The 144,179-nt window shown below is 32.8% G+C and overlaps 2 long non-coding RNA genes across 2 annotated transcripts; both read left to right on the forward strand.

Moving 5' to 3' along the window:
• The first annotated feature begins 65,749 nt into the window (after nucleotides 1-65,749).
• LOC127710623 (uncharacterized) lies at nucleotides 65,750-106,150 on the forward strand. Its single transcript, XR_007986245.1, has 2 exons — nucleotides 65,750-65,941; nucleotides 105,816-106,150. It is a non-coding gene; the product is annotated as an uncharacterized LOC127710623 (long non-coding RNA).
• On the forward strand, nucleotides 102,402-103,911 carry LOC127710629 (uncharacterized). Its single transcript, XR_007986251.1, has 2 exons — nucleotides 102,402-102,921; nucleotides 103,792-103,911. It is a non-coding gene; the product is annotated as an uncharacterized LOC127710629 (long non-coding RNA).
• Nucleotides 106,151-144,179: the final 38,029 nt, after the last annotated feature.

Here is a 144,179-nt window from a genome sequence, read left to right on the forward strand (position 1 = left end):
CTATAACATCTGGACCCGACCAGCGTCTCTGCCATCTCTTTACCTCAGAGTTGAAGGTTTCTTGATTGTCCGTCAAGTCGTGTCTAAATGTTTCGTATAGTTTGCCTATACACTCTGCTGTCAAAGATTCCAAACGTGCATGCAGATATAAGGTTCTGGCCTTGAAAACGATCAGAGTTATCCAGTAAACGTCCTGTGAGTTCTTCAATGAAATAGTCAAGAAAGGAGAAATACAAGGCTCGGACTTGGGGTGCCCAGCTGGATAGTTAGCCCGGTTGACCTGTCTTCCTACTCATTCGAATTTTAATTTCAGAATCATTATTTTTGTGAAAAAAATGTGCAAGCAAATGATTTTTTGCGTAAAGGCAGCTACGCGCCTGATGTCCGATCTGCCTATTTTTGGACATCAAAAGACAATACGATCGTTTTAAGGTCAATTTCATCTACCTCACACAATCTTGTTAGGCACTATAATGAAATGGACCTGAAATTTTATTTCACATGTTTCCTGAAAATTGATAAATATCAAAGCAACATAGAGCTGTTTGTTCTAGTTCGTATAATGACAATTTAATGTCATGTTTGTTTGTGATGACCCCCCTTTTCGGGATTGCATCAGAATTATAGTTATCTCGTATCGCATGAGGATGACACATGTCAACTGAGCAATTATGTTTGGGACTTAGTTTTAAGAAATGATGTCAAAGTAACATTATGAAAATATTTTTAGTAAGCTGAAATATATATTTATTTTTTACATGTTTATGTCTTGTAAGATATTTTATTTCTGTCCCGTTTTTCAACATAAGCGTCTGGAAAGTTGAAATGTTTTAACTGAATGGTTAATTTAAATTAATTATGAAAATGGTTAAAATTAAATAAATAAAGGAAATTATTGCCCAATTACAAACACTACCAGGGGATAATCCATAATGATTTTTTTTTCAGTTATATGTTTCAGCACATGTATAATTAACCCCAACTTTAGCCTGGTAAACTTGTTGTCTCCTTGTAAAATATAAAACATATTTAAAATGATTTCCTGCTAAAGTCTTATATTGATATAAAGTTAAAACCGTCTTGCTTCTCACTAGTCAACACTCCTGTCCTGTCAGGTTTAATTCTTATATATATGGATGAAAAATAAAAGTCCACAAAACATTAACATGGCAGCAATTGCTTTTACAGCCTTTAAGACTTTGATTTTTTTTTACAGAAGAGTGTCCACCATGCACTTGCATTACACTATAATAATAGTAGAATAGTATGATATACAAATAGATGAAAATTATATATACATGCAACCGTAATATTAATATAATATATAACAACAAACCAGTGTATTCTCTGGAACTATTATTATATTTAATTTAGTATAATAGTCTAAGGTATACTGATTTGTATCACTACAATATAATAGTTATTACGGTAGGTTGAATTTCCTGTCATTTATTCATCATCCAAGCACGAACTTGTATAAGAAAAAACATCTCTGTAAATTAACCTCAGTTTCAGGTATTGAGATGTGATCTGTTTCTGTGACATGTGCTTTTGACCATCCACAAGAACCTGCGGTCATCCGATGTTCAGTACTTCAGTACTTTGATTTATTCTACTTTGAATATTGCCTGCCTATTTCAGCAACTATTCTTACAAAACAATCCTCTATTAATCCTAGGTGTTGCACTCAGTATTGTTGATTATATTTATATGTATATGTAGTAAAGTGAATGCAACCCCCTTTTTGAAGGTAAGTAACAGTTAACAAACTTTATCACTTATCAGTAGTTTAGAATGGTTTAAAAAAAAGATCTAATAGATGTTACATGCATTATGACTTCCTCTCAAAAAGTTTGCATGTGTTTTAAAGTGGTTATTTAGCAATGTAATTTTTTCCCTCAGTATTAACATTAATTTGGAAGTAAGTTAAAGGATTTCAGTTAACCAAAATTATTTCACTCATAATTTATATAAACAAATCCCACTTCGATATATAACATGTACAACAATCAAACATCAACCCACGCCAAACTGGATGTAATTGAAAGACATCTAGAGGTCAATATACAGTCTCGAACAAAAGACAAAATAAGGAAAAATATAGCGAATTTTTGAGAATTATTATTATTGCATGTATATTTGCAATATTTAAAATGCATAGTTTAAAATCTTTCGAGTTTTAGGTTCCACCTACCATTTTAGAAAACTGGGATTTCATTGCAGCTAGTCTATTAGATAACATTTTATAGTTTTGAATGTTTCTTCATCAGTTAACTAAAATTAGATGGAGGAATGTTCTTATTTCTGACAGAGTGGTACTCAACCTATATCAATTTGTGCATGAAGCGATTGATAGTTGCTAGATACTGAATGATTTTACCACAAATTTGTTAAAGTTTTAACCGGTGTATATACTTAAAATATGTTAATAAAGTTCGTCTTTTTCAGGACTTCTGATCCAACCATGTAGTATGGCATGTTTGTGAGATATGGTTTTGGCCAGTAGGATGTTCATGAAGGACCTGTAGTACAAAGTATATCACTGGATTGAGCTCATTGTCTAAGTGTATTATTAAAGTGCTTTGCTTTGAGCTCAGTTCATTGTTATGCAATTCATTCTTTGTGAAGTAAAGATTTGACAGACAACTCTCATGTACAAGGAATTGTCAAAGTAGTATCCATCCTATGTACAATGTTAGTACATGTAATAGGGAGATAAAAGCATTTTATTTAGATTTGAACCAAACATTTTTTGTCCATTAGCCAAACTTAAAAAAAAAAGCACAAATTCACCAAACAATGCTACTGGCGCTACTAGCAATATGATGCTAGGTTCTTTTGTTACTTTATTTTTTTACATCTGTACTGCCTACTGGTGATTCAGTCCTGAGTGTAAATGGTCATTCAGTATGTTAAGAAAAAGACCAAAATTTATAAGGCCTATCTGGCCTTATTGATTTCTAAAATATATTTCATTGTACATGATTGTTCAACATTTATCATTCATTTGTTTATTTCTTAATTTGTGTGAATTAACAGTAAATGTAAATTACTACACTTTCATACCACAACAAAACTGCCTTACTGTATTGGTATCACTTATATTTGTATCCATATAACAAAAAAAACTGAAAAGAGAATACTTTTGCAATAGCTTTTTCATATTGAATACTAAAACTTTTTAGATATTTAGACATATTAAGTAGATGTTCATTATATCCACTTGACATTTTATCATATGACTTTTGTAGTTAGTTATGAGTCTTTGAAGCATGCTCACAGAGGTTCTTTTGTTGATATCATTTTCATACTGGTCAAACATTTTTTTTGCTTTGACCAGCTTTGGAGGAGATATTTTCAAAGAATTATTAAAAAATAACACAGAAATTCACTTTCTAGCTCATCTAGCCCCAATCATCATGTCAGGTATTGTCATTACTAAAAAACACTAAATGTCTTCTAAACTGAGAAACAATTTCCTCATTTAACCGAAATCTTTTACTTATGATACTGACAATCCCCCACAAAGTAATATAAATAGAACCATACAAATAGTAAGCAAATACGTGTTCTCAGATACCATCTCCCATATAAAAAAATCACATTAAGAAAAAAATGAACCTATTATGTGTTCCTCTCCTAGCTACAAAATGCATCCAAAATCAAAGATGTGGAACATATATATTCTATCATAATCATTTGGTAATTAATGCAATTAGTATCTCTTCCATGCCCGTGTTGAACATAAAAAACTAAATATTACATAAACAACACCCCTAATGCTCATGTTGGCTGTCATTGTGCAACACAGTTAATACATAGAAAACATAAAACATAGAACTCCTTTTGTCATATAAAACACTGTCAAACATCCAATCATACTATCCACACTGATCTGTGTCCACACTTGTAAACTAACAATATAAAATCTACATTAAGGGGTTCAACACTTTGACTGAAATAGATTTGGCTCGTTCTTTTTTTATAAAATTTTGACAAAATATAAATTTTGACCTGTTGACAAGAAATTTGAATCAATTTACTTACAGGAACAATGTCATTTGATATATAGCATTTTGATAAACACTAATTTTGATCATTGAGAAGCTTGAATTCTATTTACTTATAGTATGGGGTTAAAACGTTCAGCTGAATTTAAATAGTTAACTCCCTTAGGTGTTTTGTAACCCTCTAAAGATGGTTTTTAAAATGTCCATGTAACCAGAAGGTCACAAACATGTATAATAAAAATTCATGATCGAATTTAATTGTTATAGTTTATTATATTAATAGTGCTTATAAATAAAAAGATGTGGTATGAGTGCCAATGAGACAACTATCTATCTAAGTCATAATATGTAAAAAGTAAACAATTATAGGTCAAAGAACGGCCTTCAACATGGAGCCTTGGCTCACACCGAACAGCAAGCTACAATGTATAAAGGGCCCCAAAAAGACTAGTGTAAAACAATTCAAACAGGAAAACCAACGGTCTAATCTATGTAAAAAACGAGAAACGAGAAACACTTATGAACCACACCCAAAAACGACAACCACTGAACAACAGGCTTGTTTGTTATGCTTGATGTTTTGCTTTACAAAATGTATACGTCCTGTAAGTATAAGATGTAGGCCTCTTAAGGGCGTTAAATGTATTGCCGCGAAGATAGGAGACGACTTAATCTGATTAAAATAGAAGTAACTACACTGTAATGATTATTAAATATTTTCTCTTGTTCTTAAAAGAGCAATCATTTTAATCAAATGTTCCAGATGCAGTTACACTTTCAGAAGATGTTTCATAGTTGCAGATTTGGAATGAAATCTTATTGCTTCTATTTCTTGTCATCAAATTGATACCTTATCACTGCTTTGTGTTAGATATGGCAATATGAATTTCTGTACTATCTTGTCGACTTGTGTTTTTCTGGTTTAATTGCCAAAATCTGAACTTTTTGCTGATAAATGATAACACTTCAAGGTAAGTGAAGAAGTTAATTAAAGTGCATCTTTTTGTTTCTTTCTGTTTGTTATTAGTCTCTTATATTAATAGATGTTGCGATTGGGAAATTGTTGTATGAAATATCGCCACAGAAATCGCCAACTTTTAATCCACGAAAATAAACCACAATTCAACATAATCACTTATATATAGCGGTTAAATATAAGAACAAGTGTAATCTTCAAGGGAAAAAGTTACATATCTTTTACAAAAAAATTCATAGATATGATAAATTTAATAAATGTCGATGTTGAAATCACTTTATGTGAATTTAAATTATAAACAAAAAAGTAGTAACGTCCCTCTTCATACATGTATGTACAATGAATAATGTAATACAATACTTTTGTAGAAAAAAGTAAAATCACAAAAATACTGAACTCCTAGGAAAATTCAAAAGGAAAGTCCCTAATCAAATGGCAAAATCAAATGATAAAACACATCAAACGAATGGACAACAACTGTCATATTCCTGAGAAATTGTTTTGTTTGGCCAAGTTATCAAACTATTCGGTATCATGGTACGCGTTTATACATGGGATTTCTTTGTTGTTTTTTTTTCATTTTTGCGAAATACAATTTAAAAAATTTGAGTGTCATCCTTTTACTTGTTTGCTTTATATGCACGATTGAATAGATTGCTTTCAGGTTTCCTTTCACCGACAAAATATTTATAAATATATATCCGGATTAACAAATATGAATTTTAAATAATCATGGCTTACCGTACTCCGTGTTATAATTTGAATACTGCATCTTGAAATAATACCTGACACACGTTTATATACAGGTGTTGTGATCAACCCAATTACTGCTCTCTTTTTGGTATTGATTTCCGAGATCAATGGATAAAGGTCAAGGTAAAATCTAGAAGCAGAAAATAGAGCCACCGTTAAACGACTATAGAGGGCTATTAAACAATATCTATGTGTAGGAGGGGCTTGGAAACATGAATCTTTAAAATAGCCTTTTTAAGGTTTCATATTCTAGGTAAAACATGTTATGAACATGGACGTATTGCAATTTGTGCAAATTTAAAGAACATCAAAATGTTCATTTGTACAATAGAATAGTCCAGAGTGGATTAGTGTTGAAGGCCGTACTTTGACCTATATAATTGTTTACTTTTTACACATTGTGACTTGGATGGATGGATAGTTGTCTCATTGACACTCATACGACATCTTCTTATTTATAGTAATTAAAATTGAGAATGGAAATGGTGAATGTGTCAAAGAGACAACAACCCGACCAAAAAGGACAAAACAGCTGAAGTAAACATGTCAATGTACATATGACGTCAATGTTGTGTTTTCTGTTAAATGGTACTCAAAAAGTATTGGTGCTATATATATATATTACGTAAACTTATACAGTCTTTGTATTTAAGGAAAACTACAAGTCAACTTTCCGACTTCAACAGCCACGCGGTGAGCATTGAAAAAAATATATCGGCAATTTGATTTTTTTCCTTGGCTCCTTTGCAGCAGGTATTGATAATGTTTTGCTCTCTCTTATTGCCTATCCCTGAGCGTCTTTATTTTAAGCTCGGAAGCCTCGAATTTACGTTCATTGTTTTATATTAATATAATGAACAGAAGAGTAGGAATAGATATTTATTTATGACACGATTATTGGTTGATGATTGATGGCTGCTTTACGTCCAGCAGAAAATATTTCAACAAATACAGGATACTAGCTTGTTATAACTAAAGCACCCTGCTTTGTATTAGACAGACAGGCGGAGTTGGAATTTTAACGTGTTAGACAGTAAGGTTGCCTTAGGACTCCAAAAATAATACCTTTATTCCGCTGGCATGCTGAAAAAATAGGATCGTTAGTTAGGCAAAAAAATTGATTTTTTGAAGATATTTTTGACTGATTTAAACAGGAGAAACACTTTTATAAATCAGACTTTTAAAATGTTTGTTACAAAAAGACCAACAAAATCTTTAGATTATATACAATGTATATAGACACTATAAATGAGGATAAGTAGGGCTAACGCGGAAACACTTGTGTTTTTAGGCATGGGGTATATGTCACAGTGGTTCATATTGATCACACTTGATAGTTTTATAACCAAACAAAAGATGATTATTGATTGTTGTCTGTACGTATAAATATTTCAAGCATATATATTCTGGATGATAACAAATTAACATGTCATACAATAAGTACATCGCTGTACATGTAGGTAATGTGTTACAAAAGAAACAGCATAAACAATCCACAGCATTAATTGGCATTAAATTTTACACTTGGGTTGAAAACTTACAAAATATTGTGTTTACGTTGAGAGAAAGAACCACTTATACATGTTATATATCATATTGTGACTCTGATTTTCATTTTTTTTTAATGTTTAAGGAAATATAACATCACAAACTTTCCATCATCCTTTTTTGGCTCACCTAGCGCGAGGGACCAAGTGAGTTTTTCTCATCACTTGGCGTCCGTCGTCGTTAACTTTTACAAAAATCTTCTCCTCTGAAACTACTGGGCCAAATTTAACCAAACTTGGCCACAACCATCATTGGGGTATCTAGTTTACAAAATATGTCCGATGACCCCGCTTGCCAACCAAGAAGGCGGACATCTAAAAATAGAACATAGGGGTAAAATGCCAGTTGTGACTATTATTTTGAAAACCGTTATAAATAGACAAAATCTGTCCGGAGGGCAAAAATGTTCAGAATGGTGAGCTCTACCAATTGTTCATTTAAGTTAAAACTGTCATACAACTTCTTATTTGAGTCATTAACCTTAAATGACAAATTTTACCATTTTTTTCATTTTTGCCTATTATCTTAAAAACTATGATAGATAGATAGAAATTTAAATAAGCAAAAATGATCAGCAAGACGAGTTCTACAAATAAGTATGCATTGTCGAATCGTCAGTCGACTCCTTTAGAGTTACTGCCCTTTGATGAAGATTTTTACCAGTTTTTTTCGTTTGTGCCTTATATCTTAAAAATTATAATAGATAGATAGAAACTTAAATAAGCAAAAATGATCAGCAAGACAAGATCTACTATTAAGATATTTGGAGGAAATCGTCCAATGACTTTTTATTGGAGTTATTGCCCTTTAATGATGATTTTTTACCATGTTTTGCCTTATATGATAAAATTATGATAGATAAATAGACACTTTAAATCACAAAGATGATCAGCAAGGCAAGATCTACTAACAAGTCAAATTTTGCAGATATAGTTAGTAGACTGTCACTCTTTAAAGGAGTGATTGCCCTTCAATGAGGATTTTTTTTACCCTCTTTTGTGTTTTGAGTAAAAAACCAAAGAAGATAGAGAGAAACTAAACAGACTTAACTATCAGTTATACAAGATCATTAAAATAGAGATTTTGGCATGCATTCTATTCTCATCTACAATGTTGGAGAGTTTCCTTTGTTAAATATGCACATAGACCAAGGTGAGCGACACAGGCTCTTTAGAGCCTCTAGTTAATATTCAATATCCATGATAAGTTATACAAATGTTAAAATAAACAAAATGTTAATTAATTTCATTGTTCCTCTCCTGGAGTGGTAATATCAGAAACTGGACACATATTGTGTATTGTTATCTCTACTGTCATTAGAAACTCAGTTTCGTATTTTAAACATCTGTTTATTAAGTAATATTATCCGTCCATTTATAAGCATCAGATGACAGATTTACAGTTTGTATAGATATGAAATTTTCACTCTGAAGGGCTTAGATGTAAGACTGATTGGTCATAAATTAATGTATTATTGGGGAAATGTGATAATTTAAATTGCATTTCTATATTTCTTAATTTAAGTCCACGTTTCTCTAATCTTTATACCAAAGCCTTTTGAAAGGCTACACAATACGAAATATGCCATATATAAAGTGTTGATAAAATATATCTACATGACATCAAGCATCGGGCATCAAGTATCAAAATAAATACGTATGTCAGGGGCGTAGCTGGCCTAGAATAAAGTGCAAGCATAAGTCTTGAATCGCAGAGCGGAGCGAGGCGAAACATTTTTTGGGACCTTTTTATGCAGAAAATTATTATTTTTCGGTCATTTTCCAGGTATGCCATGCTTATGAAATCCACATTACTCCTTATTAACATGGTTGTTTTCCAATATGAAATGAATTTTATAAAACGGGACGATCAGTCGACAAGTCAACCGAAGCGTTTATCAATAGAAGGGCAATCAATGGACACATGACCAACCCGGGAACAGATAAGGCACAAAATAACAAACAAAAACATTCAATATTGAAAATTAAATACAGATAAAAAACACGAACCCCGAAAAAAAATGTGGCGACCTCCAGTGCTCCGGAAGGGTAAGCAGGTCCTGCTTCTTGCAAGACACCCGACCGTAGCGTTTCTCACTAAGGACTCAATCAAAGGAGAGGTTTCTACGACAACGGTAGAAGGTCACTTGGGACACAGATACCCAAGGTGAATTAATAGTCTTTTGGACGAACGGACAATGGGAATACGAAATCAAACGGCGACTTTTAATATAAAAAAGAAGATGTGGTATGATTGCCAATGAGACAACTCTCCACGAGAGACCGAATGACACAGAAATTAACAACTATAGGTCACCGTACGGCCTTCAACAATGAGCAAAGCCCATACCGCACAGTCAATGGCCCCGAAATGACAATGTAAAACAATTCAAACGAGAAAACTAACGTCCTGATTTATGTACAAAAAATGAACGAAAAACAAATATGTAACACATTAACAAACGACAACCACTGAATTACAGGCTCCTGACTTGGGACAGGCACATACATACAGAATGTGGCGGGATTAAACATGTTAGCGGGATCCCAACCCTCCCCCTAACCTGGGACAGTGGTGTAACAGAACAACATAAGAACGAACTATAAAAATCAGTTGAAAGAGGCTTAACTCATCAGATGGATAAAAATACAAATACTACAAATACAAGTGGACGTGGCCGGGTACTTGTACATCCAAACAACAAAAAGACACTAAGTACAGATCTGAGCAAAATATAACCAAAGTGCAAAATACACCCAAAGGCCATAAATGAGTTTTCAACACAGCGAGAAAATCCCGCACCCGGAGTACAGATCTGAGAGTACTCTTGACTTATAAGTGAGGGATATAAATCTAAGATGTTTTCAAGGTTATTGTATTGAACCTGTATTATTAAATGTTTATACTGCATGTAAGACTTAAAGTATAGTTAATATCCAAAGTCCATCTATTTTTTGCCAAGGCAAATGATCGCAGAACTCTCTCGGTGTCGATATTCATTTCTCTGTGAACACGTATGAGCGCCAAAGAAGATAGTCTGTCCTATACCATGGTTGAACGGAGATAAGTTTTCAGTCGCTGTAATGCACTAAATGACCGTTCAGTAGTTGATGTAGTTACTGGCATTGTAACTAGGATTGACACGGTTGCAAACTATTGAAGGATATAGTTCCTTTTTAGTCACTGCTAGAGACGACATCAGAGATTTGGGCTACTCTATAACATCTGGACCCGACCAGCGTCTCTGCCATCTCTTTACCTCAGAGTTGAAGGTTTCTTGATTGTCCGTCAAGTCGTGTCTAAATGTTTCGTATAGTTTGCCTATACACTCTGCTGTCAAAGATTCCAAACGTGCATGCAGATATAAGGTTCTGGCCTTGAAAACGATCAGAGTTATCCAGTAAACGTCCTGTGAGTTCTTCAATGAAATAGTCAAGAAAGGAGAAATACAAGGCTCGGACTTGGGGTGCCCAGCTGGATAGTTAGCCCGGTTGACCTGTCTTCCTACTCATTCGAATTTTAATTTCAGAATCATTATTTTTGTGAAAAAAATGTGCAAGCAAATGATTTTTTGCGTAAAGGCAGCTACGCGCCTGTATGTACAAGTGGTACATGTACATGTACAAACAATTGACCCATATACATTTTGGACATGTATCTGTTTAAAACACTTCACAGGTAGAGTCTATTTAGTCTGAATCGTTTTATAAATGGCATCAGGGTATATCCCCGAGTAATTTTTTTTTTTAATATATTGTTTACAATTGCAAATTATCTTTCATCGATAAATTTTTTATACAATTTTTGCTTCAGATATAAATGTATTCATTGCTTACCTGTAAACAACGAGCTGAATGATAAAGTTTATTAACAACCTATATATTTACACTATTGTTGTATTGATCCATTATCATTGAAATTAATCGTGTAAATTTGTGTGTGGTATTTAAAAAAGAATTGTCGGGGTAAAGTCTAGTATCATGAGGCCAACCACGGGAGTTTTAAGTCGACATTTTGAAAAATAACATACTAAATTAAAAGCTGCTCGCCATAAGGGATTACGATTAAAAACAAAATACTTATTAACCAAATCAAGGCCGTAGAAGGGAATTTGCAGCGCACAAAATATGATTAAAAACACCAAGGTTTTATAAGTATTAAAAGTATTAAAAATATGTATTGTTCAAAACTGCATCAATTGTATAAATTGATAAGGAATATGATCCCCGAAGAGGGGTATGCGACCGATGTGTTTGAAGTCTTTTGAAATTACCAACGCCAGAGGTCAAACATGTCTATTGACCCTTTTACAAGACTAGCAGTAAAGGAAATAACATACGGTAATATGTTTGTCTCATGATTCCTTTGACTGAATGCAAGGTTGGTATTCATTTTTCTGACAAAACAAAACAAAACCAGTCATGTGTCCTTTCATGTATACCATCCTAATGCGGCGTTCACACAGTGCCGATTATGCATGGGTCCCGTTTGAGAACAGACAGCGCTAAGACACGAAACGTGAAAAAGTCGGATTACTATCCTCAATGATCTGGAATGTCCTATTATTGTCTGAACGCAGTCGTATACGTTCGTAACAGATTCCTACGGATCGGGAATGGTCCGGAGAGGTCGGCCAAGCACCCCGACAGTTACGTGCGTTCCGTAACATTCGGGGAAACTCAGCCGATTTTGTCTAGTCGGATAACAATCGTGACTATGTCGTGACAGATTCTGATGTATCGGATTAAAATCGTAACAATGTTCTTTGTTTTCTGGACGTTGTCCTCTGGAACGTGCATGATCTGGAGAAATTTGTCATTATTGTTTTTTTGCCGATTGAGTCCAGATTGCATCCAGATCTTGCCGAATGCGAACCGTCTTTGCCGAAACCGTTCCGAAATAGTCCCGTTATTAATACGAAATTCGGCAATGATACACACGTCAGAGTCCCGACAATTACATAACACAATACGACTGAGTCCAGACAAAGCCGTGTGCAATTGCGGTACAGCAGACTGTGATAAGATTGCGTTCTGACAGTACCTGATCACCCCGAATATGGCGACAGTTTTCTAACGGGTATCTTCCGTCAGCGTCGGTTCACTCTCTGGTCACTGTCTGATCTCTGTCGGATCATATTTGGTTGAATCGGGACGCTGTCGTGACAAATTCGGTCGTTTTGTACCATGCGAAAGATACAAATCGAATTAGAATCGGATTGAGAACGGGATAATCGGGACAAATTCGGTTAGAAACGGCTGAATTTGGACGCTTCCTGAACAATATCTGATTTTTTGTCGTGATTCAACAAATGTTTATACAAATTTTAATTAAAATTTTAAATTCCAGCCACGATTCACAGGATCTTGATCAGACTTGTCCAAACAATGTCCATTTTGACAAATTTCAATCGGGAATGGTCCTGTCAAGGACGGCAGTAAAAATCGCGAATGTGTGACCCCATCTTAAAGCTAGGTTCACACTGCCGATCAGATCAACTCGATGATCTCGATTGTCCAAATTTCCACGACCAAGGTTAACCAAATTCTTGATCGGGCCTGTTTACGACTTCTACCCGAACGCTATCCGACTGTACACGACTTTAACTCGACCATTAACGACTCCTTAATGACTCAATCACGACTCCAACCCGACCACTAATTGAATACATATTCGATAATTCCGACCAATTCACGATCTTTACTCGACTAGCTAGCCCAAATCAACTATACTCGATCTCAGCCTAATCTCGACCAGACCAGATCGACCTAGCTGATCGTATAGGGGTCGTAGGGATAGTCGGGAATTGATCTGGTATGTACAATTTCAGTATAAAAACGTCTGATTTTTGTATGCCCCACCGCAGCGAAGGGGGCATATAGTGCTACCCTTGTCCGTCTGTAGGTACGTACGTACGTCCAAACAATAAGTTTCCGTTCTCTAATTTTATTTTGCTGCAACCAAATTTTATGATAAACAAAACACTGATCAAGTGCGAATTTGGTTGGCGTCACTTTTACCGTTCTTGGGTAATGACCCTTTATAACGTTATATGCAAGCTGGGGCATTATCTGTGTCCCATGGACATATTCTTCATTTATTTGGTTAGATTCAGTAGTTCATAGAAGGTCTAAGTAAACTCATGCATTTAAAATATCTACATGGAAATACAGCAGTTGGATTTGTGGGCAGTGTGTTTAGAGCTCAGAGAGACAGAATAATAGCTTTGATGGAGTTTGAAGAGAGCGTAGAAGACGAACAAGAATACGTAGACAGCAACTGGCGCCGAGAAATCTAGATGAGGCAGTGACTGACACGGCGACCACTGTGTGTGTAGTATGAGAGACTTGCAGGAGCTCAACAAAGAGGACCCCAATGGTTATAAAATCTTCCTCAGAGTGGATACTGATATGTTATGGGAGTTTTATTGCTCTTTTCTTGAAAATGACACCACAAAATGAGATTTGTCACTGGATTAGTACTAACGTTAGATAGCAATATACACCACTAAGATTTTACCATCCCTTTTTCCTTGCTTTCTTGCAAATTAAGCGTACTGTTTGTGTCATATATGTGCATATGCATGTAATCAGTATTTTCCATAGATTTGATATCCAGAAGTTGAATGGTCAAAGATATTTCTTTTTGGTGTATCCATGGCAACAACCTGCATGTATTTGCTAAAAAATATTACAAAAAGGGAGTAGAGATGTCACATTTCCCCCAAAATTTGGTCAAAAGTAGAATTTCAATCCCCTGGAGTGATACCTTTTCTGAAACTGTATACAATTATCTATCAAGAGATCAAATAAAAATCATTTGTCTTTCGTCTCATCTTTGTGTAAAATGGCGTCGAAAAGTTCGTGTGAAAAAAAAGTGTTTGTAAACATTTGACCGAACGGTGACCTATAGTTGTTAATTTCTGTGTCATTTGTTGTCCTGTGGAGAGTTGTCTCATTGGCAATTATACCACATCTTCTTATTTTTATTATACAAACATTTCTGGACATACGGAAAATACGGAGTCAAACAGAAATAGCGCATAAAACAGGTCAAAAATAATCTTGATGTTCTTACAAACCCACTTTGAAGGCTAAATTAGTCATCAGCTGTCTAATAATTGAATTTTATTGCACAATTACTTTCATATTTGAAAATCCATCGTGGCCAAAATGCAGCATCTACTTCCCTTCCGGAACAACTGAGATCATCCCAGGTTTTGTTTGGTTTCGTGTCGCAAAGTTTTAAGTTTTCTATGATGTGTTATGTGGACTGCTGTTCGTCCTCTCGTCAGTTTTTGTTCTTCGCCATGTCTGTGTCGGTTTGTTTTCGACCTTTGAGTTTGATTGTTCCTTTGGTATCTTTTGCCTCTCTTTCAAAACTTTACCCCTCCTTGCAAAACTACGGACAAGTACTGGACATAAATGAATTGTTGTACCGCTAAAAAGAAATAGTGACAATATATTTTTGCGGAAGTTAAGTTATGAGAGTTAATCAGATCTGCATACACTTTTAGAGAATCGTGTAGTAGTAATGTGTACTCGTGTATGGCCTATTAGAGATCGAAGAGTGGTCGAATGTGGTCGCGTGAAGATCGGGTATTGGTCAAGTTGGTCTGGGATAGAAAAAAAAATAAAAAAAGTCGCAGTGATCTGGAAGCGATCGGGCATTGGTCGAGTTAATCTGGATCACAGATCAAACAGGTTGGCGTTGATCGGGAAATGATCGGATATTAGTCGAGCAAAAGCCGAGATGATCGAGTACTGATCGGTAAAATATTTTAATTCCGACCAAACTCGATCTCTACAGATCCTTTTCCGATCAATTCGACCACTACTCGACGAATTCTCGATCTCTTTTCGAGTGGCTGGCCTCTCTATCCTTACTCGAATTTTTTTGACATGTCAAAAACTCTCGGGTAGAAAGTCAGATCGATGACGACCAAGGTAGACAACCCCGAACATTCTTGTCGATTGAGTCAGACCAGTCTCCCGATCACTTAATCTGTCTTGATCGGGTTTGATCGAGTTGATCAGATCGGCAGTGTGATAGGAAGTTCAACGCTAAAAAGAATGACGGCCAGGAAAATGACAACTGATAAGATCAAAACAAAAAGTAAAGACCATCCGTGGAGGAAGAATAAGAGATATTGAGGATTGCCTTATAGAATATATATATCGGAAGGCAAACTCGACTCCGTTGATGTTATAGCTGTGCATGTTGGAACCAACAATGTGTCTGATAGAGATTCAGTTCATACTATAATAAATGATTACAGAAATCTTATTTACACGACGAAACAGAGCTTACCTGAAACACAACTAATTATTTCATCCATACTACCTAGGCCTACAGATTACAAGTCAAACCAAATTATTTTTCTGAGGTCAACCAGCAATTACTAACAGTTGAAGATAATCAAGTAAAAATACTGGATAACACGTTATACTTTTTGTACGGCAATCGACCTAATCAATCGCTATTTCAGGACCATGTACATACCAACGTAGACGGTGCTAAAGTACTAAGCCATAACATAATTTCTTGTGTTAACATGATGCTAAGATTGTATGACTCAAACTCGCAATTTGAATCAAATTTTTATTCGGAGAGGATAACAGGGAGGAGATATGTGCCATTAAAGACAACCAATCAACATCAACATTCATTTCGTCCAAACGTCTGGAATTAGAGGAAACTTTTGAATTCTGCTGAAGTCAAAGACACGATTGTATTTTATTTCATTCTGTGGTAATTCTCATATTATATGTGTGTATTGCTATTTTTCTTCTTGAGCACAAATCAGAATGCTCCAAGTATACCCAGATAAATCCTTTTATATTTCCACATAAATCCCTTAACATATGTCACTTAAATATAAACCATATTTTACCAAAATTTGCTGAAATACAATACTTAATTTCAGAATCCAAATCAAACACGCATATTTTATGTTTTAGTGAAACATTTTTGTCAAATAGTGTCAAAAATAAAAAAATCAATATTCTAGGGTACAATTTACATAGAAAAGACAGAATTGATAAATCTGGGGTGGTCTTTTAATTTATACTTCTAAACAAATAAATACATTTAGACGGAATGATTTGAAAAAGCAAAAAATTGAGTCAATTTGGATAGAACTTATTAATGTTTATCAAAATAGATATAAGAAGATGTGGTATGAGTGCCAATGAGACAACTTTCCATCCAAGTCAAAATTTATAAAAGTAAACCATTATAGGTCAAAGTACGGTCTTCAACACGGAGCCTTGGCTCACACCGAACATCAAGCTATAAAGGGCTCCAAAATTTACTAGTGTAAAACCTTCAAACGGGAAAACCAACGGTCTAATCTATATAAAAAAAACGAGAAACGAGAAACACTTATGAACCACATCAACAACCGACAACTACTGAACATCAGATTCCTGACTTAGCACAGGTGCAAACAATTGCAGCGGGTTTAAACATGTTATTGGTACCAAACCTTCACCCTTTTCTGAAACTATAGTGTAACATCACAAAATAGAAAGACACAGCCTATTTTACTAGGTTATGTATATAGACCACCTAATAGTCATGCTGACTGGGTTACTAAGTTTGAAACCATGTTGCTAAAAGTTGACACTGAAGATAAGGAAACTATTATTATGGGAGATTTTAATATTGATTTAATGTCAAGTAAAAAACATCCTAAGTGGTCACACCTCAAAAATATTTTCAACATGAGTCAGATGGTTTCAGAACATACAGAGTAACAAAACTTCAACCACTTTAATTGACCATGTTTATTGTAATGTGCCAGAAAATATTAATTATATTGCAGTTCCAAAATATTCAATCAGTGATCAGTATGTATTTCTCATAAAAGAAGGTTAAAAAAGAAAAAGCAAATTCATGATTATATAACTTATGGTTCTGCAAAATATTTCAACGAGACTGATTTTATTCACCAATTATCTCGGTGTCTCCTTGACAGATTGCTAGAAATTGATGATCCTGATGAAGCGCTACTAAGTTTTATAAATATTTTTACTGAAGTGTTGAATCATCATGCTCCACTCATTAAAAAGGTAGTTAAACATGTTCATGATGATTATCAAAATGAGTGGATAAATGATGAAATTAAGGAGGGTATGAAACAACGTGATTATTATCATAAGAAAAAAGATAAGTATAATTATAAATTATGGATAAACAAGGTAAAATACCTCATAGAAAATTCAAAGCAAAAATTGTATACTGATGTAAAAGAACATGAAAAAGGAAACAGTAGTAAATTATGGAAACACTTGCATAATGTAAATTGTAGTGAAAATTATCATGACCATACAATTTTAAACGACTGTAACAATAAACCAATTACAGACCCTAAGAGCATTGCTGATACTTTCAATAATTATTTTACAAATATTACTGAAAATATAAATCTTAATTCAAACTCAAGCACCAGTTGTTCTGGAAAACTTGATAATTATATTTCATGTCGTATACCAGAAAATGTATTTTTTACCATACCACAAATAACCAATGAATGTGTTCTCCATCAGTTAATCACACTTGATGAGAAAAAAGCAACAGGTCTTGATAATATCAGGGCAAAGTTTTTAAAAATGTCATCACACCTTATTTCAGTTCCATTATGTCAGGTTTTTAATTTAAGCGTAAGAAAATCAGTGTATCCATCGTTATTCAAACTGGCTAAAGTTATACCAGTTTTTAAAAATAAAGGTTCAAAAAATGATGCATTTAACTACAGACCTATTGCAATTTTACCATTACTATCTAAGATCCTTGAGCGCCACGTAAAAACTCATTTGATGAATTTTCTAACCATATATAATCTATTGTATGTCATGCAATCAGGTTTTCGTGCAAACCATTCCTGTCAAACTGCTATGACGTCTTTGTTAGATAAATGGTTAAAAGCCATTGATGAAGGAAATTAAGTAGGGGCAGTATTTTTGGATCTGTGTAAAGCTTTTGATCTTCTAAATCATAAACTGCTCCTTCAAAAATTACAAAATATAAATGTTCTTATAATTCAATTCATTGATTTACTTCGTATTTGGCTGATAGACATCAGGTCGTATCCATTTCAAATACTTTTTCAGATGTATCTACATTAAAAGCAGTTGTACCTAAAGGGTCAGTTTTAGGTCCTATATTATTCTTAATATTTATTAATGATTTGCCTTTATGTAATCCTAATCACAATACTGATCTATTTGCTGATGATAGCACTATTTCTGTAATTGGAAAAGACAAAAGGTATATAAGTCAGGCACTCAATGTTGTATTAGAAAATATTTGTCATTGGGTTGATGAAAACAAAATGTTAGTTAATGTGTCAAAAACTAAGACAATGTCTAAGGCTCAAAACAAAAACTGTCTGTCATGTGCAATGACACATTAAATATATCCATTAATGGCCAACTTATTAATGAAAGTCACTGTGAAAAAGTCCTTGGTATTTTTGTTGACGGTGCTCTTTCTTGGTATGATCAAATTACAAATTTGGATTACTGTTGTTCAGTATGGGGAAACTGTAACAAGTTTTTAGTTGACAGTTTACTAAAATTGCAAAAAAAGGGCAGCTAGAATTATTTTATAAACGAACACGATATTCGTAAACCATCTATTGAACTATTTAAGAATTTTGGAATTATTCCCGTTACCAAGAGAATACTTTACCACAAGTCATTATTAATGTATAAATCAAAACATGAACTGGCACCAAAATATTTATCAAATCTTATTGTGCCTACAAATAGTAAAAAATCGTACAACACTCGACTTTCATCATCAGATAATTTTATTGTTCCTAAATCAAAAACAGAATTATACAAATCAAGTTTTTCTTTTAGTGGTCCAAAAGTGTGGAATTCACTATCCATCGAAATTAAAAAATCAAAAAATATATCTGCATTCAAATACTCTTCCAAGTCATTATATTTTTAAAAGTGTGAAATTTATAAGTTAAGCCACAGTGTATACTATAGGTATTTTCTTGTTGTTATTGTTATATTTGTGTATATATACATCTATTGTTTATATGTGTGTAATAGTAGATTAATTTTTATTCATGTAGTTGATATTGTATGTAGAGAGCCTTATTGAAAATTGGTTTAATCCAAATGAGTTACTCTCTTTAAATAAAGATATTATTATTATTATTATTATTATTATTATTATTATTATTATTAACCTTAAAGGACTGAGGGTTTCTTATCGTCGAGTTGCAAGTTGCGAGCTGATAAGGCGGAGTTGCGAGTTACAGAAGTCGAGTTGCGAGTTTCGAAAGTCGAGTTGCGAGTTGCGAAAGTCGAGTTGCGAGTTACGAAAGTCGAGTTGCGAGTTACGAAAGTCGAGTTGCAAGTTACAAAGGTCGAGTTGCGAGATACGAATGTCGAGTTGCGAGTTACGAAAGTCGAGTCGTGAGTTACGAAGGTCGACTTGCGAGCTACGAAGGTCGAGTTGCGAGTTACAAAAATATTGTTTTTCTAATTTCTTAAGAATTATATATATATAAACGGTCGTGTCGTCTTATTTTTGAAACAGAATTTTCAGGTTTACTTCGCATTTAATAAACAAAGCGTACATGTACCCGAACTTAGTTATACACTGCACGAGGAAGGGTCCCGGTATTTTGATTGCAGGATTTGAAAGAGTTATGTGATACTTATTTATAAGAGTCTATATGTTGCAAAGTCACGCACGCTTAAATTTCTTTCATGAGAGCGACCTTGTTCATTTTTCTAAAATAAAACAGGATATACTGTAGATATAAGACAAAATGTAAACAGTACTGAACAAATCAATCATAAGAAAATAAATCATGTAGACAAATGAAATATACTTGGAAATTATCGACATCTCACAGAATATGGCACTGTGTTGGGCCTAAAGTAAATACTTATAATATTTTCTACGCCAGACGCGCGTTTCGTCCATACAAGACTCATCAGTGACGCTTGAATAAAGGATATTCATTAGCATACCATGTGCTAACTCTTCGTCTTTCGCAAAGGTTTAGGGTGATATAGGCACAATTACACATTTTACTAAGGAAAATATCTCATGAATTAGTCAGAAATGTGATATGCTATGTGCTTTATGTGATTAAATAATTTTGAACTTTGTTAACTTTGTGACTCAACCCTAAGCGGAGAGTGCATATATATACCAAATAGTTAATAATCGAGTTGTTCAATGTATGTATGTATATCTGAATACTACAACGCAAAAATAAGCATGTTATGGATGTCTTTCTTTGGCATTATGGTAACTTCCTGGCATAGGAGATCACAATATGGATTTTTTTTTTAATTTGGAAAGACGTTATTCTACAATAAGCTATACCGCTGTAACAAAAAATAAAGGAACAGTTTTAAGGAATGTTATGGCGTGTGTTTTTACGGTATGAGCACGGAAGCCTTGTTTGTCACAAGTTTACATTTTTTACCTGCATGTAGCCTTGATACAAATGTTGTAGTTTCAGATATCAGCTGGGTATTGTACATTTTTGTATGATTAACCCGTTTTTTAGAAAGAAATTCCATATTCCAAAACTGCGTCTTTTGTCTCTTTCACAAAAGTATCTTCGACAGCTACATGTATAGAATAAAGAATGGAAACGGGGAATGTGTCAAAGAGACAACAACCCAACCAAAATATACAAGTCAACCCAAGGCCACCAATGGGTCTTCAACACAGCGAGGAATCCAATACCCAGAGGCAGCCCCGAGCAGGCCCCGAAACACAATGTACACTAGATAAATAAAATAGACGCCAGCCAATGCTCCGAAACATATAGATGAACCAAAATCAAAAAAATCTACAAGACCAACAAATGCTAGAGGTTCCTGACTTAGAACAGACGCAAACATGCGGCGGGGTTAAACAGGTTTTATGAGCGCTCAACCTTCCCCCTTCACCTCTAGCCAATGTAGACATATATAACTTAAACGTCCACAATTTTGAGTGTCACTGCCAAAGAATAAATATTGGGGTCGGGTCCCTAACAAATATTGCCTCTTCAGCTGCCCCAAAGAGCACACTCTTAAGGAAATCTGTAGAAGGGGTATTTTACATATATATGTTCTATGGTTTCGTTGCTATCCCCCTTTACGTTTAATATAACGGTGCTACAGTAACTATGAAATTTAATAATAATTAAACTACAAGTCATCCACTGTATTTCAAAAGGCTATCGGTTTCTTCGGAAAATAATCATATTTAGCGTAGTGATTATGAAAGCAATCCATTCATTTTTTTTTACACGAGACTCAGATGAACTCCAAACAACAACAAAATGCAACAATATTGTATACAATTCTATAAGCTATTGTAATATTTTAATGTTTTGTAAATATTGACCTCTGGTTAAATTGGCTTTATAACTGTTTATTTGTGTACAGAGAAAATTAATGACGCAAGGCTAATTTGACAAATGACTAGTTTTATTATCTGCAGTTAAAGTTGAACTGTCAGATGTAATTAAGACAAGTAGCAATGTCTTGGGGTGTAGGGTAATAAAATTAGTTATGCCTATTTGTTTGTCTAGAGTGAAAGTAATTAAACTCTATGTTAAAGGTTAGTTGGTCAGAGACTGGCAGATTGTGTATCAGCTGTGATACTGAAAGGATGTGTATTCCTTAAGTCTTGAATCAGTAAAGATTGTGAAGGACTTGTTTTTAAAGTTTATATGTTTAAACTTTGTAGCTAACTTTGTCAATAAGTCGGAAGTAATGTACATTTGTTAATAAACTTATATATATATATACCGTATTATTTAGTTACTGGGAATTTACCACAGGATATATTGTCGTGCCATAGATGGCTATGTCCGTCCGTCTGTGTCAGTGTTGACATCCCCTCGGTCACGTTACAATTTTTGGTGGCAGCGGTGTGGATATTATTAACATGGATTAGTTTATTTCTATTATAAGGATTGATGTGCTATTTGGAATTTAACAATGTATTTTCGCAAATTATATTCTGTGGATTTATAGTAATATTCAGATAATTTTGTGTGAGAGGATTATAGCAAATGGAATAAAATATTTCTTGTGCGTAAATAAAGTAACTGTAATTAAATTGTTAAATGGATAAACGTGATTCTTCTGATAGAGAAATTTATTTCGGAGGTGCAAGACCTGAAGTATCAATGGATACGGGAATAGGATTAAGTTCAACTGTGTTATCAGCTTCAACGCCTAGAATGATTGAAACCCAAAGAGAAATTCAGCGTTTAACTAAAGAGTATGAAACTCTTCAGGAAGAAATTTCAAGTGCTCCGACGCCGAGAAAATCACCGATTCCATCCGTGTTCCAACCTTTTGGTAATCAAGGATCGCATTCACCTAAGCGTATGAAAATTGAAAAGCCAGTTGTCCGACCCTCTAAATATGATGGTTCTGTTTCTTGGGAAGATTATAAAATTCAGTTTGAAATGATATCCGAATTAAATTGTTGGGCGGATAATCAGAAAGCAATGTTTCTTGTAACAAGTCTAAGTGGGAATGCGCAAAGTGTTTTAGCCGATATTGATCCGATAAAGCGTAAAGATTATCAATCGATATGTGCAGCATTAACAAGTAGATTTGGAACCGAAAACAGAACAGAGCTTTTCCGTGTGCAGCTAAAGAATACCCGTAAAAGAAGAGATAAAGAATTGCCTGAATTGGCGCAACATATCAAGAGACTAAGCCGTAAAGCATATCCCAAAGCTCAACTGGAACTACAAGAGATGTTGAGCCGAGATCATTTCATTGATGCAATAGATGACGCGGATACACGGTTGCGTATACATCAAGCTCACCCAAAGACACTAAATGATGCAGTTAAGTTGGCTGTTGAGCTTGAGGCTTTTTATATTGCGGATAAACAGAGGGACAAACCTTCAAGTGTTCGATATTCAATGTTAGTTGAAAATCATAAAAAAATTTAATATTTGATAACATTAAAAGCATGATTTTCATAGTTGAAAGGAGTGAAAAGATATGTAGGAAATCGTTTTATGATCACTTCCAGGGGCGTAGCTGGCCTAGAATAAAGTGCAAGCATAAGTCTTGAATCGCAGAGCGGAGCGAGGCGAAACATTTTTTGGGACCTTTTTATGCAGAAAATTATTATTTTTCGGTCATTTTCCAGGTATGCCATGCTTATGAAATCCACATTACTCCTTATTAACATGGTTGTTTTCCAATATGAAATGAATTTTATAAAACGGGACGATCAGTCGACAAGTCAACCGAAGCGTTTATCAATAGAAGGGCAATCAATGGACACATGACCAACCCGGGAACAGATAAGACACAAAATAACAAACAAAAACATTCAATATTGAAAATTAAATACAGATAAAAAACACGAACCCCGAAAAAAAATGTGGCGACCTCCAGTGCTCCGGAAGGGTAAGCAGGTCCTGCTTCTTGCAAGACACCCGACCGTAGCGTTTCTCACTAAGGACTCAATCAAAGGAGAGGTTTCTACGACAACGGTAGAAGGTCACTTGGGACACAGATACCCAAGGTGAATTAATAGTCTTTTGGACGAACGGACAATGGGAATACGAAATCAAACGGCGACTTTTAATATAAAAAAGAAGATGTGGTATGATTGCCAATGAGACAACTCTCCACGAGAGACCGAATGACACAGAAATTAACAACTATAGGTCACCGTACGGCCTTCAACAATGAGCAAAGCCCATACCGCACAGTCAGCTATAAAAGGCCCCGAAATGACAATGTAAAACAATTCAAACGAGAAAACTAACGTCCTGATTTATGTACAAAAAATGAACGAAAAACAAATATGTAACACATTAACAAACGACAACCACTGAATTACAGGCTCCTGACTTGGGACAGGCACATACATACAGAATGTGGCGGGATTAAACATGTTAGCGGGATCCCAACCCTCCCCCTAACCTGGGACAGTGGTGTAACAGAACAACATAAGAACGAACTATAAAAATCAGTTGAAAGAGGCTTAACTCATCAGATGGATAAAAATACAAATACTACAAATACAAGTGGACGTGGCCGGGTACTTGTACATCCAAACAACAAAAAGACACTAAGTACAGATCTGAGAGTACTCTTGACTTATAAGTGAGGGATATAAATCTAAGATGTTTTCAAGGTTATTGTATTGAACCTGTATTATTAAATGTTTATACTGCATGTAAGACTTAAAGTATAGTTAATATCCAAAGTCCATCTATTTTTTGCCAAGGCAAATGATCGCAGAACTCTCTCGGTGTCGATATTCATTTCTCTGTGAACACGTATGAGCGCCAAAGAAGATAGTCTGTCCTATACCATGGTTGAACGTAGATAAGTTTTCAGTCGCTGTAATGCACTAAATGACCGTTCAGTAGTTGATGTAGTTACTGGCATTGTAACTAGGATTGACACGGTTGCAAACTATTGAAGGATATAGTTCCTTTTTAGTCACTGCTAGAGACGACATCAGAGATTTGGGCTACTCTATAACATCTGGACCCGACCAGCGTCTCTGCCATCTCTTTACCTCAGAGTTGAACGTTTCTTGATTGTCCGTCAAGTCGTGTCTAAATGTTTCGTATAGTTTGCCTATACACTCTGCTGTCAAAGATTCCAAACGTGCATGCAGATATAAGGTTCTGGCCTTGAAAACGATCAGAGTTATCCAGTAAACGTCCTGTGAGTTCTTCAATGAAATAGTCAAGAAAGGAGAAATACAAGGCTCGGACTTGGGGTGCCCAGCTGGATAGTTAGCCCGGTTGACCTGTCTTCCTACTCATTCGAATTTTAATTTCAGAATCATTATTTTTGTGAAAAAAATGTGCAAGCAAATGATTTTTTGCGTAAAGGCAGCTACGCGCCTGGCCTTCAAGTTGTCTTGAACTCTTGGTGTCCTCGAATATAAACCCTTATCAATGCTTATGTAAGTTGCATATTTGTCTTAATGTAATATAAAAAATAATAATAAAAATACATCAAAACTGTAATTTCATATCTAAAATTTCTTAACAAAAACAAAAACCGATCACACTAGAGACATTTAGAAATATAAATAGAAATATATATGGAAAGCCCAAAAAAGAAATATATAGCGAAAACCTACCTGAGACCGCTTAAATGACTGTGAAACCACCCTAGTCTTTCACTGTCCATAAAAATTCGACGAATTGATAGACTCTGTATATATAAAGATTGTATCAAAAGGATTTTCCAGAATAAAGTCATCTTCGATATCTACGGAGGACTTAGATTGTCATTTTTCAGCTAAAAATTGTCAACATTTCAGGACAAAGGGCACAGGGCAATTGTGAGAGCCCCCTGATCTCTCAATCTGCCTAATATTAAGATGACAGTTAGTTAATAGGTAGAAACAAACGCGACTAAAAGGAATTTGGGTACATTTACTGTCTTCTATGTTTACAGAGGGCCCAAAGTGCCAGTTTGATATTCAAAATATATAGAGAAAACCTACATGAGACCGCTTAAATGACGGTGAGCCCCCCCTGTTCTTTCAATGTCCAAATAAATTCGACGAATTGATAGACTGTATATATAAAGATTGTATCAAAAGGATTTCCCAGAATAAAGTCATCTTCGATATCTACGGAGGGCTTAGATTGTCATTTTTCAGCTAAAAATTGTCAAAATTTCAGGACAAAGGGCACAGGGCAATGGTGAAAGCCCCCTGATCTCTCAATCTGCCTTATATTAGGCAGACAGTTAGTTAATAGGTAGAAACAAACGCAACTAAAAGGAATTTGGGAACACTTACTGTCTTCTATGTTTACGGAGGGCCCAAAGTGCCAGTTTGATATTCAAAATATATAGCGAAAACCTACCTGAGACCGCTTAAATGACGGCGAGACCCCCTGTTTTTTCAATTTCCATACAAATTCGACGAATTGATAGTCTCTGTATATATAAAGATTGTATCAAAAGGATTTCCCAGAATAATGTCATCTTCGATATCTACGGAGGGCTTAGTTTGTCATTTTTCAGCTAAAAATTGTCAAAATTTCAGGACAAAGGGCACAAGGCTATGGTGAGAGCCCCTGATATCTCAATCCGCCTAAAATTAAGCAGACAGTTAGTTAATAGGTAGATACAAACGCGGATAAATATTTTGAATATCTAACTGGCACTTTGGGCCCTCTATAAACATAGAAGACAGGAAGTGTACCCAAATTCCTTTTAGTCACGTTTGTATCTACATATTAACTAAATGTCTGCATAATATTAGGAAGATTGAGTGATCAGGGAGGTTTCACCATAGCCCTGTGCCCTTTGTCTTGAAATTTTGACAATTTTTAGCTGAAAAGTGACAATCTAAGCCCTCTATAGATATCGAAGATGACAATATTCTAGAAAATCCTTTTGATACAATCTTTATATATACAAAGTCTATGATTTCGTCGAATTTTATGGACATTGAAAGACCAGGGGGGTCTGACGATCATTTAAGCGGTCTCCTGTATGTTTTCATTATATATTTTAAATATCCAACTGGCACTTTTGGCCCTCCGTAAACATAGAAGACAGGAAGTGTACCCAAATTTCTTAAGTTTTTAAGTAAACATTATGACATCACACGTTTTATGATGTCATTTAATAACGACTGATTAAAATAATGCTAAGCACAGTTTGCAGTGCTACATAACGAACAGTTGCCTCATGGTTTAACTCAAAATGTCGAGTCGAAAAGATCAGTAACTAAGCATTTATATTTAATATCAAGACCATAGCAACAGTTTTCATATCAGAATATTTTCAACATCCTGACTGTAATTTGAATTGCATAAATACTATAAATAAACAATTTAAAGCTTGCCTAATAAAACAAAATGCTTACCAGTGATTCATAACTTTATAAAACCTCTAATTTGCCATCTCAGGTTAAAACTGGAATGATATGTCTGAAACCGAAATAAGACAAAAAATTGACTTAGGTTGTTTTTTTTTTTTTTTTTCATTTCATTTAAATACAAACTGTACTATAGCATGTATATTTAGAGGCAAAATCAAATTCTTCAAAGTTTTATCACAATAAAAGAGAGATGCTCCTCCCTGATGACTTCACAACCTTCAGTTTAACTTTTTATTATAATCGGTAATAGCCTAATAGCTAAATAGGTGAAGCACCTTGTTTTTAAAAGGTTTGACCCTTCCCCTTTTTCACCGAGAAAAGACAATATCTTGTGATTTGCTACTGTGCATTTAATATAGCAATTATACTTTTCTTAAAATATGTGTGTCTGTTTATTTGCATATTTTAATGACCAGCTGCTACATGTAATTAATGGTCAAACATTGGTGCAAAACATAGTAAGTTGTATCAAATTATACTCGTACGAAGAGTGTTATTTCCCTTGATTATAAGCTATTCCTGTAGACTGGAATGATAATAACATAACAATGTCTTTAGTGTGTAATGTTGACTTACTATTTAACAATATTAAATGTTTCCATAAGAAATTAGTCCCTTTTTCAAGTCAATGACATGTGCCTTCCTTCAGCGTCTCGATCATGCATGTAATTGTAAACAAAGATTTGCCTAAAAGAAGTGCTCCAGCCCCGTGTCAGTCATACATTTTAAATGCGAAAATTGTTGCCGATCTTTATAAATAATGTTAATCAAGAACCAAATCTAATAACTAGGTATTTATAAAAGACAATTAACCTTCATTTTCACAATTTTCTCTGATGTACAAGATGCAATCATGATTAATTCAGTCTGACAAAATCTCAAATTCATCTTGTAAATTGGGGCAATATGCGTAATTGATTTTACATAGTAGGCGGTAATGGTAACGTTTTCCTCTGTAGCACAGTCCATATCGTAAACTTGGATATGCATGATGGCTCATTTCGAAGCTGAGACATTTTCACATTATGTGGTTAAATTTTCGGGGTACGAAGTGTGATTCATTTTTCAGTAAATTAGCACACCCCGAAAATCCTTTCGTGATGCGGCTCCTGGTGGTAAAAAATCCCTTTTTTCACATAATAAGTTCTTTGAAAATTTAATACTTTGCATACATTTAATAACTGCATAGTTTTTACACATTTATTCTATGGTCCTCTGCTTTTCAAATCAACACAAATGGTTAAGCTCAGTCAATTGTTAAACATAGAAACATGTTCAATATCACTACACAGAGATTTTTTGTTTACTTTTGTGTTCCTCAATTTGAGGCGTATTAGGGATATTGACCCATATCGAAGATGACAGTATTCTGGGAAATCCTTTTGATACAATCTTTATATATACAAAGTCTATGATTTCGTCGAATTTTATGGACATTGAAAGACCAGGGGGGTCTCACCGTCATTAAAGCGGTCTCCGGTAGGTTTTCACTATATATTTTGAATATCTAACATGCACTTTGAGCCCTCCGTAAACAAGGAAGACAGGAAGTTTACCCAAATTCCTTTAAGACACGTTTGTATTTACATATAAACTTAGTCTAACTGTCTGCATAATATTAGGAAGATTGAGAGATCAGGGAGGTCTCACCAATGCCCTGTGCCCTTTGTCTCGAAATTTTGACAATTTTTAGCTGAAAAGTGACAATCTAACCCCTCCGTAGATATCGAAGATGACAATATTCTAAAAAATCCTTTTGATACAATATTTATATATACAAAGTCTATGATTTCCTCGAATTTTATGGACATTGAAAGACTAGGGGGGTCTGACCGTCATTTAAGCGGTCTCCGGTAGGTTTTCATTATATATTTTGAATATCCAACTGGCACTTTGGGCCCTCGGTAAACATAGAAGACAGGAAGTGTACCCAAATTCCTTTTAATCACGTTTGTATCTACATATCAACCTACTGTCTGCATAATATGAGGAAGGTTGAGAGATCAGGGAAATCTCACCATTGCCCTGTGCCCTTTGTCCAGAAATTTTGACAATTTGTATCTGAAAAGACACAAATCTTAGCGCTCCGAAGATATCAAAGATGACATTAATCTGGGAAATCCTTTTGATACAATCTTTATATATACAAAGTCTCTGATTTCGTTGAATTTTATGGACATTGAAAGACCAGGGGGTCTCACCGTCATTTAAGCGGTCTCCGGTAGGTTTTCACTATACATTTCTTTTTTATTTGGGCTTTCCATAAATATTTCTATTTCTATTTCTTTATGTTTCTAGAGTGATCGGTTTTTGTTTTTGTTTTAAGAAATATTATATATAAAATAACATCTTTGATGTTGTTTTATTGTTAAAAATCTATATTACATCAGACAAATATGCAACTTACATAAGGGTTTATATTCGAACAACGAGAATTTACGACAGCTTGAAGGGGTAATAAAACGATTTCCTACGTATCTTTTCACTCCTCTCAACTGTGACAATCATGCTTTTAATGTTATCAAATATTTGAGTTTTTTATGATTTTCAACTAAATTTGAATATCGAACCGACTGCTAGCAGCCGGTTGGATATTGAATATCGAATATCGAATAACGAACCGGCCGCTAACTTCACATACATAGTTTTAGTTACTTGGTTTACCGTATTCAAAATTCAGAACCTGCAAAATCAAGAGTTGTTCATTACAACAGACTAAAACCGTATTATGGAGATTTTGACAATTGGCTAATTAAAACTGTAATTCAAAAAGACACGGAGTCTAACGCTACCGCAATCGAAGAAAATAACATTGAGTCTGACATTGAATTGAGTGAAAATGAACAGTGCGATATGTCTAATTTTCCAACTAACAATATTGAATACGGTCGCGGACATCGTGTGAAACGTCCACCCAACAGATTCGTGCCTGATTAGAACTTTGTTGGAGAGATAAACTATGAACATTTAAAATTGAAATGAACATGGCATGTTTTCATGATTATGATTGAATTATTTGATTTATTTTATTGTTGAAATGTTGAAATTATTTTATGATACATTTTGATTTTCCGTGTATATTTTATTGCGTATTTTTTGTTTTATTTTTGAAAGTGGTCTTCCCCCAAACAGAAAAAAAAAATGAACAAATTGCTTTCAAATCGTATTCAAATCTCTTTCAAATTGTGATTCTGCGATTTGTTAGTATCATTTGCTTGCGATTCATTAAACAAATCATAAACAAATCAGAATTTTCCAAATTCCCAAAAACTGATTTCTTTGTGATTTCTTTCTATTGTATGATTTGTAAGCAATTTGTTTCTGTTTTTGTGTGATTTCTTCATGATTTGTTTACTTAGAATATCGTATGAAATGATTTGAAAGAGATTTGTTAACTTTGTTAGCTAGAATGGTGTGATTTCGTTATGATTTGTTAACTTTAAATATCATAAGAAATGATTTGAAAATGATTTGTTAACTTTGTTAGCTATCTTGGTGTGATTCATTGATGATTTGCTACAATGAATAAAATGTTAATGCATTCAAATTTTCTTTGTTTATCTATCTCTCTGACTTCCGGTTGAGGTCAAATTCAAATTTCAAGTCAAATGCTGTTCAATATTAACTGAACAAAGAAGGTTGCAAGATGAGGAGTTTTTATTCAGTCTATGAAAGATGACGGTGGTAAGGAATCTCAGTTATTTATGTATAATTTCACATATTCAACTAATACTATTCAAACGTTAACTTTTAAAATCAGAAACTGTGCATTTCAGTATCTCGTTATAATCATAATAATTTTGTGCTGTAAGGATTAATTTTCAAAATAAAAATGTGTAAAAGATGTGTAAACAGATCAAAACATTCATTTCAAGACTAGCTTCCAGAGCCAGCAGACAAAATTCACTGGCAAGTTTAATGTTTTAATTGTTGTTTACTAACCAGGTCCCGGGCAAAATGGACAAAGCTATATTACAATGTAGCAGATTTGGACCAAGACTAAGACTCATCACCTATTTGACATCAATTGCTAAGTACACGTGGTTGCCTATGTTTTTTTTTGAAATTTCGTTATAGTCAAATTCGGAAGAAAAGTAAGAGAAACCTACACAGAGGGAACAATTCGTCCCTCATTGCAATCAAATAAAGTATTCCTTTTTACAATTAGAGGAGTAGCTATTAAAGGTAAAATGAAGACAACTGCGCTTCAAAGTTTGGGGGTTTCAGGGCCAGAACATATTTTTGATTTGGATGTAAATGATTTAATCTGTGAATTGCATGATGAGTGATGCCAATTTATGTACGAACGATTTGCTTGTGATTTGCTTGGGGTAGGAATATATGATGTACTTCTCATTTGTTAAAGATTTAAAAACAATTTGTTTATAATTTCTTCATAATTTGAAAACAATTTGTTAATGATTTGCTTGAGGTAGAAATATGATTTACTTCTGATTTGTTTAAGATTTGATAACAATTTCTTTACAATTTCTTTACGATTTGAAAACAATTTGTTTGTGATTTGCTTGAAGTAGGAAAGCAATTACTTCTGATTTGTTAATGATTCAAAACAATTTCTTGACAATTTGTTTATGATTTGCTTATGAATTATAAGCAATTTGTTCGTGATTTGGTATTGTGATTTGTTAGCTCATTTGCATGTGAAATTTTATCACTTTCAAATCACAAAGAAATCATACGATTTGTTTATCATTTGTTACCATGATTTGTTCCTCAATTTTTTTTGTTTGGGGGCCATACTTTAATAAGTTAAAGTTGGTTTTTTTTGTTTACATGTGGGACACATGTTTTTCAAAGAGGGAGGCAATGTAATATTTTAATGTTTTGTAAATATTGACCTCTGGTTAAATTGGCTTTATAACTGTTTATTTGTGTACAGAGAAAATTAATGACGCAAGGCTAATTTGACAAATGACTAGTTTTATTATCTGCAGTTAAAGTTGAACTGTCAGATGTAATTAAGACAAGTAGCAATGTCTTGGGGTATAGGGTAATAAAATTAGTTATGCCTATTTGTTTGTCTAAAGATGCAGTAATTAAACTCTATGATAAAGGTCAGTTGGTCAGAGACTGGCAGATTGTGTATCAGCTGTGATACTGAAAGGATGTGTATTCCTTAAGTCTTGAATCAGTAAAGATTCTGGAGGACTTGTTTTTAAAGTTTATATGTTTAAACTTTGTAGCTAACTTTGTCAATAAGTCGGAAGTAATGTACATTTGTTAATAAACTTATATATATATACCGTATTATTTAGTTACTGGGAATTTACCACAGGATATATTGTCGTGCCATAGATGGCTATGTCCGTCCGTCTGTGTCAGTGTTGACATCCCCTCGGTCACGTTACACTATCATCATTCAAAAATGTTAAAGAGGTACACCAAAAAATTTAAATAGTCTTCCCCATTTTCATGCAAACCTAATTTCCTAACTCACAACAATTATAAGATAAACTTTGAAAGGATACACAATACAAAACATGCCATATATAAAGTAGAAGCGGATTTAAAGGGTTTTTCATGCCCCCCCCCCCCCCTCCCCATTTTGTGGGAAAAATTTGGTTGATTATATAGGGAATCCCTTATCATAATTTCTGGATCCGCCACTGTAAAGTGTTGATATAATATATCTACATGACATCAAGCATCGGTCATCAAGTATCAAAACAAATACGTATGTACAGGTGGTACATGTACAAACAATTGACCCATATACATTTCGGACATGTATATCAGTTTAAAACACTTCACAGGTAGAGTCTATTAAGTCCGAATCGTTTTATAAATGGCATCAGGGTGTATCTGCGAGTAAGTTTTTTTTTAATATATTGTTTACAATTGCAAATTATCTTTCATCGATAAATTTTTTATACAATTTTTTTTGCTTCAGATATATAATTTTATGTATTCATTGCTTACCTGTAAACAACGAGCTGCATGATAAAGTATCTCAATGACCTATATATTTACACTACTGTTGTATTGATCCATTATAATTTAAATTAATCGTGTACATTTGTATGTGGTATTTAAAAAAGAAACAGTTGTAAGACATTGTCTGGGTAAAATCTAGTATCATGAGGCCAACCACGGGAGTTTTAAGTCGACATTTTGAAAAATAACATACTAAATTAAAAGCTGCTCGCCATAAGGGATTACCAATACAAACAAAATACTTATTGACCAAATCAAGGCCGTAGAAGGGAATTTGCAGCTCACGAAATATGATTAAAACACCAAGGTTTTATAAGTATTAAAAATATTAAAAATATGTATTGTTCAAAACTGCATAAATTGTATAAATTGATAAGGAATTTGATTTCCGAAGAAAGGTATGCGACCGATGTGTTTTTTTCCCCATTTTCACGCAAACCTAATTTCCTAACTCGCAACTCGACCTTCGTAACTCGCAACTCGACCTCCGTAACTCGCAACTCGACTGTCGTAACTCGCAACTCGATACTCAACAACAAGTGAATCTCTAAAGGACCACCCCGTATCAAAACACACATTTGAGTAAACCTAGATATAATTAAAAACATTAAAAAAAATCTCCATAATTTCCAAATTGGCTACTTGTTTATATGCGGTGTGTTGCAATGTTTGACTGCAGGGGCGGATCAAGCCATGTTTAAAAGGGGGTTCCAACCCAGGAGAAAGGGAGGTTCCAAATATATGTCCCCATTCAAATGCATTGATCGTAAAAAAATGGGGGTTCCAAGGTTGGCAACCCCGGAACCCCCATTTTTTAAATTCATACTCAGAGTTATAATAGTATAACGTTGTAAAGAACAGCATGATCATTTAAATGTCATCCACACCACTTTCAAATTTGTGTACATTGTAGTTAAATCCAATGACTTAATAAGGAAGATATTTAATCAGTTCATATAATATGTATTGAACATGTTCAAAATAAAACAGCATGTTTTACTGAAACACACAACATGCTAACAACGACTCCGTTTCCTGACTTCCTGTATAAAAGGAACATTGCTAACCTCAACATTCAACAGTTGTCTCGTCGTTTTCGATGAATTTTTTCCAACATCAGATAACATCAAACGAATACGTAGTCTGTATACGAAAAACGGACTTTGGCTTTCACTCAATCTTGTTTCAGGTTATCTATTATAACCCCGCACCCCGTGATCAGAACTCAATTAAGTCTATTTCAAATAATCATGTCCTTACCCTCGGACAAAATGATCTCAAAATGGAGGCCAAAGGCATGAACTGGGGTATAGAAATATGATCACCCGGAACTTATCCCGATCCGACAGTAAAAACCCCTGCTTAAGTGAGGCGTCCGTCTGGCTGTGCGGGATGTATAAATACTGTCACGTCCGGTCGGAATTTGGACGTTAAATCTAACGGCTTCGTAGGGCGAGTAAATCTAACGGCTTCGTAGGGCGAGTGCCACGTGTTCGTATATATAGATGGCCTGTTACAAGACTAAATGTTTACTTTAACATACCCCAGCAGCAGAACAAATTTCTCTCCCTTCAATCTGATTATCCTAAATTGCAAAACCTATATACTGTATTAATTGTTCTAAATGGTTCCTAGTCCTGATTGTGAACGAACTAATTGCCACTGCACGTTAAGGAAACAACAATCAAAAGGAAAGGGATCATTCACTCACATATAAATCTCTTGCATGGTTCTAGAGTCATCATCCAGTAATTTCCTTCCGGCCGCAAAATGCCGGTCTATTTAAAGCTACTATGACCTCAGTCGTAGGGACATAAAAGCAGTAAGGACCCTCCTCTCTGATGTGGAGATACATCGAAGTAAGGTAACGCTCCATTTGGATATAAAATATTTGATTTATGGTACGGAAACCTCAACGACTTATAATTACAGACGGACGGGCACAGATCTGATTGACTGACCGACGGAATGACGGTCAAAAACTATAATATCATCGCCTTTTCGTACCTTTGCGTATACAACCATCGTAAAACACACAACGTTAATTTGCATATGTGAATTTTTACTTTTACATGAAGGGGTTCTTAATTTGCTAACGTGACTGTGTACTTGCGTTCATATGCAAGTTTGATACCTATATGTATTGCTACATACATATGCAAATGTCTGCATGTAAAGTGTATTAAGTTATATGAAAATTCTATAATCAGAAATGAACAGACGCTCAAACACTTCTAATAAATGGGACTTTAAGTTAGACAATTCTTTGGACAACACGTCTTTCATCAACGGTAACACCCTTAAGACTTGTAGTTTGTATATACAATGTATATACCTTTTACACTTTCAGCAAGCGCAATCAAACTGATTGCTAAATAGTATGAAGAAGATGGTCAAAAGAAAAGGCAATACTAATTAGTATGAGGCAGTTGTAACCTGAGGAGCTCCCTAACTGGTTATTGGTGCATCTTTTGTTTTTCTATTTATCGGTATGTATACTGTCAGATAACCAAATTGACGTTTATGATGTTTTACGTGGAAAAACGGAAAACACACCAAGTTTTACCACCAACCACGTTGTCGCCACCATGTTATTGAAGGCCTTTAAGTTCCACAGTGCATAATTTGGACCATGTGTCCGTAGGAAGTTTATCAATAAAATCTTCATAATCTCAAAAGAAATGAAAGCAATTCGTAAAACACACTCTGATTCCAACATAAACCTCCTCGAAAAAGGCGTTAGACTTGCAAGTAAAGGGGGATAACCTTTATAAAACCCTCGGTTACTTTGTGGCAATTTTTAATAATGTATTATATTGCAACATTCTAAGTAACACAGAATTATTAAATTGTGTTTCCCGTTAGGGCCTTCAAAGCTTTGATGAAACTGACTTTAAACAACACATTAATTATTTAAAGAAATATCACTAGAGACAAAGACAAAATCAAATGAATTCTTACAAATTTTTAAAAAGTAATTTTAGCTTAAAAATAATCGTTAAGTTTGCGCAAACTAATATCTTTGAAATATTATGGATACTTACGAAAATTTTACAAACGAAAGATAAGTAAATTCATTTTTTTACAAAAAATTAAAAAAATTGCAAATTTTCACACGTTTGTTTAAGGGAAATTTTCACATGTAGCACATGCACGTATCATTAAAATATAAGCATGTCATTGAAAGGTGTTGCTAATATAGACAAACGTTGCCACAGCATTTGGTAATTCAGTATTTAGGACTTGCAGGAGCTCTTTATTTCTGGGTTCCATTTACATTGTCTCCCTTAACTACAAAATAATACATGATTTGTTATGTACTATATGTTCCTTGTATCAGTGGCAGCCATTACTCAATACTTCATAGAAAATTTTCTTTCGAAAGCTTTAGACAAAATGTCGGATTGAATTATTTTAGATGAAAAATCTATTAGTCTTAGTTCATAGTTTAAACACAAAGACATAAAACAATAAAACAAAATCACAATGAAAATTGAGAAATTCAATCGTATAATCAAAAGTTAAACGCCACATTAATAAACTCGGTATTTTTAAAGAATGAACATAATGGATGCTGAAATCATTAATAATAATTCATTTCGTGTCTTTTATATTCTGCGACTATTTGTTGGCAGCGTGGACAGGTGTGGGTTACATCTTTAAATCTGTTTATGCAGCAAGGCAGTAAGCTAAAAAACGGCAACCCAAGACAGCATCTGTAAATATAACCAATCTTAGTATGTATAATACGGTTGCTAACAAAATGCATCATTATCTCTTCTTATACTTTTTTAAAACACTACTATACTATTTACTTTAAATTATTTTTTTTTTCAAAAAGACAGTGAGTTTCAACTTCTGTTTTTTTTTTCAATCAGCAGCTGTTTCGATAATATTAGATTAACAATCGGCTAACCTCGGGTGACTCCGCTACTCTCTATGGAGGTACGGAATCGGCCGAGTTGTGAAGAATGTTAAATTAGTAAATAAATGTAAATAAATGCTGCTTATAGTTCCAGGTTTTCAAGAGATGTTTTTTTAAAGTCATGCATATTGTCGTAGAAAATGTCAGCAACTTGGCGTATGCAAAAAGTTGAAGTTAGACAAATGGTTTTAAAAATTTTCCTTTTCAATTTAAACTTCAGTTTTTTTAACCTGAATTAGTCTCGATTGATACTTTTACCACTTCAAAGTTTTGTTCGCTGGTAACATTTCGGCAGTATCTACCTTATGGCAATATATTAAAATATTCAAGTTCGTTTTAAGGAGATCGTCTTCAAATAATTCATAGATATCATGAAATGGTTGTCATATATACATGTATATATTTCTTTTATAAAAGGATTTTGTAAATTGTTTTTCAACATTTATTACTGCTATTATAGGACAATGGTATTGTACAGAATTTTTAATGATATTTTCTCCAACTTCTGAATGCAGAATTATATTGGGACCATTTAATAAAATCATCTGTTACAGTAGTAAAAAGACAACATTTGATCTTTACTAAAAACATGTCGTCCGGAACATGCATGAAATATTTGCCACTGGATTTAACAACCAATCAATGTAAACATGTAGGTAAACAATGAATAGTTTTGATAATCGAAGTATCGGATAAATATATAATATTAAGTACATTGCACTTAATTAACCAGTGTAGACAAATGTATCTACAAGATTTTTCCTTCGATTCGTACTATTTCCGGTCCGCTACAGCAACGCACATATGTAACTTTCACAATAATTTTGATAAAAAACATATGTATTGTAGTTAGTGCAATGTAGTGTGAGTAAATAAAAGTGTTATTTTTTTTAAACACTGTGACAGTTAAAACTAATGATTAACGGTTACGCCAGGAGGTGAACTCGTACATGTATGTGAGATACAGTTCGAAGTTTGTAAATTCAAGTTGTATCAAATATTCGATTGGTGCTGGAAAATTTTCAAATACAAACTGGTTATCTCCATAATAATGCAATTTAAAGAAAACGGAAAAAAATCAAACAAAATTAACAGAAGTAAGTTAACGCCTACGTAAAGGTTGACCGGTTTACCTGGAACATCAACCATGACTTCGATGCCACGAAAAGTTCAACATCAACAAAACAGTTTCACACATTAATTAGCTTTAAAGGTACCAAAACCTACTGCGCCAGATGCGCATTTCGACAATGAATGTCTCTTAAACAATGATTGAAAAAAAAAAAATTAAAAATCCAAAACCTTTTTTAACGTTTTAGAGCTAAACCACAAAGGACCAAAAATGAAAACCAAACACAGGCAAAGAATCAGAGCTATGCATAAGGGAGTTAGTTACAAACAATGTTGCATCAATAATAATGATATGTCTGAGGGTGAAGATGGGGGTAAACAGTATAGAGAATAATGGGCAAAAAGTGTAGAATATATTATGAAATAGGCCCAAAAAATACAGAATATAGAAAAAAATGAATAGGTCAAAAAATAAAGAAAAGAGAAAAATTGGGTGCTGAAATATATAGTCTGTCTAAGAACTATGAATAGTTGGCAGACAAAAAATATAAAGAATATAGTAAAATGACATAAAAAAAAATTAGAATAGAGGACCCCACACCCAGACCCTCAAGTCTGATTAAATTTATATTTTACTCACAGTACAAGTAATAATCTGAATATAGTATGGTACGCCTTATCACCCATTTTATAAGTCGCTTCAGTTGTTATATGTTCACTGCAGTGTGGGCATATTGTATCATAAGGTTTGAAATGTTCTGGCGTTGGCAAGCGCGTAGGTTGTACTATCAAAACACCGGGTGGTGCTTCAGTCTGTTCTCCTTGCTGCTTGACTCCATATCTTGGTTGAAGATGAAGTGTTATTGCATCCCAACCTTAATGATAATACATAGATAGAGATTGAATAATACTGATATGTTCTTTGAAAATATAAAATGTTGTTACTTTGTGATCTTCCTAAACATTATGTAAAAAGTAAATGTCAACAACTTCGATATTGGTTATATATGTTTGCTCCATGTATTTTTTTAGTCAAATGAAAATTAAGAAAATCATACCAGAACCGTTAATCACTTAACTGTCAATTGTACCTATTCTTTGCTAAAGAGAATACTGACGTAGCCTTTTCATTTGACTTTGCTGCAACTCGGCCTAAGATTTATTTGGTAAAATAGAAAATATGATAATAAATGTTTAGAAAGTACGTTAAATCGTCGATCGTAGAAAACCAGTTCTTAATCTTTGAATGTTGTTAAATAATGACATGTTATACGCTTGATCATTTTCATTCAAATGATACAAATTTATGGACTATACTATCTATATTTACCTTTTTTTTCCCGTAACCATAGAGTTTGATGCCATGGTGCCATTCTTCTTCTTTCGTACTTTGCTACTACCTTATGACAGTATGGACAAGTGTGTTTTACATCTTTAAACTTATTTGTGTAGCATGGCCAAAAAGCAACGCAGAACAATCCAAACCATATACTGAAAAACAAAAACCATCCTTTATTAAAATAATCTATATTAATCAACTGTTCGTGAATAGCCAAATTGATATACTAAATTCATTATAATGTTCTCAATACAAGGGATTTATACTGGTCTGTAATTTCTAAAAATGATTAATACCAGATCCTAATTTTTATGGTGTTTACAAGGCCCGTATATTTAGAAATGATCCATGTAAACTCATTGATCTTTTGAATAAACTTATTACTAAAGATTATCAATTGAACACAGTAGTACAGTCTTTATAGTGTTTTATCAGAACTATAAATAAACATTGATTTTTATTTAAAAAGAATTTAAACATAACTCATGACCCCACATCTTGTCGATAATGTTTACTTATATTTTGGCATTGTACAATGAAAGGCGTTTCTCAGACTGTATATGACGACTTACACTAAATCCATTGGATGTGCACTGATTGATACTAAAGTCTTTAAGAACATGATTTATTTGTTAGTTGTAAATTTTGGCTTTGAACTAAATTTCAGTAACTGCGAATACTCTTATATCGGTGCTTCGTGTCTATTGTTTTTATGTTTTTTTGTTGGGCACTCAAAAACCTGTTTAACCCCACCACCGCACATACTGGATATTCCACATGTAAAACAACACAGTTTGGTAAGAAAAGTTTTAAATTTGCAGCTGCTACTTTCTGGAACACCCTAACTGACCATTTGAGGACTGAAAATAGTTTTTGACAATTCAAGAGCCTTATACATTTATTTGTTTCTGACACAAAATAAATGTGGTCAAAGATCTTCAAAAATTTGGAATGGGACATTTAATTTACCTAGTATGGTCTGGTATCCAAAATCTAACAACATGTTTAGATTCAGCATATAAAAAAACACCAAAAATTTAATTTTAGTTGAAATCACACAAAGTTTACTTTTGGACCCTTCAAACTTTCATATGGACTAATTTGAAAACAGGGCCCAAAATAAAAAAAATCTAAATGCACATTAAGATTCAGCATATCATATAGCCGCAATAATTCAGTTTTTTTATATGCTGAATCTAAACACATTTTAATTTTGGACCCTTTGGACCTCAATGTAGATCAATTTTAAAATATCCAAAATAGTAACTCAAGGTTAGAACCTCCAAAAAATAAAGACTTTAAATTAATTCCATTGAAATTGGTTAAAAGATTTGTATTTAATTTCAATTGAAGATTTCTTGCTATTGCGCAATACTGTGCTGTTGCACAATATTTAGTTAATCTGTTATATTTAATAATATACACACCCTGTTTGGTGTGTATCTCCTGTCATATCAATATTTGTTGCTTTTATTTATAAATCAGAAATAATCAATGTAAAAATGGAAAATTTTTGGGAAAAGAAATCTTAAAGAAAAAATATGAACCCCCCAAAATTTTTTTTTTTTTTTTCAGAAAATATGAAATTTCAAAAATTTTGAAGAAAAAATATATGAACCCCCTAAAACAATTTGAAAAAAACATCCTCCCCAAACTTTATTTTGGAACCCCCCCAATCTTTTTTTTAAATTTAGAAGATTATTTTATTTTCAAGAAAAATGTACAATTTCAGAGAAACTTTAACACAAGTTATTGTCTGGAAACTAGAAAAATGCTTGTTTTTGGCTCCTTTTATGCCCTTAATTTCTAAACGTTTCGGGCAATTACCTCCAAACTCAATCCGAGCCTTCCCTTTGTGGTATGGAACCTTGTAGGACAATTTCAGAGAAATCCATACACTTAAACACAAGTTATTGTCTGGAAATTAGAAAAAATGCTTGTTTTTGGTCCCTTTTTTGCCCCTAATTCCTGAACGTTTAGGGCAATTACCAGCCATCCCTTTGTGATATGGAACCTTGTGGTACAATTTCAGAGAGATCCATACACCTACACACAAGTTATTATCCGGAAACTACAAAAATGCTTGATTTTGTATGAGGACATATTGAATAGGATCCCAGTTACAGGATACCAGTCCAGTACCCACGAATGAAGTTCCGTAATAAATCTACCATCTTTTAAATTGGATATTGTACCGAGATGAAAATTTTGTAAAGATGCTTAAATTTGTAATATATCTAAAGGGTATTCATTAAACTATCAACTTCTGCTAAATCTTAAGTGATTCTGAAATGTAAAGGGTGGATGATTGTCTGAGTAAATGGTCCAAATTTTATTTTCGATTTTAACCAGAAAGTTAAAATAACCCTATTAATACTAAAAACAGTATTGCTCTCTTAAATGCCGGTCATGACCCTCCAAGAATTCTCCAAGAAACCACGAAGGGGGCTACTATTATAAGAAAGTTACTGAAATTTTGCAGTCTTAAATATAGGGAATAAAAAATCTGCCCGTCAATTTGGATAAAATTGCATTGAAGTAATGGGGGAAATAATTGGGTCCCCGTTCCATATGGTTGGAACCCCTCCCCCTTTTTATATGACTTGTATGTGTTGGTCCCCTTTTAAAAATGGCTGGATCCGCGCCTGATCTGTGGATAATAGGCTCGGACCTACAAAAATAGAATGGGGTTGTTTAGATGAAAAATAATCATAGCAGGGTTTGTGTTTATAAATGATTTCTGAATAAATGCTGCACCAAAGTCCGTTGAGTTTTACTTATTAACTTTGTAAAAGCCAAGCTGGGCGTATCAGTTATAGTATCTGAATAACTTTATATGTAAAACCGTTTAGACTATGTTTAATTCATGTGCAGTTATCGCTTCAAAAAGATTAGAAAGGCCTTCATATATAAACTAACTAGAAAAATCTACTTGAACACATGTTCAACGTAAAGTTCAGTACAAAATATCCTTCTCCCTCATTCTATGGAGTTTTTTTTTTAACTTTTTTTTTCGTTGAACAAGTTTTCAAGAAGATCTGCTAGTTAGTTTATATATGAAGGCATTTCGAATCTTTTTGAAGCGATAAAGGTAGCACAGGAATAAAAAATAGTCCAAAAACATAGATATAATCGTCTGGTAGGTTTAAATTATCTAAGCCAGTAAACATTGTTTCAACAAAAAATACAGATATACATGTATGCCCAAGCAAAATGTCAATGAAATCTGGAAATAGCAGTCTTTTCTTCAGCCCACAATTATTTAAGAAACAAAACTTTTAGCTATCGTTGTTCAAATTTTATTCACTATTTACAGTTCTATTGTTGGTCGATTTTTTTTAGATATAGGCCTCTTGCACCAACCCCCTATCTGCCAGAAGTCGGTGATGCATTTGCGTTCGGTGAACGAGGGGACGGCCCCTGTCGCTATCTTTTTCTAGGTGGGGTAGCACTAGAGTAAGACCCTTTTGTGGTCATGTCATGACTTGACGAAGAGCTGGTATGCTCTGTTCTAGATTCGTCTAATATAGTGCCATGAAAATAGAGCTGATTGTCTAAGACGAATGATTAACTTAAATATTTCTGATTTGAAAACAAATTGCATCAGATTACCAATCAATAAAGTTGTACTTTATTGTATTTATATGTTTCTATATTTATAAAAGAATATAGCAACTTTGATGCATATAAATAATAAAATATTGGGTACGAGTTGGTAGAAATATGAGTTGGTTGAGTACGCGTTGGCTAAGGTACGGGTTGACATGGACCAACAGCGACATCGTGTGGAATGTTGTGGAACTATTTAATGCTTGATTTTAAAATTTATTGATATGTAAAACTTCTTGATTTATAACTTGTTGATTTTTTAACTTGTAGTTTTTCTTTGTTTGACAACGGTAACAATTATATGGCAGCGGTAACAATTACACTGACACATTCTCCAAAAACGTGACTAAAATAAAGAAACAACAATTCACACATTTTACAAATTAAGAAATTGCATGTACAAATTGAGAAATGGCATTTGACAAATTAATAAATGAATAATTATAGCGGATATTCCCGTCCATGCATATTCCGCCCCTGCACTTCCGCTTTTCAATCTGAATATATGTCCTAGTCAGCATCCCTATAAAGTTTTGAAGTATTTTCTTTGTTATTTTTTTTTTTGAAGAAACTAAACAATCAAAATAAAAATAAACTGCCTTTGGTGAAGAAGTTTTCACGAGTGGAATTTTTAATATAAAGTATCCTCAATACAGTATTCCGGTAGAATTGGGTCAGTAGTTTCTGATAAAATATTGATTGATTGATTAATATTAACTCGCCACTTTCAGCTCTTGGCGGACAGTTTTTATTGGCGGAGGAAGCCGCAGAGTCCGGGGATAACCACAGACATTTGGTAGGAAAACTGACAATCCTAGTCAATTAAGATTTTAGTCGAACTCACAACCGGCTCGGTGTTAACAGGCTATTGATATATGTACAGTAGTTGAACAACTTTGGCCACCGAGGCCCCCTGATGAAAATATGAAAATGTTATTACCTACATGTATGTTCTGAATATCATTACCGCCTTTTATGATAAGCACATTTAGGTCATTGTTTGAACACACACACCTTAATACTCTTATATCATGAACTTCCAGGTATAACTCAAAAAATATTTTACCTCGTTACTTATTTTACTGTCATCGCTATAACGTGATTCAGGACATATATCAGAGGTGGTGGACAGGAGGGTCCCTTATTCCAACTCTCCCCCCCCCTTCCCCCCTTACTCCAAATTCCCCATCCTTAATCTTACTCTGGACAATAAGCAGAACTTTACTCTTTGAACTCTTATATTTTATACTTATCAAAGTATATTTTATTATTGTAACCCTAAAATAGTGCTGACCAACAAAATTGAAATAGGACTCGGAGGTGCATAATGGCACAATGTACTGAAAACACACTTAAAGTGTGACTGGAAATACGTTCCATTCACTGATTATAATATGTTGTTGGATTATAAATCAGTTGTTGAAGACTAAAATGAACTTGAAGTTAGAAAAAAATGTTTGAAAACTATTGCCGCTGCATTCATGTCACTTAAACTGATCTACAAAAAATACGTCACAGCTGATCAGCTGAAACAGTTGTTTTCCTGATAAGATACTTACCAAAAAAAAAGTGATGCAAAAACACAAGATTTAGCAGCGTATCCCATGTAAAAAGATGTTTCAGTAGTTATCTCCTCTTGACAATGAGGGCACGTGATCTTGTAAGGTTTAAAATGTTCTGATGTGATAAGTACTGTTGCAGGAATCAAACTTAGCGGCTGTCCAGGTTGTCGACTGAACCCATACCGACTCTGTGGTTGTTCTTTCGCCGTAGAATCGTCTGATGGATGGATAGCTGAACCTTTAATATACATCATAATATTTAAAATTTCAAACAGTTTCAGAAATACAATTAGTTTTTTCGCATGAAATATATATATATATACATGCGATCATACTAACCACTTATCTTTAAAAACCTACATACAGAATATCTTCAAAATTTCATTTTAGCAGAGGTTGGTATTGAAAATTTAAAAACCAATGACACACCACTCTAACAAGAGTGCACTCACACACACACTATGATGTCTTGCATGCTTAACTGGTCATGATTGAACTTATGTTGAAAGTCTTGCAGATAATAGTTTTATACATTACAGTAACTTTATCCAGACGGACACTCTGTCTTTTTCTCTCTCTCTCAATTACTGTTCGGTTATTTTAGAGCCTGTCCTGTTTGATGGGATTCTCATAAAACACTAGCATGAATATATGTCAATGTGACGGCAATCCACCGATACAAATATTCAAATTGCATAAAAGGGGGGTGGGGGGGCGTACGCCCCTTTTCTTTGATGGCCTAAAAACAGAGAAAAAAATGTGATGTTTTCCCCCGATTTATATGATTTTTTTCAGCATACATTGTCCAAAAAATATACTTGCGAGGCAGAATATATTCAGTGTTCTGGAATTACGCCAGCCCTTTTTAAAACTCTAGATCCGCCTTTGCATGATCTATATATATATAGACATTGTTGGAGGACACTATGAGACAGGGGTTGTAAGTAACAATGTTTGCCTTATTCTTTGATAACGCTCTTATTCCTTCCTATTTTTTCAAAACTTTTAAACATTCATGCATGTGTCTTAATTTAGGATTAAGCCAAACGACATAAAAATGAAGTAAACTACAGTTTTAAATGTCACTAGAAATATAACATAAGGTTATTAGTATCCTCGTCTTTCAATGAGGACTTGTTTTTCTCAAACTAAATAATGTTTGTATTTTTGATACTCTTTTCTGTCGTCCATGACAAAAAAAAAGTCCATGATATTGCGTAACAATGACATCGAATTATATTGAATATTATCTACACAGTATTTACTGATCAAAGATCAACAAGATTGCTACGCCATATTTAAATGTCTCCTTGCTGTTTTGGCAATCACAAGGTGTTTTACTACACTACTAAAAATTTATCAACCCTATAAGTCATTACTCTGGTAAAAGCGGTCAAACTAAAAAGTGTGGTACAATATAGTCAACTACGCATGACTGTCAACAATAACACCAATTATAAGATCTTTCTGTCGAATGGTCACAGAGGAGTTGCATTCCCGAGGTGTTATTGTCATAATCGTCAAAAAAAAAAATAGTAAGAGTTCTATAACTCCCTTAAAAATGGTTGGAAGAAAATGTTTGTTATATGGGCAACTGCACATACCAATTATCAAAGCTTTCTGTAATACGCGCAGAGGAGATGCGTTCACAATATGTTAATATCACAATATTAAAAAAATGTTATATACCATAACTCCTGTAAATCTTAGCGTATCAATTGCTGGTGTAATTTCTTAATAATAGTATTGTCAGCTAAACTTTATGACAAACAATCCTACCAAGTATGAGAGCTTTCTGTCAAATGGAGGTTGCATTCACAAGGTGGCATTGCCGTTACGCTACTAAAAAATGGTCAAAGTCGTACAACTCTCGTAAAACTTGTCACATTAAACTGACGATATAGCATGGTCTAGAGAATAAGATGACAAATAATCATACAAAGTGTGAAAACTGTATGTCAAATGGTCTTTGAGAATTGTATGTTTCGATCGGACGAATCCAAATAAAATATCCCCCGCGACGAGTCGGGTTTTTTTGGGGGGAAGGGGGGATACAACAATGCAAATCAACGAATTTTTCAACGCTTTTTGCAATTAGCAACGCTTTTTAACGTTTGAATGTCTCTTGCGTAGTTGTTGCAACATGCACGTAGAAATATTATGTGTGTATGCCTTCTCACATTGAAGATCCTTTAGTTAACTTTGTAAACTTTGTATACCGCTGACAAAGAAATAGCATAAATCTATTTCAACACAGTGGCGGATTGGAAAGGAGGTGTTTGATCGGAAAATATATATAATGTGTTTGCTTAAATTCGTAAAATTCTCGCCACCCCACACTCAGCAGTATGTTTTACCATTTCTGTCAATTGTGGGTCATTATAAAAAAAACATGCATATTTCTATGAGGGAAATTTCGGGAAACTGATGTCATTGTTGTAAAAATTAAAATATGTCCTGCTATTCTGAAATATGGTAGCAACTATATTCAGAAATATGCAATGGGGAAAATTAGGAGTTCCTTCAATTTTAACAATTTTAGGTCATCCTTTGATATGATCATGTCAATGGTGTTACCAATATAAAAACATGCATTTAGTTATTAAAAAATATTTTTAAATACCAAACAACTGTTCCAATTTCATGTTAAGGGTTAAATTACTACTTATTGACATTATTTTTATAGGTATGCATTCTATTTGAACATAAATTTTAGAATAAATTGTTGGAAAAACATAGCTGTCCTAATTATGGCTGTTGTTAATATTAAAGTATACACTAAAACTGAATATATGTAAAATGTGTAAGACTGAATGATAAGTTAATGCCTAATCCTTCGTATACGGCCTAAAAAAACTTTCATTTGTTAATAAAAAATAAAAAAATATTGCATTTTTACATAGTAACACCAATGACACTTCAGTAACTACAATGACAAAAAATATCACCATTGACAAAAAAGTTCAGATTTTACTTTTATTAAGTACTGAACACAAAACAAAGAACACTAAGCAAAAGAAAAAGAAAAAAAAATAGTTCATAGGCTAAAAAATCCCAAATTATATAACATAACATCAATAACTAAAAATGTCAATAGTGTTACTAAATAGTGTCATTGGTGTTACCAGCATACACCAGTTTGTGAAAACTTTGTAATAGGTAATACATTATATTGTTAAAACATTGTTAAATAAGTATTATATTTCATAAATAATATGATGTTTCGGTTGTTAAACATGAAAAAAAAAAACACAAAAAATTGCTGATTGTCATAATATAGACAGTGGTGTTACTAAACTGGTCAATGGTGTTATTAAAGTGGTCTCACCATTGACATATACACCAATGACGTACAGGTGTATTTTAGATTTAGTTGCAAAATAAGTGCTCCATTCCCCTATTTTATATGTTGTTCCTGGTGCATGTTTCTATCATCAATATCTTTTCATAAATCAAAGTTTAGGAAATCTTTCTGAAAATGATTTTTATATGGGTACACCATGGACACTAATTTCATTTACGATACAGCATTTACTTACTTTTAAGATTTTTTCACTAATTTCCAACATAATTTCTTTTGTCGTCTGCATTACATGCTTACAGGTAACATTGCAAGGGGAGAAACTATTGTAAATGCTGAAATCTTGAGAAAGATAACTCTTATCCAACCAATTTGTCTTTTGGTTACACCAGTGACTTAAAAAAATGAGACTCTTCTTTTTGTTGAAATTTTTTTTTTTTTTTATAAAACCAACATACACTTTCTAAATCATTTAAAAATGTTTGAATATATCAAAATGCAATAAATAGTGAAAAATCCTAATACAAAGAATATGAATAATAGTCATATGTCAGGTCTGAAATGTACTATAGAAAAAAATAACAGTTAATTCTGGCTATATCCAAGGGTTTCAGAAAACATTAAGGATGTTTTTATTACATTTCATACTGTAAACTGTATATAGTGTATCACAAAACATTCATATCTAACATATACAAGACTTAGTGTTATTTTGAAATTTTTTCATGTCTGTGACTTAAAAAGACCAAATAACATATATTTGCATGTTTTTTCGATAATGACCAATATACGCCCCGCTGTCATCGGATCCTGGATCCACCCCTGTAACCCCTGTACTTAAAAGATATTTAATTTCGAGTGATTTCTGATCATTTCTGTCTCATGGATATTCACCTATACTTATACCATTAAAAATAATGTGTGTAAGACTGAAACGCCACAGCTGTCTTATGTGGAACTCTTATATTACGTTATGTTGTTTTATTATTACTTGATGATATGTTGTCTTTACATAATGATGTTTTGATATAACTCAATATGGCATAGTCATTACTTAATGATATTTCGATATTTCACGATATGGTTTCGTATTGACTTGATATAGTTTTATCATTACTTGATATGGTTTTGTCATTAATCAATGTGGCTTTGTCATTAGTCGATGTGGTTTCACCATTATTTAATGTGGTTGTTTCATTAAGCAATGTGGTTTTAACATTACTTGATGTGTATGTGACTTAACGTAATGTAGTTGTTTCATTACATGATGTGGTTTTGTTGTTTCGTAATGATGATTTGCCAATTCTTTATTATGGTTTTAACATTACGTAATGATGTTTTAAAATTTGACAATTTGACACTACATGATGTGTTTGTTTCAGTATTTGATGTGGTCCTTTCATTCTTTGATGTGGTTATCACATTACGTGACCATTTCGGAAAAACTAGTTTTATTTTTAAACCGATTTCACTATGTCGTTTGTTTAATGTCCTTTGAATGAGTTTCGCCATCCATTGTGTTCAAGTTCAAATTAAAGTTCGACTTGTTTTTCAGAGTTATTCGGTATGAAAAAAGGGAACGGCAGACAGAAATAAGAAAAAAGTACTAAACAATTTACAGTCTTTCGGCCATACGGGGGATATCCCTAAACAATTTGGTCCTGCCGTTTTTTTTTTCTTTCTTAGTTCTCAAATGGAAGCAGTATATATAATAATTCGTGAATGATTCCACGGAATTCTCGTCTCGTCTGATATTGCTGCTGTCAGTTAAAAAGCGTAATGTTGACTTTACATTTATTTGTACATTTATCGGTAAATACAAAATTAAAAAAAGAAATGTTTTTCTGTAGATGCTTTATCTTGATCTTGAAGAATAACTCCTATACAAGTTTTATACTAATTTCAAATTTATCGTACCAAAACAGTCTAATTCGGTAATATTTAATGCAAAAATACCTATATAGAAATAAGAAAATGTGGTATGATTGCCGATGAGACAACTCTCAACCAAATATTTACCACATGACGTAGAAGTTTTAAACAACTATATTTGACTGTATAGTCTTCAACAATGAGCAAAACCCATACCACATAGTATGCTATAAAAGGTCCCGAAATGAAAAATGTAAAAACAATTTGAACGAGAAACCTGACAATCTAAATGATGAAGACGCCGACGCCACTAACCACAACGAAATATAGGTTTGTTGTGTCTCACTGCCGCTACATTAATGTCCCAGGTTCAACACAAAAAGCAAAAGACTTGTACTTATTGGTCTGCAATGAGACACTTTAAATCAACTCACACTAAAGTTACAGGGAAATGGGGGGATCGGAATAAGCGACAAACATCAATTCTATAAAATATGAATTCTTTTATTTTTTTTACCGTGTATAATTATTTGAACATATACGAATATCAATCTGTTATTATTATAAATTGCATACTCTAATATATATCGCACTAATTGAAACAACAAACTTTTTGGAATATCTGTTTCACAAGTGATGACGGATATGTTCCAGTTTTCGTACCACAACCCCGTCATCTTTTCTTCGAACGGGAACTACCAAATAAAACCAAATCACTGGGTTTATACTTTCACGAATAACACGACGGCTACCACACGTTGAGCAGAATCTGCTTAACCTTCTGGAGCACGCGAGATCATCACCAATGGATTTATATTACCCAGTAATACCGATCTATTGATTTAAGCCTATTGGAACTTTTTTTTACATTTTCTTATGTTGTGCTGTTACATTACAGTCCGAGTTTAGGTTAGGGTTTAGCGCTCAAACTCCGCCACGTGCACTTTCTGTATGTGCCTGCCCAAGACACTTGAAGAACCTGTGTGTCAAATTTGTTTTTCGTAGATTGTTTTGTTATAGATTTGAATTGTTTCACATTTTCACGTGGTTGCCTTTGTAGCCTTTTTTTTACTATACTGTTCGTTGAAGGCTGTACGGTTGCCTATGATTGCTTACATCCATTACTGTGACATTTAAACTTTAGTAGATAGTAATCTCATTGGCAATCATTACACATCCAACTTTATTTCAATTTCTATGTTGTGTTTTGTATACTGTAACATTGTTTATGTTTTGTACAAATACCCCTAAGCCCTCTTTTCGGAAGCCCGAGCAAAAGCCCTTGATCTTCGATAGAAAAATTTAAATACCGTGACGAACTCATATTAGATAACTCCAATTTTAACTCGAAATCTTAATCTAAACGAAACTCATATTCGATTCTAATTCAAACTCTACCCCAAAAGGCTCCTCAAATTCAAAGTTGAAGTCGAACTCATTATTGTAACTCGAACGCTACCTTTGACTCAATCTTGAAATTGATACTGAAACTCAATGCTACTAGAACTTTTATTCTAATAATGGCTTGAATTATAACTTAAATCGAAGACTTAACTCAAAGTTTAATTCGAAACTTTAATCTAAACTCTAAGTTTAATTCGAAACTTTAATTTAAACTCTTAACTCGATGGATGGCCACACTCATCCAAGGCACATAAAACATGGAAATTTATGATCTAAAAATAGAACTAGTTCTTTCCGAAATGGTCACATGGTTTTACCTCCACCACGTAATGTAAAAACCACATCAAAGAATGAGAGGACCACATCAAATACTGAAACAAACACATCATGTAGTGTCAAAACGTCAAATTTGTAAAAACATCATTACGTTATGTTAAAACCATATGAAGAATTGGCAAATCATCATTACGAAACAACAAAACCACATCATGTAATGAAACAATTACGTTACGTTAAGTCACATACACATCAAGTGATGTTAAAACCACATTGCCTAATGAAACAACCACATTAAATAATGGTGAAACCACATCGACTAATGACAAAGCCACATTGATTAATGACAAAACCATATCAAGTAATGATAAAACTATATCAAGTCAATACGAAACCATATCGTGAAATATCGAAATATCATTAAGTAATGACTATGCCATATTGAGTTATATCAAAACATCATTATGTAAAGACAGCATATCATCAAGTAATAATAAAACAACATAACGTAATATAAGAGTTCCACATAAGACAGCTGTGGCGTTCCATTAGACCACCATTTTCTACATGAGGAAGTGTCTGTACCAAGTCAGGAATGTGACAGTTGTTTTCCATTCATTTGATGTGGTTAAGCTTTTGATTTCGCCATTTGTTAAGGGACTTTCCGTTGTGAACTTTCCTTTGAGTTCGGTATTTTTGTTATTTTACTTTGTTCTGTTAAGCCGGGATGTACTCGTGTCAGGCTTATGAATTTTTGTCAGATGTTCGGACTTCTCGGGTAAAATATTTTGACCCATATCACCCACTTTTCTTTTCATAGAAGACTTCAATAGTTCATAAAAAGGTCATTACCAAACTTTAAGCAATATCTAGATTTTGTTTTCTTACGATTTGACTAGACCCAAAAATTGCCAATGCTATATATAAGATAAAAGTCCGAGTCAGCCTTTTCCCGCCATTTAAAAAAATCAAATACCGCAAAAAGGAGTTTCATAACCTATCAATGTTTTTAGCTTATTTTGTTCCTTTACTAATGCTCTTCTGACTTATAGTATCAGTTTTAAATTCTAGATTTGTTTAATACCAGCTATATTTCCTGCTAGTGATTTCATACGATTCACACACCTTCTAAGCATTGGGCTTGGATGAAACATTTTGTCCTGCATTTTTTTTTAGTTGTATTCTCTATGCTGCCTTTCTTATTTTTCAATCTATTCTTAAAAAACGTCTTTGTGTATACCGTCTCTGTTTATTTGCAGCTGATTCAGTATTTAAGATATTTGTGTTCTCAGTTTGGTATCGTCTCTGTTCCAGTTGTTGCCTTAGTTGTTGTATGCCTTACATCTTGGGAAATATTTAAAAACTTCTGAACATTTTTTGTTTTCCGCTTGCAGAAAGTTCTGTGGGAATTAGATAATCGCGCCAAAGACGTGATCTCGTTTCCCGCGTTGTTTAAAAAAACTCATGAATATTCATACTTCCCTAGGCCCGTGATAAGTAGAGTCTATCTTCGATTTCGTTGCAATCCTCCAAAAACTTTGGTTTTAGTGAACACCATTCATGCGTTTATGGGCATCGTCACTTCCTTCCCATGTTGAGCGAGCGATTGAAAAAATATGATGCTATATTGCAGGATTTATTCGGCAAATTAAATTCTTATAATTGATAATCAGCACTGACTGCTGTCATTAGGGAATTGTGATTAAGTACATACGGAACAAACATTATTTCTACTTTATCCTGCATAATGACGACCACGAAGACGGGCCCCTCTATCTGGCAAATGACGTCATAAAGGCGCGCATAAAGGACATTACTCGAAAGTCCCCCTGTTATATTTCGTGTGACACACATTGTGTACATGTGTCTGTTCCTATGAGAATCCGAATACCGCTCAACGAAATCTTGTGAAGTCTGATCTGAATTATCTAAAGGACTATAAACTATATATTTAGGAGACAAATAAAGGCAACAGTAGTATACCGGTGTTCAAAAACTGCCAGTCACCTTTGATAATATTTCTCACCAGGACAATATCATTTTGAAACTAAACCAAACATAATGTTTCAAATTGTCACGGTATCACAGCTTCAAGTGATTACTTCGATTTTCAACAACACTATATATCGTACTTTTTAACATATCACCCGGTACTTAAAGAGGGTCTGGCTGGGGTTTACAGAATAGAGCATAATGAACAAAAAGTGCAGAATAAATGGCTAAAGAAAAAAAAGAATAGAGAAAAATAGGACAAACAAACATAAAGAATAAAGATTAATTTGGTGCTAAAATATAAAGAATAGAGAATAGAGGGCAAAATTTATAAAGAAGAGAGAAAAATGGCTAAAAAATTAGAGAATTAGAGAATACAGAATTGAGTTGACTCCCATCCAGACCCTCCTTAAAGATGGCTATCAATTTACCTCTTTGTTTAATAATTTTACAAATTGTATACGCCCGTCATCGACAGGGTGTAGTGAGGGTATGCAGTTGTCCGTCTGTGCATTCAGATGTACAAAAACTAGAGAATGCTTTGTCCAAATATCATGAAACTTGAATGAAATATTCAAATCGGTGGAAGATAGTTCCCTTTTGATTTTGAAAATGTTGTCTTTCAAGAGAGAAGGGACTTTACAGTGTCACGCACTTCTGCTAGTATACATGTATATTATGTGACTTTCAGCAGCCATATGCTTGATATATATATCTATGATAATAATTTTACGCATAAGGTTTTTCTCGTGCCAGTTTTTCTATGGAGCCTTTCAACTGAATTATGGTTAAATGTAAGTCTTTTGAAATATTAAAATATTTCATTTTATTCTTGCCACAATTTCAAAAATGCATGAGACAAGCGTTCCATGCGCTCTTAGCACATCTTTTTATTCGTTTTATCAACAACAACAAAATGTGATTGAAAGTCTAAACCAACACTTTTACACGATGATAAGTAAAGCTATGTACTTCCTTTCATATATGAGTCATTTTAAAAAAATGTCGAATTTTGAAATTGCAAAATTGATTTAAAGTTACTTATTCAAACAACCCTCGTCATAAGCAAATCAAAACAAACAGTACTTATAGAACAACATATACAAAGATGCAATCTTGATAATGTCATACAAGAATATATTGAAACATTTTTTGATAGGTGGTGCAATATTTTGTCTCTCCTGTTACTATGTTCAAAAGAAATTTCGGGTTAATTAGAAAAGGTTTCGATAAGATTTTAAGCTTGTTTTTCGTAGCCAATAAGATGGTTTTCAAGAGTAAAAACTTCTATATATATTCATTCTGTGAAATAATAGTTTTTTGGCCAATTTACCATGTTGTACTGAAAAGTGCCTCTAAAATTTGGTTTTCAAAGGTTATAAAAATAACCACCAGCAATGCAAGTCTAAGATAGCAATTCATAATGTTCAGCATTTTTTCTTTCTTTCAAATAAACCCAACATCAAGTAAATCCCTCGCATGTTGGTTTACTTTTGTCTTTATTTTATTGGTAACAGGAACGTACGTTAATGATATATCACTATATTAAGTTCTATCCTGTTACCCTTTTGTCTATCCTGTTACCGATAGCAGTATTTCACCTGCAAATGCTAAATTGCGAAGATTAAGACGTTATAACCTTTAGATGAGTTCAAATAACGAAAAATTTAATTATGTGTGCAACTATATGTTATTATAAAAGTTTTAAAGACGTTTCTATCTACTATATTGTCTATCCTGTTACCATAGCAACCATAGTAACAGGATAGACATAACAGGATAGACAAATTTCTTCATTTTTGAATGCTGTTGTGAAATAACTACTGTTGATGAATTGATAATGTTTTTCTGTTGTGATTTTGGTTTCCAACACGTTATTGCACTTTTTACAAGTATACTATTGGTGTAATTAATCAATATGATGGTAACAGCATAGACATGACAAAAATGTACCCACTATTTTTTTTCACTAAATGTCTTGAAATTTCTTTTGTCTACTCTGTTATTCAAGAAACTTGCTGTGTTAAATGTTTAGGTTACCTTGTGATTTTGAAATCAACACTGACTAGTTCAATATTCATAGGGAGAACAATTAAACGGCTGATTTAAGTAGCGGTAACAGGATGGACATGAACTTCATGTACGCTGATTGAATTTAGTTTGTAGAAAAAATGTTACATATAATAATAAAGAAGCTACGATTTTTCGTTAGAGTTATTATTAACGTTCTAAAAAAGTCCCTTTTGCAGATATCAAGGCGATCAGAACAAATGAAAAAAATCATTTGAAATGTGTTACTCTGACACTGTACGCACATAAAATACACAAAAATTCTACAAACTTTCATTTAAACACTTACAACTGCATTCTCCATTAGAAATAAAAAAAATTAGCATGGGTGTACAGAAAATTCGACATTTTTTGAAAATGACCCATATCCAACAGATTCATGTTTGGTCAAGGGTGTTCCACGATGCCTATACAAACATTTGTAATAACAAAATATGCATCAAAATTGTCTCTAAAGTGTACAGCGATGTATAACAATTTTTTGTTCGTTTTAATAGAATCCAAATCTTCTTTCAACATAGTTATAAAGTCTTTGATCTTTCGAAAAAATTTCGCCAAGCTGAAAAAAATTGATAAGCACAGATATTGAATTGAATAACATGTTTTATTGTTTTGTCACCCGCGCGTCGTGCATCGGGGGATATGCATCATTATAATGGTCTCCATCCGCACGTCCATCCGTCCGAAACACATCAAATTTGAATACTCCGAGACCGTTTGAAATAAAGCTGTCATACTTGGAGAGATTATTGTCGTCATATTCTTTTGACTGTGCTACGTGCTACTGTATATCGTCAGTTTGATTTGACAAATTTTACGCGAGTTATTGAATTTTGATCATTTTTTCAGTATTGTAACAAAAACGCCTTATGAACGCAGCTCCTCCGAGTCTTTTTAACAATTTACTGAAAGAATACTTAGTAGGACTGTTTGCCGTCAAATGTATTTGACTATATCATACCGCCATTTTGTTTGATTATTTTTAAAGGAGTTATGGGACTTTGACTATTACTTTTATTAGTATTTTGACAATAAAACCTGTTAAGGCAACTCCTCTGAAACCATTTGACAGAAAGTTCTCGTAATTGATAGGATTGTTTGCAATAAAGTGTACAGTATCGTAATTTTTGGCACATTTAATTACTTTCAGTAACGAGCATCATAGCATATTAACGAATAGATCTTTTCATAGAAATATCGTAGAAATAACTGAACTGTTGTCTTGGTAGAATATAATAATTCTGCATTGTCAATCTTACAAGTATAATGAACAATATACAAACAAGAAATAAGCTACATGACTCTGTATAATTAATCGTTCCAAGTTGACAAGTTGATGAAACATTATCAGTCACCCATTACCGCGTTTTCCGTTTTGAGATGCTGGTATTTTATACATGTCAGCTACGCCTAGTGACACAAAGAAAAAAACGAGGATTAAACTGATACTGTGTAAACATGTTGATTCTCTAGATGGATTAACATTGATTGCTATAATCTTTCCAAAAATTGGTTCATGAATCAAAACGTATGCTTATAGTGGTCAGGATCACGTGTCTTGTGTCTGGAAAAGTTCAAGTTCACCGATTGCGGTACACATCCATCATCTTCCCTAACTGTTAGTAATAACAACGTATTTGTTGTTGTTTTTTTTTTTGGGGGGACGACACATTTCTTTTTCTTCAGTAAATATCTCGAGATAAATATTTACAGGGTACGCTTGAAATTGAAAGTTTGACATGATCGAGAAACTAAATTGTTAAGGCATTTAAAAGCATCTGAACACAAAGGTAAAACTCATAAAACGAATAAGGTCAACTTTGCTTGAAAGAGCTAGTGTTAGGTTTTTTCTCGATAGGATAGGTTTGAAGGTCTTAATGTGAGGGTCTAAATAGGGTTTTTAGAATAAAGAACAATGAGCAACATGATCTAAAAGATTAAACAGTTTGCATTGTTTTTTTACTTCCTGGTAAGATTACATACCAAATACGAATGTTTGACGACCGGGCAAAAAAGATAGTACAGGTGATATGCTTTTGAATAGTATATGATTTAGTCGTAGGTTAGGTGGGTGCATTAAAAATGAAATTTTATGGTTCATATCACTCGACTATAAACGTTTGATAGCCGAAAATGTATAACAATCTATGGTCAGATTTACCTAAATGATTTCTAAATTTATCAATGGCAAATTGAAGAAAGGCATGTTTTAAATCGTGCAAGCCCTTTACTCAATCCAGTCCTCTTTTCCTCGTTTCTGACATAGAAGAGAGAACGGAAACGGGGAGTGCGCTAAGAAACAACGACCTGCTCAAAGAGCAGAAAACAGCACAAGGCCACCAATGGGTCTTCAACACAGCGAGTAAATCCCGCACCCGGAGGAGGGAAACGAATGAATCTCCGTATGTGTACTGACCACGAGCAACACGACGAGTGCAGCGTATTGAGTAGGATCTGTTCACCATTGCGGAGCACCCGAGATCCCCCCCGGGTATTTGTTACGGTTCTTATGGCTGTGTCTTTGGTATTCTATAAGTATTTTGTCGAATGGTTTCGTTGTCTCGTCGGGTGGTTTTTTTTGCAATGGATTTATCGCTTTTCTTAAATTTTTGATTGTCCCTTTGACATTTTTTCGCCTTTTTTTTTCAGAAAGGTACTCTATATATTATTTTAATGCATAACTTTCGTTCAACACATTTTGTTAAAACTTGACTCTCTTCTCATTAAAGTACGTGGTTTGAATAATAACGAAATCTTTTGAATATATTATTTTGATGTTTTCCAATCGCTCTGTAACATATATGCAAACATTTTGGAAATTTGAATATAATAATATATGTTTATATCCAAATATTAGTGTAACCTGCATAAAACGGAAACTTTGTAAACATCAAGATTGACATACGTATACATTGCACGTGTTGTGTTGTTACTTCACATTACCCGTGTTGTGTTGTTACCAATACATTGTACGTGTTATGTTGTTACAAATGCATTGCACATGTTGTATTGTTTTAACTAATACATTGCACTTGTTGTTTTGTTATAACTAATACATTGCACGTGTTGTATTTTTACTAGTACATTACACGTGTTGTGTTGATTCTAATGAACTGCACGTGGTCTTATGTTACTAATACATCTAGTTGAAACTTCTTCTAATCCTTTGTCACATAAGTACTATGTCTGTCATATCATGTTGGCAGGTTAAGTGATGTGCTGCATATATATAATTAAGATCCTCATCATTTCAATTCATTGTTATTATAATTTTAGTAAAGAATATTGGTATATTTTGTAGAAATACAGATCTGTAAGGTTGATAACACGAATAAGTATTTCGAAAAATGCCTAAACCCGGATTTAGAATGCAATTGAAAGAAAACGAAAAACTAATATTCTGGATTGAAGAAACGTCTATAGAAAAAACATTGGAGGAAATCATCAGTTTAGTATCTTACGGGGATTTCAATAAGGCGTATTGTCTGCTGAAGAACATATTGTATAGCACATCAAAACTCAACAACAATACAACTATGTTAATATTGATATGTCAGTTTGTTTTGTTCTTCATCAAATGAAGAAGACGTTTTGCACTTCGTTCGTTTTTTGCTGAACGGAGGTGCATGCGTAGGCGTAGTTGATAAATCTGGAAATTCTGCTATAAAATATGCTAACAGAAACGGATTAAGGAAAATCAAGAAGATACTTAATGCTGAAATAACTCTTGGAATCCTTGACCAATACAACGTTTTTTTAGTTTTTTAAAAAGTCGTATGAGGAAATTAAATTCGTTTATCAAAAAAGTATATTTTGATGTATAAAAAAAAATATTTTTAAAGACAGAAAGACGAGGAATATTATTTGTGTATCATTATATTTTATTTGTTTAAAACAGCGATCATTTTTTGTCCTCTAATGTGGCAGAACAGCTAGGAATGAACAGCAATGTGCATTCTAAGTGACACAGCAATATGTCTCAGTTTAAGTTTGCTTAATACACCATTTAAAGATATTGTCAGTCCATTAATGGTAAAGTTAAAGATGTGTCTGATTTCTGCAAGGACCACGTAGGAACATGCAATGTCATTTTTCTGAACGCAAATGACAAAAAACTTGCATTGACATGTAGTAATTTGAAGTCTGCCGTTATACGGCCTGTCATTGAAACAAGCATGGAATATATATTGTATTCTTTGTAAATAATGAGAAGATGGTTTTGTTTCTGTTTTATATACAATAGTTTAGTATACAATACATGTTTTCATTTATTGAGTTGTTATTGTGCTTACTATTCTTCAAACTCTCATATAACATGTTTATTAGAAAAAAATAAAAGACTTTAAACAAATCATCTGTGTAGCATTGTTGTTTTTAATGGAACTTACGAAAAAATTGTACACTGGCAATACATGAATAACTATGACCATTATAGCTATACGCTAAATGTGTACATAATCAGTACCAGAATACCCATTGCATTAACTAAATGTGTACATTATCAATACCCGTATCACTATAGCAATCCGTTAAATGTGTTCATTATCAATACCATAATAGGTATAGCTACCCCATACATGTGCTTATTTATCAGTACCAGAATAACTATAGTCATCCGCTAAATGTATACATTATCAGTACCAGAATAATTATAATAGACAGTGGCGGATCCAGAAATTTTCATAATGGGGGGGGGGGGGGGGGGGCACTGACTGCGCTTAAGAGGGGGACAGCTCCAGCCATGCTTCAGTGATTCCTTATATAATCAACCAAATTTTTCCCACAAAACCTGGGGGGCCCGGGAAAACACTTTCAATCCGCCTCTGATAGATACCCGATAAATGTGTACATTATCAGTATCACAATATCTATAGCTATAGTCGGCTAAAGAACATATCATATAGGTCATCCAAACTCAACTCGATAAATGTGTACATTATTAGTACCAGAATAATTATAGCTATCCCATAAATGTGTACATTGTCAGTACCTGGATAACTATAGCTCTTGTCTGCTGAAGAACATATCATATATCTGCCATATTTAAAGTACCCTTCCTTCATTTAACCAGAATTATATTCCGGTTTTAAATTTGGCTCTAGGAGCTCAGTCTTAAGTTTTATGTGAAGTGATGCGTTGACTACTGTTTTTTGTCATGATTGTGTCTGTTTTTCTGTGGCTTCTTGCTCATGTTAGTATTTAAATTCTGTTTGAATGTTATCCGTTTTGAACTTGCCCTTGAGTCTGAATTTAGAATATGTGGGAGTGATGCATATTTAATCCTGTTCTTTTCGTTAAGGAGATTTTTTATGGAATATCTGATTCACAGATGACAACGGATAGCAACCACAATCCCGTCCTCCTATTCCCTGAATGTGACCTAACGTATTTAGCTAAGTTTGTACTTAAATGATCAACACGTCGGGTGCCACATGTGGACGAGGTCTGCTAACCCGTCCGGAACACCTGCGATCATTCACGGTTTTTGATGGGGTTTGTGTTGCTCAGTCTTTAGTTTTCTATGTTATGTTGTATATGCTGTTGTTTGTCTTTTGCTCTTTTCTCTTTTTTTCCATGGCGTTGTCAGTTTATTTTCGACTTATGAAATTGAATGACCCTTTGGTATCCTTCGCCTATTTTTACAACACCATCAGCTATCTTTTCCAATAATCTGTCTTCTAATTTCTTTTCGCAAGTATCCATAATTAATATTTAGTTTCTGATCCATGAATATTATGCCTTCACGGTGGTCTAGCTGAATTGACTTACGACTCCTGGCAAATTGATATTTTATTTGGTCTTTGTTCGTCTAAGTAAAGTTTTTGAGTCAAAAACTGTTTACTAGTTACATTTAACACTGACAGTTTTGAATAGTTTCTAAATACACAACATACGAGTTTTAGTTTTAAATACACTATATTTGCAGAACATTTAACACCAAGAAAAATGTTGTCTTGTATTTATGACAAAATATTGGAATTCATGCGTAACTATGGGTTGGCTTTTCGTATTCATTATGTTCATCACTTATATATCATACAACTGTTATGAGTGAAATGGAGTGTATTCCTCAAGGGGTAAAACCAGCTGCGCAGACAGATTAAGCATCTCCTGCCAATAATGGGATTTGATAGTTGGTGTGAATACATCACATATCTTTGTTCGTTGTTAATTGATTTAAAGAATTAATTTTGAATTTGATTTACCTCTCTTTAATCAAACTCGGTTCGTTTAATCAACATACCTTGACTAAATTATGAGTAAGAATTAAAACGGTCATATCTATTCCGAAATTCTTTTCAGGCGTGCTCTGGTTTTGGCCACCAGGAGATATGATGTCACCATTTACAGTATTTTTAAACTTCGTCTCTGACCTATTCTTGTATCATTGCTCCATGAAGATGGAACAATGAGGGAAACTTATAAATCAGATCTTGTCGGCTCTTTCTATACCAGATTTTGACCCTTCACCGACAATATATGTGAGATGGTATGGCTATAATTAAATGCATTGATGCAAATAAGCATATAATCATTGGAGATCTTCCTCGTACTTACTGCAATTATTTAATAATTGAACACGCAGTATCTGGTGTTTTGACCGATATGATGTAAAACACTCCATCAAGTCAGCTCAAAGAGAGCGTTCTAACAGAGTCATTGATCATGCAAAAGTGTTTCAAGTGATAAAGCGAAGAAATATTCCCGAATGGAAGAAATTTCTTGCTGATAAAGAAAACACACATACAATCATTAAATAATTTGGTGACCTCTTAGTCATTAGGATTAACCCGCCATTAGTGCTCCCTCAGTTTTTTTTTATTAAATGGCAGGTTCCTTTGATCATCCCGAATTTTCTAAAGTTATTTCTGACCAGAAATTCGCTGAATGTCTTGAATTGTTCGGTACTCAAATACGGCTGAAACCTGCATGACCATCAAGACTTCACACCCAGACACCAGGCTGAAGGAAAAAAAAAGACAGGATCATTTTTAAATTATCTGATACTGACGTCATTGTAGTTTGTACAATTAAACAGATTACAAACACGAATGAATTTTGTGCATATTCTCCAACTGTTCTCTTCTCTCTCTGAAATCATTTTCAAAGCCTTTTTTGCCGTACATGCTCAATATGGATGTGGCATTACGTCGTCTTTATGTGGAATTGGTAAACCGTCAGTGTAAGAATTGTTGTAAGAGAAAGTACTGGATTTCAGTGATTTGAACAATTTAAGAGATTTCGACAAAGATACTACCATATCATGTTCTGACGGTCTGTGGCAAGGCTTTATGAAAAAATATATATAAAGGATTCTGCATTCTGTCATTAGGACATAAACACACTTTGGGTAAAATTTGCTACAACTTGGGGTGCACGTCTGGTCAGATTGCCACCATCAGAAGAGCAAATCCTTCGTGCCTCATTTAAGAATAAATATTGCACGATCTCGGTCTTGCAAAATCCCTTCTGCTTTCAACGTTGGAATACGGGTTGAGATCGGTCAAAGATTCCTTGCATCCTGTCTTCTTTGAAGGAAACATGTGAGGAGATTTCTTCATGATCTCGTGTGTTCCTGTAAGGGCATGTTACAATATATATGTCTTGTGTTTGTGTCGAACAAAACCTTGCATACTTTGCATATACGGACATTATGTTCCTGTCATGGATCAGAATCCTGTAATAACATGCAAACGCCTACTCCGACAGAAGACGTTTGAGGACTAAATTCTAATTGTCAGTAAAGCTTTTTTGCGACTAGTTAAGGTGCATTTTTATATTGTACCACTAAGTCCTGAATTACAAATTGCTAAATTTCACAAAGTAAAATGCACTTCTAGTAATTTAAAATAAAATTGAGAATGGAAATGGGGAATGTGTCAAAGAGACAACAACCCGACCAAAGAGCAGAAAACAGCCGAAGGCCACCAATGGGTCTTCAACACAGCGATAAAAATCCCGTACCCGGAGGCGTTCTTCGGCTGGCCCCTTAACCAAAATGTGTACTAGTTCAGTGAAAATGGACGTCATACTAAACTCCGAAACATATAAATAAACTAAAATTAAAAATCATACAAGATTAACTAAGGCCAGAGGCTCCTGATTAGGGATAGGTGCAAAAATGCGGCGGAGTTAAACATATTTAGTGAGATCTCATCTCACCCCTATTGTAAAATGCTTGTTAAAGTTGTTTGGTTATTACGCCCTAATTTGTGTTCCATTTGATGTATTTCATAAAAACAAATAGTCATTTACACCCACATATTAGTCTGTTTTGAGACAGTTGTACTGCAATGTTGGCGTGTACCAACCTAACTCTAAGTGTACAGAATAAAAACTATTATTTTGCTAAACTAGATATTTTTCTGTTCATTTGGTATGCTTCTGACGCCCGTTATATTCAACTTTATTGTACAATCGAATCAATTTTTCGGTACAATTTATTTTTTATGATGATTTCCAACTTTATGTATGAAACTTTGAATAAGAAAAGAAAACCTTTGCTATTTTGAAATTTTATCTTTGCGATTATTTTTTATGATTAAATTTTGAAACTGTTCACTATGGTAATAAGATCAAAATTCAATTAAAAATATAATGAATGCAATGCTCGATTAAATAGGCTAACGAAGTTGTCAATTTAGTTGAAATACAGCCAAAGGTAGTTTATAAATCAAATTTGCGAATTTATCCTTGATTATTGAATGCAGGTTTGTTCATTTATCTGCCAGAATAATCTGTTGCTCACTTATCTGCCAAAGAAATCTTTGCCTTTTAGCGTATACAGATTTTACACAATGTCAAATAAGTTGTTATGAATGAACGCTTTTGTGAACTTATTACATGTATAAAACAGCACATAGGACATTCCAATCGTGTTTGTAAATCTAACTGAATTGCGATAAGCTATTTTGAAATCAATCTTTAGAAGTTAATAGTTGAGCAATTGTGTTTTATTAAAGATTTACACCGAATGACATTTATTAGGAACAAAAACATAAACTGGTTTGAATCAAAACATTTAGAATCTATATCATTATTTTTATTTATTATCCTGTTTTTACAAACCATTACTAGATCAAAGACATGATTGTCAGTCACGCATATATAAAACAAAGAATACATTGAATGGTTATTTCAACCGAGCTTTGTATTTTAATCTGGGTGTCACATATAATTGCAGCTAACTAAATAATCGCATTCGTTAAACGATAGTCAAAATGTCTATATAAAAAATCTATAATAAATTTGTTTTAATGTCAAAAAGTCTCTCGCGTAGTTCTTAGCTCACATGTTGGAACAGAAAGGGGAAAGTGGATGCAAATCATTTTATTGGTCTTTCCTTTATCCTATCACAATCGTATTTAACAATAAGGAAATATTCAAAGCAACAAAATCTCAACTTAAAATCAAATCAAATAATTTCGGAAAGCGTTTTCAATTTGACAGAATTCAATACAACTGAGCAGGCTGCAAATAGTATTAATACGGTCATTGTATGAACAGTTACTGTAGAAAATGTTTTAACAATTCGAATGATAAAAGTTTTTCAACCTAGCAGAAATTGGCAAACATCGGATTTTGTAAAACTTTTGTTTTTGTTTTTAGATTTCACGTCTCTTCAACTTTATCATTTATTTGGTGACAACTGGCTTATATTTTAACAAAATATGTTTTTTTTTCTAACCTACTGTTTTCGTGTTCTAAAGTTATTAACTATGATACTTCAACAAAGTGTAATATCGGTTTTTCTTTGCCAATTCAAATAAATGCAGCGATCGAAAATATCTTTTTCGTCAGCTATAAAGAAATCAAAATGCTAGAAAATCTAGTACGTAATCGGAAACAGGTCAATTATTATCATTTGATTTTAGCATCACGCCTGTACTCTTAAAACTATATGTCATATTTGACAGTAAGGTGTTGAACAGCCCTTTAGAAATTCTAAAAGAATGTACAAAGCTACAACAATAATTTGCTTGATGGAAAAGTTCATCATTATGTAACACTAACGCAGAAAGATATATCTTAATGCAAATTATATTTACAAATTTCAAATTTCATTCCCGTCACTATTGACCAAAATAGAAATGCAGAAATCACCAAAGTAAGATGTAGAAGATTAAATACTATTTCACAGATTGGTGTAATATCAAATCATGATCATGCTTAAACTTGTCCAAAAAATTGTCGAATATGATAAGTCGAAAACACAAACAATGACGTCCTAATTTGGAATTGAGTGTGTTTTATAAGTTTAAATAATGATTGGATACGTAAGGATTACTCTTTTTTGAAAGTATAACGTGGTGTGTGTACGTCTGAAAAGTATTCAACTTTAAATGTGTTTATTAAAACTTTGGAATGAACCATAAGTACGATTCTATTCATATGAGGTAAATATAAGTCTTACTTAAATATACGAAACTATCAAAGTTGATATCATGAGTTGCTAACATGCAGTATTTGATTATTTATAAATTGTTATGATCATTCAATCTTTTCTATGTAAGTTCGCATCATCGAAAAACTAAACGACATGACTAACAATCTTCACCTTGCAACATCTCTCAGTAGACAAAAAAAGAAAACTATTGGATTCGACAATTGAGAACTGCGACACGATATGGTTGCAATGACAAAATGATGGTATATGTATTCTATCTGGTCCTTCCTGTAGCTTTGTGAATATGATGAACATTTTCAACTCTACTCCTCGACGTAATGGTCATCGTCATTTTACATCATATACTCTCCATGATGTCTCTATCAATGATCTGCTGTTGTTTATATAACGTTAGATATTCATCATATTTGCACGAATCTATTCATTACCCCTTTCAAAACTTCATTCTCTGTACAACCAATGTTACAAACCCTTATTTAAACCAATACACACTTACATCATTTCGGATATTGCTATTCACCGACAGTTCGCATTGGAAAAGATGAAAAGGAGAAAAGATCCTTTCTAAAACTTTCTAATGCTAACAAAGATCTCGATGCAATCATATTGGCCTTATGTGCAACACTTTTCATCATAAATCAGTTCACACGAAAATACATTTCAATTTTAAAGGAATTCTGTACCCTTCATTTCTCTTCCAAACCAACCCTGAACGGGTCTATGAATACCAATGCTAATTCAATATTTAAAGACCCGACTGTTGCAAAACATTTGACGTGTTCCTTTATTCATATAAGGTGGACTTCATACAGAAACTTATTAGGGAAAAAGAAAGGAATTTGGCAGTATCCTTTAACATTACTTTCCGCTATGTAGATGATGTTCTCTCCCTAAATAATTCAAAATTTGCTGACTTTATCGTGTTGAAGGCCGTACTTTGACCTATAATGGTTTACGTTTACAACTTGTGACTTGGATGGAGAGTTGTCTCATTGGCACTCATACCACATCGTCTTATATCTATGTTGAACGCATCTATCCCATCGAACTTGAGATAAAGGATACAACAGATACAGTTAAGTCTGCCTCATATCATGACTTACATCTAGAAATTGACGATGAGGGTCGATTCAAAACAAAACTTTACGACATAAGAGACAAATTAGCTTTTCCATTGTGAACTTTCTTTGTGTTTATAGAGCAACATTCCAGCAGCGACTACATACGGAGTATATATCTCCTAGTTGATACGATATATTAGGGCTTGTACTTCCTATCATGATTTCCTTGATAGAAGGTTGCTGCTCACAAGGAAGCTATTAAATAAATAGTAGTATATCGCTGTTCAATAGTAAACAAGAGTTACAAGTGGTGAAGCTGAAATCACCCCTTCGTTAAATTTACGAACACCATCAAGAGTTGATTGACCATTAGGGAATATCTGTTTCACAGATGACGATGGATATGTTCCAATTGTCGTACTACAATCACGTCACCTTTTTCACCGAATGTGACCTACCGAATTAGACATGTTGGCGGGTATGTACTAACATAAGCAACACGACGGTTCCTACACTTGCAGCAGGATCTTTTTTCCCTTCCGGAGCACCTGAGATCAACCTCAGTTTTGTGTTGGACTTGTGTTACTTAGTCTTTAATATGTTTGATTTTGTGTACCGTTGGTTTGTCTGTTGAATAGCATATATCATACATATTATCAGGTAGTCTTTATATATTCGTAAAACCATAGAAGGAATGTATTGAAGTAATTTATAGACGAACTAAGTTGAAGCAATACCTTTTGAGAAGAATATAATAAAGGTTTGTGTGACGATTAAAGTCAAGATGATTTTTTATTTAACAATAATTAAAGGGGCTTTATCTACGAGATATAGAAAAAAGTAAAATATGATTTTTTTTTCAGTTCAATCATTAATGAAAACGAAATAGTGATATGAAACTTCGCGTTTAGCAGCAAGTTTGGTTCAGTTTTGTCAAAAGGCATGTTGGTTTAAAAAAAGTAGAATAATGTTGTAGATTATTTTGCAAGTTCATTAAAACGCCGTCACTAAGTCAAATAGATTTAGACAATGAAAGTCGTTAAACAACTAATGAGACTCAAGAACACTCGTTTTTACTTGGCATTCCCACTAAGAAATCACGATATTTGAATTAACGATCTAGATAGAACAAAACAAATATTTGCACGATTTGAACAAATAACGTATCTTATAAATCAATCAAAATAATTACAAATATATAACAGTCACATTTTTTTTTCAATATAATTGTGATGTCTGTTTAAACTTGAAATTGTTCTAATTTCATCTGAAATGACGACCTGTATACTTTACTACACAATTTCGAAAGTGTTCTTGTGTATTTATTGGCTGTAGTTCCTTTTTAAAATTGCCGTAAGGGGCAGTTCTATATAGCCCTTTATTAAAACTATATGTTGATCAGTAAATGGTGTTTGGCCAAGTTCCATATAATCATGTATTGGTGTAGTGTGCCCAAATCTGTTAACTCTTTCATGCACAAAGGTTGCACCACTTGTTTGCTGAAATGAAATAAATAGAAACTTATTTAAGGTTTATACTCACAGGTTAGTCAGTAAATTGATAAGATCTATACTTCATATACATTTTATTTTAATTTTTAATTCAGGTTAGTTTATTGTTTCAAACAAACGGTTCATTGTATATATTGACTAAAAACTGCATGGATTTCTAGCACGTCAAATCAATGGAAATATGTTTGATTAAAATCAACGAAACGATTGTCTAGCATAACAATATGCACCATGTATACAACACAACACAAATACAAACAATTCCCTTTCATTGTTAACCGTTATCAAATAAATACTTTGTTGTAAAGTTTTAAAGCGCTGATGTTCATTGAAGATATGGCTTCAAACAAACGAAAATGCATGTCAATCACGAAATAAGATAAACATGCATATATATTGTATGATTTTTATATTTAAATTGTTATATGTAATTAGGTATTCTAGACAACGTAATTATTCTTGTTCCAAAAGTATATAATTAAATACGATATAATTCCATTTTATTTCAATATGTCCTTTGTCAGTATTTTTGCACAAATATAAAGACTCGTTTAAAAGTATTCAAATAAAGTCATGTTTAAAATATTTTATATGGTTTCTTTATTATTTTGTATGCGATAAGGGAGATAATTTGATACTTCCGGTTAAAAATGTCACTTCAGGTCACATATGATAGTTTTAGTCACACTGATTCCAAAAATATATGGTTTCTATATACTTTTACTTGAAAGAAGGGAGATAAATTGCCACTTTTGGTCTTAAAAATTTCACATCTGGTACCATCTGATGGTGACTTTATACTGATTCAAAAAATATATGGTTCAAGGTACTTTTGAATGAAATTCGTGAAGGAAATGGCTAATTTCGGTTTACAAAAGGTCATTTCCAGGTGACCTTTTCAAGGTCATATATTTACCAACCTAATGCAAAAGACCCCGTAGCTTCATGATGTATAAATATGAATTTATAACAAAGGTCAATATCTAGCACGTCAAATGTACCTTTGATCTTGACCTAAATTTCAAGGTAATCAACCAAGGACCTGAATTCAAAAGACTCTATCCTATATATGGTTAATGAGATATATCCCCATACAGCCAATTTTAAACATAAGAGGGGAGAAAACTCCTATTTAATGTCAACTTTCCCTTTCAACCAAAGTATATGTGTTGCGACATGTCGTAACTAAAAATTTAGTAAAAATATTATGTCGATATCTTTTTCGGTTTCGGATAAGAAGGTATAATTAGCAAAATTCAAAGTTCAAGACTTCACCTATGACCTTAACCTCATTTTCTTCTTGGTGGACCCTGGACATCAAATCAAAAGACCCTAGGTCTCTATCACTTATGGTTTACCAGTTATAAATACATATCACTTATTTTTATACATAAGGGGAATAAACCATAATATGAAGTCTCCGGACATCTCGGTCCAAATTTTTTTTCGAAAACCTGAGGATATAACGAGCAATTTGGTTAAATACATTTGTTGGTTTCTTTAACGTTTGTGAAGGAGAAGCGATCACAAGAAAAACAGTGTTAAGGAGATAACTCATACACAAAAAAGTGGTCGGTTAAACGGTGTCAGTTTAAAAAGCAAATTAACTGTTCGATATCATACACCAAATATCTAAGCGACATCTTGTGAACTATTCTCGAAAAAAAAAAAAAAACAAAAAAAACAAAATTAAAAACAAAATTTTCGGAGAACAATTGAAAGTCTTGCCACATCAATTTTCTAAATAGTTGACTAACTTCTGGTTAAGAAAATGTCACTTCGGTCTCATATGATAGCTGATTCCAAAAATATATGGTTTATATATACTTTTGCCTGTTAAAAGGGAGAAAACTGGCTACTTCCGGCATATAAAATTTCACTTCCGGTCTCATATGATAGCTTTATTCACACTGATTTCAAAAATATATAGTTTGTTTATACTTATGCCTGTAATAAGGGAGATAATTTGATACTTTCGGTTATAGAATGTCACTTTCGGTCTTAAATGAATGGTTTATGTATGACCATTTAAAAAATATATGGAATGTAGATTTTTTTCCATGAAATTAGTGCAAAAGATTACTTCCTGTTCAACCAATGTCACGTCCGGTTGATATTTTTCAAGGTCATATGTCGCCCAATATTTTGCAAAAGACCTTATGGCTTTATCATGTACCAATCTGAAGTAATAATCTATTTACCTTAATATAAAACATTTCAGGGACAATAACTCCTATAAGATGCCATTGACTTATTACAGACCAAAATATATCATAACTTCATCACTATAAAGCAAACATTTTGCAGTAGTTTATTTATATATAACTTTAAAAGTGGCCAGAGAAAATGCAAAAAACAAGCAAACGTCAAACTTGAGAACACGACCTTGACCTTTGACCTTGACCTCATTTTCTAAGTTACGGTTTATGAGTAACAAAATCATAACGACTAATTTTTTTCCTAAAGGTAGATAACTCCTATAAGATTTCACGGAATCCCTTCGATCCAAATCAGCCAAAAATTCATGAGTATCTATCGAACAATTATGACGAAGAATTTTGTCGTTATATTTTTCGGTTACGGAGGAGATACACTCACAAGAAAAACAGTGTTTGGGGGGATTACTCTTAAAACAAAAAATTCGTAAGGGTTCCGCGGAACCCAGTGTCTCGCCCACTTTTGCTGTTAATCGCAGGCTCAACAAAAATGAGGAAAAAAATTAATAAAAATATTCCTCTCTATACTATCTTTTGATCGCAAGTAGCTTCTGTCCAAGTTTGGTAATAATCCAGGATAATAAATGTTTTAAAAACTTAAACTGCAGACTGTATGTAATGTTGACTGGAAGAAAAAGTAAGTCCATTTATAAGTAAAATACGGAAAAAATGGAACAAAATTTTATCAAAATTTCCTTCTGGATACTAGCTTTTTATCATAAACAAGCTTCCGTCCAAGTGTGGTACAAATCCAGTATAGTTTAAGAAAGTTGTTAAAATTTTAAAAACTTTAACCACAGAGTGAATGTTATGTTAACTGGCAGAAAAACTAAGTCCATTTATAAGTAAAATACGGAAAAAAAGGAATTTGTTTTCTACAAAATTTACTTCTGGATACTATCTAATGATCATAAACAAGCTTCTTTCCAAGTTTGGTAGAAATCCCGGATAGTTTAAGAAAGTTATTAAAATTTCAAAAACTTCATCCACAGAGTGAATGTAATGTTTCCTTGCAGAAAAAACTAAGTCCATTTATAAGTAAAATATAGATTTTTTTTTTACAAAATTTACTTTTAAATATAATCTTATGATCATAAACAAGCTTCTGTCCAAGTTTGGTATAAATCCAGGATAGTTTAAGAAAGTTATTAAAATTTCAAAAACTTTAACCACAGAGTGAATATTGGTGGACGCCGCCGCCGCCTACGACGACGACGACGACGACAACACCGACGGAATGTAGGATCGCTATGTCTCGCTTTTCCGACAAAAGTCGAAGGCTCGACAAAAAGTCTTTGGTTAAACAAGATGAATTTTAAAAGCGCAATAACTGTTCGATATAATATCCAAATATCTGAGCGACATCTTACGAAACAATTTGATACCGCAAGAAAAGTTTTTAGCGGAGGACGAAATAAAAAAAATAATAATTAAAAACCAATTGTTCAGAGAACAATTGAAGTTCTTTCCACATCAATTTCCTAAATAATTAATAAGAAGCCATTTCCGGTTTACTCAAACTTACTATTGGCGACCAATCAGGTTTCTTCATACTGATACATTGAATATATGGTTTCTATATACTTTTGCCTGAAATAAGGGAGATAATTGCCAACTTCCGGATAAGAAATGTCACGTCTGGTTTCATATGATAGCTTCATTTACACTGATTTCAAAAATATATAGTTTATTTATACTTTTGCCTGTAAAAAGAGAGATAATTGGCCACTTTCGGTTTCCTAAATGTCACCTCCGGTTTCATATGATAGCTTTATTCACACTGATTCCAAAAATATATAGTTTGTTTATATTTATGCTGTAATAAGGGAGATAATTTGCTACTTCCGGTTATAAAATCTCACTTCCTGTCTCAAATAATAGGTTTTTATATACCCATTCAAAACATATATGGTTTTTAAGTACTTTTCCATGAAATAAGTGCAAACTTTACTATTTCCGGATCATTCGAAGTCACTTCCGGTTGACATTTTTCAAGGTCATATGTCACCCAATATTTGCAAGAGATCTTATGGCTTTATCATGTACCAATTTGAAGTAATAATCAATTTACCCTAAAATCAATATTTCTGGGGCAATAACTCCTATAAGATGTCATTGGATTGTTTTAGACCAAATGTATCATATCTTCATTACAATAAAGCAAACATTTTGCATTGGTTTTTTTGTATATATCTTAAAAATTGTCAGAGAATGCAAAAACTAGCAAATGTCAAAATTGAGAACATGAGCTTGACCTTTGACCTTGACCTCATTTTATTAGTTAGGACCCAATGACCACAAATAAAAAGACTCTAGGTTTATACGCCAAACGGTTTATGTGTTACAATAACAAATCGACGATTTTTTTTGTTAAAGGTAGATAACTCCTTTAAGATCGCTTCGATCCAGATCAGCCAAAAAATAATGAGGATGTAACGAACAAATATGAAAAAGAATTTTGCAATTATCTTTTTGGTTACAGAGGAGATACACTCACAAGAAAAACAGTGTTTGGGGAGATAATAAAAAAGTAGTCGGGTTAACAAGACGAGTTTTAAAAGCGCAAGAACTGTTCGATATAATATCCAAATATCTAAGAGACATCTTGCGAAACAACTTCATACCGCAAGAAAAGGGTTTGGCGGAAGAAGAAAAAAAAATAATAATAATAATTTAAAACCAATTGTTCAAAGAACATTGTTTCCACATCAATTTTCTAAATAATTGATAAGAAACTACTTCTGGTTTACTCAAAGCTACTATTGGCGTCCAATCATAGGTTTCTTCATACTGATTCAATAAACATATGGTTTCTATAGACTTTTGCCTGAAATAAGGGAGATAATTTCAAACTACCAGTTTGGAAAATGTCACTTCCGGTCTCATATGATAGCATTATTTTTACTGATTCTAAAATATATGGTTTATTTTTGCCTTTATAAAGGGAGATAATTGGCTACCTTCGGTTGAGAAAATGTCACTTCTGGTCTCATATGACAGCTTTATTTACACTGATTCCAAAAATATATAGTTCTTATATACTAATGCCTGTAATATGGGAGATAATATGCTACTTCCGGTTTATAAAATGTCACTTCCGGTCTCAAATGATAAGTTAATGTATGACCATTCAAAAAATATATGGTTTCTATGTACTTTTACATGAGATAAGTGCATGAATTACTACTTCCAGTTCACTCAAGGTCACTTCCGGTTGACATTTTTCAAGGTCATATGTCACCCAACATTTTGCAAAAGATCTTATGGCTTTATAATGTACCAATCTGAAGAAATAATCAATTTACCATCAAATAAAATATTTCAGGGGCAATAAATCCAATAAGATGTCACTGGATTGTCTCAGACCAAATGTATCATATCTTCATCACAATATAACAAACATTTTGCACTAGTTTTTTTATATATAACGTTAAAAATATCGGAGAAAATGCAAAAACAAGCAAAAGACAAAATTCAGAACATGAACTTGACCTTTGACCTTGACTCCTTTTTTTAAGTTAGGATCTAAGAACCTCAATTAAAAAGACTATAGGTTTATACAACTTACGGTTTATGAGTTACAAAAACTTTACGACAAATTTATTTGATAAAGGTAGATAACTGCTATAAAATTTCACCGGATCGCTTCGATCCAAATCAGCCAAAAATTAAAAATTCCTTGGGATGAAACAAACAAATATGGAAAAGAATTTTGTCGTCATCTTTTTTGGTAACGGAGGAGATACACTAACAAGAAAAACAGTGTTTGGGGAGATAAATCTTACAATAACAAGTCTTCGCCTTAACAAGACGAGTTTTAAAAGCGCAATAACTGTTCAATATAATGTCCAAAATATCTTGCGAAACAACTTTATACCGCAAGAAAAGGGTTTGGCGGAAGAAAAAAAAAAATAAATCAATTGTTTAAAAAAACAATTGTGTACGGTCTTTCCCCTCCGAAACATTGATTGATTGATTGATTGATTGGTTGGTTTATTAGTTGGTTGGTTGGTTGACTGATATACTAATTGAACACATTGGACAGGGTCTCTTGAAACAAGCGAAAAAGAAACAAATGAGATCTTGGACCCCGTATTAAACAGATTGATTGATTGATTGGTTGGATGGTTGGTTGGTTGGTTGGTTGATCGATTGATTGCTTGATTGCTTGATTGGTTTATTGATTGATTGATTGAAAGTTTGCATGGCACTCTCTCTATGCGAGGCATCGGACTTAACGTCCATATTTTGACCAAACGTGACTGCGTAGTTGTACATCCTGGACTCACAAACGGACGGCCTGGATTTCCTAATGAATAAAAATCCTTACATCTTCTTTTTTATGAATTTTCTCTATTTTCTACGGGAACTCGGACTTCATATTCTTTTTAATTTGTTGTGTGTGCATTTTGTAGGAAAACACTGAGTAACATTTTGTCTTGGAAGTTTCACTTTCTATGTTTGGATATGGAATGTTTAATTCTAATTTAAGGTTCGCGCACGCGATGGTGTTCTGAAGTCACGTGACGCTCATATATATATGTCTGGATTATTAATATCTTTTCAGAGGAGACCGTTGAACAGATAACATGTGTGTTGATCGGAGAAACACGATAATTATTGGTTTTATTTATTACAGGTCATTGATGTCGGATCATGCATGCATTTTACGTACACATGTTTACGGGAGCACAGATTTGTATTTTAATGCCTGTTTAGAAATTTGATTGTAGGATTTCAGTTATTTTTACGAACTTGGGAGCAATTTCTACGTCATTGATTTTAATTTCTCAATCAAGCGGACTGCACGTGTCTAACGGGAATATATTTTCTTGATTCATATTACTTTGACAAAAAAATTTGCAGTAAGGACATGTCGCGGCAAACATTTTGGTTGAATTGTTTTGTCGATATCTATAACTCTTTCTGGGAAGAATCGATATGAATTTTAGGTAAAAAAATCAGAACATGACCTTGACCTTTGACCCTGACCTAATTTTCTTTTTTTTGGACCAAGGACCTCAAATCAAAAGACCCTAGGTCTCTATCACTTATGGCTTACCAGTTGCAAATGCATATCACTAATATCAAATGCATAAGGGGAAATAACTCTCATATGGATTCTCCGGTTGGCTTCGGTCAGAATTATTCTACAGATCCTGAGGATATAACGAGCAATTTGGTAAAATAAATTTGTCGCTTTCTTCTACGGTTACGGAGGAGATGCACTCTCAAGGAAAATAGTGTTCGGGGAGATAACTCCGACAAAAAAAAGTATTCGGTTAAGCAGGGTCAATTTCAAAGGCGCATAAACTGTTAAATATCATATACCAAACATCTAAGCGAAACTAAATTTATACGCAAGAAATAAAAATGGCGGAAGAAGAAAAAAAATAATAATCAGAAAAAATACAATAGGTCTTTCAACAGAAAAGTGGAAAGACCTAATTAAAACAATTAACGGGCTTTCTACATTAATTTTCTAAGAAATTGATAATAAGCTACTACCAGTTAACTCAAAGTTACTTTTGGCGTCCAATCATAGGTTTCTCCCCAATGATTCAATATATATATATGGATTCTATATGCTTTTGCCTGAAATTAGGGAGATAGTTTTCAACTTCCGGTTGAAAAAATGCCACTTCTGGTCTCAAATGATAGTTGTATTTACACTGATTCCAAAAATATATGGTTTTATATACTTGTGCCTGTAAAAAGGGAGATTATTTGCTAATTCCGGTTTAAAAAATGTCACTTCCGGTCTCTAATGATAGCTTTGTTCACATTGATTCAAAATATTTTTATTTGTATATACTTATGCCTGTAATAAGGAATTAATTTGTTTCTTCTTCTTCTGGTTTTTATAGATGTCAGACCACCAATTCACTCCCTCCTATTTAGAACGTATGTAAAAGTAGCCCTACTCTGACACAAAAAAGTGCTTTTGATGTCATTGTTTACTTAAACTTACCAACACATTTGCAGAAATGAAACTTTTGGTGAAATAGATATATATTTAGACCATTTTGAGCCAGATTTACTTGTCTATGAGTTTGCATTAAAAATTGAGGATTAATGCGCTTTATAGTATACTAATTTCAGATTTCCAGGAAACCAGGGGTTATTTTTAGTAGTACTTGTCTTCCGACAGGTAATTCTTTCTTAGAAGTCATTAAGCATGGTTTGAAAATTGGCATGTAGAAAGGTGATACATGTACAATTCAGGATATACCTGGTTTCTATGAAGTTAAACTTAAGGTAAAATGTTCCAAAAGCTGTGAAAATTGCAAAATTTGGTTCAATAGATAGGGATTTTGAATTGGTGGTCTGACACCTTTAAAGTTAAAAGCGGTGAACACCAAAAATCAGAAAACAATTGATTTTTTTGTCTTAACTGATCATTTGAAATGATAGTAGCCACATTTCAACATTTTTTTGGCAAAAAGTCACATATTGCAAAATTATAGCATTAACCCTAAATGTATGCTATGTTAAGCTTTTCCTACCCTTACAATATGCTTTCATTAAAAAAAAATGTCCTAAATTGTTATGAATGCACAGTAAGTTGTTTCTGTGGTATTAAACATTAAAACATAGAATGTTTACTACCAAAAAAAAAAACAACAAAAAATTGTCGTCATGAAAATATTTATGAAATTATTTGATTTTTACCCCTTATATATCATTGTGTCATTCCATGTATTTGGCAGATAACATAGCATAATGTAAACACTGCATGAACTCACCAAAATCCCATTACATGTCTCAAATGAAAGTTTTCTACCTTACATTTTATTGACTGACAGTAATTAAAAACAGTTTCATGACCATAACTGCACTATTAATCAATTAATATTCCATTACTGTCACCTGGTGAAAAAAAAGGGGGGTCAATATTCCTTATTTCTTCAATACCTTTGATTTTTTTCTTAACTCATTATAAAAATTGTGGAAAGTTTTTAAAGCAGTAGAACAAACAAGGAAAAATCAACCAAAATTGATCTTAACTTTGAAAGTTTATATTCCTGTAATCTAAAATGAAATTTTCAAGTATTTTCTATTAAAGTCATACATTGCAGTCAGTTTAAATTGAGCTAAGGATTTTGTAATATAAGTCGCATTATGCTCAGATAGGATTTTTTTTTTACTACAAATTGAACAAGGATTAAGAAGAAAGTAAAAGAAAAGACTTCTGATTAATTTTTTGCTCTTTAAAGCGAAAAGCGGTGAAACCCAAAAATCAGAAAACATTTGAATTTTTTGTCACATTAATTTCAACTTTTTTTTGGCAAAAAGTAACATATTGCAAAATTAGAGCCTTAACCCAGAATTTGTGCTATTTTTAGCTTTTCCCACCCTAACAATATAAAAAAAAATGTCCTAAATTGTTATGAATGCACAGTAAGTTGTTTATGTGGTATTAAACATTAAAACATAGGTTGTTTACTACTCTTTAGTTGGCAGACCACCAATTCACTCCTTGCAATTTAGAACGTATGGAAAAGTAGCCCTACTCTGACACAAAATAGTGCTTTTGATCATTTTGTTCTTAAACTAACCAACAAATTTGCAGAAATGAAACTTTTGATGAAATAGAAATATATTTAGACCATTTTGAGCCAAAATTTACTTGTCTATGAGTTTTGCATTAAAAACAGAGGAATAATGCGCTCCATAGTATACTAATTTAAAATTTCCAGAAAACCAGGGGTAACTTTTAGTAGTACTTGTCTTCCGACAGGCAATTCTTTCTTAGAAGTCTTTAAATATGGTTTGAAAATTGGCATGTGAAAGGTGATACATGTACAATTCAGGATATACCTGGTTTCTATGAAATTAAACTTAAGGTAAAATATTCAGAAAGCTGTGAAAATTGCAAAATTTGGTTCAATAGATAGGGATTTTGAATTGGTGGTCTGACACCTAATATCACATCCGGTCTCAAATGATAGTTTTTATGTATGCCCATTTAAAAATATATGGTTTCTATGGTACTTTTCCTTAAAATAAGTGCAAATAATACTACTTCCAGTTCATTCCAGGTCACTTCCGGTTGTTTTTTTTTCAAGGTCATATGTCACCCAGCATTTTTTAAGACCTTATGGCTTGATCATGTACCAATCTGAAGTAACTTGACCTTTGACCATGGACCTCAATTTTATTTTCTATGTTAGGACCCAAGGACCTCAAATAAAAAGATTCTAGGTTTATGCGGCTTACGGTTCATGCGTTACAAAAACATAACGACAAATTTATTTGGTAAAGTTAGATAAGTCCTACAAAATTTCACTGGATCGCCTCGATCCAAATCAGCCAAAACTTACTGAGGATGTAACGAACAAATATGAAAAAGCATTTTGTCGTTATCTTTTGTGGTTACGGAGGAGATACACTAACAAGAATAAACAGTGTTTGGGGAGATAACTCTTACAATAAAATAGTCTTCGGCTGAACAAGATGAGTTAAAGAAGCGCAAAAACTTATTGATATAATATAAAAAATATCTAAGCGACATCTTGTGAAACAACTTTTTACCGCAAGAAAAGGGTTTGGCGGTGGAGAAAAAAAAAAATAATCAGAACAAATACAATAAGTCTTTCTACAGAAATGTGGAAAGTTCTTATCAGAATAAATACAATAGGTCTTTCCACGGAAAAGTGAAAAGACCTAATAATAATAATCAGAACAAATACAATAAGTCTTTCCATTTTTCTGTGGAAAGACCTTATAACAAGCATTAAAAAATATTATCATTTTGAAATTAATGGCAGGGTAATATCGGATACTTAGTTCTGATTCAGAGGAATAATGGTCTCTGGTGGACTTTTTCTTATTTTTAACTTCTCAAACGTGTCTTCTATAGACACAAAGATTACACGGGTTATCATAATTTTAGAGAATTTATATGTAATAAGATATCAAACAACAAATTTTGGGAACTGCGACAAAAATGAAAATGAATCAGGGGAATAAAAGAAAGGCAAACTATGTCCATGACATCTAGAAGGCAATTTAGATAAAACAATAAATTATTTATAAAAAATAACAAATTCTTGATCGTTCCGAATCTGTTTAATGAAGGAACAAAGAATGAGGTCTGCCATGATTCATTATATGTTCCACAAATTGCTAAACAGTATTCCTGTCTAATTCTTTCAAAATTTAGGCATTGATAAAAAGTTCAATCTGGACCATTTAGTGCAAAAAGATCACATGGCATTTCGCAAGAAGATTATGAATATGATGAAATGTACGCATTTGATCAAAAAGGGCCATTTGATACATTATTTTTGAAAAAAATGTATATGAGAAACAGCTTCACACAAAAAGATATTAAACAAAAATTTATATCTTTGCAAAATTTATTATATAGCAAAAAATCTGTTTTGGGTAAATCTGTTGCTCATATATCAATGTATATAAACATAAATGACAAGATTTCAAATAAAGCTATTTCTTGCAGTTCTTGCTGTTACACAACGTACCAGAAGGTTCACAGGCACATATTATAACATAAACGTTACACATCTTAATGCATCAGATGCGCATTTCGACAATGTATGTGTCTGCATTGATGCTTAAGGCCAAAATATATGAATATCCGAAATATAGTACAAATGTATAAGAGCAGATGAAACCAAAAGAGTCATTAATTATAGCTAAATCCGGAGAAAGAATCAGAGCTTTACACGCAGGGGATATATTCCTTAATTTAGGATTTCCAAAATTTTATAACAGCAAATATGAATCACACAATATCCATATTTTTATGCCAGTACAGAAGAACTGGCAAATGGGTGAATGAATGTTATATTCATCCCAAAATTACACGAAGCTACCATTCAATCATATATCAATTTATAATCATAAACCTCATCAACGAAGCAATTCAACAACAACAACAATATATCTATTTATAACTATTATGAACAGGTTTATCAAATATATTGAATGAACAGTTACTTTAAAATCGATATAAAATGTTAAAAAGTTAATTTCCATTTCGTTGTTTATGGTATCCATATTTGTGAACGGAGAAATTTATTAATTTAGTATATTCAAATTAATCAGTTGCAACAAGATAAGCATCTTATGCATGAATAGAACCTCACGCAATGAGAATACAATCCGTTGAAATGTCACAAAAAGAAAAGTACAATGTTGGTAGTTTACAAACCAGACCAGGCGTTTTTTTATTCTACATTGGCTAGAGGTATGAGGAGAGGGTTGAGATCTCACAAAACATGTTTAACCCCGCCGCATTATTTGCGCTTGTCCTAAGTCAGTAACATCTGGCCTTTGTTAGTCTTGTATACAATTATTTAAGTTCATTTTTTTGTTTCGGACTTTAGTGTGACGTTCATTTTCGCTGAACTAGTATTCATTTTTTAAAGAGCCAGCTGAAGCCCGCCTCCGGGTGCGTGATTTTCTCTCTTTTTTGAAGACTAATTGGTGGCCTTCACCTTTGTTCTGCTGTTTGGTCGGGTTGTTGTCTCTCTGACATATTCCCCGTTTCTAATCTCAATTTTATCAATCCATCAATTGTTTAAGTATATACGTATACAATATACGTTTACTTGAGGTACAGAAGAAATGTATTGCTACATCAAAAGTTTGTAGACTAATAGTACATGTATATATATATTTACAATATCAAGCGATTTATTATCTGACAATATGAATTCTTATCAAAATGAAATGTTGAACAAAAAAAATAAAGACTCAATGCACCAAAAAGAACAATAACTTGGTTGAAAGGAATTAATTCAACAACAAGTGCACATATTTGAAAACACCCATATCGTGCAAAGCTATATGCCTTTGTTAACCCCCAAGTTATTGACTGTTATATATGCCTTAATGTATTTTATGTATTTACACCTAGAGATAAATCATTTTCTCTTACAAAACATAATCATAGAGCAAAAAAATCGCTCTACCCTTTCAAATGTGAGCAAAAATATAAAAATATGACTAATCAGAGATTAAATCTACACAATTAAACAACAATTTCATCAAATTACATTCATTTATAATGAATACTTACATTCTTAGCAATACAGGTTGTCAAACGCTATTTTTGTAGACTCAGGTTTGAGAAAATGGATATTTCAAATTGTCGTTTCCCCGTACTATTTCCCATTTTTTAAATTCTCATTTTCATAAAAAAATATGATGTGAAGACTTATGATCACATGCGATTTGATGGCCTCATTGAAGCCAGTAATGTAATTGCTTTCAAATGTATACTGTACGTTGACCAATTCTACTAATACAATTGCAGATTTATAGACTGATACATGTATGGTTATAATTTTGAATGAAAAAACAAATAACAAAACTTTGAATTTTCAAAATACTAATGATTTTCTACCACAACAATATACTGAAAAATTCAACATTTGGGATAAGCTGACCATAATATAAACCTTAAATGGTCCGTTTTGTTTTATGTAATCTGCCGTAACAGAAATGGTCTTCAACAATCGGGGATGCTTTGAATATAAGCATTTGACATATTATATGAAAGAAATTTGAACAAATTTAATACACAGTTTTCTGATTGCAAACCATTACATGTATGAAACAATTTTCTTTTAACATTTTTGCTAAAATTTGAATGGGTATGGGTAATGTGTTCCTTTTTTATAAGATTTTTTGTTTGTCATAAAACTCGATCTCCTTTGCCTATAAGACATCAAATACATATTATCACTAAATATTTGTAACAGTTTGGAATACACGTCAGAATTTTGTATTCAGACGGATAAAAATGATAACTATTTTAAAAAATTCGAAAACTTTGAAAATCAGAAATTGTCTTTTATTTCAAAATTTGTTGCAACGACAATAGATTTGAACAATCTAGAACACGAAAATTGCATGTGTTGATTTGGATGCAGGAAATTTTAACCAAACCATTATCTAAATTAGTAATTTGTAATCATTATTTGTCAAAAGTTTTGTTTTTGTCCAATTTTGCAAGGAGAAGAATTAATATTTTCCGTTGCCATACTATTTTTAACCCCAAAAATGATAGATCTCTGCCAATTGATAGGAATCAGCTGCCGTTCTATAAGGAGCGGCTTATTGGAGTTGAAAACTTTCCTGTTAACCTATATTATCTTTAACTTTTTCATTAGACTGGATTGCTTCTTAATAAAGTGTTTATTGTGATAATTCGTACTAGCCCGGTTTGTCCTTCTCAAAGGTTTGAATGCTAGTATTTAAAGAGGCAATTTCGTCTTTTACTTCATTATCCGTCTATATTTGGCATCGAAAACTATACCCTTGTGAATTGCCAACCAATAATCCTTCTCAAATCTGCAAAATCTTCAAACTTCTATATTTCATGAAATTTTGGTGCATACCGGACTTTATGTTAACTATACATTATGTTAACTTTGAATTTTTGCAAAGTCGGCTTTATTAAGGCCCAGATTTTTCTTAATCTCAATGAACGATAGATAAAACTTCATATGTGGGTTTGTTTTATTCAAATCTCTTAAGATAAAGTTAACCAGATTTTGTAATATTCTACATGTCGTTCTTTCCTCGATATAGGTTCCAATTCTTTAAAAAAAAATGACAATGCAATTTCCCATAAGAACCACTTTTACGCCCAAAACTGTGCCACTTTTACTATGAAGTTTCAAAAATATGTGTATCTTGAAAAAAAGATCACATTCACTACTAATTTTTGCAAAGATCATGACATTGTTTTGTGTTCCATATTTTCAGTAACTATAGGTCTGGAACGTCTGAGAGTGAAACTTGCACTGAAATTCTGTACTAACCCTCCTTCTACTTTGAGTCTACCTGATAATTTGACCGCTATCGTACTGCATTTATACTGATAAAATTTCCAACTTGAGTCTCAATGATATAAAACAGAGATATCATATCTGGGCACGAGTAGGTAAAAAAAATAAGATATCTATGAACATGTAATTTTCTCGAACAGAGGAATGTTTGTGAATCAGCTGTATTTTCAAAGTGCACCTTATACTAACATTTATTCAATAACAAATCTGTAAAAACACTTTTTATCAATACAATACAATCAAAATCATAGCGTAAAAGAAATTACCACATGTACTCTTAACTTTTTTAATGTACATTTAATATCTTCACCTCTCTTTCAATTTTTAAAGAATTTGACGAAAAAATTAAAGACATGACTTTAATTATTGTCAGCTTGTCTTTTTTGCATAATTATTTTCTGACATGAACTGCCTAAAACCTAGTATGATAACAAATTGAAAGCATTTCAGAATAATATAGATGTAAAGTTAAATACCTAATAATACTAACATTCAAGATTATATAAATTATTTAATCATTCCGCTGTCCTCATTCAACATCTTACTATATGCCTGTTTATCTTTAAAAGTTAACACTTTCTGTCTACATTGGTCTGTTTAAAAATCTTGTCCAAATCCTATCATCTCTTACCATATATCGCATTAGATTTGACTAATATACGAGCTAGAAGTTTTTAAACAAAGCCATTTTTGCAGTAGTTGTATTTGTTCCGGACAATATGAGTATTTGGACCATACGAGTATGGTCATGACCATATGCGTATATACTCATATGGTCCGACCATACGCGTATGGTCCGGGTAATTAATACGTTTATCGTTGATCAGTTACCTAAACTGTTAATTGCACCCTTCGAGGTGTCATAAATTAAGAAGCTTTAAAAGTGAAATCTTACTTATCTTATTATTTGATAATCATTGTTACATGATTAATGAAACAAATTGAATATTTTACTCAGGAGTTACAATTATAATAAATGCATTTTTGCATGGTCATGATTGATTTTTTTCGCAGGAAACATAATACAGTTTTTGTCGACACCGAAAATAACTTAAAATATCTAAATGAATCGTTAAACAAGAAATCAACTGTTCTACTCATATGCGTTTATGTCATTGAACCTTTTTTTAAATTGTTTTAATTTTTGTGTTTAAATTTAATTTTAGCAAAATAAAATTTCTTCATATAACTTTTAGTTCGATGATTTAAGTAGTGTATGCTCCTATTTTAATTATACGATTTTACAGTTACAGTAGTTTTAAAGTGCTGCCCCTCTATTCTTATGTTGAAAATAAATTGTATAAATTAAAACATAAACACATTAGTTAAGTGAGAATAAGTGGGAATCAGAAGAAATAAAATAAAAACTAATTTAAACGCCAGGAAAAAAAGCACATGCCCCAAACGCCCGGACGAAATTGTCGACAGCGTACAGAAGCTTTAAATTGACTCTAGCTAAAGCAAGACAACAGATAAACTAAGATTCAGAAAATATGTCAAAGATAAAGGGTTTCAGTTAGTAACTTGTATCGATTTAGATTTATAGAACAAGCTGTGTTCCTGTGAAAGAAAATAGACTTTATTTTAAAAATACCTATATGGTCTTAAAACTCATATGGTCCGGCCAGTTAATAATCAAACGAGTATGTTCTCATATGGTCCGACCAAACGCGTTTTGGCAGATCATATGAGTATACCGATATGGTCATGATCATACGCGAATGGTCCGTATACTCATATGGTCCGGAACATATTTATAAAGTTACCACTTTGATATATAAATCTATTAAAGTTTTTTATAGAACTCACTGCTAAAATCTATGTTTTGCATAACGTCGAAGCAAGGTTATTGTTTTATTTACAAAGGGCATTTATAATAATAAAATGACAGCCTTTACAGGTTAAATAATCTATTTTAAGACCCAGGGTTTAGGATACTTTCATTATTATTTGTCTAAGGGGCCTCAAATTTTTTGAATAACTCATACTTCTGTGAAAATTGATATATTTATTATATTTTTAGAAGAGAATACCCTATGTAAGTTTTACAGGTTTGTTTTTCTCTACCTTTAATTAATTGATTACGGCTCACTTATGAATTTCCAACAAGACAAAGCACCCTAACAACAATTTTCATCAATCATTTATGAGTTTCAATGACTCCGAAAAGCAAATATAAGCACTTCATTGCATACCGGACTTTAGGTAAACTAAGCAAAGTGTTTACTGTGCATTTATGATGTGTCGGCATTATTAAAGCCCAGCATTTTCTATATCTTAATGAACTTTATATAAAACTGTATGTTTGGAGTTATGTCATTACCATCTCTGAAGTTCAAGTTAACCAGATTTTGTAAAATTCTACATGTACATATTTTCCCCAGTATAGGTTACACCTCTGTAAATATAAATAATGCAATTTCCGGTAAGAGCCCCATTTACGGCCAAATTTGTTCAACTTGTACTTCGAAGTTCCGTAAAAGTTATATATCCAGGAATAAAATATCACATTCGCTACTAATTTTTGCAAAGGTCTAAACATAAGGTTGTGCTGTATATTCTCATCAAAAGAAGTCTCAAATTTCTGAAAGTTTAAACTTGCACTAAAATTATGTACGACTCCTCCCGGACGTTTAGTCTTGCTGATAATTCAATTTGACCGCTATCCTACTACATTTTACGGTTAAAGTTCCCAACTTGTGTCTCTATGAGATAAAACATGAAGATGATATCTGGGTACCAGTAGGTTAACAAAATAAAAATATCTATGAATATCTAATATCTCCCAAAGACATGTAAAAAAAGAGGAATGGTTTGTGAATCAGCTATATTTTCAAAGTGCAACCTACAATGTATACTTACATTCATTCAAATAGAGAAGCCCCCAAGGGTGACTGGGGAATAGAAGTATGGTCATCATTGGTCTTCCACCGACCGGCAGTAAAACCCGTGCTAAAGTGGGGCGTCCGTTTGGCTGTGCGGGATGTACAAATTTGCAGCCACGTCCGGTCAGAATGGGGACGTTAAATCCGATGCCTCGTGTAAAGAGAGTGCCACGATCTTTGCACGTTAAGAACCCTTGCAACAACTCTTAGAGGGGTCCGTAGGTGACCTGGTGTAAGGCTAAATTTCTGTCCCTATCCAATATACCCTCATTTCCCGTGGCAGTCTAAATTTCTCCGACCATAATTCCTTAATCTATTACAGAACCTACCTATTGTATTTATTGTGAACTTGTTCTCGTCCTGAATATGCATGAAATATTTGCCACTGGACGTTAAGCAACCAACAATCAATCAATCAATCAAATAGAGAAATTTGTAAAACATCAGTTAACTAAACAATACTTTTATCAAAATCATGATGACATTAAATGACTATAACCTGTAATAATTAATCTACTTTGATAACAAATTGAAAGCATTTCAGATGCTATAAATATAAAGTTTAATACCTAATTACTCTAACATTCAGGATTATATAAGGTATCTAACCATTCCACTGTCTCAATTCCACATCTTCATGATCTTAATATATGCCCATTTATCTTTAAAAGTTAACCATTTCTGTCTTAATTGGTCATTTTAAAAGTTTTGTCACAATCTTATCATCTCTAACCATACATTTAATACAATTTGGCTATAATATGAACAAGAAGTGTTTAAACAAAGCTATTTTTGCAGCAGTTGAATTTACGAGTTTAGCAGTTGAATATATAAATTCATAAAAGTTTTAAGGAAATGACTGCTAATATATCAAAACAAGGTTATTGTTTTCTATACAAAAGGCGTTTATAATAATAAAATCACAGACTTTACAGGTTAAATTATCTGTTCAATGACCCAATGGTTGGAATTTGTTTTAAATTTTTTGCATGAGCGGCCTCAAATTTGCTAAATTACTCTTCCAATTCTGTGCAAATGTAATATTTATAATATGTGTAGTAGAGAACACCCTATTGTAAGTTTTACATGTATTTCTTTTTTTTATCTCTAGCTTCAATTAATAGATGTCGCGTTCAAAAGAAAGCATAATCAGGCATTATGGCTTACTTATGAGTTTCCAACATAGCAAAGCACCCTAACAACAATTTTCATGAATCATTTATGAGTTTCAGTGACTGCGAAAAGTAAATATAATAACTTCGTACAATTCAAAGTACAACTATTCATATGTCATGACATTACTTTGTATACCGGGCCTTAGGTAAACTACATGTAAGCATATTGTAAACTGTGCATTTATGCTGAGTCGGCATAATTAATGTCCAGCATTTCCCAATCTGATTGAACTGTAAATAAAACTTTATATTTGGATTATTTTCATTTCAATCTCTGAGGATCAATTAATCAGATTAGTAAATTTCTACATTTCCTTTTTTCCCCAATATAGGTTTCACTTCTTTAAATATAGAGAATGCAAAATTTCCCGTAATTTACGGCCAAAAGTGTTCAACTTGAACTTTGAAGTTTCGATAAAATTATGTATCCTGGAATTAAGGATCACATTTACTACTACTTTTTGCAAAGGTCATAACATAGGGTTGTGCTCCATATTCTCATCAAATATGTCTCGAATTTCAGAGGGTGAAACTTACACCAAAATTCTATATTACCCCTCCCTGTTCTCTGAGTTTTCCTGGGAATTCAATTTGAAAGCTACCTACTGCATTAATACTGGTAACTTTTCAAAATTGTGTCTCTATGAATCGGAACATGGAGATAATATCTGAAACCAGTAGGTAAACGAAACAAAATATCTATAAATGTTAAATATCTCCCATGAAGAGGGGTGGTTTTTTTAGTTCTGTATTCACAAAATGCAACCTTATATCATAGTTTATACCAGTAGGGACTATAATGTGTTACCTTCACTTATCTGTGCCATTCAAAAGGGTTTGGATGATAGTATTTTATTTCGCAGGTACATGTGTATCTACCAATATGTAGCCTACAAAACATTTACATTTTGTTGCATTCATTGACGGTATGCCCTTCAAAAATATTTGCATGGTCATCTTCAATGTAAGTTTTTGCTAAATGGCTTTCCAAACATGTTGACCAAATACTTTGGCCTTTATTTATCATTCTAAATAGCATAAAAGCTAATTTGGTCTTTCCACTTTTCTGTAAAAAGACCTATTGTATTTTTCCTGATCATTAGGTCTTTCCACTTTTCTGTGGAAAGACCTATTGTATCTGTTCTGATTATTATCATTATTAGGTCTTTCCACTTTTCGGTGGAAAGACCTATTGTATTTGTTCTGATTATTAGATCTTTCCACTTTTCTGTGGAAAGACCTATTGTATTTGTTCTGATTATTATTATTAGGTCTTTCCACGTTTATGCACTTTTTATTTTCACCCATACTAAGCCAAACAATATTCTTTGTAAGAGTTATCTCCCCGAACACTGTTTTCCTTGTGACTACATCTCCTCCGTAACCGTAAAAGAAAGCGACAAACTTTTTTTTATAAAATTGCTCGTTATATCCTTCGCATGATTTGTTCTATTTTGACCGAAGCGATATGAACACTCCATATGAGAGTTATTTTCCCTTATGTATTTGATATAAGTGATAGGCATTTATATCTTGTAAACCATAAGTGATAGAGATCTAGGATCTTTTGATTTGAGGTCCTTAGTCCAAAAAAAAAGAAAGAAAAGAAGGTCAAGGTCAGAGGTCAAGGTCATATTTTAAATTTTTATTTTGGCTTATTTTTAATTCTTTTCAAAAACCGTATAAGATATCGACAACATATTTTTACTAAATTGTGAGTTGCGACATGTCGTAACACATAAATTTTGGTTGAAAGGGTACACTAACATTAAATTGGAGTTTTCTCCCCTCTTATATTAAAAATTAGGCATATAGTGATATAACTCATTATATAATTAAGACCTATATTCTTTTGATTTGAAGCCCTTAGTTTATGACCTTGAAATTGAGCTCAAAGTCATAGGAAAAATTGACGTTCTAAATTTTGACCTTTGCTTTTACCTCATAAGTATACATAATAAGGCCATTGTACTTTTTGCATTACGTTGCAAGCCACTTGACAATGGAAAAACCAACTTATTTAATGTTAAAGTATATTGAACCATATATTTTTGGAATCAGTATCAAGTAAACTATCAAATACAACCGGAAGTGACATATTTCAAACCGGAAGTAACAATTTATCTCCCTTATTTAGAAAAAAATGTATAGAAACCATATTTTTTGGAATCAGTGTACCATTAGCTATCATTTGACGCTGGATATGACATATCAAACTTAATTTTGATAGTTCTATATCAAAATTGATCTTCATCGGTGGAAAGACCTTCAATTGTTCTCTGAACAATTGATATTTAATTATTATTATTATTATTTGTTTTTTTCTTCCGCCAAACCCTTTTCTTGCGGTATAAAGTTGTTTTGCAAGATGTCGCTTAGATATTTATGGATATTATATCGAACAGTTATTGCGCTTTAAAAACTTATCTCGTCAAGACAAAGACTTTTTTTATTGTGAGAGTTATCTCCCCAACACCGTTTTTCTTGTGAGTGTATATCCTCCGTAACCAAAAAAGATAACGACAAAATTCTTTTTCCTATTTGTTCGTTACATCACTAGGAATTTTTGGCTGATTTGGATCGAAGCAATCCGGTGAAATCTTATAGGAGTTATCCACCTTTATCAAATAAATTTGTCGTCATGTTTTTGAAACTCATACACCGTAAGCTGTATAAAACTATAGTCTTTTTATTTGAGGTTCTTGGGTCCTAACTTAGAAAATGAGGTCAAGGTCATGTTCTGAATTTTGTCTTTTGCTTGTTTTTGCATTTTCTCTGATATTTTTAACGTTATATATAAAAGAACTGTATTACTGTGATGAAGATATGATACATTTGGTCTGAAACAATCCAATGACATCTTATAGGAGTTATTTCTCCTGAAATGTCTTATTTTAAGGTAAATTGATTATGACTTCAGATTTGTACACGGTAAAGCAATAAGGTCTACTAACAGAATGTTAAGTGACATATGACCTTGAAAAATATCAACCGGAAGTGACCTTGAGTGAACCGGAAGTAGTCATTGTTGCACTTATTTTATGGAAAAATAACTAGAAACCATATATTTTTGAAATTGGCATACATAAACCAATCATTTGAGACATTCCTAAAACCGGAAGTAGCAACATATTTCCTTATTACATGCATAAGTATATACAAACTATATATTTTTGGAATCAGTGTAAATAAAATCCTTTGAGACCAGAATTGACATTTTCTAAACCGGAAGTAGCCAATTTACTCCTTTTAAGAGACATAAGTATAGAAAAACCATATATTTGTAGAATCATAGTAAACACAGCTATAATTTGAGACCAGAAGTGATATTTTTTCAACCTGAAGTCGACAATTATTTCCCTTAATTCAGGCAAAAGTATATAGAAACCATATATGTATGAAGAAACCTATGATTGGATGCCATACTGTATTTGTTCTGATTATTATTATTAGGTATTTCTACTTTTCTGTGGAAGGACCTATTGTATTTGTTCTGATTATTATTATTATTATTTCTCTTTCTTCCGCCAAACCCTTTTCTTGCAGTATAAAGTTGTTTCGCAAGATGTCGCTTAGATATTTGGATAATATATCGAACAGTTATTGCGCTTTTAAAACTCATCTTTTTTAGCCGAAAACTTTTTTATTGTAAGAGATATCTCCCCAAACACTGTTTTTCTTGTGAGAGTATCTCCTCCGTTACCAAAAAAAAAAAAATAACGATAAAATTCTTTTTCCTTTTTGTTCGTTACATCTTCTGGATTTTTTGGCTGATTTGGATTGAAGCGAACCGGTTAAATTTTATGGGAGTTATCTACATTTAGCAAATAAAATTTGTCGTTATGCTTTTGTAACTCATAAACCGTAAGCCGGTTATATATAAAAGAACTAGTGAAACAATCCAATGGCATCTTATAGGAGTTATTGCCCCTGAAATATTTTATTCTAAGGTAAATTGATTATTTCTATAGTTTGGTACACGATAAAGCCATAAGATTTTTTGCAAAATGTTAGGTGAAATATGACCTTGAAAAAATCTTAACCGGAAGTGACCTTGGTTGAACAGGAAGTAATCTTTTGCACTAATTTCATGGAAAAAAATCTACATTCCAAATATTTTTTAAATGGGCGTACATAAACCATTCATTTAAGACCGAAAGTGACATTCTATAACCGAAAGTATCAAATTATCTCCCTTATTACAGGCATAAGTATAAACCGGAAGTAGTCATTTTTGTACTTATTTCATGGAAAAGTACCTAGAAACCATATATTTTTTGAATAGGCATGCATAAACCTGTCATTAGAGACCGAAAGTGACCTTCTATAAACCGGAAGTAGCAAATTATCTCCCTTTTTACAGGCAAAAGTATATATAAGCCATATATTTTTGGAATCTGTGTAAATAAAGCTATCATATGAGACCGAAAGTTACATTTTGTAAACCGGAAGTTGGCAATCATCTCCCTTTTTTCAGGCAAAAGTATAAAGAAACCATATACGTTTTGAATCAGTAGGAAGAAACCTATTACTGGACGCCAATAGTAACTTTGAGTAAACCATAAGTAGCTTCTTATCAATTTTGTAGAAAATTGATATGGAAAGACCTTAAATTGTTCTTTGAACAAGTGGTTTTCAATTTGATCTAATACTTCTTCCTTCTGGTAGACTCATTTCATACGGTGTTTTTTTTAATCGTTAACTGTTAAAAGTCCACTTAATAGTCAAGGCTTTCATTATTTTTTTTATCTTGATATATGTTTGTCCTTTCTAGAAGTAAGTACTTCAATCGGCTGTTCCGAGTTTTCTGTTGCTTCCTGTATATGCTGAGCAACAAAGACTGATATATATTCTTGAATGTATCGATCATCAGCTCATCTAACATGTTCCAATCACTTAATTTTAAATGGCTGTTTTCAATGGTTTTTAATATACTCAGCCTGTAACTTTCTTAAAGTCATCAAGTATATCCAATTTTATATGTGTTGCCATCTACAAGGTAGGGCACACTATCTATAACATTTCTTTTTCGTTCATATCATATTCAGTTTTTCTTTTCAAAAATTCTAATTTTCAACGTGCATAACTTTTATTTAGACATTGAGACATAGACGCTGTCAGAAAATTTTATTAAATGATTCTGGATTGTGTAATCCTTTATACTATTAGAGATTTGCAATAACTGTCCGACTCCCAGTCCGAGTACGAGTACCACCTACAAACCATACAGGTAAGCTATAGGGGTGATCTCAAAAAATAATTTGTACACTAATTAATTTTACCGTGTTGTAAATCTTTGCGCTGCAAAGTGATAGGACAAAACCATTCATCAAATTGATTTTTTTGTTTACTGAAAGGTTGAAGAAAGCACTTTTTCATTCACTCTTTCTAACAGATTTTTTTTCTCAGAATTCTAATACTTTCACAACAATTTTGTGCTCGTGTTATCTGATTACTTATATCGTTGTATGTTCTATATACGACTTAGAAAGAAAAAAAATTCAAGTTAAACGATTCAACTAACATATACATTCCTTATTTTCCTTAATTGATATATCATACACACCCAACGTAAGAGAGAAAGAGAGAGTATGGTTCCACATTGCCCCCGTTGGAAGAGAGAGAGGGTATGATTTCTCCTTTCCCCGTTGAAAGAAAGAGAGTATGATTCCCCCTTCCCTCGTTCTTTTCTGGACTTTTTTTTTATTTTGACACTAGTGATGATCTAGATATAAACGAGGATTCTATTTCGGAGTAAGAAATTTTTTTTTAAAAACGATGTCAATCCCCAGTTTTGGAGCTTATTGTATAGGCCGTAATTTCAAAATGAATCTAAAAGTATTTCAGAAACTATTTTCAACTAAAAGTAAGACTCAATGTTATTTGATGTCAGCGTATCAACGGTGATGAACGAAACAACGGTTTCTCTGGCAATTTAAAAAAAAAGTACACCCCTTTAATTCGCTGGCTAACATTAGAAGAGTGGGGAAGTCTAGAGGGTGCCTGGCATAAATTACCATACGCACTAGGTGCAATTGACGGAACATCAACAGAAATATATCGTCCTCAGACAGATCCACAAAAATACTATGTTTCTGGCCACATACACTTGTAAGGATTCGGTCCCAGTGCTTAAAATCTTTTAATCCTTTATGGGTGCATTTTACATATATAAATAAAATCGTATAATAAAAAAGCAAAATGAGGTTGTTAAATTTGATGTATGCCTTTTTGTGCTTCTTTGTTTGTTTTTATAGTGATTACGATGATAACACAATGTTGACTGCTGTACCCCTATTTTGACATTTTTACCAATTGTGTCTGTTTGTTTTGCTAACGCATCGTTGTCAATATAATGGAATTTGATGCGACTGTCATACAAGTGAGAGGTTTAGCTAGCTATAAAACCAGGTTTAATCCACCATTTTCTACATAAGAAAATGCCTGTACCAAGTCAGGAATATGACAGTTGTTATCCATTCGTTTGATGTGTTTGAGTTTTTGATTTTGCCATTTGATTAGGGACTTTCCTTTTTGAATTTTCCTGGGAGTTTAGTATTTTTGTGATTTTACTTTTCACTGTATTCACACACAGGTTGTTACCAACAATCAATGCAACATAGTTGTATTGGAGTCAGGTTTTCTGGGACATCAGAACGATGCATAACAGGTTAGATTAATGCGTCAAATCGGGAGAGACGAACACCTTCCTTTCCCATTGAATAAGTATATACTTGGTGATAAAATGCATCCAAAACGCTATCTTGTTGTGACGCCTTACACCAGACAGCATATAACATTTTAAGAGAAAGTGTAGAAAGTTAAACAGACTTATAACAGAATACCGAGTTACCGTTGAACAGGTTATTGGCGAGTTGAAATGCTGTAAAGTCATGGGAACTCTTTGGAGGCATCCTCGTCACAAACTAAAAGCCATTATTGAAGTTTTTGGGAGTTTTGTAAATCGCCGAAAACAACTTTTCAATTAGTATTATAATGATGAAAGCACAATGTTCACAATATTTTTATTGTTCGAGATCGGCCCCGTCATTTAAACTCGTAGTCGGGTCGGAGTCAGACATTTATTGTAAATCTCTATTAAGTAGATTCATAATCTTAGTTATCTTTTTTTCTGTAACAAGATTTGTTTTGTTTCATCAAATACAGTCATTTGATAGTGTCTATTTTGATTCCTTATGTTTGCCCTTCCCGGAAGTTTGAATGTTTGAATTTCAGGTGGACGTTTTATTTGCTAGCTAATACAAGTTAAGGCTATCATTGCTTTCTGTTTTTTCTTTTTCAATTTATACATTTCAGTTGTATCGACTTTGATTTGTTTTCCTTGGTTCCTTCTTATTTTTACATTTCCTATCAGTTAGGATAATCAATTTTACCCTATTTTAGACTTATCATGATGTTCTGGGAAAAAATAGTGCAGTAAACTAACTTTTAAGTTAATTTTTTACTTTTTTGTAACCTATTTTCTGACTTATTCAGTTATCTCTCCATGAAAGTATTCATTATTTGTCACATTCATATTTTTTTACCTCGGCATTGTCTGTAAGAGAGGGAGTTATTTGTGTTATCATCCCTAAAGGTCATCTTTGATTTGTTCAAAATGTTTTTGTTGCATTTTCTAACAGTGTAAATGTTCATAGTTTGTGTAAAAAAATCTGTAAAATCCTTACACTCGACCAGGAATTCTGCTGATTCAAGTTTTGCTTATACTTGTAATAACTGGCTGTTCTAAAAAAAATGTATCATTTGTTCCTTTCTTGAAATCGTCGAAGATAATTTGTTAAAACAGGGTTTCCCTTGAATTAAACAAAACATGTAAACAATTATGACAATGGACAGCAAATGACGGCAAACATCATTGATGTGCGTTTCGTGTGCATTAACTTGTTGCTGTCGCATTGACATTTACCGCGATTTGTATTTTATGAAAATAACTGATTTTCTCTGAGTAAGCCTGAATAAATTTAAACTTGTATATACGCACTCACTGGTAATGTAGCGGAGTCTCTAATTATCATCTCTGTCATTTGATCAGTACATTGTGATCCTGCCGCCGCCATCATACAACACGTGTTTCAATTAAAGGGATGTTACTCTTGATCGTTGGATAAATGAAAAAGCAAGGAATTTCAGCAAAATACCTTTACAGACTTTTTCATTCGAAAAAAGTTCAATATGTCACTGTAACTTTAATCTGCGATTAAGGTCAGAAATTTCTTACAGTTTTTATGGGTAATACATGATAGTGCAGCAAACGTAGATAACAATAGAAATTCTAACATACTGACAGACGTTAATAACGCAACACTAGATTATTTTTCTCATTCTCATTTCCTAATATGCAATACTTGTAAAATATATGCGTAAGGTTAAACCAAACGTTTCGGTCATTTATGCATTGTCTTAAACAAGTTTGCTGTTCTAATGTTGAGTCGATTACGTCATGTTTAATGTTCAAATCATGAATTATGCACTTGAACCCTGGTTTTCCCCTTATCAAAATATTTCATAAAATCTTTATGAGCACAATTTACTTTGGTCATGTTGTGTAGTAAACAACCTATGGTTTACATAGACAATAACTGTTTAGTGTCTTTAAATATCAGCTCTTTTTCTACGAGGTTAAAAACAGGTGTACTGGGAGCTTCAGCGATATATAACTCCTGTTTCGAGCCGAGTTAAAATACAGCTGATATTTAAGGACACCCAACAGTTATTGTCTTTATCCTGCAATTAATTTTGTACATTATTTTTGCTTTGAAAGATAGAAAAACTCACATTTATTGCATTCAATTTCGATTTAGAATACATTAGTTTTTGTTTACATGTAGCAATATCTGTCGTGCTGTTAATGTATGATAAGACACCAATTGCAGGATAATGTTTAATTTCACAGAAACAAGTAACTGTGCATTTACCACATCTTCTTATATCTATTCATAACAATGTAAGAGATTTGTTTTATTTGCATTCATATTGTAAAGGTGGGAAAAGCTAAAAACAAAAATAGCACAAAATCAGGTGTAAGGCTCTCTTCTGGCAATTTGTGACTTTATGGCAAACAAAAGGTTGAAATGTAACTATTAAGATTTCAAATAATAAGTTACGAAAACAAATTGTTGTTTCAACGCTTTTCGCTTTAAAGGTTCGTCAAACCACCTACTAGTATTTATAATCTCTGTCCATTCAATGAAATTTAGCAATTTTCACAGCTTTCTAAATATTTTACCTTAAGTTTAACTTCATAGAAACCAGGTATATCCTGAATTGAACATGTATCAGCCAATGTTTAAAGTCTTGTAATGAAACACTACTGTTTGGAAGTCAAGTACTACTAAAAATAACCCCTGGTTTTCTAGAAATCTTCAATAAATAACCCACGGAGCGAATTAATCCTCAATGTTTAATGAAAACTCATGAAAAAGAAAATTTTGACTCAAAATAGTCTACATATATTTTCTTTCACCAAAAGTTTCATCTATGCAAATTTGTTTGTTAGTTAAAGAAACAATGACATCAAAAGCATTAATTTATGTCAGGGAATTGCTAGTTTTACATTCTTTATTAAAGTAGGTGAATTGGTGCATTGATTGTGTAATTATTTTGCCATGGAATTCGACGACTTCATTATCAATTGACGTTATGGACAAAACATGTCTTGCAAATGACATTGCGGTCGTAAACATGTCTGGAAAATGACGTTCTGGCGATAAACGTGTCTCGAAAATGACGTTGCATGATCAGATTCTATTGACGTGGCGTTGTGACTACTTATTGACTGGTCATTGGTGGTCATCAACAAATCTCGTTTGCCTGTAATGTTGTTATGGTTGTTGTAAGGACAATAAGAACATTAAATAACGTGAAATTGTCTGCAATATTCGTATGGCCTGATTCAGATTTTCTTTGATCAGTCCCGGCAATATGGAAATGCTATTTTTTTTACTGATTTAAGCTTTATAATAACTTGACATAACTTGAAGAAAATCGTGCGACGTCAATTATCCGGTATGTTTAATCACTTCAGGTAAGTCAGATATTGTATTTTCCTAAACAGAAAAAAGTATGGTAAGCATGAGTAGTAGTTATATGAGGATTTGTCATCATTTGGTAATAAAAATCGACAAAATGTGTGTTGCGTTTTTAAAGTTTGTCAGTATATGATTAAAAAAATACATGTATAGTTCACCTTTCATGCAAACAAATCTGTTCCAAATCATATGTGCTGTGTATAGCCCTCACATTCTATGCATTGTATGAGTTCGGTGGTGTGTGTAAATAATTCTAAAATAATACGTTGACGGAACATTATCGAAAAAAATCAATATATATATATATGTCATTACAAACTTGGCCTTATTAGATTAATAGTACATTTTTCGTAATAGGAGGTAAAATACATTTTGCGGTTGTTATAAGCATATTTTATTGCACTTTTCTTTCAACTAAGTCTTAGCGGGATACTTCATGGAATGCACTTAGTAATACATTGATTATTTTCTAAACAGTATGATGTTCGTCTGTATACTATAGAAATCATACTAGTATGTAATGATGTATATATAAGGAGATATGTTATGATTGTGTCAACGTATTGATTTATCAAAAGAGTTAAGCTATTATGTGTTACTCTTATATACGTTGCGGTAACAATATTTACTATCATTTACTTATTCAATTATATTCATACATACACTGTGCAAGCCTGCATGTATGCATTCATGCATTTGCTAATTAAATATTTAATTAATTAACTAATTCATTCATTTAAGGATTCATTATTTCATTCATATAGTGTTTTACTCATTCGTTCATTGACGGGCAGTACAATGAAATACACTCATACCGCATAGCAAGCTATGAAAGGCACAAACATGACAAATGTAAAACAATTCAAATGAGAAAAAAAAATGGCCTGATTTATGAACAAAAGAAAGTAAATTAAGTAACAAACGACAATTACTGCATTACAGGCCCATGACACAGAATATAGAGGGGTTAAACATGTTTGCGGGCGTTCAACTTTCCCCCTTACTGTGACAGTCGTGTAACAGCACAAGATAGGCACATATATTCAAAGGGTTTCTGCAGAGAAATACATTTGCCTTATTCTCTCTCTTTATGATGAACATTAAGTGTTCAGGATATTAATTTTCAAACGATCATAGAAAATATCCCGTTAGGGTAGAGAAGAATGTTTACAATGATAACCATCATGTTTTAATCACGTCGAATAGGTGGCCTTTAAATTTCAAGGCTTTACACTATCCAAGTTTGGTTTGAACACTTACATTAACATAATTCTCATAGACAAATGTATGGAGAGGTCAAACCATAAAATTAAGTAACAATATCCATGTGCTTGTATTTCACCGTTGAAGTATTCATTTTCATACAAAGCAAACAAAAACTTTAAATAAAATATCCAATAAAGCACGAATTCAAGTGTTTTACAATTCAAAAGAAACTGGGTCATACACATAGACAAAACCGGGTCCTTCCATTTTGATATGCCCTATTTCTTTCGTTTTATGCATAGAAATACAAATAGTGAGGTGCTCAAAGTGACTAGTCTTGCAATTTCTATGTGTATATCTTTCTTTTAGTACGTAACTGTCCTTACAATGTGCACAATTAAATAAGAAATTAAACAAATTCAAGGTAATGTGCACTTTAGTGGTGTCTCAGATGCTTTACCTTGTCAAAATGTTCCAATGAATTTCCTGAAAGAAAGCAGATATACTTACAAACATAAACGTTACCTTATTTTTTTAACATGTTTTGTTTTTACTTTCATCTCTGTGTTCAATTCAAGATGGAAAATCACCTCTAAGATTTATGAATTTTAAATGTTGAATTGTATTGTATGTTTTATCTTCCATTAGAAATATATGTATATTGTTCCTGTTTCATTTAGTAATATAAGCGGAAACGATATTACAACAGTTTTTTTTTATAGCATTGGTAATTTGACTTTCTTGCCATGAACATTTATTTCCTTCCTAGGTATACGTATTTCAAATTAAACTATTTCCTTTCGCTGTAATGTCCAAAATTTGTTTGTGACCTTGAAACCTTTTTAAACAAGACTTTCTTAGTTTTTGGCATTCATTTTACGAGAAAAGAGGTAAGAAATTATATGTTCCACAGTGAATAAGCTCTTTGATATTGCATACAAGTATCTTGTACACATCTTTCGTTAGCCATATGAAAACAAACGAAAGAAAAAAAAATGTAGTATTGTCTACATATCAGTTTAAAGTCGTTTCTTTCCCAAATGTATATTTGTTGATATTAAAATGAGGGAAACAAATGTTCTCTATGATATAAAGTAGATACAAAGAGTCATAAATGATATCACTGGTACAAAATGTTATCTTTAAGTACTCTGGTTCCGAAGAAATATAAGGTAGTTTGAAATTTGATATTCTTCGCATTATTATTTTAGAACATATGGTATTAGTTCTTTTCACTGAAAACAATCACTATAAACCAGAAAAAGTTTGAAATGGCCTATATCTGTTCTCGACTGTACTAATTTTTACTCGATCAGTCGGAAATGATCTTAAATTTACCTGATATTACTCAACAGTAGTTTAAACCATACTTAACAGTCTGAACTTTTACTCGACCTTTACTCGACCAGTACTTAACCATTTTATACTCGTATAAACAATACTCGACCGTAGACCTGATAATTTACAACTGCTCATATTCAGGTATTACCATATACTTTACTGATTTTGTACGTTTATGTATAATTACGTTTGAGCGTGTCCTTATACATTATATGCTGCGTCATTTTTAATTTCGATGTGTGATAAATAATAAGTTCCAAATGAAATTGTATCACAATGAAAGACTAAATTGTTTATGTTTAAATTTGAAAAAAAAATTGTACATTGAAAACTGGTAGGTCTCACCAAAAACACACTTTGGATAAATTTCAATCACAACCCAGCAATCACACAACATTTTAAAAACATTTTTTAAATGTCATATGGAGGTCTCTCACAAAATATTTCAATAAGATATCATTTAAACATAAAAAAAAATGTTTATTTTATTGTTTTTGAAATGTTTTATTTCTAACATTTAAGTAAAATGTTTTTACAACATTAACAAAATATTATTTGTTAATCTTTTATTCATGTTTTCAAACATTGTTCTAAAATATCCCGTAGATATTTTATAATATAAAAAAATAATATTTTCTTCAATTGGTATTTTATATTTTAACAACATTTAAAGTAAATATTTTCCAAATATCCAAAAAACATTCTGCAAAAAAATGTTTTACAGAAAATATAGTTTTGCTGTTTGCATAAAATGTTTTATAACGTAAAATTAAAATGTTTTACATAAAACATATGAAAAATATCAGCTAAATGTTTTCTATAAAATATTCTGACATACACATTACTTAATAGTCTTACTGATATTTTATTCAACATTTTACGGATATAAAAATAACATTTTATTTAAACTTTATTCAAAACCCCACAAACAACGTCTTGTGGAATTAGCTCGTTTTTTTCAGGATAAGATATAGTACTACATTTCATGATATCAATATCATGACAAGCAAGATACTATGGTTGAAATCCTTAATTGATATCTTGAAGATCCTTGAAGTCAGATTTTATTCCTTCTTATATTAAAATTCAAAAGAGTCAACATCAAATTAAGCAATAATGTATTAATAAACAATCACCTTTCTTTAATGTTTATTCATTTCGTTCGTGTATATTTTAGAAATTAAGAAATGAAAACTGTAACTGTACTAAGTTCAATTTTCGTATCGTTTATATGCCTTACGGAAAACCGACCTTTTCCGGAATCGACTTTTGTTTTATCACCGGAAATGATTTTGAAATTTGAATATTCGAAACGAAGACAGAATATCAACAAAGAGAGCCAAGAAAATTGTTTGTTACGCGATATATACTCACTTGGTAAGAATGATTAATCTGTTAAGATGAAACTTGTGCATTCATTGTGTGTGTTCAATCATAATCGGAACCAAATAACATCTGTTTCTGGAGGTACGGATCAAGGTTTTGAAAAAAGGGGGCCCCTGCCCAAGGCAAGCAAACGTTTAGAGTGATACTTGTAAATAGTCTATAAATTTATCTTATAAGTATCTCCATAAGGAGGTCGGGGCCCCTAAATCCGCCACTGTTCAAGCATCTACGTACACCAATTTTGAATTTGTTCATTGGACATTGATATAAAAAAAAATATAAGGATATATGTAGCTTGTGTGTTTGATTGCCAATACATCTTATCGCTATTTTTCCGCCATTACTGGCCATGGACATCACAAAAGTTCACGTAAAATGTTGACGTCATATAAGAAAATATTTGACACCACAATTGAAAGTAATACACCTTATTGCTATTTGTCCACCATTACTGGACATCACACAACTGTCACAAGTTCCCTTAAAATTTTGACGTCATCATAAAAAATATCTGATGCCACAAATGACAATGGAAAAGTGATTGTTGTTTGATGTCAAAAGTTCAAGCAGGATAGATTCTCGGGTCAAACGGGAATAGCGATAAGGTGTATTATTGTATGACGTATGCTAACGTAAACAGTTCAAGCAGGACACATTTCCAAATACTGAAATAGCGATAAGGTGTATGAGACAGCTTTCCACCAGAATTTAAATGACTTGGATAAAAGAAATTATAGGTCACTGTATGGCTTTCAAAACGGAGAAAACCAATGCCATATACTAAGTCCACTTTGAAGCCTTGACAAACAAATGTTAAATTTTTCTCAACACAATTGAAACAAAACAACTAACTGCCTACATTAAATACACATTATAAAAAAGAAATTTGACAGACTTAAACCAACAACAACTATTGCAATAAGCATGACTCAATACTTTGTTTCCGAGGCACACAAACAAGTTACAATAACACTAATATACATGATATAAGCACCATTTGAATATGGAGATTTTGTTTCTAGTAAAATCAGTGTATGCATGTATTTGCAAAACAGTAAATTAAATTTCCCTTAACAGCTTAATGAACATTACAAAGACTATGTAAGACTTCAGTACAAGCAAGATAATATAAACTGTTGCTTAAAATTATATTTATTGCTTCATACACACAATGTACATACAATGTATCTTTTATTTTTTAACGGGAGCTAAAAGAAAAGCCACAAAGGACAAGTTCAATATGCAGGTTTACAATTTGGAAGTGGCGCAGGTTCTTTGGAATGTCTACAACCCTTCAGGAGAATTTTTTTTTGAAGTAAGATTTTCATACAGAATTAATGTTATTCCATATTTAATTCAAATATTTAGCATATACAATGCATTACATTCAAGATTAAGGGCATACAATACAGAAAAGATATCTGGATATTTTAATAAATATTTTTTTTTGTGACAAAATAGAAAAAAGTTGTTTATTTAAATCAATCTTTTAGTCCAACAGTGCGCTTTCATAAACAACATATTTGCTTTCCTTTGAAGTATTTCAAATACATATAAACAACTCATTTAATGACATCTGTGTGTTTCTCGGAAGTTAAGTTATATTATTATCATCATTGCGAAAACAATGCGTAACACTTCGATAAGTTATTATGTGCCTATAGTATACTTCTAGGACTGTATCATATGCCCTTAGATACAAATGACAAGTTATAAACTATGTCACTCTACCAGTCTACAGAGTTTAACACTTAAAAAGGACAATAAATGTTTAATGACATTATGTTGCAGGGCTTTTAAAGGCCCCTACATGATACAATGCATTTAATGAAAACTAAAAAAAAAACAAGAAAAACAACAGCCTGATTTATACAAAACAATAAAAGAAAAAAAATATGATAGACAACAATCAACGAGTATAATGAAATAAGACTCTTGACTGGACACATATCTCAAGTTTTTTATGTGTTTTTTTTTTAATAACTAAATGAAGTTCAGCGTGGCATATTGCTCTCTCTTAACACGGTCAGCCATTTATCGTCCCCTTCCGACAGACTATCATCGTTATTTGTTTCAAAACTTTAAAGGGGAGGGGATATATATCCTTCAGGCAACGTGAATCGTTCTATAATAAAGGAATGTGCAAGAAGTTTATATATGAATGTAAGATTAATTTTTTTTTCAGAAGCATGGCACAGCAAGAAAAAGATATAAGACACTACAAGACATTCCAAGTGATTTTGAATAAGACAATTGATTGACTTTTTCAATGTATTCTTAAATAAATCAAATAGTTGATGTAAAATGGTGTTTTGTTCTCATCTCTTCAGCCAATTATCAATGATTATTGACTTAAGATGTAACCCTATTAGAAGTGTATCGTTTTAGTTTAGAAAGAGAAGTTGTATTGAAAAATCTGAATTTGGGACACAAGTTTTAGTCAATGTTACTTGAACTTAAAAATGTGTATAATGTTTGTATAATGTCCAATGGCATATATGTCATGCATGTTCAGGTTGCCATATGCATGATGTGTATATAAGATAGGTAACAAAAGTTGAGAGTGAAAAACTAAACATTATACCATTATGGTTGGAATGTGGGCTTTCTTGCACTGTCTGTCGTCTGTCCACCTATATTTGTCGGATTTTGTCCAACAAATATTTTCATCACTGTTTTTCCCAAAACTGCTGATAAAGATGAGTTCATATTTAATGAGCTGCTTGATAGTGATGAACTGTGATGTGTGAACATTTTTGTATCTGGACATTGTATTTCAAAATGTTGAATGTTCTCAAATTTTTCATTACTTTAATTAGTAATGCTGATGAACAGAATGACTTCATATTTGGTAAGTGTCTTGACTATGATGAGTTGTGTCTGCCATTTTGGATGTGTCAAAATTTGTAGATACTTCTTGTTTTTAGAGACTTTGAATTGTGAATTTCATATGCTTAGCAAAACAACTGATTTATTCTTGTTTACAATGTATATATAGAATTAATCACTGTGTATAAATTAATTTAACTAATGATTTGTTATTTAACAAAGCAGGAAACTCAATCAAAAGTACAGAAATTTTTATATTGATATGATCTAGATATCAACCAAAAAAATTTTGAAAACATTTTTTAGGCACAGTCTCACTTGCAAGAAAACATCCAAACAACATTTTTATAACAATATTTGATGTTCATGATGTTTTTCAAACGTTCAGAAAATATTTCTAGAAAATATTTTTTAAAAGATTATCAAAATGTTTTATACGCCATTGTTTTTCACATTATCATGATATTTCTTTACAATATTTTAATTAATATATTATGCAAATATTTTAGAAAATATATTAGAAAACGTTTTAGCGATATATATTCTACCATACATTTAATGTTTTTCTCACGTTTTTTTGTGATATTTTCATGACATTAGACGTGCACTTGGACTTTTCCAGGTTTGTTTAATTTTTATGATATAGGTTAAGAAAAATAAGTTATATCATCGTTTTTACCTGTATACAAATGTTTTTTTGTGGATCGAATCAGTCAACGAAATAGTTCACCTTTGTTTCATACAATTTCCAGTGTTGACATTCGTTTCCATTTCATGGCCAAACACGACTTATACATTCGTAACCAATCGGTAATGGGTTGAATTGAAAGTCACATGAATACGGATTCAATGAAGTCGAATTATTCACTTGCAAGTGAATAGTTCATCTACGATGTTTCGTAGCTTATTTTTACAAAATTGAACTAAATTAGCTGTTAAAAGCAAATCATTATTTTACTATTTCACTTTCCTTAATGATGGAAGAAAATAATCAGTTATTTACTTATTTCATATCTCGTAGCTTATGCCCCTTCAAACTAGCTATATACTCTTTAAGGGAAAGAACTCGAATATTGCTCTGTTTGGATATTTAAATACTGAACTAATCTGCCTTATCTTGTTGAGAAAACAGAGAAAATGTCAGTAGTGTCATAATTTAGCATTGAAAATTAAACAAAGTTCGTCATAATTTCTTACCGAATTTTCGTATATCATAAACAATTGGTTATGAATTAAACAACAAATAATTAAAAAAATATTTTTTTTCAAGTAAATTTAAACTATTTAACTTATTTTGATTCTCTATATTTGAATATCTTTAAACTATTGTCGCCTTAATTTGTTGCATATTAGAAAGAAACAGTTTAATTTCTTTTTCAGAAGATTTATGAATATTGGACAATAATTTTGCACTAAGATACTTACAAAATAGACAGTGTTCAAACAGAGATGAGGATTCTTGTGTAGACTAATAAGGGATAAATGAACATATAGACGCTTTTTATTGTGCCATGGCAGATCTGCATATTTGAACAAACACACGAAAATATTGCCGGAGTGCAAAAATAATGTTAAACAATAATTCAACTGTGTATAAGATATATGACTTTAATCTGAAACGCGGAATTTAAAATGTTAATATATTGATTTGAATGCAAGTCTAAAACAGAATGGCAAAGTGAGCCTGAAGGTAGAATTACAGGCATCACATGAAACTCGTGGTCCTTGACTTATTTGACAATAGAATTTGGATTTGCCTCCAAAAAATGTCAGTGTGATATTAGACTCTTCTGTTGTAAGAACAATATGAAAATAAGTAGTTGGGGTATGATCGCAAATGACACAAATATACACCAAAGGTCAAATAAAGTGGATGTAATCAATTACAGGTCACCGTACGGCTTTCAACAACAATGAACAATAAGAAAATTCCATGCCAACTATAAAAGGCTCCGATAAGAAAAATGTGAAACTAACTTAAATAATTGTGAAAACTAACGGGCTAATTTATAACCAAAACAGTTACAATAAACAATATCACGGTAGGTATAGTGTCCGGCTAGGATCGTGGTTTTTTGAGTAATTTGATCGAGTTTTTTCGAGTGTGACCACTTATTTTCGAGTGAATATGATAAAAAATGTAAACAAACAGACTTCCTTTTTGACAATACGTGATACAGAAGCTTGAGTTCAATATACAAGGTTATACAAGGTATGCAAGTATTTGAGATAAAAATATTTTATAAATCCGACATTATTTTTTCGTTAAAAAAGTTAAATTTAGCCTTACAGTGCTTTTATTCCAAAAAACATAATAAAGCCATTTTTATACACATACCAATGCAAATGTCGAACCAAAATACATCCACGCAATATACAGACAATTCACAAACATTCTTGTTATTGCATTGAGAACAACATTCTGAGACTAAATTCATTTCTATATGTCCGGGTTTTTTCGAGATCAGTCCGGGCTTTTTCGAGAGCGGCCGTGTTTTATCGAGTGATTATACAAATTTCCTATAGCTTAGAATTTTATATGTCAGTGTATATACGTTTAAAACAATAAGAAGGGTAATTTTCAAGGCACGAAACCAATACATTCATCAGTTTGATAATGGTGTACTAACACTTACATTTTACAAACAAGTATAGTACATTTGTATATATTATTGTTTGTCACATCTTATAAATTGCATGTTCAGTATATATTTGTGATGTCAACAATCTAATGTAAGCATAGACAATTTGGATTGGGACGTGACAAGACAAGACAAGGCAATATTTTATTTAAGTCTCACCTCTTCATTTTATAAAACATACATATAGTTAATAAAAAAATATTATAAGACATACAAGAGCCACTCTAAAAAGAATTATGAAAGACTATCTAAAAAGTATATACAATATTTAAAATAAAATTGGCAATATAAAATACTTCTACTTTTTAATAAAATATCATTGCAAATTTTGGCAGTATAAAAGTACATACTTTCATCTGCGAATAGAAATATAAATTTATCGTCATCAGACATATAAAAAAAAACATTACATAGAAATGCCTGATAAAACAAATAACAACGCAAATCTTCATACAATGGACAATTCATTAATACATGTTTTTATTACAATTTTTGTTAAAAGAAATTCTATATTCAACTTAAAGACCTTCATACCTTCCAGTCTCAATTTTCAAAGGAGCAGTACCACTTCTAAATTTTGCAAATGTACTTCTATATTTTCCAGGTGTGTTTTTTATTCAATAATTTTCTACGCCAAATTCATTTTTAAACAGTCTGTAAGTTCGTGGTTTTCTACGTTCGTTTGACATTAAATCATTATACCATTATTCTTAAATCTATTAAAACAGATATTCTCAATATTTTTTATAACATGTTTATCATTAATTAAACCAGTATTACAAAACTGTTGCATATCAACTTCTTTAAACTTTGTGTAAACTCTGAAATTCCAATTTTTCAGTCAGTTATTACATATATTATTTGCCCATATAAAAGCTTTTTTGTGTATTTTGTTATTACACAGTTTTGTAAATCTACTATATGTTCTAAAAAAACATGTCCATTGTTTTACAATACATGGTATCCAACCCATATCACGTATAGGGCTAAATTAGGTGTGTACTTTCCAACACCCATTTAAAAACGCATTGCCCTATTTTTTTACAGCATTGATGCATGAGTATTCTTTACTTCCCATTAGACCTTTTCAATAACTCTCGACACCGACTAATGACACCTACAGTTTACAGGTAAAATGAAGGGGTCGTCTCAAAACTAAAAATCATTCATGAATAGTATAATTACTTTTACACCTTCGATTTATCGTTTTACACTATTTTGACGAAAGAACATATTTCAAACAAATATGAACTATATCTCTCTCTTTTGTATAGCATTCTTATTACATGTAGTTATACGACATTTTACGTTGAATTTATTAAACCTTCAAGAAAATAATTACTGCAATCAATTCACATAATCTGCCTTTTTTTCTTCTTAAATTTCATGATTATGTGAGTATTTAGATAAGCGAGTCTGTCAACGCAGATTGTTCCAGATGCCAATTGCGATTAATTCGCTTTTGTAATGCTATTTATGAAATTTCAGTGCTGAAGGAACATTGTAACAGGACTACCGTCCGTCCGCTAGAGTTGTGTTTCTCAACCGATCTTCACGTCACTTGTTGTACACATTCAATTTTCGGAGGGGTAAAAGCCTGTTTGTTTAAAGGTCAAAGAAAAAGGCCACATCGATAATTTAGTTACGAGAGACTACTCCGCTTTAAAATACCATGTTAAAATTGAGATGTTTCCTTAATGAACTGGAAACATTAACGGCACCATTTTTTTCTGCGCCACATGCGCATTTTTACAAATAATGTCTCTTCAGTGATGCGTATGGTATTTATATCCCAACTGAGCTTGTTGTCATTGCAGTGTCTTTTTGACAGCGCCGAACTGATTGACCGTTATAGGTTGTCCGTGTCCCGAAAGACGTGAACATACCTTTTCCCCCGTCGTAGATTCCTTTCCTTTCCTTTCCCTTTTCCTGAAAAATGACCTTCGTGTGTCTTGCAAGAAGCGAGAACTGCATACCCTTCCCCTTTTCAGGACAAAGCTTTGGTTTTCTACTCTTTTCTATTTTTTCCATGTATAAAGGTTTTTAAATTTCATCTCTGACCATACATAGGGGAGATTTAAGATCCCAATTATACTAGTGAAACCCCGCCGCATGTTTTATGCGCCTGAAACAATTCCTAAACAAGTTGGTCATTGCAATTGGTAAGTTTTTGTCACAATAAAATATTTAGTTTACAATTTGATATTTTGACATCATGCTTCGCTCTCATATTTAATTCCTTTTTATTAGATCAAAGATAGTAACATTGTTTCCTTTTTTTTCTTTTTTTTTTGGGGGGGGGGGGGGGTGGTGGGGGTTGGAGATTGGGGTCTTTAACCAAAATGCAGACTATGCGGTAACTGAATGTCTGTTTTATATGTTGCATTGTGTGATTTTTTTTCCTACTGCAGAAGTCATAAAAATAGCAAGAGAAAGAAAAAAAAAACCTTACGATTTGAATCTGAATCTGAATCAGAAGAGACACCAAGGGCCTTTAAAAATGTTGGTATCTATTTTGTTATGAGTACCATTGAGACATTGGAAGCCAAAATTAACAGACATTGTAGAAACATGTACCACCGTAGTCAACAGATATAAAACATTGATTAATTAAACATCTACTACAAAAATACAGGTATTTTTTTTTTTTCATTTTTCAACTCGACGTCTAAAAGAAATGAAACATTGAAGTCTTCCTTTTCTTCATAGTCAATTCACAAATAAATCTAGTTTTGATAAACAAATACCTAATAAACAAAATAAGGTACGGTACACAACAATTGCTTATATACACGTCATGTTTGATAGTGGTCTCATTGGCAATCAAAATAATCATATGCGATCAACAATATTTTTTTCAATTTTATTTTTGAGACGACCCTCATATCTCACCTGTCGTAGTCGTTCTCAACTGTAGGTGTAGACAATTGTTGAAAAGGTCTAATATTGCAGTACCGTATTCAATAACAGACATAACAAGAGTGTCATAAAGTTTAGTAAAAGTAGAATATTCAAAACCACCATTTGCTTTGCATTTAGCAAGTAAGTAATGATCTGCTGGATGATTTTGTTACAATTTTCGCCATCTCATTATAATCTAAAAACTCATTTAATAATAAAACAAGATACATATATTTTGATACAATATCTAACTGATTTTCGTTGATTATAAATTCAAAATTTGTTTGTGTCACAGATTGTGTTCTAAAACTCTAAGTGTGTTAAGCTGACGAACTATTCATTTAATTGTTAATTATATATGAAATTTAATTCAAATTTTATTGTGAATTGGAATAAAAATGGGGCGAATTAAGTGTGTGTGTGTGTGTGTGTGTTTTTTTTATATAAATCGATTTTTTTTTGTGGGGGCGGGAGCAGTCATCTTTTACATGTTGTAGTAGAATATTTTTTATTACATAACATTTTTCTGATTCTTCACTGCAGTCCAGTAGGTTTCTTACTCCTTTATTAAAAAAAATCTGGAGTTCACCATAAAAATTATATTATTATCTGTAAAAAACTAAAGTAGCATGAAATGAAGTTGAAAAGATTATGAGTCCCCTGCACTATAAAGACCGTTTTTAAAGGATCCAGTAACTTTAAATTTAACACTGAAAAGTTGTGGTAGAACGTTTTCTGAACAGAAAATTTGCATTAAATTGAAAAAGGTTAATTTTGATCATCGTAGTAATATGTTTTGGTGATTTGTTTAGAATATATGATATTGTCCTTCACTTATACAGTCATTTTTTCAAGTCATGAATACCTTTCTTTTTGTGGACCGATTCACTCGAAAAACCACGATCCTAGCCGGACACTATACTTACCGTAAATATGTCAGACATGAACCAACGACAATCACAGAACTACAGGCTCCTGACCTAAGACAGACACATACTGATAGTGGCGGGGTTAAACATACTTGTGAGCGTTATATCCTACCCCTTACCAGGAACAGTGGTGTAAAACACAGTATAAGAAAATAATGTACAAATCAGTTGCAATTGGCTTAACTCAAAAGATCTTCACGAGGCACAAAAACAGCTAACACAAAACCCAATAGACACAAAACACTTAAAGAAGAGAATTCACAGTTATTGAAAGCTAGTTCAAACCAATTACAACTAATCAATAAATCATTATACATCCAACAGATTTAGTTTAAAGACGTCATAAACAGTCGGAGAAACGTACAACCGTGTTCATGCCAAAATATAAGTACACAATATCAACAAGCTGTAGGATAATGAGTTACCATCATTGTACATATATAGCAATATATATTTAGCCATTTTATCAATTTTCAAACCAAATCAATAAAACAATTTTCAAACATGTTGTTACTGTGTTAAATCGATTACCTTTAAGAATAAGTATTCAAAAAATCAATTAGTCTAAATGGATCGTATCTAAATTTACAAGCTTTATTAACAACATCACCGTTAAAACAAGATGGTAAATCCCCTTTTTAAAAGTACTGCCGAACTTTCTAACAAAATCTTTGTATATATGAAAAGGTTTGGTTAAGGTTTGACTGCATTTGTGGTAACGAAATTCCTGACTTGTTTATCCGTTATACATAAAATGTGTTAATTGAATATACTTATTCATGTTATTTGAATTCCCAAAATCTATGGTTTGTGTGTGATATAGAATTTTTTTTTTCATTAATACAGATATTTCTTTCGTTTAAATCAAACATATTGTTACCTGCATGAGCATTTTACTAATTTTTATCATCGTTAAAAAGACACAATTCGTTAATATGTAATATAGATACAATGAATAAGCGTTGATTCTTGAAAAAGAAACCATGAGCCCGGAGGGCGAATGGTTTGTTTTTCATGAATCAACGCTTATTCATTGTATCTATAACTTAAACTATTGTGTCAATGTATTTCCAAAATTAAAGCCTTTACTTAATTAGAAGGTATTGTAAGTGAGTTTAAATAACCATGTCATCATGTTCAACGATGCATTAATAAATCTAAGATCACAGTTAATTGGTTAGAAAAATACAAATATAGCACAACACGTCTGCCTTTAAATTAACAGGCTGTGTTTACAAAATAAGACATATTCGAACTTATTTCTAATAAAATTGAGAATGGAAATGGGGTATGTGTCAAAGAGACAACAACCTGACCAAAGACCATATATAAAATATATGTAATAAGTATGTTACCGAAATTTTTAACAAGAAGCCTAATTCTAGGCACATCACGATTTACTCGCATAGGAATTTGCGAATAAACATTGGTAAAATTATGTAGTAAAACAAATGAAATCATACTATATTTATAAAACAAAAATGGGCAAATTGAATGTAATCATTTTCGTTTCAAATATGTGAAATAGCCAAAAATAAACGGTAAAACTCGCTATTATTACAAAATATCTACAATTACATACAAAATAAGAAAAGAGAGAAACACTAAAGAATAAGGATAACAAAGAGAATACAGGGATTCGAACCTAAACCGACAAGTTCCTACCTTTAAATTGACTCTTTAACTCATTGATCTCAACCATGCTAACCTCGCGGCTACCAACTTATACTATACGAGTGCCTATTATGTATATATAAAGGTACAAGCCCTATGTGTCCGTTGTACCGATGTATATCATATGTTCATTTATATATATAAAATAGACATTTCAATTGTAACCCATTGGTAGCCGAGAGGTTTCGTCGATATGTTGATGTCAGTCACACATAACAGATTTCAAGGACGGGTTCGATTCCCAGTAAAGGCATATACAAATTACAAAAATTAAAGGTAAGTTTTTAAATTAATTCCGTTAGTGAACAGAAATCAGTAAATTAGCCAATTCAAACTTAATGAAATTAGGCACACAAAGGAAACAATTGAATATAATTTGGTGAACCGATTTCAGCGACAGATTTAGGAAGCGTTGATTCTAGAAAAAGAATCCACGGTAAATGAATAGGCTGACGTCACGACAATGGTTTAATGATCAACGATTCAACACAAATGGTTTATTCAACTCTACTTTTCATGAATTAAATTATATAATAAAAAAATGGCGCTTTCTATGATAAAATGTCTCTAATTTCCAGAAAATGATCTCATGGATCGAAGTTTTTAGTTGGATTTGATTTAATTATAGATGTACATGTAAATGAATTGTTGCCGTGATACTCTCATCATGGTTTAAAGACCAGAGATCGACTTATGTTTTATTAAAGTGTCACCTCCCCGGGCGAAAATTCTTGAAAGGAAATATTCAGAATATGTTTAGATGTAAACCCTGCGGCTTCTTTCAAAACCAATAAGACGTATCGTTTTAGAAGAGGTTAACGGAGGAAACTTATTGTGAAGGTAGTCTGCCTTTTCTAACACCATGATATAAAAGTAAAATAACAAAAATACCGAACTCCGAGGAAAATTCAAAACGGAAAGTCCCTAATCAAACGGCAAAATCAAAAGCTTAAACACATCAAGCGAATGGATAGCAACTGTCATATTCCTGACTTGATACAGGCATTTTCTATTTGGCAAATGGTGGATTAAACCTGGTTTTAGGTGTAATACCACCAAATCATAGTACGTCACATCCGGTTGCATACGAAAATAGGTCGAAAAAGATATTCCCTTGAATTTGACAGTTGTAGGTAATTGATCCTACATTTCATTGCAGTAAAACATTTCTGGGTCATACACATATATCTTGGGTATTTCAAAGCACCGTTATTTTTTTATTTGGGGTTTCTATAGAGTATTTTGGAAACTTGAGGTTACATGGTTACTAAAGCTTGCACACAGGTTAAAAAAGGGGGAAAATTTGATTGGTTAAATTCCAGTGATGGTTTTTTCTTATATGCAATGAAATGTAATGTGATTTTTTTTCTATAGTACTGGACAGGATAAAACTTTACTCATGCCAAGTTTTTTTTTATTTGAAACAAAGATGAATTCTGCACAATTTTTTGAAAAGTGCAAATTTAACAAAGACTAATAGGGGAAAATCAATGGTGATATTACACCTTTATAGCTAGCTTTACCTCTCACTTGTATGAAAGTCGCATAAAATTTCCATTATATTGACAACAATGTGTGAACATAACAAACATACATAATAGGTATATATGGCTGTATGTTATGTGGTTCATACGTGTTTCACGTTTTTTATATAGATTAGACCGTTGGTTTTCCCGTTTGAATGGTTTTACACTAGTAATTTTTTAGGGCCCTTTATTGCTTGTTATTCGGTGTGAGCCAAGGCTCCGTGTTGAAGACCGTACTTTGACATATAATGATTTACTTTTATAAATTTTGACTTGGATGGATAGATGTCTCATTGGCACTCATACCACATCTTCTTGTATCTATATATGTCAAAATTAGGGGTACAGCAGTCAACATTGTGTTATAATCCTAATCACCATAAAAACAATTAAACAAATATGTCAACAAAGAAAAACAAAAAGGTATATAGACTAAGCACATTAGCAAAAACGAAAGACAAAAATACAAAAATTTACCATAGCCAAGCCAATAATACAACGACGGGATGTATAAGTACTGAACCACGTCAAATGGATGTTACCAAATATAGACTAAACAGTAAAAGTAATACTTTATAGAGACAAATAAAAGAACACTATAACACGTATTTAAGTGATTAACAACGTCAGTACCTAGAATCCAAACTTCAAGACCATCGTGTATTATTTGTGCAGTTGATACGGAATATTTATCAACAAGGTCTTAGTATCTTCCGATGAACTTTTTCAGAAAAAGGACGAGACTTTCCTTGATATAACTCTGATCTGGTTCATCAACTTTCTGCTCAGACACTATTGACGTTTTACAAAGTCTGATTAGCAGCTGAAAGCTCTTGAATACCGAATGAGTTGGGAAATGTATATCCCATCTGCAGGTGAGGTTGGTATATTGCTACTGAGGTGAAGGGAAATTGATAACTTCAAAATTAAAATCGTCTCGTTTGTCATAGATTCTAGTACTGATTTGACCGCTTATGTCAAATTCGATGTATAAGTCTAAACATGAGACAGAGGAAGCCGTGTCTGTTTGGATTGTTTATGGAAAGAACATCATCAATATATCTGAATGTGAAATTAAATAATCTGGCTTCTTTGATCTTCTAGTTTTTGACAAGTGTCTGAAGAAACTTCGACTTGAAAATGATCGATTAATAAATGGGCTTTTGATTGCATAAGATCCAGAGAGAACTACTTTAGCATGCTCAATTTGCGAAGATATACATTTAAAAAAGTGGAGGAAATGAAACGACTAAAAATCGAGTGACATTTTTTTTAGAATATTCCTTTTGACACGATAAAAACAAGTATCTACCAATTTATCAATATCGCCTCTTTTTATAGACCACGTCATTACTTCTTGTAGCTTTCTTCATGCAATCAGTTTAATAGAAATCTGGAGTTGACATGTTAGTTACTAGTAGTAGTCCTTTCTTTTAAATTTTTGTATATGATTGTTAGTTTGCTTAGTTTCTTCTGTTACATGTACGTATTCTTACATTAGAATCGGACTTCTTTGAACTTGGTTTTACTGTGCGTTTTGTTGTTTTTGTTTATTCCACATTGGCTCGATGAATTCAAGGGGGGGGGGGCTTGGCTTCTCACAAAATTTGTTTAAACCCGCCACATTTTTTGCGCCTGTCCAAAGTCAGGAACCTCTAGCCTTTGTTAGTCTAGTGTGTTTTTTGTTTGTATTTTTGTTTGTTCATTTGTATGTTTCGGAGTTTAATGTGGCGTCTATTTCGCTGAACTAGTATACAAGAAAACAGCGGAATCCCGCCTTTGGATTAGAGATTTTCTCGCTACGTTGGGGACCTATTGGTGGCCTTGGGCTGTTTTCTGACTCTTTGAAACATTTCCCGTTTCCATTCTCAATGCTATCTAGAAGAATTTTTACTATTAGTAGACAGAGCCGGCTAAGTGAAATCGTCACTCTTCGTCTGTTTAAGCTTAGATTTACTCTTTGATCAAATATTCTAATGCTCTCATTTAAAACTTGGTAGTTTAGTAATACATCTTATGTGAACCATTCCAGTCTAAGCAAAGTTAACGTTAAAGAAATCACTATGTAGATCGAAAGCTAGTAAGTACTAATTGAAAAATATTTGTTTCAGTATCTGTAAATATTTTATTATAGCAAATATCAACTAAACGTGAACAAGGACGCAATTTGTCAAAAACAAATTCTTATTTTAACCCGGTAGTAAAAGTCAAAACACGTGTTTACATCCACCAGAGAGACCATGATTTGTGTCCCTTGCTTAAAATGCTGTTGAAGCTATACAGTTTACTTTTCTTTTCACAAGACTCAAACTAGCAAACAATAATCAGAAGCAAGATTGCAATACAAACAAGCCAGAAACGCACCGAACTAATCGTGCATAAAGACCGTTACCTAGCAATAACATGGATCGTCAATTGAAAAGTAATGACAACCATTTCCACTTAAAAGGCGTAACATTTAAAAAGAAGACAATTATCTAATCAAACATTTGTATATAATGTTTAAGCTAACACACTTATTGCCTACAGCCGTGCATTTGTAACTACCCCGTGTTTTGATATTCCTTGATTATGAACGGTTTATCAAATAATTATTGTGGCTTTTGTGTTATTTATTTTATATGCATCGTACCAATCTGTTGAGGTAAGTCATTGTCAACCGGTTTTTACAGTTTGTTCGTCTGTGGTGCCGGTGTTACGTGTTCATGTTTTAGGGAAAGTAGGAGTACACACATTGAAACCCCACCACCTCCGTCGCGATAGGAGCCTGTAATTCAGTGGTTGTCGTTAATTGCTGTCTTTACTATTTGTTTTCCCTTAATTTTTTTGTTAAAAGATAGGTCGTTAATTTTCTCGCTTAAATAGTTTTACATTTTGACATGTCAGAGCTTTGTACAGCTGACTATACGGTATGAGTGTCGCTCATTGTTGAACGATAGTACGATTACTTTTAGGTAAGTATATCCAAGTCAGCATGTGAGCACTGTAATAGTTAAAACTGCATAAACTTAGTTTCTTGAATAAAAAGTAAAAGGAAACCCTGCAACTTACCAGCCGTTGACGGATAAGTTACACTTACAAGGTCTGTATTGTCAAAGGTTCTAAATCGAAACAGCGCCGCCAAAAAGCATGTTTGCACATTATGAACAAGTCGGTTTGCCACAATTTTTAGGTTAAAAAGATCTTAACTAAATATAAACTCAATGGATCGGAACATCCTACCTACCTGTACATCTGCGTATAAGGATCTAACTGTATGCAGATAGTTTTATGTTGATACGATAAATCATGTAGGAGGAGATGCGATGACAGTGTCGGTTCTGAAAAGATTTATAAGTTGAAGATAGAACAAGCAAAACTTCGACGTAAGCGGCAAATCCTACACACATGCATATCTACAAATTAGGATCTAAAAACTTACAAAGATTCATGTAGATTCAATACACCATGTAGGAAGAATAGCGTTTGATTCTGAAAAGGAGTAAATATTTTTTTTGTAAATGGGGCATAATTCTAGATAAACTAAACAGAATTAAAATTCTGTCATGGTAATGCTTGCATACCATGGTATTTTTTCTACAAAGTTTGAAGTGAATCAAAAAAACTTAAGGAAAAAAAATATTCTGAACAGATATAAGGCAGACGGACAGAAAGGTTGATTCTTAAATACACTGAACTTCGTTTGCACGAGGTATAATTAGAATAATCATCGATGAGATGTAAAATTTAAAAAAAAAGTGGCGGAAGCTAAAAAGACAGAATTCATTGCTCATAAATCGAGTTACACTGGCAATGCCTTTGCAAAAACCAAAAGACGACGAAATGACCTTGTCAGCGCATCTCCTCGAGCTCATACATGCAAGGTGTATCGTATCAACACGAAACTTACTACTTTTTTAGATCCTTATATGCATGATGTGCATGTGGCTTGTATAAATACTTGTTTAACTTGAAAAGATTATAACGAATCTCCTAAATATTTCTGCAATTGTATTACAATTGAATCGTTATGAAAAAATTGACAAATAGAAAGCAACAACAAAAATGCATATTTTACAAAAAAAATATCAGTGAAAAGAACGATGGTTTACGAAGACTGGTCTTTTTTTTTATTCTGAATTTTGCCGAAATAAGGAAAAGTTATTTAAAGTACATGACTTTGTATAATAATAAGATAAAACAGTCATTAGTTATAGACAATATCAGATAAAAATCAAATCAAATACTTTATTCTAATTTAAAACCCTTTTAGAGCATATGAATCAATACACATCACAACGTTGATACACTATCTACACATACATCACATACATGTTCATTATGTTGTACATTCTGCTTGCTGATAATTAAAAATGACAAAGGGCAAATATCAAAATTAAATGTATAAAAAACAACTACTTATAGAGGAAGAGATAACCAGTACAAAGAGGGATAACTCCATTGGTTAACTTGAAAATGTTTGATTTCTTTGCCAGATTTATTTATTGATATTACTCTAAGTCTTTGTTCTTCAATTCACATTTGTGATGTGATTCAGTTTGAATAGAATTCCTCTCAAACCGGTGCTAGGGCCGTCTTTAACTTGCAGTGAGATGACAGTTTTTGCTGGTGATACTGTCATGGTGTTAATTTTATCTTTAGTTTATATTTTTGTGAAAAATTAGTTTTCAGCGAAAATAACAAGATAAACTTATTTTGATTTCAAACGTCTGCTTTTATAAAATTGAGAATGGAAATGGGGATGTGTCAAAGAGACAGCAACCCGACCAAAGAGCAGAAAACAGCCCAAGGCCACAAATTGCAGCAGCGAGAAAGTCCCGCACCCAGAGGCGGGCTTCAGCTGGCCCCTTAAAAAAATGTGTACCACGTCCACTTGTATTTGTATTATTTGTATTTTTATCCATCTGATGATTCAAGCCTCTTTCAACTGATTTTTATAGTTCGTTCTTATGTTGTACTGTTACACCACTGTCCCAGGTTAGGGGGAGGGTTGGGATCCCGCTTACATGTTTAACCCCGCCACATTCTGTATGTATGTGCCTGTCCCAAGTCAGGAGCCTGTAATTCAGTGGTTGTCGTTTGTTTATGTGTTACATATTTTTTTTTTCGTTCATTTTTTGTACATAAATTAGGCCGTTAGTTTTCTCGGTTGATTTTTTTGCAATGTCATTTCGGGTCCTTTTATAGCTGACTGTGCGGTATGGGCTTTGCCCATTGTTGAAGGCCGTACGGTGACCCATAGTTGTTAATTTCTGTGTCATTTGGTCTCTTGTGGAGAGTTATCTCATTGGTAATCATACCACATCTTCTTTTTTATAGTTCAATGAAAATGAACGTCACACTAAACTACACCTACATGTTAAATTTGTAATAGTTAAACTTCTAGAAGTTAATTATAAGGTATTCCCATATAATTTAACGGGTTTTTATCAGTAATTATTTTGGAATTTGTCAATTAATACTCTCGATTTGTAAAGTTTTATTTTTATCAATACATTACATAATGAACTTTTAGCTCCAAGCCAAGTTGAAACGGTAGTACATATTATAATTCAATAAAGTCTATTATCCTTTTCAGACAGCATTAGCAAGTCGTTTTGTAAGCAACAGAAATATGAAAATAAGAAGATGTGGTATGATTGCCAATGAGACAATTCTCCACAAAAGACCAAATGATATAGAAATTATCAAATACAGGTCTCCGTACGGCCTTCAACAATGAGCAAAGCCCAAACCGTATAGTCAGCTATAAAAGGCCCGAAATGACAAATGTAAAACAATTCAAACGAGAAAACTAACAGCCTAATATATGTACAAACTAATGAACGAAATACAAATATGTTACACAGCAACAAACGACAACCACTGAATTACATGTATGTTTTAATGTTTAGATGTTGCTTTCAAAATACAGGTCAGCTGCAGTAACTGTGTAACAGGAGCGAAAATGCATAGTACATGTATATATATAGCATACGAATGCATAGGTTACTGTACTTGTATAGTAACTATAACCCGACACATTCAGTCATTATACAAATGTTCTGATCTATATGAGTATTTGGACCATACGCGTATGGACGGGTCTAATATAAAGTTACAGTTTTTAAAATGAAATTGTGAACTTTTTCAAATGGTATTCAATTTTACATGATTAATAAAAATGAAATAAATTTTATTATCAAATAAAAATTATAGTAAAGGCATTTTCATATGTTCATTATCGATTTTTCTTTACGAAACACAATATGTAGTCTACGAATTTGGAACAGAAATATCTCAATGAACCGTTAAACAAGAAGTCAACTGTTTAACTAACAGGCATTTGCATTTGAGGCATTGTACCTTTTTCGTCCTCATTTTGTTTTTTCATTTGTCATTTTATTATTTCGGATGAATAATCCATTATCTTGGATTCCCAATTCGTGATCTCGGATTACTTATCCGTTATTTCGGAATAAGAATGACATTATCATGGATATATATTATCCGTTATCTAGGATATCTAATCCGTTATCTCGGCTTTCCAATCCGCTATCTCTGATTAATAATCCGTTATTTCGGATACATAATCCGTTATCTCGATTTTCAAATTCGTGATCCTGGATTAATAATCCGTTATCTTGGATTAATAAGCCGCTATCTTGGATTCTCAATTTGCGATCTCGGACTAATAATCCGTGATCTTGAATTAATAATCGGTTATCGCAGATTGATAATTTGTGATCTCGGATTGATAATCCGTTATCTTGGATTGATAATACGTTATTTCGGATTGATAATCCGTTATCTTGGATTGCCAATCCGTGATCTCGAAATTATAATCTGTTATCTCGATTTCCCAATCTGTGATCTCGAATTACCAATCCGTTATCTCAGATTCCCAATCCATGATCTGAGATTGATTATCAGTTATCTCGGTTTCCCTATCTCCAAAAAAAAGGAAGCTCACCGAAGTAGGAGGAAAAATGAACTCTACATAAAAAATATAAAAAGTGTGGAAACTATTAAATGTCTCGCCTTATCACTTGTCATATTAAAATACCAATATTAGATAGTTATAATATCTTGGTCAAACAAACCTTGTCATGATAACAAACTTACAGGTGTTAAATGAACTATGAAAATTAGCTGTGCCTAGCATTTGTGCCAATGACATTTTATTTGCCCCAAGGAAATCTTTTAATTGCACCACAAACCATATTTCATTTGCGCCAAATACAAGGGTTAATATTATATATAATAGTAATATATGTTTACTAATCAGGTTATATTTAATACATGTACTTGTATTGATCTCTTCCGTTCGCCAGCAATAAAGTTTACCCCATATCACCAAGGCGAGGAAGAGGTAGGATATGGAGCAGGATAAATTCCAAAAACTAAAAGAATAAAAAGAAAACACTATTTGAAGCGTGTGTTGGAATCCTTAAAGGATGTGTGTACCACATGTATTCTTCTTTGCATCTATATTAATTGTTTCTATTTTTTAATACACCTGATAATCGGTATGACCTATCTACTCAGTTTGTCTAAGACCTAATTACATGTATATCCATCTTGTCACCCCGAAATTGTGAATTATATACTCAAGTGATTTTACGTAATGTGTACAGGAGAGCATGGTTCTTATTAGAAAATCACATTGTCTGCTCCGGGACTCAAACCTTCGACCTTTGTGTTACAAGTCAGCGCTCTAACCGACTAAGCTAAAGAAGTACTTATACGAGCCTCGTATTTTGGATACAACTTACAATGACAAAATTGTAATCGTCATTTATGTTACCTATAAAATGGCGCAAAATAATTATTATTTGTTGGCGCACATGAAATACTGCATTTTTCAAAAATTATTGCAAATGCAATGCGCCCAAAAATGAGACCAACTTCAGGCGCACCAACCCGGCTGACATGTACATATTACAATTAGGAATACACAGAACAAAAACCTTCAATATGAGGTCAAGAATCAATTGAAATGTGTTAGAAAAATATAGTATGTCTAGGTGAAATACCTCAATTCAGCTTTCTGAGAAACTGATCATATCACATAAATACAAAAACACTGAACTGTAAAAATAAAGTCATAGACATCTGACATATGTTAGGCAGCCCAAGTTGTCTTTACACAAAATATGGATGTTCTAGGAAGCATATATGTGCCGTGTCTTTGTGAGTTTTTTCTCCGTTTCACGAGTTTAAAATAACGAGTTGCTGATTTACTTCTCAACAATCCGATATATAAAATCGCCCGTTAGTGTATTAAAAGTTGTATATTGCACGTAATGAGTTTGGTTTCTTAAACTTCGTGCGATATCAAAATCTTGTTACTTTTAAAAGTTATTTCAATCGCGTTATGCGAGTTTTACTTTGCCAGTTTGTGTGTTCTTATAACCCGATTACGAGTTGTAGAACTCGAGTTTGTCTAGCCAAAAACACTAACACAAGTTCCTTAACTCGCCTCAATGCAATTTTTGCAATGTTTTGCGCCCTTTTCATTATCAAACTGGAGAAGCAATGGCGGAGGTGCGTATAAAATATTTCTGTTCTTATTTAACATTAATAATGCTAATAGTATGCTTTGAATGTTCAATAAACGCTATAAGAAATTTCAAATTGAATTGATTCAAATGAGAACTAATTAAGACATCTGTTTTGATAGGGAAAATAACATCTTCGCTCCGGATGTTGAACAAAAGATTTCCATCTCTTAAGTTAGTTTATATGTATGGCAATATGATCAGTGTCAGTTCCTTACGGAATATGGGTCTTGCTTTGTTAAGAGGACGACCGTTTGAGCAAGCTTCAGCGCGGGTTTCCTCTATTCAATATTTTCCGAAAAAGGGGGGTTGAACACCCTGAGTGACCCATAATCTGCCAATGAATTTGATATCTTTTATTGAACATTGAAAACTTAATGAGTGACCATCAAATGGCTCTGTCTTCAAACTGTATCGCAGTGATTCAAATTTGAATCATAGTATTTCTATTAATTGTTTAGCATGGCCTCGCCTCCGAAGTTGCTATATGTGAAATTACAACGCTACCGTCTGTCAGTATTATTCTTGTGAACACTTGTGAGTCAGCATGGTTTTATGGATTTTAGCAAAATTTTGGTGTGTAGTTATTTAGTCTGCATCAAGATCTAGAAACTTGTTGGTACCCTACACTTTATCAAAATATTGACTATTTCCTATGATAATTCAGGTCAAAGGTCAAGATCACAACGAGACAAATCTTGTGGGCTCAAAAATCTTGTGAACACTTTAGTGTCAACATCGTTTTGAGGGATACTTACCAAACTTTTATTATAGTTAATCTTTATAGTCATTTGAAACACCTAGATCCAGCTGCCATTTGATTTTCAAGGTCAAAGTTGAAAGTTCAAGGTCAAAGTTGGATATAAAATATTTCTTTAAGATATATACATGGCGAGGATATGTTCTGTCTTGCGATGTCCTTGTTACGCCCAACCTTAATTTTCACGAAATTGGGGCTGAACGTTTAAATGAGATACTGGGGCATTACTTCATAGGATTGAAAGCAATATTTTGTGCAATTTGACTAGTTTTTAACTATGTTATTTTTGTATTTATATAGATTTTCTGCGTTAACAACTTTTGAATTATTTGAAATACTAAGGAATTTATACCTCCAAGCACAGATTTCCTAAGCCGTATTTGGCCAAATTTTTCGGAACTTTTCAATCCTCTTAAACTTTGTACTTTATTTGGCCTCACATCTATTTTAATTCCAGCGTCACTGATGAGCCTTGTACAGACGAAAGGCGCGTCTTGCGTAAAAAAAACAAGCCTGTTCTGGTACCTTTGACAATTCAGTGGTTCCCAGGATTTCAGAAATCACCATGACTTTTGGTTCAGTAAACCATTTTTCTTTACCGAACAAGATTCTGTTATACAGGAAATTTACACATATGATTTGCACAAAATTAATAAAATTCTACTGGTCATTTGGCTACAACCAAACCATGTTTTACTGGACTTTCCGTATGTCTAGTGACCTTGGGAATAACTGCAATGTGATAATTATTTACATATGTTTTATACGAAACTACCTTTTAATTTGAAAATCTTATATTAACCTTGCGTTTTTTATAAGTCCGATGTGACCCCAGGAGACTCATTGATAGTAAAAGCAGCACAAAATAAACAAAATACATGTATAGCAAAACAACAAAGGAAGTAAAAAGAAAATTTCAGCAAGCAAATGGAAATAGAAGATAGATGTAGCCCGTAGTCATACATTATCGGACTGTAATTGAGAGCATAGTAAAGTTTTGTTGTTTTTTTATACTTTTAGGTTGATGTATTTCCTGGTATACCTCAACACGCAACCGTCGAAGAAATTATTGAGTATTACTTTAAAGAAATGTATACTGCTCACGAAATTTAAGGATATCTTACTTTCTTGCATGGCATTGTTATCAGTAGAAGAAGGTTTTACAGAATAACAAAGAAACTAGGCTTAAAGAGGAATCGTGCGTCAAATAGCGGAATGGACATTTATCGGTAGATGAAATATTTGCTGAGAGAAGGATATTCCAATCTAGGGTATAGGTCAGTGTGAAAACTTTTGAACACGCAGTGTAGTATTCGGGTTACACTAAAATTGGTGAGACTTATGCTATGAGTGTTGGACCCTGAAGGCGTGTCATTGCGTTCATCCCATCGATTGAGGAGGAGGAGATATTGTAGTAAAGGTCCGAGCTTCACAACTAATATTGACGGGTACGATAAATGAAAACCCTTTGGGATAAGCATTCATGGTGCAGTTGATGGATTTTCAAGAAAGATACTTTGGCTCAGAGCGATGCCTTCCAACAAAACCCCGCGTGTTGTAGCTCGCTTTTATATCGACTACATCAAAGAATTGAAAGGAGTGCCGCGGGTAGTTCGATGTGATGCCGGAACTGAAAATGTTGTTACTTTGTATTCGAGACATTTATATGGCTCTCCGTTCTTCGCATGGAGATCATATGTCTGGGAGTACATGTAATAGTTTTTCTGTTGGACGATCAACCGACAACTAACGGATAAAAATGCTTAGGAGTTTTTTTAAAACGTATTTCACCCAATTTTGGAGAAATTTCTTTCATGATCTCATAGACGATGGATTGTTAAACAATGCAATTCCTATTCATCTTGAATGTATTAGATTTTGTTTTTTAGATATCATCCAAACTCGTTTGAATATGTTTACAGAATACTGGAATTCTCACAGAATCCGTTCACAAAGAAACCTGGAGGGAGTTACTGGAATTCCAGATGTTTTGTTCCATCAACCATTGTTGTATGATGCAACTGATTATTCTTACCCCTTACCGTGTAGCAACATAAGCATAGACAGGATTTCAGAGGTGTATACGGAAACAGTGCCGATGAAAGGGTGTTCTGAAGAGTTTCTTAATTTGGTTGAACTGGCAACCGACACTAACAGAATTGAATTCTAAGAATGTACCACAATACAAAATGCCTTGATAATATACCGTTCTTTAATACACTTGTTAAAGGAAATAAATTAAAATGAGATATACCTGTATATCAAGCCTGTCATTAACAAAATCAATCAAGAAGTGTTCGAGTGCTTAGAAACTCTGTTGTCCGTCAGTCCGTCCAACCCCTAATTTTAGGTAACTAATGTCAATATCTCTGTAAGGTGACCAGAGGTAACTAATGTCAATATCTCTGTAAGGTGACCAACTTTAACCAATGTCAATATCTGTGTTAGGTGACCAGGGTTACCAATGTCAATATATATGTAAGGTGACCAGAGGTAACAATATCAATATATCTGAAACGTGACCAGAGGTAACCGATGTAAACATCTCTGTTAAGTGACCAGCTGTTACCAATATCAATATCTCTGTAAGGTGACCAGAGGTAACCAGTGTCAATATATGTGTAAGGTGACCACAGGTTACCAATGTCGATATATGTGTAAGGTGACCACAGGTAACCAGTGTCAATATCTGTTTAATGTGACCAGAAGTAACCAAAATAAATAAGAAGAAGTGTTATGAGCGCCAATGAGAAAACTTTCCATTCATGTCACAATGTCGTTAAATTAAGCAATTACAGATTACAGTAGGACGTCTACACGGATACTTGATTTACATCAAATGGCAAGCTATAGAGGGCCACAAAATGACCAGTGTAAACAATGCTAACGGGAAAACCAACGGTCCAATTTATAAACAAAGCGAGAAACGAAAAACACCTATGAACTACCCCAACAGACGACAAGCAGTGAACAACAGACTCCTGAATAAGGACAGGTGCACATACAAAGCAGCGGGTATAAACGTGTTAACAGGCATCGATCTTCATCCTAACCTGAGATTGTAGTGTAACATTACGACATAAAAAAACACAATATAAAATAAAATTGATAATGGCTTAATTCACCAAATCTGTACAATGTAAAAAAAAACAACATACGTACACTGAACAAATGAGTTAGAACCATGACACATAAAACGAGGACGCCTTTATAACATGGAAGATAAATGTAACAATGCAAATATGTGGTATGAGTGTCAATGAGTCAACTGTATTTAGTATTTAGCGATAAAATGTCATTTTATTTTTAAATAAAACATTACGTAAATGGTGCTACAAAAATATAAACAGAAACGGTAGATTTGATAATTATAATTTTGTTGTTCTGAGAAGTAAAATTTGTATTGTCCAGAAAGAATAGCATTAACTGTTGAAATATCAATTAGTAGAAAATATATTACACATTAAAAGTAGTGAGACGCAATCGTAGGATATAAAAGAAAATGAATTAAAATTTAATTGAATTGTATCAACAGTCTGTTGGACTGTAAGTATATACCTGTATAATAAATATTTATAATGCTATGTTTAATGAAGCATTTTCTAAAAAAAGAAATGAACGTACATGTGTATTTATACATCGCAAAATCATACGAATTAAAAAAAAAAACACACGAATTTAGTTATGTTTTAATTTGTTGATGACAAAGTCGATGTTAGTGCCAATTAAAAACCTTATTCAAAGAACTTATTACAATACTATTAAGATAACCTTTACTTATAATAAAATTGTGAATGGAAATGGGGAATGCGTCAAAGAGACAACAACCCGATCAAAGATCATAAAACAACACAAGGTCATGCACCAATGGGTCTTCAACAAAGGTAGAAAATCCCGCATCCGCAGTCGGGCTTCAGCTAGCCCCTAATCAAAAAGTAAAAAATGGACGTCACACTAAACTCCGAAACATATAAATGAACTAAAATTCAAAAAAAAAAACACAAAACTAACAAAGGCCAGAGGCTCCTGACTTGGGACAGGCGCAAAAATGCGGCGGGATTAAACATGTTTTGTGAGATCTCAAACACCCGCATATACCTCTAGCCAATTTAGAATAAACAAACAGTTGTCTCATTGGCACTCATACCACATCTTCTTATATCTATATACAGCAATGCGCACAATAAAACTCAGTTTAAAAGAAGTCCGAGCTCGATGTCAGAATATGTAACAGAAAAAACTAAGTAAAATGACAATGATACATAAATTAACAAAGGACTACTAGCAGTTAGTGATTGAAAGATTATGTCTTCATCATATGAAAATAAAGCACAATCCCTTCCGTTAGGGGTTTAGTATTATACCATCATAAATTATATGAGAAGAACATAACCCGTATCATGCCAACAACTGGTTTCAGATTAAATGTGTTTGTTTAGAGTCTGTACAGATCTATGTTAGCTGACCAGAGCTCAAGGTAACTAAAGTCTGTATCTGTGCCAAATAAGTTTCAATTTCTATAAGAAAAAAATATAGAGTATATTGTAGTTGCATTTAAAGTTTACAGTGATCCCATGGTTAATTGTCTCTTTTGATGTGGACCTTTTGAATATGTAAAACAGTGTCTTTTGAAATATTGTATGCAGCCATACACCTTGCAGAAAACTCATTTTCATACGGTAAAGCTCAAAATAATAACCTGTTTACCCTGTATTAATTATTAGCAACGTACTTTAATTTTGTACTATTTTGTCGCGTAGATACACATTTTTAACGGCTTCTGTTTGGTTAACATCTGATCAACTTTCAACACAACTTAGTAAAAGACTATGATTGACATAAGTTAACAAAGGAATACTGCAGTTCCTGACATGCCAACTCCAGACCTCAAGTCTCTGATAGAAAAAACTATGTCATCATGCAATAAAAAATCAAACACTATTACTCCCGTTAGGGTTTTGCATCATGCTATCATGAATTATAAGAAAAGAACAAAACATGTGGCATGCCTTAACTGGTTTTAGATCAAATGTCTTGATTCAAAAGTGCTGCACTTACTGAGGTCAATTCGTGTGTGAAATTTTGACTGTTGTCTTGGCAAGACTAAGCTCAATCCAGGAAACGTATTATTATCTAAACAAAAGGTCCAACAAAAATTCTCCATTTTTTCGAAAACCTCAAAGAGAAGTAGGGGAATATCGATATTTTATACCTTATGTCCGGCGACCAACCAACTTGGCCATCGTTGTTTCTGGTAAAGGGCAACTACATGGGATATATACACATGCACTTTGTAGACATATGTTATGTTTTTATGCCGTTTTTGTCTGCTGTTACTGATAGGAAATATCCTTTTGCAAAAATCTTCTTCCATGTAATCATAAGCTATAAGTAGTATATTTTGATATAAATATTTCATTCTGAGTGAAATATTATAAAGGACATATTAAATTACTGATCTTGATTTCATTTGGATAACCCAATAAAAGATGTAATCCAGCAAAGATCTTTCTAATCACACATTTACAATCGAGCAGATATCGCTGTGCTGTATCTGCATAGTATAAACGTTGTGTCGCTTAAGGAGCTGCACCAAGTGTCAGACATTGTATTTGTTCAAATATAAGCATGTGCATCATAAGGATAACTGTTGCGCTGTACGGTGACCAGAGGTTACCAATGTCAATATCTCTGTAAGGTGACCAGGGGTAACTAATGTCAAAATCTCTGTAAGGTGACCAACTGTAACCAATGTCAATATCTGTGTAAGGGGAATAGAGGTAACCAATGTCAATATATATGTAAAGTGACCAGAGGTAACCAATGTCAGTATATCTGTAAGGTGAACAGTGGTAACCAGTGTCAATTTCTCTATAAGATGGCCAGATGTTACCAATTTCATTATCTCTGTAAGGTGATCAGAGGTAACCACTGTCAATATCTGTGTGAGGTGACCAGAGGTAACTAAAATAATTCAAAAGATGTGTTATGAACGCCAATGAGACAACTCTCCATCCATGGGACAATGTAGATAAATAAAGCAAATATAGAAAACAGTGGGACGTCAATACGGAGCCATGTCTCACACCGAACGGCAAGATATAGAGGGCAAAAAAAAAGACCAGTGTAAAACAATGCAAACGGGAAAACCAATGATCTATTTTATATACAAAACGAGAAACGAAAAACACCTATGAATTACACCAACAGACGACAACCACTGAACAACAGGCTACTGACTAAGGACAGGTGCATATAAAATGCAGCGGGTATAAAAGTTCTAACAGGCATCGACCTTCATCCTAACCGGACACTAGTACTGTAGTGTAACATTACGACATAAAAAACACACTATAAAAAATAAATGTATTTATCAAAGTTGTACAAAAATCGAACATGTAAAAATGTTGTTTGTTTATAGTTGACTAGTCTTTGGTTAATTATAGTAAGGTCGGTTCGATTGGGATATTGAGTTCATGCACGACCTTGTTTATAAACAGCTTAAATCAAGACTTTCTTATAAGTTTAAGTTACAGTAAGCATGTTCAGCACGAATTTAATTCTGAAATTGATTATATAGTATCCAGGATAAAACGTGCAGCCGAGCGTGATGAATATTCTAAAGTCGTGGATATTAGCTATGACCTTCTGGAGAAAGTTCTAAAGCGGAACAAGTGTATTAAGATCGCTGACTAGTCACCAGCAATATGAAATACAGTCAAAGAATACCTATCAGACGAGCTTGCTTAGGATTCCGAGGATGAAAAGAAAATTAGGTCTGCTGTAACACGGACCTTGACGGACCAAGTAGCACAAGGAACAAGAGCGTTTCAAAGATCAAGGTGATAAGTATTGTTTACATCATGTATTGTTTTTCATCATGTTGAATTTAAAATTTATTATAAAAATGAACATTTAGATTGTAATTCAGTACATGTCATTTGATTATGAAAAAGAATCCCTCTTCATGATCTGTTTAGGGAAATGAGAAGAACATATACACTGTGTCTAAACTACCCAGGCAAAAAATGTTTGGACTCGATGGTATCTAATATCCGGCACGGTGACGGAGCATCAATAGATAAAGAAAAAGGTAGTTTTCTGTTTATTTATTTGTTATTGTTATGATATCGAAGAATATTTATGCATATATAACTAATTTCTATTGTGAGATGTAATATTTTCTACAACCGTTCTAGATTAACGAAGAAATAAGTAAAAATGCACGTCAAAATGACGAATTGAGTGAACCTTGCCTCGAATTTGTTTAATTTCTCCTTAAATTGTTCACATGGTACGGAAAGAAAGGTATGGAAAGAAAGATATTGACATGGAGATTGCATAACTAGTAACTTTGAGCACCTCAATACATGTATTTTTGCGTATGGAACGAAAGAAATGGGTCATGTCAAAATGGAAGCACCCAGTTTTGTCAATGTGTACAACCCGGTTTTGTCCTAGATTTCACAAGGCAGAACCCGGTCTTGTCAAAGAAAAAAAAGGCATAATCGCGTAACATAATTTAACTTCAGCAATTAAAAGGAGTTTGGTGACTGGTTGGAAAACGATTTCTTACAGAGGACAACTGATTATTTATTTGAAACTGTAAACACTTGAATTCCTACTTTATTGGAACAACAATAATTATAATTTTGTTTTGCATTTAAAAAAAATAAAAATACTCTAACTGCGAAATAGATAGAAATGTCTTAAAAATTGAAGAATTGATATGTGATTTTCTTGCACAACAGGATGGTTATCTTTCTAAGTAATCCAATCTATCTAGGGATGTAATATTTCCTATGATCGTTTAAAATAAATCTTCTTAAGGCTAAATGTTCATTATATGGCATGATAATCAGACAAATTTATATATGCTTGCAGAATCGCCATAGAAAATGAATGTTTATGGTGAGAAAATGATTACAATATTCATGCATTAAAAATCAAATCCATCAATCCCTAATTGTAACTATAATACTAAGTATAAATTAGTATAATAGTCTCAGGCCATAGAGAAAATGCAATAATGCCTGCTTAATACCTGTGTATTTATATGAACTTTCCACAATATTAAACTCATATTTATAATAAAATGTGCGCTTGTCTCTGCAAGTGGCGTCTCCCATTTAAGAGTTTGTGGTTATTTGATAAATATTTTATGTTCGTTTGAGTTCACGAATTAGAATTTAATTGATAATGGTTTAATTCACCAAATCTGCACAATGTAAACCAAAGCATTCATACTTACACTGAACAAATAAGTTAGATCCATGACACATTAAACGAAGATGCCTTTATAACATGGATGTTATAAGTTACAATAAAAATATGTGGTATGATTGTCAATAATACAAGCTATGTTTAAATGATCATTCACTAAATAGGAAAGGAACGTAGATGTGAACTCATACATTCCAAAATCATTCGAAATAAAAAACACGAATTTAGTTATGTTTTAATCTGTTGATGACAAAGTCGATGTTAGTGCCAATTAAAAACCTTATTCAAAGATCTTATTACCATACTATTAAGATAACTTTTACTTATAAGTTTGTTAAAAGTCTGAACGTATGTAAGCTGATCAGAGCTCGAGGTCACCAAAGTCTGTATCTGTGCCAAAAAAGTGTTATTTTTTATAAGAAAAAGAATATAGAGTACATTTAAAGTTTACAGTGATCCAGTATTTGATTGTTTCTTTTGATGTAGACCTTTTGAATATGTCATAACAGTGTGCTTTGAAATATTGTATGCATACACGTTGCAGAAAACTCATATTCATATGGTATAGCTCAAAATAATAAACTGTATACCCTGTATTAATTATTAGCACCGTTTATGTCTGCTGTTACTGATAGGAAATATCCTTTGGCAAAAATTTCTTGCATGTAACCATAACCTACAAGTAGTATATTTTGATATACATATTTCATTCTGAGTGAATTTTGTTTTAAGCTTCAAGTTGATGGGAATTGTACTCCATCAAAAACTACCTTGATAAAAAACTTTAACCTAATCCGGGACGGACGAACGCACAGACCCTCTACTATCGTGGGTGGGGCATTAAAACTTTCTTCAATTGTACAATTGAAGGTCAAGAAAAGTTTGTCGCACTGAGTAACCATTATACGAAAGAAAACCATGTAAAAAGATAGAACCAATTGTTCAGAGAACAATTGAAGGTCTGTCCACTATTAAATTGAATCAGATGATTGATGAAAAGAAAAAAAAAAACTATAAAAAAAAGTTAATTAAGGGGCTCAAAAGATGGTTTATCTTACCCTTATTCCCAATATATATGGTTTATATGCATTAAAACTTGAAATAAGGCAAAAGAAAAGCCTCTTCCGGTTTAATTTTTTTACTTCCGGTTTAACTTGAAAGATAATTTTATACTGATTTCGGAAATATTTGGTTTGTAGGTACTTTTGTGTAAAATATGGGAGTTATATTACCACTGCCAGTTTACAACATGATACTTCCGGTCTTAATTAAGCCATTGTATACCAACATTCCAAAACTAAAAAAAATAATGCATTATTTCAATAATTTGCAAAAAACATTACTTCCGCTTTGGTCAAGGTCACGTCCGGTTGACCCTTTCCAAGGTCAAATACTTCCGATCTGGTATATTGTTTGTAGGGACCTCTATGTGGTAAAGGGAGATAATTAACCACATTGGGTTTACAAAATGATATTACGGTCTCATAAAAGGTCGTTTTATACCAAGATTCCAAAAACTGTATTAAAATTATGCCTTTTTTTCAATGATAATTTGCAAAAAACACTACTTCCGGCTTGGTCAAGGTCACTTCCGTTTGACCATTTTCAAAGTCAAATACTTCCAATCATTTATTAAAAGACCATTTAGTTCTATAATGTTTTAGTATCATCTTACAATCAATTTATATGTTTATTTAACACATAAGAGGCTCATATAAGAACTCATCCAATTGCTTCTGACCAAATGTACCACTTCTTCCTCTTATTAATTCAAACATTTTGCACTATTTCTTTTGTCTACATATATTTTTTTCAAATTTTAGTGCAGAGGATTCCTCTTAAAGAGCAAACTTTAGAATATGACCTTGACCTTTGGCATTGACCTCAATGTTCATGGTAAGGATCTCAAATCAAAAGACCCTTGGTCTCTATCTCTCAAAGTTGATGATTTCCACATATATATCCTTTATGTCGGATACAAAAGGGGAAATAACTCTCATATGGAGTCTGCGGACAGCTTTGGTTAAAATTATACTCGACATCCAGAGGATGTAATGAACAATTGGTAAAAAATGATGGCGCTTTCTTTTACGGTTACAGAGTAGATAATTCTACAAGCAAAACAGCGATTAGGGAGGGTCTCTCACAAAGAAAATAGAAAGTCTTCACAGGGTCAATGGTCAAAGAGCATAAACTATACAATATTATATACAAAAAATACCACCTGTACGTCAGATTTGCTCTCAAATGCTTTAGTTTTTAAAAAATTTGCCAAAAACTGCATTTTACCCCTACGTTCTATATTTAGCTATGGCAGCCATGTTTTTGACGAAACAGAAAATAAAACACAAACTTTATTCTAGATACAGGAATCTCATTTGATTTGTTTAATTTTCCCATACAAGTATATATGGGTTAGGATGGTGATCTCGACAGTCTTCAAGATATAAAACATTTTCAAACAGAAGGGGTGGTGCAGTAGTTTTCAGAGGAGAAGATCGTTAAAATAGTTTACACCAGACAGCAAACAGACGGACAAACGACAAGACAATAACGAAGGACGCCAAGTGATGGCAAAGGCTCACATTTCCTTTTAGGAAAGGTGAGCTAAAATTTAGTAAAGGTCAGAAGACAACTGCTAGACAGAAAAACACACCTTATAAATATTCCATACACCAAATATAATTCATGTATTCTTATATCTGAAAAAAGACCATATCAGAGAGAAATATAACATTGACCCGAGTAAACCATTAAAATAAGACAAGGGCAGATGCCATCTTAATATTCATTATGTTAACCAAATATAGTTTGCTTATTTCTTGCATCTAAAAAAACAGACCAAATAAGAAAAAAAATTATGAATGAACCATACAAATGAGGTCAAGGTCAGACGATTACCGCTAAACAAACATGTACACCTTAAAAACCATTCCATTAACCGAATATAATATAATGACAGCTTAGTATCTCAAAACTAAACCAAACCACAAAAAAATTACTTCTACCACTTAAACATGAAAATGAGGTCAAGGCCAGACAACACTAAAGTAGAATATGCAGTACACCTTACAATCATTCCATATACAAAATATATGGACTTGACCCATGAAAACTAAACTTGTTCACTGATCCATGAAATGAGGTAATGTGAAAACTGTCTTTACAGGCACAAGGATTTTCCAAGATACCACAAATACATCTTATTACTTACAATAATAGTAAAATTAACAACGCAATGAACAACTTTTTTTTCAAAAAGTCACTGAACTATGAAAATGAGGTCATGAACAACAGACTGAAAGTTCATAACATAAGGCATCTATAGTGTATGAAGGATCCAGGTCTTATTAGTAACCAACTGATATATTTGGGTAAAACATAACAACGGGGACAGTAGTGTTCCACTTGAGGTCAAAAATAAAAGTTAACATAATAGAAAAATCATTTGTCATCCTAAATAAGTAATACATGACATTCGTAAAACGTATTTGGTTAGTGGGAAAGACAATGAGAAGTTGTTTAAACTATCCTTTGTAACTAGTAAGGTAAGTGCTAGTTACGGACACTACTTGTAAATATAACCTCTTAATACTTATGTATTTAATTACCTATCATAAGTGTTGAGCATAACTATGATTCTTATACAACTGATTAACAAAATAAAAAACCAAAAATCACAGGGAAAAAATTATATCTTTCACATTTTACAAAATTACGCCCTCTTTCTTGCAAAGTAAAAAAAAATAGGAATGTTATAATAACTGCACAGCTCTTAAAATGAGAGATTATATACATGTAACCCATCAAAACCATCAGGATTTTACCTATTTATGGGAATATAAATCACCGTAGAAAATGGGTCTCTTACAAAATGATATCTAAAATGAACTCAAAAGTTAATCATTAAGAATCATTTTCAAAGGTAACATATAAAATTAATGTATTTTTCTATTAATGTTTTTTTTTAAATACATTTTTAACACCAGAATGCTGCTGGATTGTAAATGAATTTATGTAATTAAAGTTATTTCAATGAAAACAAACAAGACATATTGACACTGACAGGACTAAGTAAGTCATTTCAAATCTGAGGTAAAACTTTAAAAATATCTAAACAGAACAAGTGCTATGCACTTCAGGAATGATTAAAAAATGAATTTCTGAACAGACAATTCTTTAAAATACACTTGTTTACTAGAATTCTGATGGTTATGGACACTACACACTGACTACAGTTTCCGACAATTTTCTAATAATAACATAATTTTTGTGAATAAAAAAATAGTCATTAATACTGAATTTCGTGAAAAGTAAGTTTTTTTTTAACATTACACACTACTTAAATTGTAGATGAAGTAAAAATAAGTCATAATTTACCTTAATATACTTTAAGTTCATTAAATTAAATTATAAAGTGTATTTCATAAATGTCATATGTTTGCATCAAATACAGATATTTAACAAATCTACATGCCATTACACATAGTACAAACTATTTGGAGGAAGGAAAAACCACGAAATTATGAAAACTGAGTTAAATGTTATTAAATGTTTTGGCCCTTGGAGTAAAGAATGCCCTTGGTAATGAACACTACAAAAAAATAATCTGAAGATATAAACATTGAAAAATAACATACAAATTCATTTTTTGGATAAATTTTCTTGATCTAACATATAACAAATGAACTCATCTTGTGTGTTCATGACAAACTGATACCAAAATGGGGGCTTTACAATAAGATTTTTCAATTTCAAATTTGTCTGTCAAAATTATTATCAGCTTAAATATTATAAGTTTTTTACTGCTTTCATTTATTTTTTTTAGATTTAATCAAACTACACTTTTTCAAAAAATATTTGTTTCTGCATTGAAAATTTGAAAAAAAAATCTATATCAGTCAAAACATTAATGTAACTGTTTTTCATTTTATTATTGTTATAATTGAGTATGTTGAAATATATTTTTTTTTGAAAAATCATGCAATTAATTTTATTTTCAAGGCTTAATATGATCAACACTAACTAAATTCAGAAATACTTCTTAGACAAAACATATATGCTGGTTCAAAGGATGAGGTCTTTAGATATATATTTGGCCTATATATTGCAGAAAGTGAATTTGTGATTTTAGATTTCCTATTTGGTCTGTATAAAAATTGAGGTGATCACCAGTTTTTTTTTTATGAAAATATTTAGATTTTTGCATTTTTTTTTCTATTATTGTTTTTAGACATACAAATATAGAGCACATGCAAGAACCAACAAGATAATTCACAATAATTTTGTAGATATTTCATGTCAATATCATCGTGGTTCTTGAATGTGCTCAATATTTCCCATTCCCAAACATGCATGAAACTATGCTCATTTTCACACTTTTGCTATCTTTCTACTTCATCCTTTGAACCAGCATATATGTTTGTCTAAAACTTGCAAACATCAAGCATTTTACATTTACACTCCTATTACAAAAAAGTACTATCTATCAACATGAATAATAACTTATAGAAACATGGAACACACTTTGTGAATTTCCCCCCTACAGGATGGACAGTTTTGCCCCATATTTTCAACTTGCTATGCACAGACAAGACAAAATGTGTGACCGTAAGGTGACAGGTAGGCATCCCTTTCCCGGTCGACACAGAGCTGACAGCGTCTGTCATATGAGAATGTAACCTGAAAAAAAATACCAAAAGCTAAAATGTAACATAATCAGTACTATCAGAACTTGCAAAATTTGTTTTTACTTTACCTGATCTGAATAATGTTGCTTCTGTACAACATCATTTTATTATAAATGATGGATTCCCAAATGTAGTGAAGGAAGGAGAGTGCTGCATGTTCCATGGTATCTCACTCAAGATGTCATAGTTTTAATATTAAATGGATGTTGTTTGTAATTTGTTGTTATCAATAGAAACCAATATATCCAGGCAGGCCTTTCACAAAGGATTCAACTTAAATCCTCATCAGTCGTACAAAAATATTAAAGTTAATTTTGTAGAGCATGCTACATCTGTGCAATCTTAAAATATACATGTTAAATCTGTTGATATTTACACAACACAACTAAAAGTTCTAAATGATAGTAATACTATCATGATTATGATTTTTTTTTTTATTAAAATCAATATTTCCAACTAAAGAACTCGACAAACTTGAGGCTTGGACAAGAGTTGATTAATACCATATTATGTTTTTGATTGTGTCAGAGAAATACAGTGTTTTTATGTTGGTTATACTTCATTTACTATTAATTATGTCATCAGGGTATCATTGATAATCAAGTCACCTCTTTTTAACTTTTAATTCTTGAGAATAATTCAGAGCTATCAATTAATTAAAATAAAGATACATGTGCCAAAGTTGTTCAAAAAAGGTCAAAGAGTTAAATGACAAAATGCTTAGCTCGTTCCTATATCGTAAACTTACTGTGGGGTCATCAGCATGAAATACAATTGGTTTGGTTGTCAAGGATGCATTTGGTAGTGCATCAGTAGCACCAAAGAGTGTTCCACCAGTAGCACCTATGGGTGTTCCAACAGTAGCACCTATGGGTGTTCCACCAATACGCTTATAGGTGTTCCAACAATAGCACATATGTGTGTTCCATCAAAAGCACCTATGGGTGTTCCTAGTTTGGATGTTCTACAAGGAACAATGACTGGGGAAGATGCCATAGGCTTTCCTAGTGTACATGATTCAGGGTCTGGTGAGGACATGCCTAATGTTGTTGGTATCCCAGGAAATATAGAAAAGTTTTCCAATTCATCAGATTCTGAGTCTGTGATGGCAAGCATGTCATGTATCTGTAAAAACAAATGCACAATGTTTACTTGATTTGAATAAATTTTAAAGAGGCTGATAATCAACTACAATAGCTTATTAATATGCCAATATTACCAATCCTTTGTTTTACAAAATGCAGCAATACATCAACATGATCAGCCAAAAATGCCCAGGCATTGAGACACACAAAATAGTCGATCCATTTAATGTCATAGCAATGTAATAATAATTATAATACCTCAGACATGTCAGTATGTATTGTAATTGGGGTACTTATTTTGTATCTGCTACTCCTCTAAACCACAAATCACAATTTAATGAAACTTTCTGAGATTCTAAATCATATAATGCCATTGTGCACCTCATATTTGGTTTTTGGTCAAATTGATTTATGGGGTTTCCAATACAAAACATGAACTTTGCAAGAGCGGAGTATATTTTTGTGAGCTCTGATCACAGTACCTCTACTTACTGTAACAAGTTGAATGCTGAATGCTGGGAAATAGGTTCACTCAAAATTGATGTTTGACACACTATACTGACACTATATCAAATATTGGCACAAAACTACAATAAAATCATATTCGAATTTGCCGAAAGGATTCATAATGGACATGTTGTACTGGGATAGTATGTTACGTAGTAAGCTGTAAAGATATTATGGTTTAATTATTGATATACTATTCTAAGACATGATTAAATTATCAACATTTTTTTCTAACAAAGCTAATAGATACACACCTTTTCCTTAGACAAAAGGTAAATTCTTGCATCTGATGTTTTTCTATCGTTATAATATTGTAAAGCTGAAAATTTTTCTCGATTAATGGTTTCAGTGAAACTTCCCAAATTCAGAGTCATTTTATGTAAAGGCCTTTCTTGCTTCTGCCACAAGGGTAATATTTATCAGTTAGCTTCTCAATGACCTCGTCATATGTTGCATTATATTTAACATATATCATTTGGCTTCCACAATCAGTTAGTTTGAGTTTTCTTGAATTGGCTTTCACTTCTTTATATACGTTTGATGCAAAGGAGTAATGCTTCCAGCCGCAATGAAATTTTAAGTTACTGCTAGTTGTGTTGTTCACCTCCCTATCAAGTCTTGCAGGTTCCTGAAAGAACAGATTAAAAATATTGTTTGTAAAACATGAATGACCATTCTGCTATTAAAGGAGTATGGTCTCGAAGGCCTTAATTTAGCCCATAGAAAATGTAACTTTGTAATTTCATATGTAACAACAAATATTCACAATCTGAAATATGCAAATCAAGATATTCTAAACCTTTTTCTGTCGCAACCTTTTTCTGTCGCAAGGTTGGGAATAGGCTCTGAAGAGCCTGTGAAGCTCACCTGAATCTATTATGGTTGGAATTATGCATATCAAGCCAAAAACTGCATTTTACCCCTACATTCTGTTTTTAGCCATGGTGGCCAACGTTTTTTTTAAGTAACAGTTAAATCACAAACTTTATACTAGATACCCTAGGGATCATTCAGCTGAAGATTGGTAGAGATTGGTTCAGTAGTTTCAGAGAAGATCTTTGAAATGGTTTACACCAAATGGAGGGACGGACGACGATTTTTTGTTTGGCTTTAGGGACAATGTGAGAGACCTTAATGAAAAGAGAACTATAAAACTATACAATTATCTTGCTTTCAAGACATTATTATCACACAAGATGCAACAAATTGAGTGAACTTAAATAAAAAAAAAAAACTGGATATGCAGCTTATCTAAGTCCTCATTTACCAGAGATAAAAAAAAACAAATTAACAGAAATACTTAGTTTCCTTTTTTCACTTTTTCTCTTAACTTGTCTATCATTGCAATCATCTTTTCCTCTGAAAAAATAACAAATAAAAGGATTTCACAGACATCAAACAGATTTTTTTACATTTATTTTTATAATGCCTTTTTCTATATTTCAAGGATCATAATTCCGCAAACATGTCAAACAATATCAAAGGTGGAAAATTGTTTAAATTGAATTTGTCCTCAGATTGTCACAAGTGACAACAGGTCAATATTTGGAAAGCTTTGATTGAACTGTTCGCGAGTTATGATGAACTTATGGCATGGGCAGGACTTGAAATGCTATTTTTTCATTAACCATAACTCCTGAACATGCTAAAGGAGAAAATGAAAATCAACAATATCTACAAACTTGACCTTCATTTTGTCATTATATATTAACAACATTATATATTAACAACATAATAGAAAAAAAGTTTTGATTGAATGGTTCATGAGTTATTGTGTGGACACGACTGGAAAAGCCGTTTTTAAATCTTTCAATATCTCCTGAATGGTGAAAATGAAAATCATCTATTTTCCACTTTACCTCCATTTTATCAAAAGTAACAACATGTTATAACCTGAAAAGCTTTGGTTGAATAGTTCAAATCGTATTGTACAGACACTATTTGGCAACTGATCTACTAGCCGCCATACATCAACAAATTAATAACATGTTCATGTTATCTTTAAATCATATGGCTACTGTAGGTACCATTTGGGAAAACACACAATATTTTAATTCTGGCCTTTTAAATTGTTTTGTTAAAGAAGAATAACCTTTTCTAGCATGTCTATTAAGTTAATTGTACTTACCTTCTGATTTTAAAGTAACTCTTTCATGTCTATCCACATTCTGATTGAATTTATTGTCTACAATAAAAAGTAATAAATGAATACTAGTCTAATTTCATTTATAAAGCACCATAGGACACCAATGTTGTCCCTGCTTGCATATAAAGATTAAAGGGGCATAATAGAAAATAAAGGGATATGGAGTAAATGTACATGGGACAAAATTGGACAAAATACATAAAAAAAAATACAAATTATCAATGAACAGGGCTTTTATTCCTATTCTTCATCTTGACAGTCGATGTAGTCTTCAACAATGAACGAATCATTCATACCCTACAATGAGGTCAAAACAGCCCCTAGCGTCGACTTAAGCAGTACTATTAATAAAACTAGAGGTACTGTGATCAGAGCTCACAAAAGTATACCCCGCTCCTTGCAAAGTTCATGTTTTGGTATTGGAAACCCCAAAATTAATTTGACCAAAAACCAAATAGGAGATGCACAATGGCATTATATCAAGAAGAATCTGAGAAAGTTTCATTAAACTATAATAACTGGTTGAGGAGGAGTTGCGGATACAACATGGGTACCCCCTTTTTTTAGGCAATGGCAAAATCCATGTTTTTCCAACAGAAACCCCAAAAATGATTTTGAACAAAAACAAAATAGGTGCACAATGGCATTATATGATTAAAAATCTGAGAGAGTTTTCTTTCATTCTGATAGGTAGTTAACATGGTTAAGGAGGAGATGCGGATACAAAGTGAAACATATTGTATGGGACGGACGGAAGGACGGACTTCCCCATCACTATATACCTCCGCTTTACAAAGCGGGGGTATAACAAGTGTGGACACAGACAAGCATGGATAGTATCCAGGATTCTGTGAATATTGCATCAGGCAATACATAGTCCCTACCAGTTAAAATTCATTATTCCCGAAAACAAAATGTGAACTGCAGATGTGTAAATTGTCATGTTAAAACTATAGATACAAAATATCATATCAATCATGTCAATATAACGTTAGTCAGGCATGACTAAAAATAAGTGCAGAAATTTTATTTTGTGATTTTTCTACGTCTAAGGATTATATAAATATCATCAAATCAGAATAAAATTTAAACTTGATCTATAACTTGTAATAGTAAAACTATATATAAACCAAATATCAAATCAAAATCTTTAAGTCTGACCAAAAAAAAATAGTGGAAATTTTTTTTCGTGTATGAATTTTTTAAGTTCAAGGACCATTACTCTGCGGATTTAGAGGGAACCCAGGGGGCCCGGGTCCCCCTTCTGTGGGAAAAATTTGGCTGCTTATATAGGAATCACTGAAGCATGACTGGAGCAGGCCCCCTCTTATAGCAGTTTCTGGCTCTGCGACCAATTTGTTTTTCATATGAGCCAATGAGTACATACCTTGTGGTTCCCATGTCTCCTCTGTTTTAAGCAACATGAAAATGACATTTCCGTCTAAACTTTCAAAGTAATCATTATCTATTTCAATTCCATCCGAATCCAGGACAAGACTGAATGTTGATGTTGAATCTCCTGCCATAAACTTTTCTGGGTCAGAAACTTGGGTCATATGCATACAAATCCAACTAGTTTTGATATTTATTTCAAATGTTGTGAGGACTCTGGAATATGATTCAACACATTCCAAATACAATGGATGTATATATACTGGTAAAACATGCTTTGAAACATCAATTTACTTTTACCATGTTTACCCAGATTTAAGTTCCTCAAGTAAGTGAGACACGGTACTATAATAAGCTATGACAAGGTATATATGCATGATTTCTAACATGTCTAATGCTACTTACATATATGTATTAAATCAGCAAAAGAATTTGTTACTATTCCTTTTCTAATAATCCGGTTATTATCAAAAATTATTGTTATTAAGAACAAGAGGCTTAGGGCTATTCCAGATATAATGTATGGGGGGGGGGGGGGGGGGGGGGGGGGGTCGGAAGGCACTTTTATTTGACCCACCATGCATAAATTTTTAATTGCGTATTTCCTTCAATTGTTCGGGCAATCTTTCTAAAATAACCAACACCAACCCATTTTTTTGATAGAAGTGCCTTCCTTCCCCCCATACAATTAATCCTGAAAAAGCCCTTAGGAGAAATCGCTCACCTGTAATTTTGTGCAGATATTTCATTAATGATTTTCTGTATCCTTGGGGGACTCTTGTATGTTAAGGGCACATACAATAACGAATAAGATAGTTTTTGTTCTAATATTTTGCACTTGACAAGAAATGAGAAATGAGAGAGAGAGCGTTGATATCATGCCGGATACGGAATAACCCTTTCCGATTCCGGAATGATACAGATACCAGACTGTGAACTAGCAACCCTTATTTAATAACGAAAATTATGTATACAACATCCCCGCCCCGAAAGAAAGGAATTTTTCAAATTTATAAATGGTTGGTAGTTTCACAGATGGAATAAAACATAATAATAATTAAAAACACCATAGAACATGAAAGTCATATATATAAGAAATACTTATGCAATTTCAAAACAACTAATGAAACGATTCAAAGATGTTTTCTCTCTCCTAAAGTCATCTCAAACTACCGCGACTACACCCAAACATTCATTTGTACCTATTGTACAGAGTCAAGGAAAAATATTGCATATAATGCACCAAAATATAAGGTATAGTGTGATACAGATACAGTTTTTAAATATTCAACTGGATCCATCGATTGAATAATAAATTTTACGATTTCTCAGTGGAGACCATAAAGTCCTCGTTCGCTTGTCCACACACACATACAACAGCATTCAAAAAATCAAAGGTTTTCGTTCTAAGCAAATCATTACATCTCCTACACCACTTTCTGACTCGTACTTACTCTCAAAGATAAATATACACAATTGCATGTACTTATAAATAGGTATAAGAAGATATATATGGTATGAGTGCCAATGAGACAACTCTCCATCCAAGTCACAATTTATAAAAGTAAACCATTATAGGTCAAAGTACGGTCTTCAACACGGAGCCTTGGTTCACACCGAACAGCAAGCTATAAAGGTCCCCAAAAATTACTAGTGTAAAACCATTCAAACGGGAAAACCAACGGTCTAATATATATAAAAAACGAGAAACGAGAAACACGTATGAACC

This window comes from Mytilus californianus, unplaced genomic scaffold, assembly GCF_021869535.1.
Source record: "Mytilus californianus isolate M0D057914Y unplaced genomic scaffold, xbMytCali1.0.p SCAF_8, whole genome shotgun sequence".
Lineage (NCBI taxonomy): Eukaryota > Metazoa > Mollusca > Bivalvia > Mytilida > Mytilidae > Mytilus > Mytilus californianus.